Here is a 144179-nt window from a genome sequence, read left to right on the forward strand (position 1 = left end):
CGTGACAGCATATTCCATTTTATTCAGTGTTCATACTATACTGGGTTACTTTCTTTGTCAATACTGTGTAAAGAGTAGGACATCACTCAAATAATAGTGCACTGGTGGAGGGGGACCTGATAAAATTACCAATGAGCTATATTGTGTGTGTGTGTGTGTGTGTGTGTGTGTGTGTGTGTGTGTGTAAGAGAGATAGAGAGAGAGAGAGAGAGAGAGAGAGAGAGAGAGAGAGAGAGAGAGAGATCTATGAAAAAGGATGAAGAAGAATGAAATCTATCAAGTATTAACTACGTTATATGACGTCCATTTCCTAACAACAAGACAGCACAGATACAATAAAAGCCAACTGGATCATCAAGGGAGAAATCAAACAGAACAGATATAGCAAAGATCATCTTTATGTGAGTCCCTGACATGATCATTGTGCAATTATCATTCTGCATAAACAAGCAACAACAGATAAATAACTGTCTAAGTAAATATGTCTATATACGATTAAGTTTTTGTATTGCAATACCAATACACAGCTATAGAGCTTTTATGGCAGTTGACTGTGTGAAAGAGCTGCTGTTAAATCATGTTTTTCATCTCAGTAGCAGAGTGGCACATGGATACTGCTTCACTGCTACCTGATTTAAATTCTCAGCCTTCTTCAGTATGGCTCCTCTTTGGAGCTATTTCCATATTTCCCCTGCAGGGTCACATATTAAAACCTGCCAAGCGTTTTTGGGAACAGCCTTGCTGAAAGGAACTTGATTTTCTGTAAATTTCAATCCAGGTTGTGCATTAGGCTGCCAGTGTGCATATTTTTCCCTTGTACCTTGTACCATGTCCCAGGTTTTTTTTTTTTTTTTTTTCTGTTACATTAGATAGCCAATTTTGTTATACCTTCTCATGGTTGTAACTTTATTCCATGTTTTTCCTCCTATTTATCTATTTATTTATTTATTTATTTGTTTGTTTATTTGTTTGTTTGTTTGTTGATTTAAACACATTTATTTATATTAACATATTTATTATTTTTCCAATTTTGTTTTCAATTATGGAGCTAGCTTCCATAGCTTCCGTAACTCCTTATCTTTGTCCCAAAGTTGCATACTACAACACCCACAATGCTCAGCCAACAACCTCATCACATAACCCCCAGTCACACTCCTACACCAGTACATGGCCACTCGATTACAAATGGCATTCACCTGTTTGCAATTAGACTCAAACTTCCTTTAAATATCCCTGACAGTGAAGCAGACGTTTTGATGTGAGATGTTTATTGTGTCTGAAATGAAGCCATAGCTTAGTTTTTTGCCTGCTATAATGTCTGTTTTGTATAATCCCTGCATGCTGTTGGCTCTTTCAGAATGCCTTGGCATTTTTAGTTCTACAATTTTTATGATTTTATGAGGGTCAGTGTTACGTCCCATATTATTATTTGTTTTCAGGAATGGTATTTTGTTTTTGTTTTCTTCCCTTTGTTCGTTCTGTGTCTTAACTTTTGTTTTAGCAGGGCGATGCGACTACCTGCATGGTCAATATGTGTCTGCCAATCACCGTGACGACAACGTGCGGATTCACCAATGAGGTGAACATTCCCTACTGTTGATTAAAAGGCGCACCTGCGGGAGCTCTCTGGCATGCCACAATTGTTGTATTGGTTGTTTGGTCGTTGACTCGCGTGCTTGTTTTGCCATGTACCATCCTTGCATTAATTTGTTATTAAGTCGGTGTTCTTTGAGTCAGTGTTTCGTGGCTCAGTTTTGGTCTTGTCTCTCTGGTGTTTCCTGCGGTTTGTTATCTGGTTGATCAAATGACAGTACTAAACGGGGGAAGAGACAAAGACCAGGTAGGACGTCACGTGACCTACATGTGCAACACTGAGCCATTGATTGCTGTCTGGTACACTGGGTTAGTGACACGTGCCACTCTTTGTATTTTTGTTTCTAGTAAGTGTAGTGTATTTAGGGCGTCTTGGATGCAGAGGATTTTTCTTTTTGTTTAATGGATGGGTTATTGTGATGGTTGAGTTAGATAAGAAGTTTTGTTTCCTGTTTAGTAAGTTTGGTTATGTTTTGTTTCTTTCTTTGATTTGGCACGGTCTTGTTCTTTTCTCTTGTCCCCGTTCTTTTGAGTTATTTTTGGGTTTTGTTATCAACTGTATATAGTTCGTAAATTTATGTACACAAAATGATTTGAGGTAATTGGTAATGGTTCACCAAAATAAGAAATCAAGGTTGACTTTTTGGTTTCCAATTATTTTTCCAGAACACGTTCAGTGTTTTAATGTTGCACCCTTGTTCCCTAGACAAAAAAAAAAAAAAAAGTTTGTAACAGTCAGGCTTTTGTCAAATATTTTCCAACAAGTACAGCACAAGCAATGTGCACAATACAACAACCATTAAAATGGATATATTACAGTTTCATATACAATATGCACACCAAAAGAGTTGAAGTTTAATGCACATTTTATGCGTTAGGAATAAATTCCAGTTAGACCAATTCTGACTAGATACTAACTGGTATAGTACGTAGTGATTCACAGATAAAAAATTAATGAATAATCATTTATTCATTAAGGACATATTTGCCAGTAGTCACTATTTAGCAAATGGTTAACCAGGTAAGGCAGCATCTCAAAACTGAATATTAATAGAATGATGTTTACAGATGGAAATCAAAGAAAAACTACTTATAATTAATTAATCACATTTATCAGTATGCCTTTCCTGTTGGCCATGCCATTTAATGGAGATTGGCCACTGACCTCTTTCATGCATGTTGCTTATTTTATGCTATAACACTGCAAATGGTGGTCCAATTTGACAGGCAGCATCTGTGATTGTGACGCTAACACAGCTGCTCTCTTCGTAAGAGACGACTATACAAGCCATGGGCTGAATTCCAAATAGGTCACTATGTGGCTTTGTGTAAAATCCATCAGAAAATCAATGCATTTCCATGAGCGTATTAGGCCACAATATAGTAACTTGAACATACTATTTACATAATGTCTCATATTTAAGTACTCTATTTCTGCTATGTTACAAATTTACTGACATTAATCTACAGTTATTTTACAATGGTAAAGGGTGAATAAACAGACTAGAGCAATTTTTTGTTAATGCTATGATGAGAGAGGCAGTGAATGTAAACAGCACATTGTTTGGTGTATAAATAGTTAAAATTAGCTTCTGGTGAGCAATTAAGTGCAGACAGTTTGCAGTTAGACAATAAGATAGAAATGTGATAAAGATGGTAATTCTGTGACAGAAAAGCAAACATTAATACATTTGTGGGGAGAAAAGAAATTAAATCCAATTCACAAATGGAATTTTGTGTTATTACTCTCTCACTCATTTTCTACCGCTTATCCGAACTACCTCAGGTGTCATCAGGCATCAAGGCAGGATACACCCTGAATGGAGTGCCAACCCATCGCAGGGCACACACACACACTCTCATTCACTCACACACACACACACTACGGACAATTTTCCAGAGATGCCAATCAATCTACCATGCATGTTTTTGGACCGGGGGAGGAAACCGGAGTACCCGGAGGAAACCCACGAGGCACGGGGAGAACATGCAAACTCCACACACACAAGGTGGAGGTGGGAATCAAACCCCGGCCCTGGAGGTGTGAGGCGAACGTGCTAACAACTAAGCCACCGTGCCCCTTGTGTTATTACTGATTTGAAAAAAGAAAAAAAAAGAAAAATAAATAAACCTTTGCTGAATTAATCTGATGCTTCATGCAGGCCTCTGTCGCACATGTATGAAAATTTTTATATTTATATTTTTTATATATATATTTACATTTTTATGTTATATTTTAAATTTTATATAAAAAAAGTTTTATATGTTTTAATTTAAGGTCACATTTCATCGGTGAGTGTTTTCAGTTGTTTTTTAGTTTGGAATAATCTGAATACTTCCCCCATTAGCGTTCATTTATTTCTCTTATACTTTACACTTTGTTAATTTCAGCATTCAACAAACTGGTCAAACACAATAAACATTTCCCTTCTGCCATATTCTCTGTAGGTAATTACCTCTCAACAGTCTTTTCAGCACAGAGGAAATCCACTTTACTTTCACATCAGGCATGAACAAGGCAAGCAATTTTCTAGATATGAAAAGCATGCCTCTCATAGGTGACACCATCAATCATAAAGCACCAGCTCTTTCCCAAACAGCCCAGTGTAACCATTTTCACCCAATTTCCTTTTCTTAGCTTCAAACATAAGCACATTAAATGAGCAACAGTGTGCTGATTATATACAGATCGTTAGTGGCAATAAACACAGTGTAGCTTGATTACATAGCTGCTTTTCTTTTTTCAGAATCACATTTTTTGCTCTAAATATGATTGAATCCCTGACATATCAGGGATTCAGCAGATTCTACATGGTGCTATTGGACAAATATTGTAATCCACATCTATTTTCTGACCGAAGACTGCTAGCAAAGTAAAGCATCTAATAAAACAAAACAAAATATAATGATAACATCCCTTATGATATCAATTACACACACAAGGAAACAAAATTTTTTATGCTTTAATTCATTAAAACCATCAATGAAATTGTTCTTAAATCATTAAAAAGAGTAAAAATACTGCATGACAAAAATAGAGTTATGTTTAGGACTAATGATTCGTATATTTATGTTTATAATCAAAGTGAAACTTGTGTGATTATCTGTCTGTACTATACATGCAAAATAATGTCTCTAAGACTGCTTGTGCTCCCGATTCCCAACACAATATTTAATCAGTTCCAACAAGTTCCCATATCTCATTAAAGTCTTCTACCTGAACTCATAAACTACATGCTTGAGAACTTCCAGTTTAAGCATTTGTAATTATTAAACCAACTCGGGTAATTGATGCTAATCTTCTGCACGGATAACATTCAGATCTGCCATAATTACAAAGCTGTATTGAACCATAATTAACATGCACATCAAAACTATAAACTATAAACACCGCCATGTTTGGACAATTTATACGCCAGACATTGAGATTGCTTTATTGAATTTTTGTTTGTGTTTTTTTTTTCCTTAATCTATTCCTATCAGAATATGATCAAAAAGAAAAATGGGAATGGTAGGAAGAATAGAGATAGGATTTGTCGGTTAATTCCTATCTATGTTTGTACAAGGCAAATAATGTCATGGCATGGTTTCATCCATGGAGGAATGAAAATTTCATGAGCACCACCGCTTTAAGTGGAACCACTTGGCTTCATTTTAGTTTTTCTTCTTGAAGAGGTCTGCATATCTGTACTTCTCTTTGAATTAAATGAAAGCTGAACAATAAGCCTGGGCAAATACTGTAGAGAATTGAATTATATTTACTATTATAACCTATAGTACATGCAGCACTAGTGCTTTGTACCCTATAGCTCTACAGAGCAGAAAATTCAGTATCTTCCTGTGATGCACATTAGTGCAAAGAACATAAAACTTTTAGATTTTCATATTCAGCAACCCAATAATTAATTCAGTACTATTTTTTTTCTGAGCATATGAGCTTTGTTTTGCTTTCTAATGGATCCCTTAAGGGCTCTGTGCATGGTCAGCTTTATTTTTGTGTGAGTCACCTGAAAATGATCAATTGGGCAAGAGCCTGTGACCAATATTACCTATACACACACCACACACACACACACACACACACACACACAAACAAACAAACAACAGTAGCTGATTACTTCTCTGTCCTGTCTGTAAAACAGCCAGTATTTGATTAATTATCCATTCAATGTGGCTCATCCTGAGAACGCCTCACCGTAGTGGTGCAGCAAGAGCATCAGTCGCAGACAAATGAGAAATACTGAGTCTGAACTCTAATTGAGGGTCTGGTGAATATTTCAAGAACTGGGAGCATATTTTTCACCCAGCCAGATTGGCCATTTAGGACCTTGGCGGAGATCCTAAACGTTTCCCACAGATACACATTTAAAAGTCAAATCATCCTTCCCAGAGATATAGTTAAAGTCTAATACATGTCTTCTTCCAATTATTTATTTATAATAGGGTGACTGAGGAGATACTGCTATTTTTGTGCTGAGGTGTGTGTGCTGGAATGGTATAATCCTACTGTACATACTGTATGGATGTCGGGTTACAGCATTGAGCATCATTAGCACAAAGATACGATAGATGGATTTTGAAGCTATATGAAACTAAACATTGTATGTTATCTATCTATCTATCTATCTATCTATCTATCTATCTATCTATATATATATATATATATATATATATATATATATATATATATATACATATATATATATATATACTGTATATATCTGTCTATCTATCTATTTATCTAAACATGCCGAGATTTAACAGTGTATTTAAATATATATGACATACAACACATTTTCACAATTGGTTTACTTAAAATAGTTATAGATTATAATTTAATTAAAAAAAAAAATTGGTCTGAATAAACACTGGAGAAACTGTGATAAATGTTCTTCAGAGATATCTTTCTGATTTTTTCTGATGTTTGCCATCGCAGAGTCACAGGAAATTAACGACTGTTGGTATTTAGTTGTCTCTTGCTTGGTAGGGTAAATTACAAAGCAGAGCTTATGACCACAGATGTTGTCTGCGTGTGGCACATTTACCATCTGGGCAGAAACCCAACAGAGTGAAACAGTGAACATCACATGAGGAAGTCCATCAGTGTTTTTTGAGATCTTCTCTACTCAGCTCAAGATGAAGTTTTAGGTACTAAATGCTTGATTACTTTACATATAAAAACAAGGAGATTACATATACGTAGATGAAAAATCAGTGAGACTGAAACATGGAAATAGTTGTATGTGGGTCACTTTAAGTTGCCTATATTGCTAATAGAAAATGAATCAAATTGGAGTTTTAGGGCAAAAACCTTGCAAATGGGTTAGACAGAGGTAGTAGTAAGGTAGAAGTAAAAGAAGAAAAGGAATCATTAACAAAAAAACCACTGAGGCAAAAGTCTAGTGTGATCATTATTTAATAATTACTGCCTCCACAGTACCAAGCATTTGGATTCTATTCATTTTCCATCAGCTTATCACCTATTTGCCAAGAAACTCAACTGATTAACCTGAAAAAGTGTAGCAATGTCAAAAAATGGGTCAAAATCATAAAAAATCGCATCTATTATATGATTCTGTATATATACATAAAGGTGAAATAAATAAATAAAAAGCATGCGTGGTACAAGTCTGACTTGACATGGAGCAATATAGATATACAAGGTCTGTACAATATACTGTAAAAACAAATAAAAATCTGTGAATAGAAACATACTGTGAGAACTGATAACATGCTTAAAAGAGACAACATTGTAGGTTCAGAAACCTGACTGCCAGGAGGAGAAAGGTATTTTTTAAGTAGGTGGTGTGCACCATGATGCATCAGAAGATTTTTTTTCCAGAGGGGAAAGAAGAAAGCAATGGATGGAAGATAGATTAAAGGCATTATTGTTGATTGACTGGACCATGATAATGCAGGTGCAAAATACTGTAGGTGGTAACTGCCAATGATTGTAATGCAGATATAAAAATGTTATGTAGAAGTCTTAAACTTGCCTGAACTTAAGAATGGGTTGCCAAATCACACCATGATCCAGAACTGCTGTAAAAGTTGACAAGAGATAAAGAACACACCCTGAAGCACTTTAGTCTCTGAAATCTATCCATATCCATTTTGATGGCTCAGGAAACCTTTGCAGGTGTTTTGATTTGAGTAGCTGATTGACATTGTCACCATATTAAAATTATTTGAGATTTTTGGGTTTTTGCTAAATTTGGGCCAAAATCAGTCTGTGTGTACTGAATTCATATAATACACGAGTTTTATTTGAGTTGAATTAGTTTTTTATTTGAGCGGAATTCTATTTGAGTTGAATTACTGAAATAAATTTACTTTTATATGACATTCTAATTGATTATATATATATATATGTTATTATATTATCTAGTGTTTAAAGTATTGACACAAATCTGTAAGATCAGCATGTTACTTATTAAGGTTAATCCAAAATTCATAGTATCAGCAATCAACTCACAAGCAGGCAGCAACAAACAAGGATAAATCTATAAGCACACATAAATACAGTATCTAGGTGAAAACCATGAAACATGGAAACAAATAAAGAATGTATATAATTCAACGTTTAAAAGATTATAATAACTAAGACTTTTTGATGAGACAAAAGAATATGAGGGTATAAAATAAAGCAAATCAAAATAACTCAGATCAGGTGCACACATTAGATAACAAACCAGTCGCAAATAGTGGTGGCTCAGTGGTTAAGATGTTAGACTACTGATCAGAAGGTGAGTTCAAATCCCAGGATCACCGAGCTGTCACTGCTGGACTCTTGATCAAGGCCTTCAACCCTCAACTGCTCAGGTGTATAAAATGAGATAAATGTAAGTCGCTCTGGATAAGGGTGTCTGTAAATTTCTGTAAATGTAAATGACAAGACTGGGTAGAGACAGGACTAAAATACAAGCGCATGGCAATGTAAGACAAAATGCCACTAGTTTGATATAGTGAATGCCATCACATATACAACACAAACCATACACAATATTGGGATGTCAGCCAGTTTATACAATATACAGTAACCATGTGCAATTGCACATCAGTGTGTTCCACTCTTCAACTGGTGAAATATTCCTGCAAACTGGCAACCAATATTTCAGGACATATTTTATTTAAGCACTTAGTTGGGCTGAGACTGGCTTGATCCAGGATAAGCCTACATACTGCAATATGGTTTAAAAGGTCAAACAAACTTCCCAGATGTCCACCAAATGATCTTTAGCATGTTCAGAAATTCTTTTAGTGTACCTTTGTGGAAAATGTAAATATCTCTGTCCAAGGAAATGCACTATCCACATACACACGTACATTTTTAAAACAAAGTGCTTATTGAATGGCCTGGTTATGACAACTGACTAAGCCTGTGCAAATGTCCAGAGGTTCCCCAGAGGTAGATATAAGTTCTCTCATTTTGGCAGTGTGTAATGTAAGGAAGACCTTTAGAGAGAGTTTGTTAATGAGAAACCATGCAAACAGATAATTGTAGCTCAATCCTATAGACAGAGAGATCATTATTGATTAGGTCTGGTCAGTCATAAGTCAATGAGTTGTATGCCCAAGTGCTAAAGCTGAATCCATTAAAGTCAGAGTGGATAATTTGCTGTCTGAGGTCTGTTAGCCACAAAGTTCAGTAGACGGTTGTAGATATAGTGCACTGACCAAGGTTAGTATTAAGACTATATAGTAGTCTATAAGGAATGCTTGTTGTAGTCAATACAAAACATGACAATAACTTTCCCTTTAAAGGTAAAAGTCACTACAAACGTATAATGATCTTTCATTTATCATCTTAATACAATGCTGAAACATTTCTATAGTCATAGAAGTGATATCGTCCAGGTTTGACTCTACCCCATACACGGTGCACAAAGGCTCTTGTACAACATGTGTTGTAATGATCATGCAAATAATAATCATATCCTGTAGCTTATTCAACACCGAGCAGTGATTTTTGGAGTGATGTGCTACACTGCTTTCTCTATCAAGATCAACAATTGAAAGAATATGTTTTAGAAGAACGGTATTTCATTCCTCACTGATTGCAGTATAATGCAGGTAAAGGTGCTTAGTACCAAAAGCATGAAGTTTTTTGAAAAAGTTCAAATCAGACCCAATCTAGCCAATAACCTTGAATCTTTCTTCTTGAATTTCCCCTACAGGGGAATAATAAAGGTGCAACTTATCTCTCATCTGTCATCCTATTTTAGCTTTCCTAGATTTGGAATTTTGTTAGATAATGCATTTTACTCTTACAGATATATTATACTACAATGTGGTTAGAGCCTGATGTCTGAAAGAAAAATACATTTCACCAAAAATATAAAAATAAATTGTGTAGCCTTGTCAAGCCATATTTATTATAGCATGTAATCATAATATGTAGCATTTAACCTGTATATATATATATATATATATATATATATATATATATATATATATATATATATATATATATACATACACACACACACTCACTTTATTAGGTACACCTGTCCAACTGCTCGTTAACGCAAATTTCTAATCAGCCAATCACATGGCAGCAACACAATGCATTTAGGCATGTAGACATGGTCAAGACGATCTGCTGCAGTTCAAACCGAGCGTCAGAATGGGGAAGAAAGGTGATTTAAGTGACTTTAAAGTGGCACGGTTGTTGGTGCCAGACAGGCTGGTCTGAGTATTTCAGAAACTGCTGATCTACTGGGATTTTCACGCAGAATCATCTCTAAGGTTTACAGAGAATGGTCCGAAAAAGAGAAAATATCCAGTGAGCGGCAGTTCTGTGGGAGCAAATGCCTTGTTGATGCCAGAGGTCAGAGGAGAATGGCCAGACTGGTTCGAGCTGATATAAAGGCAACAGTAACTCAAATAACCACTTGTTACAACCGAGGTATGCAGAAGAGCATCTCTGAATATACAACACGTCGAACCTTGAGGCGGATGGGCTACAGCAGCAGAAGACCACACCGGAACTAGTAAGGTGTAGATAAAACTGCAGATTCTTAAGAAAAACCCAAGAAAACACTGGCCGTAGAGGAATTCAAGGGCAATTAACAAGTCTGCATCTGCAGTCAACAGTCAATACACACAGCATGCAGCTAAAATGGTAACAGAGGACATGAAAGGACAGGTTTACAGAAGGAGCGGTACTCTTCAACTAATGCAAAAGGCTGTGCTATGTATTTCTAAAGAGTGATGAAACTAATTAGTAACCATGACAACAGACTTGGAGAACGGCTTCATTGGAAAACTACTCCAAATAGGTTGCTGCTTGGAACCCATCCTAATGGAGAAACTGGTGTAGGGCTATACATCGAATCTTTTAAAGGTTTCCCCAAGAGATAACTTAAGGACCCATTAAGGGTACTAAATATTCTAAAGGCTGCAGTATCAAGGATACAGGGACATCTGGTGGGTAGATGTGTAATTGTAATGGACTCAACATTATCCTCATTCAAACACATCCTCATTTCTATAGATTTTTGATTGTTTTTGTTCATTTGGTGTATAAGTGTATGTGTGTGAGCTGGCTGACTAGTAGGCTTGCACCATGCTTATAGTGCAGTTCAAATAATTGGTAAATTGACACAAATTGTGAGCTCTAGCTACTTTAAGCATTTAGCTGCAGCCCTGACTGTTATACATAACAGAATAAGGACTGAGTGTTAATGTAGAGCAGAAGAAATGGCCCGGATAGTGCTAACCATTTATCTCACCTCTGTCCCTTTTGACCAGATAAACCCCTAAAGCAGTGGCTTATCTAAAACAACAAAGAGTTACAGATTCCCCAGCTTCTGCCAAAAGGTGTGTCCCAAATCACATCCTAATGCAAGATTCTATGTCATTTTGTATTATAGTGTAAGTAGTGTGCTCAAACTGAATATTCCTACTAGGAGAAGAATACTTAAAATACACAGACAGTGCACTTATTCAACTGAAAAAAATAAATAACAGTGGAAAGTTGGACACTTCATGCACTCATTGCTCACAGCTTTGCTATCTTAGCAAAAGAAGGGTGGGGCTACCAGGTGCTGACTCTGAATAAGTGATGCTGAAAAACAAAAATCAAGATATCCAAAGATACTCCATTGAACAAGACATCTTATAAATGTCTTTTAAATAAGCTCAAGTTTATTTTTCATTGTTTTAAAATTTTGCTAAACTTAACGCTGTTCGTTACAGGTGTTTGACATCAATTGACATCAAGTGTGAAAAAGGTTATACGCCCATTTAAAGACCCTGTTATTGTTCCATCTGAGACGATATTACCCTCGTAGAATTCATACACTAGGCACTAGAGTGTATAGTGCATAGTGTATAGCATGGCATTTGGGACACGGCTTTGGAAATTAAGTGATTCTAAGTTTCTTCTGGTTCAATAATCTTTGTTGTTGTTGTTGTTTCTTTTTTATTATAAAATGAATCTGCTCAGGACAAACGGAATATTAGACATAACAGGGCTTAGAGATCTATTTGGTTTGACATAATGTGTATATTGAGATGACCTTTCCTCTAGCTGAGCTGACAAGCAGGTAAGTGCTCAGATTAGATTTGTTTTTCGTCTCTGCTTGACCGCATCCTGTGTATTTTGAGTAGCATTGAGTAGGTGAGTGTTTGTTGAAAAGACTGTTGGTCTTTAAATATGGATCAGATCATAAATTGATTTGGTAACATGTTTCTGTTCACCCGCTCTCTCAGGAATGTATCAAACGTAACAGATAAAAGAAGTAATATTTGACTCCCTCAATATAAATGCAGCTTTAGTGCTTGTTGTCTTTGTCTAATTAGCATGATGACACAGGGGATGTTTGCCTCAATTAATTCAGGTCAGCTAAGCTCACATTTCGATGTCGAGTGCAGCTGTTAAAATATTTAAAGTACTGATGTTGTATTACCAGTAAACTGTCTATCTGGAAGGCAGACACACAAACACACACACACACAGCAAAAATCAGCAAAACCAAGCCATGCATCAGATTATATCAGTTTTTTTTTTTTTTACCTTAACCAACAAGTGTCAGTGAAGTACCCAGGGATGTTTCAAATAAGCTGCACACTGTAAAATTTTGAAAAACATAGCAAGAACTAAAGAGTGTCATGGTAGTGAAGTGTGCAGCATTGCTGTCGCACAGCTCCATGAACATGTGATCAATCCTGAGTTTGGGTTACTGGGTGTGACTGTGTGTGACTGAGTGTGCAAATGTGTGTGTATGTGTGTGCGCGTGTGTGTGCGCATAGTTCCCCATGATCCAAAAAGCGTATTCCCACGTGTTTGTTCTTTTCTTTTTTCATTTCCTTACTGAAATAATCGTAATGACTGAAATTGGACTGCATGACGTTTTATTATCTGTTGCATTTCTCCCATTAGAGCTGGTGAGCTGGAACATCAGTGAGCGTCAGTGAGCTGGTGTCACACTGTTTCTGGCCTGCTTACTCTGCATGTGTAAATAGAGTTGTGATTAATTGGAAATTGCTGCACGATGCACAGAGAAATACACCTCCCATCTGCCAAATGACCAATGCACTGTCAGCTAGAATAATACTGCCAGTCAGCCAGATGAAGTGTCTTCATTTTAAGCAACATTAAGTTCAGTGCCTTTAATTTATCTCTGTAAAAGGACTTGGCAAGCACGCACACACACACACACGCACACACACACACACACACCTACACACACAAACACACACACAAGCACGCACACACGCGCGCACACACCTACACACACACACACGCACGCACACACACACTCGCACACACACACAAACGCGCACACACACACACCTACACACACGCACGCACACACACCTACACACACACACACACGCACACACACAAACGTGCACACACACACACCTACACCTACACGCACGCACTCACAGAATTGTTTTCCTTTATTGGAACATGAAAGTAAGAAACACATAAAGATTATGATTGTATGTCCTAAAGTAAGGTGACTAACTTTTTTTTTCATGATTTTTTTTTTCAGGAGATTTCTGGAGTATCTTCAGAGTAAAGGGGAAACATCAGACATTGTCTAATATTTAAAGAAGCACTTCTACGCTACACAATGCTAGTAAATAGTATCCAACACCATTTATTGTATTAGTGTTCAATTCATGAAAAGTAGACTCAGAAATAAAGAAACAGACATCTAGAATGAAGAGCAGATACATAAGTTGAAATTGATGTGCATGCTAGTACGATTATGAGACCACACTTTTTGACAACTCTGTTCACAGCATCATCTCCATTTTTTTTTGAAACACATTACTATTACAAGACCCATACTGTTATCTGCTTGTTTGTTTGTTTTTTGAAGATTGCATTCTGTTCCACGTGACTGCAGCCGAGTAAGAGATTGTAAGCCTGTAAATTGTGCAAAACAATGAGCTGTTCTCCTGTGACATCCAACCCTACAGACAGCAGCAGCAGGAGAAGGGTGAATAGATACAGAATGAGAGTGAGGCAGTGAGAGAAAGGGAAAACAACGTCTCACACAGGTTTTCTTGATCACATTCACATTGGGACAGCATCTTCGCAAATCACTTGCAGAACCTGAGTCACTGCTAAACCTGAATGGTGCAATCGTGATTTATTTCTTTCGCCTCTCTTGCCTCTCTTGGACAATGAGATCAATTTTTTTTTTTAGACTTCTGACAATGAAAGAAGCAGAGCCTCAGTCAAGTGTATGGGGATTTGTAGTATCTTTTCTTTTTTTTTGATGTATTTTTTCCCTTAATTATTAAAAGCCTGCGCTGTATATAGCTAATCTTTTATTTTTTTTTTTTTAATAAATTCACCAGCACTTGTTCTTTCGAACCCGTTTTGCAAAATCTAGTTAGATTTCTACTGTTATTAACATAGTATCTCAGTATAACTATCACATTAAGCTAAAGTGTTGAATAACCAAGGGAATGTTCTGCTTGGAGAAATTTCCTTCCATCTTCCATTTATTATTTACTGAATAATTTCGCATGTTTAGTCTGTAGAGTACGGTGGCCGGGAAGTGCAAAACACATTAACAAATCCGAAAACACATTAACAAATCCGAAAACAAATTAACAAATCCCAAAACACATTAACAAATTAGAAAACAAATTAACAAATCCCAAAACACATTAACAAATTAGAAAACAAATTAACAAATCCCAAAACACATTAACAAATTAGAAAACAAATTAACAAATCCCAAAACACATTAACAAATCCAAAAACAAATTACCAAATCCCAAAACAAATTAACAAATCCCAAAACACATTAACAAATCCCAAAACACATTAACAAATCCCAAAACACATTAACAAATCCCAAAACAAATTAACAAAACAGGAAACACATTAACAAATCAAAAAACAAATTAACAAATCCGAAAACACATTAACAAATCCGAAAACACAACGACAAGTCAGACAACCCAGAAACGGTAGTGTATCGTTTTTGAATGGAAACTTACCATCATTGGACAAGACACCTGTCACTCAAGATATACAGGTATGGAATCTTATGTGTAATGTGTAAAGTTCTCCGTTTAAATAAAGTTCTCCGTTCAAGAAAATAACAGAATTAATCCACAGTAATCCATTCCATCCATCCATTCCAACTTTTCCCTGCGGCAGACTGTTAAACTTCATGTATACTTTGAGTGACAGGTGTCTTGTCCAATCACAAACTATACCAACCGCTTCCGGGTTGTCTGAAATGTCGTTGTGTTTTCTGATTTGTTAATGTGTTTCATGCACCGATTCAGACAACCCGGAAGCGGTAGGTATAGTTTGTGAATGGAAACTTACCGATCATTGGACAAGACGACTGTCATTAAAGATATAAAGGTGAATGAAAGCTGTCTCGTCCATTCACAAATTATACCAACCGCTTCCGGGTTGTCTGACTTGTTAATGTGTTTTCGGTTTTGTTAATGTGTTTTGGGTTTTGTTAATTTGGTTTGGGTTTTGTTAATTTGGTTTGCACTTCCCGGCCACCGTAGTAGAGTTTCCATTTATAAACAGTGTATGCATACAGCTTACATATGGTATTCTGTACAAGAGCTTCTTGTTATGATGACTATATTTTTATATTTAGAGCTACTCCAGTGTAGGCACACTGATTAAGAAGGTCTTTCTTAAAAAAACCCAGATGAAATGTAAAGTCAAATCATATAATAGGAACATCTAAAGCCTGATTGGGATGATGCCTTGCTTAAAGATTTGGCACATTCAGGTTAGTGCAGGAAATGTAATTTTTAAGAACTGCTGAAACCTCTTTTGCTCATTATTTGATTTCGGTTGCCCAGTGCCACTGTAGTTGCTCTCTGTCAGCAGCACGACCCACTTTTATAGAGGCTAGAAAAACGCTGTATATAGGGATCTATAGCATCCCTACCACACTCAAGTCTTTTCTACTCTAGAGGGTATTAGTGAATCTGGATACAGGTTTGCCATTTTCCAGCTGGATAACAACACATCTTACATGCATTCATGTGCTTCATGATGTAATGCATTAGATTTCCAATTATAGAAATAGGACAGATAAGAATAATGAGGGATTTTCACATCATTGCAGGTTTTTCGGATTTAATTGCACAATATATGGCACACACATCCATAAAAAATGAGCTTTTAATGTTTGACGTTTACCAAATATGGTTATTGAGGGTTATTGCTTTATGTAAATGTGAGTGGCATGAATATGCAGAACAATGTATAATGTGTAGATTTTATCCAGATCTATTGTGAACAAATGGTGGTGCATATCTGTAAAAGTAGAACACTTTCATGCACACGGTGGGGAAGTGGTGGCCTAAGGTTGTGAGTTCGAGTCTCGGGCCGGCCACGACTGAGGTGCCCTTGAGCAAGGCATCGAACCCCACAACTGCTCCCCGGGCGCCGCATCATAAATGTCTGCCCACTGCTCCCGGTGTGTGTTCACGGTGTGTGTTCACTGCTGTGTGTGTGCACTTTGGATGGGTTAAATGCAGAGAACAAATTCTGAGTATGGGTCACCATACTTAGCCGTATGTCACGTCACTTTCACTTTGATAAATGAGACTCCATGCTTCAAAGTCTGATACTACCACCATTATAATGCCAGAAAAACAGATTTAGGACTCAGGACATCAACAACCAGAAACAATGACGTAAACAAAATACGAGCTTTTGTAGGTGAGACAGATTTGGTGGGATGTGGGCACTATTAAAGGGGAATGATTGCAGTAACCATTCCCAGCTGGCAGCATATCTGGGGAGGAAACACAGCACTGCCAAGACACAGCAAGCAGAGCAAAGGACGGATGAGGAGAATTGTTAAGATTGTTGTTTGTGAAACAAACTTGTATCTATTTTTCCCTACACAGAGTCCCATGAGAAAAGCTCACCCTCCAGTATGCTGCAGAGGTGTCAGCCTCCTAAACTTCAGAGCCACTACATGTATGCACAATGAGCCATGCACCATGATAAAAGTAGTCTTTTACACTGACGCACACACCTACACCACTCATCCCTCCCTTCTTCTGCATAATATATTGTAAAGAAATAAGCCTCTGGGCTTCGACCAGTTTTCCTTCATGTTGTGTTTTTATGTTCTGACCCAACACTAGAAAAGTTAGTGTGACACAAAATACATGTTCTTTTTTATAAAGTTAGATTTGACATCCTGGGAAGCTGGAGGTCGTAACGATATAACTAGTCATGTACAGATTTTATAAAATAAAAATGACGAATAAAAATAAAGTTTGTGGAAATCACGTACATGTTATCTTGAATATAATAGGCACAGAATCACCAAAGATTGGATGTATAACAATTAGCAGAGTCTGTGCTCACTGTTCATTCCTGTTCTGTGGTCTTCTGATGTTTCTACCTTAAGATTGGACGTACTTTTCTGCTCACCATGGTTATAAAGAGTGGTTATTTGAGCCAGTCTGTCCATTCTCTTCTGAACTCTGAAGGTGATTCTACCCACTTACAGGATGTCTGTTAATGAAACTGCTATCTTGTGAAAAACACCAAGGGATCAGAAATAACTACTGATTGTGACCACAGTCACAGAGATCACATTTTATTGCCAGTCATGATTGATGTTCTGAAGCTCTTCTTCTGAAGCTCTTCAGCCATGTGATTTGCAGATTGGGGAACTATTTGAATGAACAGTGGTATGGGCAATACCAAGAAAATGTGGGTAAACTTTCTTAATTTCCATCATCGGTAACTTGGAGGAAAGGTTAATTAAAGTATGGGCCTACTGATCATGCTAAGAAACAAAATGGAGGAAGAACTTAACAATATTCTATTACTAATACTTTCTACTTTGAAGCTTTACAACAATCAGTTTGTGGGATTATGACTGACAATAAAAAGCTTCCTTTAGAAGGAAGAGTTTGCACAAATATAAAATGCACTGTGCTCACATATGCACACTTAAAACAGCGCGTGACCAAACAAAAAAGTAAGTCTCCCCATGTTCACTTCTAACATCAGTCCTTCTAATGCTGTGTGTCAATTACGGGCTGAATGCCTGAAAGCTGCATCACAAGCTGTACTAATTTAAATCAAACTCATTTGGCATTACAGTGTGACTCAGATGGCTTAGTCTTTAATGTAATATTGATCAGTGAGCACATTGTCTAGTAATTAGCACTGCAGAGCTGCTTCTCTCCTGAAACTTCTCATCACAGTCATGCATTTACTATACAACATTTATTGTAATATATGAACTCACTGATGTCAAAGCCTTAAAAACAACTGAGCCATAAGTGACATATCTCATGTCTTAAATTAGAAATCCATTTTGTTTTTCAATATTTTCTTTGCTAGTTGGGTGTAGACTTTTTTCAACATTTTGGTAACAACAAAAAAAGCAATTTTATGGATGAAAATAAAGAAAATAGAAAAAGAATGAAATGGTTAAATTAAGCAAATGGTTAAATATTGAATAAAGTTTATCAGTATCATAATAAGGTGTGCACTTTTTTCAGGAAAATGATATCAGTGTAGGGGCACGGTGGCTTAGTGGTTAGCACACACCTCACACCTCCAGGGTTGGGGGTTCGATTCCCGCCTCCACCTTGTGTGTGGAGTTTGCATGTTCTCCCCGTGCCTCGGGGGTTTCCTCTGGGTACTCCGGTTTCCTCCCCCGGTTTAAAGACATGCATGGTAGGTTGATTGGCATCTCTGGAAAATTGTCCGTAGTGTGTGATTGCGTGAGTGAATGAGAGTGTGTGTGTGCCCTGCAATGGGTTGGCACTCCGTCCAGGGTGTATCCTGCCTTGATGCCCGATGACGCCTGAGATAGGCACAGGCTCCCCGTGACCCGAGGTAGTTCGGATAAGCGGTAGAAAATGAACGAATGAATGAATGAATGAATGATATCAGTGTTATTTGTCTTAGTAGCTTCAAAGGCCGGTGAGGGAAGGATAGTTTAAAGCTGCTGCAATGGAAGCGATAACAGGAACTAAATTGGCGGTTCCAAAATAACACACTTCAGTCCAAGCTGTTATACAAAAATATTTCACATTGTGCCTGCTTCATGTCAGGCGGTATCTAGTCTCGAGTCGCCAAGGACCCGCCAACCAAGTAACCAATCACAGATCATTTTGTTCAGCATAATGTTTATGAGTGTAAAAAAGTAAAGTCGATGTTTCTACAATAAAGCAACGTGCAACCGTAGAATGTTGCACATTTAAGAAAATGTTTTCACATTTGTAAACACCATGGCTTCCTTCTTCCACGAGGGAAGCAAAGCCATAAAAAATGTGATACACAAGTCTCCTGAAAATAATGTAGAATCCATCCAATCAGATGACAAAATATGCATCAGATATTCAGCCAACGGTTTGTGGGCGTGAGGTCTAAGGCTGACAATAAACTGTTTCGCACCCCATCAGAAACGTATGCTTGTGCATCTTCATTTCAGGGTTAAAGGGCCCGACAGTCATTCTCAGAAAGTCCTTGTAGTTGAGCTTTTACAAACACTTCCCTAAAGCATGAATTGCACTGAGCTACCCACTACCAAATGGTACAAACTGGCTGAAAATTAATGTTTAACGGCAAAAAAAAAATGAACGCCCTCAAATACAGATCTAGAATATGAGCATGACTATAGTTACTCACACAACATCCATGAACCTGTTTTCCTGTGTAAACATTGCTGTAATTTTAACTTGGTGTTCTGCTCTGATTACAGAGAGCAATGATGCACACATTGCTCATTTGGTGTATCGGATCACGTCTGTGCTTTTAATACCAAATCTGCATTATGTCCAGACATCCAGCAGTTTCTCTTAATATGTAGGTTTGTTTCATACAAATTATGTCATTCCAAAAAAAAAAAAAAAAAAAAAAGTATTCTAGCTACTGATGTAGCTCTTACTACAGTGTTTTCCGAAGCCATTTCAATCTGCTATATTTTTGTGTATGTGTAATCATCCTGAGCATTTTGACAGAAAAAAAATGGAAAAACAATAAGCCATATCTGTAAAGAATTGAGTTTAAGGGCAGGTGTTTAATTCTATCAATAGAAGTTTCAAATTCTTTACATAAGAAACATACATAAGCAAATAATTGATTATATTCCAATAACAGCATGTCCTGAAGTGTTTAATGGTGGAATATTATTGATGAAACAGAGAATAAGCCACACTAATGCTGTTTTTAGGTAGTTTTTTCAAGCACTTTCAAACAATGGGGCATGAATCATGTTTTGTGTTATTAATGCTGGCTCAGACCCACACAACTCTATTGCCCACGAATTCTTCCCTGAATTTATCATAAAGTCATAAAAGTGTTGAATATGTGTTGAAAAGTGTTGAACTGTAAGCTGTAAGCTGCCAAAATTGTCATAAGTCTTGTATTATGGTGAGATTTGAACAAATAGATTTTTTGTTTTTCTATCAGTAAAGAACAAGTGTTGAGTTTTAGGGTGAAATTAAAAGGTTGAGGGTGAAATATGGTGCAGTATTCCTTTAACTGAATTTTCAAGGGGAAAATAAAGTTCAGCGAGAGTGCAACTGCGTGAAAAGTAAGTACGTCAAAGCTCTAGCTTTTGATCAGAACCTGCACGCAGAAGGGAAAAAAAGGTTTTGTGGAGGCTTTGAAAATCATTCTATGAAATATAAATTGGTGTGATTTAAGCATTAGCAAGCATTTACGTCAAGATATAATCATTTATGATGGAGCAGCATAGGATGTGTGTGTGTGTGTGTGTGCGTGTGTGTATCCTTGTCATTTATCACTTCTGCACTGAGAAAACAAAGCAAAATATTTTGTACCACTGATAAACTCTGACAGAGCGATGACCTTTTCAGCTCCTTCTACTCTAAACTCCTGATAAAAGGAAAACCATTAAAAATCCAATAGCAGGAAATGAGCTCCCAATTCACTTGCCAAGAACTGTGAGCCAGCCTGTGTGATGGAGTTTATTTCACCAAGACTGCAGTCATTAAATGCACTGGTGATTAATACCATGGGCAAATCTGGGCTCTTATTTAGAGTGTGCTTGTCCTCACAAGCCATATTGATGAATGAAATATTTTGCACGCTTATTGAATCTTTATTCAGATGCCATTTGTATGAATTAATTAGACACTTTCATAAGAGATATCTTTTAATTAAGAATCATTCTTTTTTTTAAACTGTACACATTTAATCAAATAAATGAACAGGGGGTATATCTGGGGATTGTAGATAAGCTCTGGAAATGTCAGTGAAGAAAGTTCCTCTGATGATATTTTGTTTGAACACTGCAGTAATGCATGAACATAATCCTCCTTTTGGTTCGACATGCTTTGCCACCCTTCTGTTAAATCTGTAATCTACATTTTATTTGAGCAGTAGGTATGTGATAACCTTTTAGAAAACGACGAGCACTACATGGCAAATTGAGGAACATGGACTTGAAGAGCTTCCTCTTCAACAACAATATAGGAATAAGTGCAATACTTGAATGGAAACCACAAGGCAGGGAAGCAGAAAAGCTTCTGAAATGCAGTGCAATGAGAAATGCATGATCTTGATGAATCATAAATCGATCATAACGTTGCAGCATGGATGTATGAAAATTTCATAGTGTATCAATTTAAATGGCACACACTCCTAATAATCTTAAAACAATGCAGAATATTGCACCTCGTCACATATCTGATATGATTTGTCTACATCACATTTCTTTCCTTTTCACATTTCCATTATACGTTTTGTATATTGCAGTCTGTTCCAGTGATGTAATCATAAAAATGTTCTCCCTCAGCTACATTATTAAATGTTCAATAAGTGTTTAACAAGTTCTGAGATGGTTAGAGTATAAAATAAGATGGTTAGAGTGTTTTTTGTTGTTTTATGCAGCCTCATGGTCTTGGATGAACCTTGTTTCATCTCTCTATGTACTGCGTCAGCTATGTTTGGTTGAAATAGCAATAAAAGCTTCTTGACTTGACTAAAGTTTCCCAGTTTAAGCTTGAGCTCACTTCTGTTTCTGTTTGTGTTGTTTATAACATGTTCTCAGGTTCTTACAGCTTCGACAGGTGTTCTTACACCTCCAGAAAACATGCTGGCACTTAAATTGGCTATGCTAATTTGCTTCAAATGTGTGTGAGTGAGTGGGTGAATGTGTATGCATGATGCCTTGAGATGAACCAAACTCATTTCAACCCCAGTATTTATAGGATAGGCTCTAAATCCCATGGCCAGATAAAGCAACTACTGAAGGTGGTTCACAAAATAAATTCTTATCACAAAAAATCTAAACATCTAAACTGTTTACAGATTCAAAATTACAACTTTCACAGAATGCCACAGGATGCTAACCTAAAAATGTGAGCTGAGCTAGAATCAGTTCTTCTGGTAATACTGGAACAATGCAAGGACAGATGTCACTAATAGAGAGGAATGTGCCGGTGTGACTTCCTGCATATTTCATGACTGATGAGTGTTTAGATTTTACAGCCTTGTGTCATCACCACCTCTATTATTGTTACACAAAAGTGGCACCTTCACATGCCTTCATCAGTGTGGTGGAAATTTCTAATCTAAAGATGTTCATTAGGCTTTGTCCTTCTATGCTTGTACCCAATGTGCGTCATGACCAGAGACTGACATTGTCATCAGTAGGTTTGGTTAAGATTATGACAAGGGCAGTCGGGACTGGGGACGAGGAATGTCCAATAGGTCCTCTAGAAGACCTTGGCCTGGTCAGATTAGCTTGGTCAGAAGATGCATGCGGTAATTTTGAGCCAATGATTGATGATGTTTTGCTTTTACATATCTTCTGTTTTCTTGAGTTCTGTCTATAAAACCTTGATGTAATCAATGATCGTGGCCCTTCATCTCTCATGCTACTGTACATACATGTAGAGTGTTGGGTCCTGTTGTGCAGCTGAGCACAATAAATTGTGTAACCTTTTTATTCTTGCCCGTGTCTACCAGTGTTATACTTTATTCTTTAAATCTCTCTAACCTCAGAACTTCCACAACAATCAGTTCATGAATACGGAGAAAAAAACGAAGATCATTTCGTTTGGTGTTCGAAGGCTTGGCTTGTAGTATTCTGTCTGTAGATACAGTACATAGACAGACAGACAGACAGACAGACAGATACACAGACAGACAGACAGACAGACAGACAGATACACAGACAGACAGACAGACAGACAGACAGACAGACAGACAGATAGATAGATAGATAGATAGATAGATAGATAGATAGATAGATAGATAGATAGATAGTCACAAACATACAGATAAATAAGATCCCAAACATACAGATAAATAAAAACCCAAAAAATACAGATGAAAAATAGCACTAAGTCTCTCCTCAGTTTGCCATACCTGAGAGGTGTTGTACAGTCTAATGGCCAAGGGATAAAAAGAGTTCCTCACTCTTGTAGTGGAGCATGACAGAGACATGAACACTGACAATCGACACACTCCTCTGCCTGGTGAATATGCTGTGAGTGCAGTCTGTCAGGGGTCCTTCCACAGATCCTGTCCTCATCACCAGTCTGCCCAGTCGTGTCGCATACTGCAGAGAGGTAACGGTGTAAAAACGGTGTTTTCCCAGAACCTTTGGGATATCTCAAGAGAGATTTAATCTGGCTTTATAACAGAGCCAAACAGTTTAGTTTTTAAATAAATTAAACTACTTTCAAGTTACTAAGTGCTTAAAGATAAGTGTTAATTAGTATTTAGTGATAAAGTATTAGTGTGTAAGTGCTTGCTTTTTATCCTATAGTTGTATTTTTTTTTTCTTCTCAGATCTGCAGAAGTTTAATTTCACACCATGAGTCATCCGCAAGCTCGGATTTCAGTCCCTCACTCTTCAACTTACATAATTTTTTCAATAATTTTTTACACAATTAGTTTTGTTGTACGTCACGTTAAACCACAGTTCTGATGAATTTTCCGAACTGGCTGGTCAGAAAGTAATGATTTTTTTCTCCATAACAGCAGCTTTGACAGTAAATATAGCTGCGATTAAATATAGCTGCGATTCAAGTCAGGTTTATATTAATGTGCTTCTTTTGATCTACATTTTTTCACCATAGGAAAGTTTTAGAACTTGACGGAAACAAGAGATAATGGTGACGGAATAACATCAGTGATAAAATCAGCTTGTTTTATGGATGTTCCAAAACATAATATTTCAAAATATTCTGTCATTTATTAATTATAAGAAAATGAAGCTATGCCACTGAATAACAGCACCCTATAGTGTTTTATCCATTACTTAATCACTGCATAATATGCTGGGTGATGAATCAGTGATTAATAATCAGGTAGCAGTAATGTCATTGTGGATAAGGAAGCATGATAAACAGCTCATACCTGCTATTTGTTAGACCTGAACTTTCCTAATGTTTCCTTTATTCCCCAACTTATGAGATGGAAATGTATTTAGAGGAGTAGGTACTGTAAGAAACCTTTTTCCTTTCCCAAATCAAATAAGGGAAGTGAAGGTAGAGAAAGCCCTGAGACAGAGGAAACATCAGCACTGCTGTATCATGTATGAGTCCTGTTGATGAATGACAGCTTGCCATCGATACTGTAAACTCCAGTATGGCAGCAAAAGCCATGAGGTGTTAATGGAGCTGGTGTTTTGGATGGCTTGTCTCTCAACTTCTTTTGTTATGTGTTTAAACCATTTTCTCAGTTTTCTAATTTGACATCTGTAGCACTTTAAAACCGAATAGGTAACTATACAGGGACTAAGAAGGAAGAAATTAATAGTGCTATGCTAACGGTAGTCACTATGATTAACTACTAATAGATACTGGGTAATTATTCAGTGCGTAATAACAAAGTAATGGTTTGGTAGTTCATTCTAGTATAAGCATTATAATGTTGATGTGACATATACTGTATGTAAAACTATTAATTCATACAAATGTCATCTGATGATGTATAGCCAGCAGTTTCCACAATGATATATATGCAGTAGACAATGGCTAAAGATTGAACTGAATGGTCTAAATGTAGTAAAATCAAATTTAGTAACTTCCAGGAGCAAGTGTGTCAGAGTTCCTTCTGCATAATTGCCACAATCACAGAGGGATTGTTCACATAAATACATCACTCTGTGTATGTGTATAATCGTAATGTGTATAAAAAAATTGTATATATATATTTTTTTTTTTTTTTTGCTAGATAGTCAATACTGATTTGGAAAACTACTGCATGCACTTCCCACCTGAATCCAGACAGCAACATTTGTCATTATCTGGCATAATGGCTAAAGACCCACCTTTTCTGTGAACTACTGCCTAGTTTGCCCACATACAACCCACCCCCCACCTCAACATAATAAAAAAAAGGGAAAAAAATAGCTAACTCTTACACGTATACTCTTAGTACTTGCACTACTTGTATGGTAGTATTTTACGACTAGTGTTGTCCTAGTTGTAGTATTACTTATACTACTTCTGTCCTGTGACTATCCATTATTGCCTAATTCATACTTATCAAACATACTGATCAAGTATTGATTAATAGTTCATACTAGTAAACTGATTGTTAATATAGAAATAGTCATTAGTATGTATTAATATCACCGTGTGGTACCATTTACTTTTATTTCCTTTATGCAATTTTCTGTTTTGTTGGCTGAGTTGAAATTCTTTTAGTATTTTCTTTTAAAGTCAGTATGTAGATATAAATATTGACATAATAAAACAGTAGACTACTGTAATATTATTTATACCTTGTTCTTACTATCGATTCTACGCTAAACATTAATGTACCTAAAGTTTGTCTGCTCCTTTTCCCTCCCTCTATTTGTCTCCCTTTGTCTATGGACCTCTTTGAGATTTCTACAAGCCCAAATGCTTGTAAATTTCATTTATCATGAGGGGGATACCTCTGGGCTGCTCGTTCAGATAAAATCTCATTTAATTTCCCCTGTGACTCATTTCCCTTGACACAGTACTGGCTGACACTGTGATTCAAGCTTATGCAAACGTGGACATGAGAGAAAGACATACCTGTGGGAAATAACATCATTCACTAGACAACACCATAGTGTATTCAGCCATTAAGAATATTTGAATGTTGGTGATATTGTCTATGAGGTAATGCATATGAAAGGCAGGCAGAGGCTGGGTATTGCCCAGATGACTGCTTACATTCTTTAGCTTGCACTTTATTTAAATGGCAAACATGGTGGTAAGATGACATGATCTGCTGATGTTATATCCCACAGGAACGTCTTTTTCTCTGCTGTCCACTTTTGCAGAAGCTTTATCTTTTTTTTATGCCAGGGTTTTGCAAGGACACAAGTGATATTTCTTCAGGACAAGCTATTTCCCACTGTTTCGTCAGTATATATTATGACTTGAATAGCTTGCGATTTCAATAATGGATCAGTGAAGATGGATGCATGAAATGGAACCAAAGGGTCTGGATTCCTACTGAGGAGCCATAATGGACTTCAGCACACACAGCCTGAAGCTTCTGCATTTACTTATAGCTATACTTTACAGAGGTGGCAATGATGAAGAAGACCTGTTGACTTTCCTATGTTTCCAAATGGCTTCTATCAATCTGAGTTGACTGCTTTATCTTGCGTCATGATCTTTGTCCTGCTTTTAAAGCAGCAATGAGACTACATACAAATTCATTTCTGTATAATGCTGTGCATCTCGTCTATAGAGGCATCTCCATATATGAAACTGCTAAGAAACAGTAATACTAGAGTATTGCAGTAATACTAGAGTGTGTTCACTCTAGTATTACTGCACGCAAAATTGTTGAACATACAGTATTTATGTTCAGTATTTATGTTTTAGGCTCTGTTTCTGTTTATTGTCTTTTGTGTATTGTCTTTTTTGTGTTGTCTTGTAACTTTTCGTTCTGCACTTTCCTGTCTGTCTTGTGTCTTGTCCTGCACTGTTTGCACCAGGTTGCACTAAGTCCTTACTAAGTCCTTAGCCACTTAGTTTTTGTTCTATGTAGCACCAGGGTCCTGGAGAAACGTTGTCTCATTTCACTGTGTACTGCAACAGCTATATATGGTTGAAATGACAATAAAAGTTTCTTGACTTGTCTCTTGACTTGACTTGTTAAATTATGTTGTGTACAGGTATATGTTTGTACATAATCCTCAAATGCCTAAGCTGATGAACTGCTTGCTCAAAATTGTACTATGCTAATGTTAAGCTGTACTTTTGTCTTTCAGGTACTATATAACATAATATAGAGCTGTGCTTGTACATAAACCTTATTTTAGCTAATGGAAATGAGGTAAATGAGGTCCACACTGCTCAATGTGCAGTACAGATGACCAAAATTTAGCCATGTCAAATGGTCTTAACAGCATTTTTTATAAGATCGTCCATTATGATAAGCCTGTCTTGAGAACTAAAATTTGAATTTTCAAGGGAATTTCTTGTCAAATGATATATACTGTAAGTTCGTTTTAAACCTCTAACACACCTAAAAATATCTTTGCTCTTTTTTTGTGCTCATTCAGAAATTACCTGTTTTCTGGAGGTAATTGACTGAATAATTAGAAAAATTATATTTTGACTGTCTGATTGTCATACTGACATGCAAATTAAGGTGTTTAAATATTTAATTAAGAAAAAAACTTCTTATTCAACATATTTTAATATTTATAAGATTCCAAGTAAGACAAATATGTCCCACTTGTAAATTTTGGAAGTTTTTCTGGGACAGGAATATCTGCAATGTCCTCTTATTACCTCTTGTAGGTAAACCTTTTCAGTGAAGGTTGGAGATGGATGTGTTTAAAAAGATTCACATGGCTGTAAACAAAATGCAGAGAAAGAAAAAAAGTTTTTTTTTGTCACCGGTGTGCATATGAGAACTAGTGAAGCTGTGAATGAAGTTTTATCATGAATGCAGGTAGAAGCTGTGAGTCTCATGAGACTTTTGTTTCCAATTAGCATCATGCTAAGTGCAACTTTTCACAGTTAAAGGTGGAATTTGTTTATTCCAATGTGCAAATGGATTTACTAATTATTCTGTCAAAATAATGACAAACATTAATGTACAACACCACAATGATAAGTTCTAGACAAAGAACAATATATATATACATATAATTATATAATTAATTCATACATATATATATATATATATATATATAATATACATATATATATATATATATATATATATATATATATATATATATATATAATTCATATATAATGAATGAATGAATGAATGAATGAATGAATGAATGAATTAATTAATTAATTAATGAATTAATGAATTAATTAAATTATATTTACGGCATTTGGCAAACAATCTTATCCACAACGACATACAGAAGTGCTTTAATTCTTTATCGATGAATACTGTACATTAACAATGGTTTAATAGGATACAGACTTAGTATACCATCAACCAAAACTGGTTTTGTTTTTTAGTTGTTTATATATATATATATATATATATATATATATATATATATATATATATATATATATATATATATATATATATATACACAGATAACAAACAGGGAAAAGGGTGCTATTTTATGTGTTACAGGAAGAGGTAGATCTTCACCTGTCCTTTGAAGATTGTGACTCAGCTGTTCAGAAGTGTAAGGGAAGTTCAGTCCAACACCTCTGTGCCAGAACAGAAGTAATCTTGCTAACCTCTTAGCCTGAAAGATGGCGGGAGCATTTCCGCAGTGCTTGTAGCTCAGAGGGAGAGAAGTGCAGTGCAAGGAGTGACAAGAGCTTTGAGGTAAGAGGGAGCTCGTCCATTTTTGGCTTTGTAGGCAAACATTAGTATCTTGAATCTGATTCGTGCAGCTTCCAGAAACCAGTAGAGGGAGCGCAGCAGTGTGGAGGTATGTGAGAACTTAGGCAGGTTAAAAGCAAGTCATGCAGCTGCATTTTGGATCATTTGCAGAGGATGAATTACGTTCATAGGTAGATCTGCCAGCAGTGAATTGCAATAGTCCAGTCTTGAAATAACAAGAGACTGAACAAGTACTGTAGCTGAGCAGGGGGGGTGTTGAATACTGAAGAGATGTTGTGGAGCTTACAAGGATCTTGTGCAGAAGCTTCAGGCTTTTCATTGTAGAAGGAATTCTTGGCAGATGTCACGCCTGATGAGAACTTGGCCAGGAGAGTAAAGTGAGAGGCAAGATCTGTGTCGAGTTGTAATTCCTTCCAATTTCTCTCTGCTGATCTTAGTTCTCTTCTATCTCTGTGTAACACATCTGATAGCCTATGAGCAAAACAAGTAGTTGTCTTGGGTTTAGTGGACAGAGGACAGGTTGAGGAAAAAGAGGAGAGGTAAGTGTCTGTGATTCCAAGGGTAGTGAGGAGAAGGAGTCAGAATCAGGAAGAGATAAAAGAGTGCCAGAAGCTACAGAGTAAGGGGAGATATAGTGGAGGTAAGGACAGATAAGAGAGACATGTTGAAAGCTGGATTTAGGTAGGATAGACAATTTAGACAAACCTGAATGCAGCACCTCAGTAGTGTTAGTAAAGTAGTCACTGTATGTTAGATGTAATGTCCTTCCACAGCATCTGTTTGCAAGCAAACTTTAGCCAAATTAAAGGAAAGGAAATGAAACACAAACATTATAAACTGTATTTTATTATGAGCTAAAATAATAATAATAAAAAAAACATTATAAATGTTCAGAATCAGGAATCTTATTTCAAAATCTGGAACTTGTTAAAATATTTTATTCTGATTTTACTGTGTGTGTGTGCCCTGCGATGGGTTGGCACGCCGTCCAGGGTGTATCCTGCCTTGATGCCCAATGACGCCTGAGATAGGCACAGGCTCCCCGTGACCCGAGGTAGTTCGGATAAGCGGTAGAAGATGAATGAATGAATGAATGAATGATATCAGTGTTATTTGTCTTAGTAGCTTCAAAGGCCGGTGAGGGAAGGATAGGCTCCCCGTGACCCGAGGTAGTTCGGATAAGCAGTAGAAGATGAATGAATAAATGAATGAATGATTTTACTGTATATTCTATTCTCAAATGTATTTGTCTCTGCTGTAATTTCTTGCAATCCAACATTTTCCACAGGACTCCTACAGTTTACATTTAAAAAAATGAAAGCTCCAGTGTCTCTGTGCTTGACTAATCTTAGGGCAAAGCACATGGTGACTGCACATGGTGACTACTCGTTACTCCTGTAGCAACTGTTCAATTCAATATATATTTACAAGGGTGAAAATGTAGTGATGTGTAGCAATGTGATTTTTTTTCAATTTGCAAGTGATCACCAAGGCTCTGATTTTGTCAAGCATGGTGTGAGAACTCAAAAACAGAGATCAGATTTATCTTCTCTCATATGCAGTATATTCCATGATCCTAGTTAATCATCCATCTGTGTGGGAGAGTGAAAGCAAATGGTAGGAAATTATTTGGCATGTCACACAAACTGATCTTAGGAAATGCAAAACATAAAAAAAAAAATAATAAAAAAAATAAAAAAATCCTACCAGGGCATGGTATAAAAATGACCACTTTTTTTTTGCACTGAATTTCCAGTGCTCCCTTTTGCAAGATAGTAATTTTCTGCATCACCCTGAACATAGTTTCCTCCATATTTTATATTATTTCTGTTATCATACAAAATACTTGCTCAGTCATTGTCACATGATAGAGAGCTGTCAAATTTATTTTTTTTTATAAGAAAATGGGATTTGGGGATCAGACGCCCTTTAGCTGGGATCTCGCCAAGTAAAAGCGTAAACAATGTGTGAGTTTCATCTGTGTGCTCATTCAAACAACACAACACATCTGATCACAAGCAGTAATAGTTGTTCGGTGGGAAACAGTCAGTGATTCTGAGATAAAGGTTGTGTAATATGAACCTGGCCTAACAGATACTACTGCTATCAAGAACAGTAATAATAATAATAATAATAATAATAGCATACATTCTGAATGTAAAACACGTTCCAGTGTCTGTGTTTGCTGTAGAAATTATGAATTATATTGGTTCATAAGAATATTTACAAAACAAACACTTTCTCAATATAAAGTCTCATTAAGATAAAGTTTGCTTTAGACAGAGAGATAGCTATGCCAGACTGATGATACGCATGTTTTTGTCATTTTTAAATAGGGTAATTTTGCTAACTACTTACTCTGTTGTCGTGTAACAGTGTGCAACATTGCATTTAAAATATTAACGTCTGGGTTATGAATACGTTGAAACACAAGTAGAAAAAAATCCTTGTGTGTGTTTGTGTGTGTGTGTGTGTGTATGTGTGTTTGTCCTTATCGATAAAAACACAGTTGCAAAATCTAAAATTCTTTCCAAATCCCGAACTTTATTACATTAGTCTTCCTTACAGCCTAATAATGATTACGGCTTTAGGAACCTTGTGTTAGTGTTGGAATTAAAAAAAAAAATAATAATAAAACAACTAGCTTCTGCTGAGAGAACATAGAGCCTGCTTGATAAATAAATGAGGTGCATTATTATGTTAACATATTAGTGTAATCCTGTGATTTAATTTAAAGAGGTGTCAATTATATCATTTCAGACTTCCAACAGTAATCACAATTTTATTCACAAGGAACACTTTAGACAACGTGAAAAAATCCACCAAAACTTGACAACTTGGAGACTCTCACAGATGCTGTGGAGAATCAGACGTTCTGCTGTGACGTTCCACATACTTCACATTACGTTTCCACAAAACTTCATTACAGCGCGCGTTGGTCAACATTTTACATTTATAGTCCTTAAAAAATCATGTAATACCTGTATGCTCAGATCAATGGCTTCCAACAGAACAATTTGCCTATTTATTGAATTCCACTTTATTTTATTTAGTTATTTATTTATTTTGTTATTATGACATCTTGCAACATTGAATTTTAAAGAGCTTCAATATGAAACAGATCAGTCTCAGAGTTGAACTACCTCTAAAGTCAAACCCGTCTGGATCTGGTGCTTTGCTGTTTGTGCATTTGTTGTTCTGACAATCCAGAGATCAAATAAAAACGCTTCAATGGGTTTCATTTACTTAGTCAGATGCAGTGGCATATTGTGTCATTGTGCAGTTTGACTTGATTCCTGTCAAGAAGGCATTCTGTAAAAACAAAATAGTTTATTTCATATCCTATTGAGGCTTCATCTCATCTTTCTCAGCCTCATTCGGTTTTCCTTATCACGCTTCTTGAGGCTGCTAACAAACTGGGAGAAAAGCAGCTCCTGGTCCTTCTGCTTGGGGATACGTTTGAAGCGCGGGTCTCGGCCGAACTTCTCTGAGAACTCTTTGAAAGTTGACCTATATGGAAATAGAAGGAATAAATCAGCAAGGCTGTCACAGGCTGCTGGAGCCATCCAATTTTCCATTTCAGTGCAGTGATGATATACTGTTGCTCATTCGTACATGTGCTGCTCATCTCCCTGTGCTGCCTTTGTGATTTAATACAGGTTTGGTTATTGTTGATCTGGTGGCTGGATATGAACTTGAGTTGAGTTCTGATCTAGTTTCATTCTGGGGACTAAAAGAAATGGATACAAGGGAATCATCAACATCCAGACATGTTTAGCAATTCTTTCACGTTAGCTTACTGTGCCAAACTTTGGCTTTGAGTTCAGTGCTGACTCAAGACTTACAGTTCATAATGGTGTGGATAAGGACTTAAAAGGTTCAGTGCCTTAGCTGAAATGTGAGATAATTCTTCTCTCATTATTTCAGTATTGGCACATTTTAAATCACATTTTCCTCATTAAAAAAAACACAGTTAATATTAAAACTCAAACAAGTTTCTGCCAGTTACTTCTCAGTTCTGTAAAAGGGAAATGTGTCATGGGTAGGAATCAGAAAGCATATTGTGAACGTAGGAATAAGTAAACCTTCAAACAGACTCGCGAGAACTAGCAGAAGAAAACAAGATCAAACATCCCAAGTCAAAGCTTAGACCTGTACCTCAGATCACATCTATTATTAACACAATAGATGAATATATAAATTTCAGGTCAAGATTTTGGGACAATGTCTTTCCTCTCTGGTACACTTTGTGCTAATATAACAACTGAGATAATAAGAATATCGAACAGGAACATACTTGGATGTAATTTTGGATTCTTCCAGTAATTTCCTGAACTCTTCTTTTGCCTGCTGGAGTTTGTTCTTTCTCTCTTTATATTCTTCTTTTATCCTGGCTTTGGCAAACTGATCAAATATCTGCAATGGAATAGAGACACAGGATTTGGATCCCAGATTGGGTATTAAAGTGACACATAGGTTTGTAATTTCAAGTGAAAATCTTTAACCTAGTCCTACCTGCTTCCTCTCCTCTGGTCCCAGAAGCAGGTAACGTGGGTCAAACACAATTTTGTGTAATTCTTTCTCCCATGTTGAGAATGCAGACACCTGATATTCAGATGAAAATTTTAATATGTGTGTGCAATCAATACTAAAGGTATTAATATCAAATATAAATTTTTGCGTCTATTTCAGCTAATAATCAGTCTATCGTTGTAAAAGGAGAACTGAAATATCTTGAAAATAATATTTGAACTAGAGGTTTAATCCAGAGACTGTGATCTTCATTTTAACTCAGAAATTAACACTCAAACTTACGCTGAATTTTAACAAAGCCCTGGAGCCATGTTGAATGAAATTCACCTCCGCTGGAGTTCATATAACTTTATACTGTGGCTTAATAAGGGTTTTTTTTTAAGTGCTTTTAGTGCTCTCACCCCTCTCTCTAGGAGCATCTCTCTGAAGTGCGTGATCCGCAGTTCGAGTGGTAGGACCATCTGATTGGACGCTGTGCACCTCTCTGTATTCTGCTCCTCACTGGCAGACACAGAATTGCTAGATGGCTCTTCCATTCTTAATTGGAAGACATAATGAAAAAGACATCTGTTCAACCTGTAGAATATATCATGGGTGCTTTCCTCTATTTGTTCCTTACAGTCTGCAGTGCACAGTCTGCTATTCAAATGACTTACAATTGCAATGTCAATAACACGCTGTAAAAATCCAATCTCACATGTTACTACTGTATGCAAGACAAAAATGGCAATTCAGAATCAAATCTCCTTCTCACGTCAGAAGAATTGCAATAGAGTTCACATGGAATGGATCAGGACCAGTCATTTGCTCAGGCAGCCTTAGGGCCTTTTTACACCTGGTCACTTCATGTGTTTTCTCTGATCCGATTGCTATCTGATTTGTTAAAACTGTTCCATTTACATTAGGCCACATAAATGCGTCTTGGCGAATCGGATATCAATCCGATCTTTCTATTCCCGCCCAAAATGCAAATATATTTTACCTCATTTCCGGGGTAATTGAAATGGAACACGCTTTGGTGTATGCGGTTGCTACAAAAAACAGCATTTACTGTTTGCTGCATTTTCGCTGGCAGCAGCAGCGCATTTTAAGACCCAACGAGACACCTGGGTGAAAGATCAGAGCCAGCACTGGTGAGAAAACATATTTGTTTCTGGCGGCGATGCACGACTTGTGAGTCACCTGCGAGTGACGTACTTCCGTTTGGGAGGAGTATAGCGCTGGCGTATGTGGCTTGAACAACCACATTCATTTACACCTGTCCAGTTTCATCTGAAATGCGTCCCAGACCACCTCCTGAAGTGGTTTGAACCATCGGATTTATATCAGGGCATTTAGGCCTGGTCTTTTTACGATCGGATAGCTATCCGATCACAGAAAACGCATGTTTTCCAGGTGTAAAAACCCCCTAAGACTGGTGTGTGTAAAATATATATATACATATAGTGTGTGGCACACAACGGATATTATAACAGTCGGTATCTGTCATTTATCTATTTAACTTGATCAGGCTTTGACGTTCACTTTGTGAGGAAAGCACAATTAGCTAACAGAGCTTTTCACATACAGTATATTAGGCAGAATATTAGTATATTGTGCTTTTTAAACTGACTTGTTACACATGATCTTTACAGGAAGAAGGCTTATGCAAGATAAGCAAATAAAACATTTCCAGATGCCCAATTTCCTTCCTTCCATCCTTCCTTCCTCCCTTCCTCCCTCCCTCCCTCCCTTCCTCTCTTCCTTCCTTCCTTGCCAGATATCAGTTGCTCCAACATGAATTGGATCATCAAAGCAGCTCATGCATTACATGCAGTCTCTAATGTGTGAGTTATTTTTTTTCTCAATGAGAAACCTACTTGTTGCAACAAGAAACATACTGTACTTGTTGCAACGAGAGACATATGTTTCTCGTTGCAACAAGTATGTCTCTCGTTGCAACAAGTATGTTTCTCGTTGCAACGAGAAACATATTTGTTGCAACGAGAAACATACTTGTTGCAATGAGAGACATACTTGTTGCAATGTGGGACATACTTGTTGCGTTTGGATTTCAAAATATGGTCTTCTTCATCATCACCCTCATCCTCATCATCAGCTGAGGGGGAGTTTGAGCTGTCCTCTGCAGGTAACAAAAAATAAAATCATCATCATCATCATAATAATAATAATAATAATAATAATAATAATAATAATAATAATAATAATAATAAATGTATAATATAATAAAAAATGAATACATCATGCTAAAGCTTTATGCAAGTGGTATTGTGCTGTTAGTAAAAACAGTTTATTCTGTAATACTAGTGGAAAGCTAAAGAATGTCTTTTCTAAAATAGTCTGATGCATTATGAACAGACTGTTTATCGGTTCTTTAAGGCATGTAATTTTAAGAACATTTTCTAAGAAGCATATAAAAATAAAAGACAACGTGTAAAATGCCTAAAAAAAGGGCAAAAAGCAAATAACAGTGTTTCTCTACTCATTTATTTTGTAGTTCCCAACACACATATTCTGTCTATTGTTATGATCTTATTTAATATCTGACCATCAATGGTGAGCTTGTCAGCAGGCTAAATTAAAATGAGGCAAAACATTTCACTTTTTCATAACACGAATCAATATAATAAAATATATCTGTTTTGTCTGAATTGAAAGTGTCAACATCAATAACTAATCACCCAGAGACTTCAATAAGACTTAATCAATAAAAGTATACAAGCTTCAGGGAAATGTAGTCAGCCATGTAATAACTTCCAGACAAGATCTGAACTAATTCAACATGTGCAGAGGCAGAAACATGAGATTAGCGCTTATTAGCTAATCCATGTGAACAGCGATCAATTGTGGATTTTTTCTGGGGCATTATCCTTCTCAACAGCATTATGATTACGCAGGGATTATGAGTGAGATGAGTTTGTCGAATTGATACATGAAATGGATGGTTTGGGGTTTAACTTTTGCACCCTATTGATCAATTCCTTGGTAAATAGTCACATGTTTACCAGCCTAATCTATCGTTAATCTGTCCTTCAATAAAATGTTGGCTCACTGCCATGGTAACAGTCTCAGAAACTGGCAAAAACAAAAACATAGTAATGTTAGACACCATACTAATTACACAACCGTACCCGACAAGTCCTTCTTGCGTTTATGTGGAGGATCTTCAATGATTTTGTTGAGGTCCCCTCTGTCTTTTAGATCCACTGGTTTTTCCCATACAGACAGCTGCATGGTGGGGTTGAAGAAGAAAACTCTATCATCTCCTGTCCACACCACACACCTGGAAACACAAAGAGAGTTGAGGACACACACACACACACACACACACACAAACAAAAAAAAGCTAAAGAGACTCATAATTACACACAAAGAAGCTGGAACTACAGTCAGAGCTTTTGTAATAAAAAAAAAAAACATCACCTTTTGACCGATCAGAATCGAGCAGAATCAAGCACTTGATCAATCCAAAGAACCCTTGAAGACATTTAGCCTCATCTCATCAGCATAATAGAGACAATATTTAAAGTCAAAACTCAGTTTAAAAAATTATACCCATTCCTTAGAAAATTGCCTTTCACCTCTTGCTGTACACATAATATCTACAGCACCTACAGTACATGACTTAAAAAAAGACACTTCCTGCCCCGGACACATGTTGCAGTGCACAGGAGTGTTGAAAGAAATGTATTGTGCCTTCATGCTGAGCATGACAAACACATTCTGACATTTTATTTTGACTCACATCACCAGATCTAAGCTGCCTGCCGAACACAGTCATGCAAGGTTTAAGTAAATACTATAAATCCTACCTTTCAATAAAGTCGGCATGCTCTATTTACGGCATTATTTCTATTACAAAACAGATGGCAGATACTGTATCTGATACCTTGATGTGATGACTATATTAATAAGATCACCAATAAAACTTCATTCATGTTACAACCTAACAACATGTTACTGTACAACCGAGCTTAAGTATCGAGCAGACTCAGGACCCAAATAAACTCTATACCTTAAATCACCTTAAGGCTTTGTGCTATATGACCATTGCAGGAGGGAAATAAACACACTGCAGCTTTGGCAAGAGTCTTTCTGAGCCACAGTCTTCCACAATATGTATCAGCTAAAGTCTGTCAGGTGATTTCAGCCTCATGAGTCAACAAAAACTGACACAGACAAACAATTTTGCCTGCTTTAAACTGAGTTTGTGTTGAGGAGGAAAGCGGCTTGGGCTAGGGGATGTTGAGCTAGAGGGAAATAATGGGGTTGCACTACGTCAGTATTGTTCTGATTCAGTTCTGAGATAGGGAGATATTAAATGAGTTAAAATCTGCTGAAGGTGCAGAAGAGATGGGGAGGATATTAGCTTGAACCTATAACAGGGATCAAGTGTGATGCAGGAATGATGATGTAAATTCCCTGAATTGTAAAAGTTTAGGTGCTGGTTTAAGGATCACATGTGTAAACTTTGTGCATTTTTTTTAAGCATTTGCAAAAAATGCACCAGCTGATTTACGAACATTAAATGTGTGTTTTATTTTATTGTGTTTAAATGTGTAAAACAGCATGTCTTGCTTTTAGCATCCCTGGTTTGCTTTAATGTTTTGAATATTTCTATTTAAAAGAGCAAAAGTGCACAGTGTCAAGACAAGTAGAAAGATAATATCACTTTAAGATAATCTCACAGATAATCTTTTTTTTAATATCACTTTAAGATAATATCACACTTCTATTTAGTCAGTGTGACTAGTTAAGCATGTAAGAGATCCTGAAAAGAGAACGGAAGTTTGGAGGATGTGTGCGGAGGAAAGCCAGGTCTTAAAACTGAACCTTTCTAACATTCATTCATTCATTCATTTTCTACCACTTATCCGAACTACCTCGGGTCACGGGGAGCCTGTGCCTATCTCAGGCGTCATCGGGCATCAAGGCAGGATACACCCTGGACGGAGTGCCAACCCATCTCAGGGCACACACACACACTCTCATTCACTCACACAATCACACACACCCCTCCTTTCTAACATAATAAGACATAATTATTTTAGTTACAATAATTGTATTACAATTACTTAAGGTTTATAAAATAATAAAAAATCTATTCTTAATGACGAATGAACATCACCCCTATATATTTTCCAATAGAATACAAACACATCTTTCTTGTTTTTTCCTGATTCAGCCATTTTTTATGATTATACTTAATACACTAGTACGTGTAGGTGAGGCAACTTTCAATTACTGAGACCAGACTATCAGAAAATGCACAAACCACATCTTAATATTGTTACTTAACACACGACACCTTCACAAACTGCACATACAATTTATAGCATTTCACACAGACATTAAGTGAATTTAATAGAAGTTAATGAATCAGAGTCCTAATATCAATAACATGAGATTGTGAAATAATGAGCACTTACCATGGTGATCCCGGCACTGGAGTGGATGCAACTGGCCGTTTGTCTTTAGAAGAGTTGTCAATATCCAGGCTAATCTGAAACTGCTCATCCTAAAGACACACACACACACACACACACACACACACTTCTGAATTACTGTTTTACAGATTAATTTCTGAGTTATAAAGAATTAATTATATTTATATTTAAATCCATGTTTGGCTTTAAATTGTTTTCAAATTATTATTTTTTTAAAATACTTAAATAAATAAATAAATAAAAGTGACCGTTAAAGCACTAGTTCCATCCTCTTTAACCGCGATAAACCTTTAATTTAGCACAACAAGGCACCAAGACAACCCGAAGTCCTCCACCAGTCACCTCACCATCTCGAAAAGGTCTTATCCCCAATTAATGTTTATTCGCTGTGCACTCATTCTCCACTGATTATACAGACGTGATGTTTAATTAACTTGCCTTGCACAAGGGTTAAGAGGCTAATCCCAAAATGTAGGGTAGATATTACTGTGTGATAAACGATTTAGACATGTTCAGCTCTCGATAACAGGCAGACAGCAGTCAATTACTAAAACCCTGGCTGACCAAATGACACGGATTACCAATTCTCCACACTGAGGGCTGCTGGATAGCACTGTGCCTGACTAAATTAATTGGTGTTGTGAGGAAATCTGGCTAATTACAATGTCTGGAAAGGCCAATAAGTGACACTGTGTACAACGGTAAAAAGACAAGGACCGTTATACAGACTGGAACTAGCTATTTAACTCTAAAACAGTTTATAAATAAACTGTTATATTTAAATGAATTTAGTGGCAGTGGAGGTTTAAAATATATTCCAGGTAAAGTATTGTTCTTAACAGCATATTTCCAGGCTTATGTATATTTTAAATGTGTACATTCATTCATTCATTCATTCATTCGTCTTCTACCGCTTATCCGAACTACCTCGGGTCACGGGGAGCCTGTGCCTATCTCAGGCGTCATCGGGCATCAAGGCAGGATACACCCTGGACGGAGTGCCAACCCATCGCAGGGCACACACACACTCTCTCATTCACACACTACGGACAATTTTCCAGAGATGCCAATCAACCTACCATGCATGTCTTTGGACCGGGGGAGGAAACCGGAGTACCCAGAGGAAACCCCCGAGGCACGGGGAGAACATGCAAAGGCAAGAGACACAAGGCGGAGACGGGAATCGAACCCCCAACCCTGGAGGTGTGAGGCCAACGTGCTAACCACTAAGCCACCGTGCCCCCCTAAATATGTACATGGTAAAATAAAATACAACTGACTACATTTCCATTTGCTTCACACGTTTATCCATCACCTCTTACAATTGAGACTTAGCAAGTAAGATTATAGATCATGTTAAAGGAACCAGCCAGGAAAGATTGGCAGCGCTGGACCTCCTGAACAAACACAGACTGTTTCAACCACCTCTGTTGTGAAAAAAACTCTAATGTTCTTTATAAAACTGAAAATTTAAACAGGATTAAAACTTATATCCAAGAGGTGTTGACTTTTCTTAAAATAATCGCTAAAATAAAGGCCAAAATTATTAAATACATTTTAGATGTCAAAATAAAGTGAATCTTTACCATTATAACTCTTGAATATAAAGTTACATATCTTATGCATTATGTATTGTGTTTCCTTGTCATTTTATTGTACACTAAAACACTGGCGTATTATTTACAGTATTACAGTACACATTTACAGACCAATGAAACATTATTTTGGACGTTAAAGACCAAGAATTTGAAACAGTGAAAGTCTGACAAGAAAGAATAAAATCATAATGTATGAAATCTCAGAAAAAACCTCCTTGGCACACCAAGTGCAAATGTGATTCACTGAGAACGAGAGAGAGAGAGAAAGAGAGCGAGAGAGAGAGAGAGAGAGATCCTTTTCAAATCTGTTAAGGTGCATTGTATACATTGTGTAGTACAGGTCAGAACAGTAAGGAATGTCAGCATTGACTAGATTGTGTTGTATACTTGCTAATGATACCTGACATTAAGTACTGTAAGAGCCTAACTTTGAGTGTATAAATAGTGTAGTTTTCTTGTACAAAACTCTGATTTCATCTACTGAGGATGTTTTCAACCTGCCTGAGTTCTCTCATACCACCCCGCTGCTGCGATCCCTCCACTAGCTTCCGGTAGCTGCATGCATTAGATTCAAAACACTGATTCTAGCCTATAAAGCTAAAAATGGACCAGCTCCCTCTTACCTCAAAGCCCTTATCACTCCTCACACTACACCTCGCACCCTCTGATCTACCAGCACTGCTCGACTGGTTCCATCATCTCTCAGGGTAAGAGGCAAGTATACTACAAGACTCTTTTCTGTTCTGGCACCAAGGTGGTGGAATGAACATCCCCTAGGGGTGCGGACAGCTGAGTCTCTGGCTATTTTCAAACGACGGTTGAAGACCTACTTATTCAGGAAACACTTCAACTAGCACTTCCTTCCCTGTCTGTTGCAGATATGTTTATAAAAACCAACACAAGTTTGGAACAATGTTTTAGACCCATGGTATCTTAAGTATGTAAGCTAGTGAACCAGAGTTAATGTATCCAATGATAGAGACTTAACACTTCTGTACGTCGCTCTGGATAAGGGCGTCTGCCAAATGCTGTAAATGTAAATGTGTAAGGCTCCCAGGAGGAAGAGATGTCACTATTTTTATTTTTCTAATGTATACTTTGCAAATGTTTTTTGCCTGTATACTTGTATAGAAGAAAGAATTAGAAAAACTCTCTACTAATGAGGCATGCACTCATGAACCTAGCAGCATGAGGCTCTTGCATTTACCACCGAAGCTTTGTAATACACATGACCACAACACAAGGAGAGTTTTCTGTCTTTTCTCTACATACTGTATATGAGCAAAATGAAGCCATCTTGATTTGGACACTAAATATGAGCATCTTTAATATTTTGGTTTCTTTATTAAGCAGTTTTAATTCATGCCAAACCCCAGATATGGAAATTAAATGAACTGTACAGTTGTGCCAATTTAGAGGCTACTAGAGGTTACACGGAAATAATGATCAGAAAGAGCTAATGAGGGAGAAAATGAATGATGTTCACAAACCTCGACTTTGTCCTCTGGTGTCGAATCAGAGTGAAGCACCAATGCTCCTGTGCACGATGGCTTTCTCATTTCCAGTTTCTTTTCTAAGAAGAAGTAAGAAAATGTCAAGCCTTCACCACTTCTTCTTGTTTATCTTTTATTTCTCTTTACATTCTCATCAGTCTTAGGCATTTACTGTACAATCAGCATGTTATGGGAGCTTGCAGGCTAAACCACACTTTAGTCCACAAGAATGACAATGTAACTTAAAGTGGTGTTAAGTAGGCTAATTAAAGTACTTTAAGCATGCAGTTGGACCACCAATCAAATCTTCATTCATAAGCAATCTAGACAAAGCAAGAACTGAATGAAAATTGTGTCTGGGCATAAAACGTCTTTGGGCATAAAAGTAAGTGTGTTTGTGTCAGGACTCTGCCCGGACTCTGGCCATGTGCCTTTTGTTTACATTATGTTTTTCTGTCACATGTCTGCCCTGCCCCTTGTCTCTTCCTGCCCGCTTCTGCACACCTGTCCCTCATGTGTCTTGATTATTAGTAGTACTTAGTTAAGCCGCGTTGCCTAGTGCAGCGCGGAATCTACTGTTGTCTGGTCCTGTCTCTCGTCCGTGTCATGTTTCGTGTTTTTCTGCTATTAAACCCTGTTTATTATTTGTCTATCCTGCGTTTGGGTCCCTTTTATCGTGTGTGTGTGTGTGTGTGTGTGTGTGTGTGTGTGTGTCATTCACTTGATCTGCCAATCATATATTCACTTCTACACAGCTGAACACTTTTGTGTAACAAAGTGTTCTTTCTTCTGGAATAAGGTGTGAAAATCTTAAACTTAGAGCCATAGCCTACTTTTTTACTATCTTCAGTTCTAGCTTTGCTACTCAAAAAGAAACACACAATGCATAATACATTTTTTTTTTATCTTAAGCTACACAGTGATTGTATGATAAGATGAATGAGTAGCATATTTATAGGAGACTTTCAGGAATTTGAATTGGCTAGAATTGTCATAATGATCTCTCCTGAATTACAATTCAACTGCTGCCATACTGTTGTATTAAAATAACCAATAAACTTTATCTTGTTTATGGTCAAAAAGACTATGACATTTGATATGATCTAGAAAGTTATAAGGAGTTTCATTTGAAACTGGAAGATAAAACGTGTGTTTGTGTGTGTGTGTGTGTGTCTTTTGCTGGTGGCCAGTGATGACGATGAACTATACTCTTCGTCATCCCCAATTTATTTTTTTCCTTTGTTTAATTTCTGTTGTTCATTGTTAGTCATAGTATATACAGTATATATATACAGTTACACTGTCCATGTTATTCTGAAATAAGAAAACAGCTTGTTTGTCAGCTTGTAAGAGGTTCAACAGCATCAGTATCTGACATTTCAGGTAAAGCCACTGTCTCAGTTTATTTATTTATTAAGAATTCTCCAACAGAATATTTCTAAAATGTGGGGACTTTTCATTACAAATTGGGAAATTTTGTCAAATCCATGGACACATGAGAAAATACAGATGTCTCTTGCATTTAATCTTACTCTTTGGGGTGTGAAGACATTTGAACCTTTATAACCTCTGGTTATTGATGTGAAGCAATTCAGCACAGAGCCACTGCCGGAGCTCATTCCACAGCTTCTGGGGGTTATTATTGTTCTCTTTCGTTGACATTTGGTCATTGTTCTGACTGCAAAGCACAGTGAGGTTCGTTTCAAGAGGCAATGTGTTTTCCATGTTTAAATCATTGCATTCAGGAACTCCTGACTCCAGTAAGACCTCTTAAAAAAAACCCATGTGAATACTTAATAAATGTCCATCTCTATGGCTCGGGACTTGAGACTTTACATCATACTGTACTAAAGTTAAGGAATTCAAGTAAAAATGGTCTTGGTGTACAATACAACTTGGAGTACTGCATATAAAAATTCTATTTATTTCATCTCCAGTATGATAAAATTCTACCTGGAACTCAATAAGGAAACATGCATGACAGAAAGTGGATACTGTACCATACCGATATCTGTACACATCGTTCAACAAAAATCTATTCATCGTTCAGCAGCAAATCAGTACAATGACAATTTGAGTCTGACTGATATCTGATTCTGTCCTTTAGTAACTGATAGGGCAGTTTTCTGTTTGCTCACCATTAATCAGTCCTAACCAAGATAGAACTATGATATATATATATATATATATATATATATATATATATATATATATATATATATATATATATATATATAATTGTTATAATTCTTAGAAAAAAATATAATAGTTATGTCGCAAACTCTTGTAATTATTAGAGGCAACAGCTAAAGATGAGGAGAGATAATCATTCAAACTTTTTATGATTTTTTTCATGATAAATGATGTTTTAACAAGTCATCTAAACTTTATTTACTCTAGAGTATTAGGATAAAATTGATAAGAAAGTATCTGGGAACTATTTTGTTTATCCGTCCATCCATGCATCCATCCATCCTAAATTAGACTCAATCTATTTCCAGTATTTTTTACTTCTTTTAATTAAACTCTGTCAATTTTCCTAATTTGTCCCTAAACTGTCTATTTTAATAAAACTTTCTATTTGGCATTTCTAACAGTTCTCAATCTTCACATCACTCACATCACAAGGTCTGTCTTACACAGCATGTGATCACCTGCTCAGCTCTAATGAAAGGAATCCTCGATTTGACAGACAACAAATGAGGCTCAACTCACTGGAATATAACAGGAACATGAATTTTGTCTGATGATGCAACTGTGAGCCAAATGTGGTAGCAAATCATAGCAAAATATTGGGGAGTTTATGGGTATGGAAAGTGCTTCGGAATTGAGATCCTTGCTTTCTTCACCTTGACTGATGTTTTCTGACCCAATAATTTAGGGGTAAAATGTTACTTCACATTATCTATTTATATTTCAAATGATTTACTCTCTGGTCTATTTCCAGTTTATACCCTGCTTTAACCTACTGTAAATATGGATGCTGTGAAAATAAAAGCTTGTTTAGTGTGCTTTACTGGATCACTCCACATTAGCAGAATGGAAAGGATCCGGTGGTAACACGATGTGTATCCGCCTTGCAAATAGTAGATGTGAAAGGCTTGTAAATTTACTGAGAGAAAAAAATGACTCGAGTTGCAATATATGGTATCGGCAGTAACTTTGCAACAAATAAACAGTGTTTGTTGGTGAAGTTGGTTGCTCTGCATAGTCTGGCAGAAGTTCAGACAGTTCGATCGCTGAGGCCTTGCTCACCTGGAGCCTTTTTATCTTTCCAGTCACCAGTTAGAAGGGTCACAGCAGGGGCAGAGAGGGACCTCATAGCAGTGAGCTGTGTGGGCAGAACAGGACTCAACAGTCCTTCCCATGTGCTGCGAGGTCCTATGAGTAAAATAGAGAAAACAGAATTAGAGTGTGCCAGAAAAGATAGATTGAATCATACCATCACCATCATCTCTTTCTCTCTCTTTTTCTTTTTCCTTCTCCATCTTACATTTTGGAGGCATTTTGCTGACATGGTTTAAGTCCATTTTAAGAGAAGGATGATGAAAAATTTTTCCTATGATGCAAAATTTCTACCCTGATCGGTGTGGGCTCTTCCAGAATCACCCCACCCCACCCGCAGGGCATAAAGGCTCAATAAATCTGTTCAATAAATCAGATGCTATGGCCTTTACACCCTTAGAATCTGAACCCAAATGAACACCTATGAGCCTGTGTTAAGTTAACGTAGTCTTCCAGTCAGCTTGAACCAGTCTGAACCTTTCTCCTCTGATCTCCCTCACCAACAAGCTGCTTTCTACCTGCTACCATTTACTGGACCTTTTTTGTTAACTCCATATACTGCTGTATGACCAAAAATCCCACAAGATTAACATTTTATTTGCATTTCAAAACCAGCCTATCTGTAACCAACAACCACAAAGCGTACTGATATACATATAGACACACTTATCAACCACAGGTAGATTATAAGATTATAGATTTTTCTAATTGTAGGATTGAGTGTATAATTATTGAGTGTACATTATTGTCTTTATCTTTCTTAACAAGAAATTTCTAATAGGGAAACCCTACTGTAAGGTATTACATATAGCCATTAAGGGACAAATGAAATACCCGTATATGGGTTATACGTTTCCTAAGAGCGTATCTAATGAATCCCTCATCGTTTATTCATTCCATGTACATGAGTTTGACTTTACAGCTCATTCTTCCCTCTCTCTCTCTCTCTCTCTCTCTCTCTCTCTCTCTCTCTCTCTCTCTCTCTCTCGCTCTCTCTCTCATAAATGCATGACAGATTACTGCATCAAGGTCTATAGTTGTAGGATTCCTCCCTTGGGACACATTGAACTTTCCTGCTTATGTTGTTCTTATGTGTAGACTAAATATTAAAGATGCTTGTGATGTCCTTCATTACCATTAATACCCACCACCTTTTTATATCTTATGCCTAATGAGTATTTTGTTCAGTCTAACAATTTGCATACAAAGTGTAGCTCATGCATTCTTAGTATGAAACTGTCAGTGATAGTTATCTGTGTTGAAACAGACAAGTTTTTGATTAGCCTCAATGCTTGCATATTGTGTGGGCTTGGTCAGAGTCTTTAAAGACTCATCCAGTAATATTTCTTTTGGCTAAACAGCATGTCCAAATCAATAATTGCCACTACAGCAACATACTGTAAGTATTGCCTATTACTATCTATCAGGGATTATGTTAAGTGGTTAACCTTAAATTTTCCCATTTTCTTGTGAGTTTACATTGCTTATGGAACTTAAAAAGTAGTCAAAGAAATTAAGTTCAGGGCTAATTATACACATAAAAACACAATTGGACCAAACTGAAGGTTCGAGAAACTCTGCTTTTTTAAGCAAATTCAGTATTCAGTCCTAAGAGCCTACAGTCGATGTCAAACATAATTAACCTTTCCAAATATGACTTCTTCTTTTCTCCATACTAAGCGAAAAGACGTATAAAATGCCTGAATTTTTGTCTGTTGAATAGAATGAACTGATTCACCCAATTAAACGTTAATCCATTAACTACAATGTTCAATGTTTAATCTTAATTTGTGTACTTGTGTTATATTAAAATAGCCTGTATATTAAATCTTAGGTTTAAAATATGATCTTAAACATTTTGGATAAAAATGACATCTGATACTTATGACATTGAGCAGAAGCACATTTTTAAACCATCTAAAAGCCTGAAATGAGTGTTTCATACCTTTGAGCTATCCCTGAGTCATCATCCGTGACAATATCAACCTGAAAATATCCCAGGATGAATATCAACCTAGCTGTGTTATTGATTAGCTGTTATTTAAACTGCAAGGGCATGCCATCCCTTCTTTATTACAATAAGCAATTCATATATGTTAAGCGCTATTATATTCACAATTCTGATTGTGAGAAGGTGTTGACACATTTCCTATAATAGCATCTCAGCCTGTACCTCAACAGCTTGCGGTTGTTATAATATATAGTACCAAGTTACACAGAGAGGGTAAAATCGTATGGCCATATTGGAATGGATGTTCCTGATATGATGACTTTTTTGTATGGAATGCTTGTTTAACATTGAGTTAACATGGAGGGTTCTTCTGTGTCAGAGCTTTGTAACAGAGGTAAACATGTAGCTATCAATTTTTAGACATGGCCATGTTTTAAGGACAGACAGAACTTCAAGATTGAGAGGAATATAGTCTGGTGAGGAAATAATTGTTTGTAGCTGTAACACAGTAAGTGATTCTGGAGTTTCCTCTAGAATTTCAACTAAAAACTAATCAACTATAAAATTTATTTTGTTATATTAAATTTGCAAGATTCTCAGTACTTCCATAATAAAAAGGTAGCAGAAACAAAATCTCTTTTTTAATTTGTAATGCGCTTTCGTTTGTAGTACAGGGGTTTTATTGAGCAATTTGCACAGTTGCTTGCATACACAGTCTCGGAAGGAACAGCTTGTTTCACTATCTTCCAAAGAATCTCATTAAGAAAGGTTTAGTTAATTCATTATGCAAAGATGTGTTGTTGTTGTTGTTGTTTTTGTTTTTTTTTCTCAAGTATTTAAACAGTACAACCTTGTGTTACAGAGGCACAGCAAAAAACAAGCGATATCTTCTTTACAGATAATCTCCCTGAAAATGTCCTGAATGATCCACTGGTCCTTAGCGTGATCAAAACAAAATGTGAACCACCTTCACACAACACACACACACACCATTTATCTCTCTCTCTCTCTCTCTCTCTCTCTCTCTCTCTCACATGATGTAGAACCAAATCTCTATGTTAGATGGTATTTTGCTTTCAACTATGATCTAGCTACAAATACGCAGAAGAACAGCATCAGTTTAACACTAATATCTTCACCAAGGCAAGATAGGAGAGGTTGCAATTACGGCCCAAGCTCCATCCTGCACAAGGTAACAGTCAGGAAGATTATATGACTGATGTAATAAAAGATGTAGCAGTTCTCTACACAGAAGCAGCTCTCTAAAGCACCTGATATATTCCCTCAGCTCTGACATATTTAGAGGAACAAAAAGGACATATTTGCACTGCAAGATTTATTGGCTTTCTGCCTTCCTTTACCTTCACCTGCAGAAACTTCTAAAGGGGTCTGTTGGCAGATCTTATTTAATAAAATCTTGGCTTTTTGATGTACTAAAGTAATGTCAATGTCAGAGAAGAAGTGATGGAAAGTGGAGGAGACATTATCTGTAATCTATTATTTTAAAGTATTAAAAAAAAAAAAAAAAAAAACGTCTGGAAGCTCTCTATAACACACTTATAGGGTCGATTGAGAGGCTGAATTAAGAGAGACCAAAATTCTTAATAAAATAAGATATGGAGCATTTTTGTCTTAAGGCTCCTATATTTAGTATTAACCTATTTTATAAAACAACAGGACGTTTCTTTTCTCATTTGTCAAAAATACTAATGCACATTACTAAATTTAATCATCTAGCTTCTACGTATCATCTAGCTTCTACGAAATAAACTGCTTTCTGATCTGACATCATTAAGTGTATACAGATTTTTACAAGCAAATGCCAATGTTTATATACAAATAAAACAGTAATAATCTATAGTATAAGAGGAATTTTATATAGAATCAGCAAACATTAACCCTGCTCACAACATCAAACAACTTCGAATCATTTCACACGCGATTCAAGTGTTGGTCATTACGTTGATTCTTCTTCTTAAACATAACATGCTCTTACTGCAACAATCTTTTAATAATATACTGGAACATTGCATCATGCCAGTTCCTGAGAGGGAAAAAAAAAACATAATAGTAGAGCTTTATGCATTTGATGAATATCTGGCAATGACTGGCAAGTTAAATACCTAAAATCCATCCACTAAATGCTCTTTTTTAACACATGTCATTCTCTATGAGAGATATATATAATCATCATGCAAGGATATATTTAAGTCATTTGATTAATTTATCTTTATAGAACTTTATCTGAATTTCATCTGAGCCTATAATGTAGTTATGTGTTTTGCATCACTTTCTTTCATATCACATCACTGGAAAATTTAACATAGGAGTTTAAGCTAAAAGGCAAGTTCCAGGTCCAGGTTTATAGAAATCTCCTCGTTCTAACACATTGTTTCTATAATAACAGCTAATTTACAGGAAATTGTATAGTGGATTCTGCATATAGCCAAACGTAATAATGCACAGATACCGTATTATTAATATATTTACAAAATTAACAACAAAGAGAATATTAACATATACTAATAAATTAATAATCACATTAAAAAAATAATTGCTTATAAAATGAAGAATAAATAAATGTATTTATTGAAGGGGTTTCAAGAGTCAATGCTTGCAGTGAAATTAGTGTTAAAATAGGTCTACGTTTTACAGGTATAGAAGATTTTCCATTTTTTCTGTAACATAATAAGCTAAACTGTATCACTTCCACAATATCAAATGTACCATTGCAGGGTGAAAAGTACTTAATTAACAAAAAACACTGGCACATTGCGGTGTTAGAGTAATAAAACCGTCTGTGACGTGTTAGAGGAAAATCTTCATCTTCACACAAGGTTGCATCACACACACCTTTTGTTGATTATTTTTCTACAGCAGCACAACCTGCTGTGTTTTATTGCTTGTATAACACAGTGTAAGTGTTATTGTTTTGAACTGAACAGGATATTTACTCTGTTATGAACTAAATATGTTGGTATTCCAACAAGCATAACAGTGAAAAAAATCCTAACAGTGATGCCAAATGAAAATATTTGTAAAATTCATGATCTAGCCGTTGTTTACACTTTACATTTTAAAGAACCAGGAAGAAATCAGGCAGAAATAGAGCTGCACCATTCATAGCAAAGGTGTTGCTGCAAGGCACCCAGGACAGCCTGATATAACAGCCAGGTGAACTGCAGGCTTCCGTATTACAAACCAGCAAGATGCTGTTGGAATGCTGTGTAGGACACATGGGATGTTGCTTTCATGCTGGCAGTGTACAGTTTATAATGTCCCTTTCCTTCCACTGATTATTGTAATTGTGTCCTTGTTGCCCAATGTACCCTCTACAAAGACTGCCAGGCGAATCTCTTAGACTGCAAGGCGAATCTACAGTATCTATCTATCTATCTATCTATCTATCTATCTATCTATCTATCTATCTATCTATCTATTTATTTATCTATCTATCTGTCTGTCTGTCTGCCTCTGTCTGTCTGCCTGTCTGTCTGTCTGACAGTCTGTCTGCCTGTCTGTCTGCCTCTGTCTATCTGCCTGCCTGTCTGTCTGTCTGTCTGTCTCTGTCTGTCTGCCTGCCTGTCTGTCTGTCTGCCTGTCTGCCTGCCTGTCTGTCTGCCTCTGTCTGTCTGCCTCTGTCTGTCTGCCTGCCTGTCTGTCTGTCTGTCTGTCTGTCAGATTGATAATAGAATGCTTGGCATTCAAGACATTCCCAAACTCAGTGTCCTGTCTTATTTCCACTCTGTGGCTGTTTGTCCGGACCTTGTCTTTTTTCCCCAGGCACAGAACTGCAGAACTGTGTACAGTATTTGGTTTTATATTCCTTCCACAAAATGTGTTTTTATTTTCCTCAAACATCACACTCTAGCTGGACTAACTGACTCGACCCTTAAAGCCCTTAAGGATTCACAAATTTATTAAGTATAAAAATCTTTAAGGAAAATGGTAATTTATCTAAAAAAGCCTATCAAATGTATATTCTGCTCCACACTAGATTTTTTTTATTAAGATTACTTATTCATTATCATCTTCACCTATAAATTGGAACATAGACCTCCTTTTTGCAAGTCAATATTTTGAACAAGTAGCAGCACCTGAGGTTTTTAATTCCTTTTGCTGTTTTTTTTTTAATGCTAAATCTCTTATATACAGTATGGTCCTATCTAGACTCTCTAATACTGAACGAATTCATAAGAGTAATAGATGAAAATTGAGAAATAAAAAAAAATAAACCTGTGACATTTTTTGGCTCACCCCTTAGTTCCAATGACAGGGATATATTAATACTACAGCAAACAAAGCATCCTATAGAATTGTGTGTTTTGATTATGTTTGGGCAAGAACCACATTTGAATGTGATGGTCAGATGTCCACATATATCATATCATACATACATACATACATACATACATACATACATACATACATACATACATACATACATACATACATACAGTCATTCTTGGTATGGATTCTTTTCATGTTTCCCATACACAAACAATCCAATACAATTTTTCCTTTTTATGCCAAGAAGGAGCAGAAGAGCAAGAAAAAGAAAGTGATAAAGTAACAGCCTGTAGCAAAGTTTGCTATTAAAAGGCAATCCATTAAGGGATGTGTTCTCTGGTGAGAATTCAATATAAATCAATTACGACTCAATGGGACAAGCTGTCCTCTCTCTCATTATCTATCACCAAACTCCACACACCATTGGCAGGTGCTGTTTAACCGTGTTAAATAATCTGGCTTATTTCCTTGGCATTTTAGCAGTATGAACAGAATCGGATTTGAAGTCATCTGAAACACTGGAGAGAAAAAAAAAAACTTGAATTGGTAGCTGTAGAAATTATTATAGAAGTCAATGGCAACATCGGGAAGCATCAGCAAGGTTTCTTCAATATATGAATAAAAAAGAAATTATAATACTCCTGTATACACACACACACACACACACACACACATTTTTATTTTCATTCAGACATCAGTTCCACATTATTGAATTGAGTTCCATTAACACAATTTGTTGATCTCCATCCAAGATGATTTGTTAGTGTACATTTCAAAGCCCTGCATGAAATCACAGTCTGTCCTATCAACCCAAACTGTGGAGCAAACCCACGTCACTAGCTTTCTGTGATAGTTTCCGCAAATTGATCACTCGTTTTACTTTATTTAATCCAGTAATTAAAATCTAATTTTCCTTCAGATTAGTAAAAGCAATTAAATTACATTTTAATGGGAAACATAATATGTTTCATAAACTTTATGTAATAGGTCCTCTTAAACCTGGCTGGCTGCATGTTCCATTCTTTTCAGTATATATGAACAAATTCAATTCAATCCAAATTTATTTGTATAGCGCTTTTAACAATGGACATTATAAAGAACCTGTAACATTATACAAAGATTAATATTATACAAAAATTCAAGATTAATATATTAATACACAGACATATTAAATGTGTTTGTATTTATCCCCAATGAGCAAGCCTGAAAATCAACATATATACAGTATTTTTGCTTTCGGTAACTAATTTATCCTGGTCAGGGTCGAGGTGGATCCAGTGAATATCACATGAAAACTGATTCTGAAGTGGAAATATACCTTGGATGGGTTTGGCAACCATTACAGGGCACTGTGCAGACTAGCAATGCTGGAGCTACTGTATAAGGCAGTGATGCTTCACTTCTATATATAAGGTAAATTGAACTATTGTACTTTTCCTTGTTAATGGGGTGGCACCATTGAGTGTATCTTTTGTACGAAAGTATGTACTATTAGACCAGGTGTTTAATAATGTGTCCTAGAGCCTCAAAATGATGATGCAATGTCTGTGTATGGTTGGTTCACTCTGAATGAATGATGGCCTCAGCTTTCCATTTTAGATGCATCTAAAAATTTGGGAAACAAAAAGCAGAAAAAAGTGACCCAACTGAGTCCCAAGACACATCAAACACAAATCTGCACATTAAAAGGAATGAAAGAAGACGTGCTGTGCATCTGTCCTGATCTGCCAGCTGTGATGACAAGTTCTATCACTATGGGGAAAAAAAGTTGCTTCCTTTGAGAAAGTGTCCTAACCTTCTATGTGGAATTGAAATGAAGGCCCAAGTGAAAAGTAAGACATAATTCAGAAGAAAAGAAGAGATGCGTTAAAACCCTTAATGTGCGCTATTCCAGAGATATCGAAGAAAATATTTTTTTGTAAGATGTTGATTGAAAGTATTGAGCTGTCTGGTTCTGCAGTCTTGATAAAAATCAATATATACATATTTAAAGCTTTTTAATATGGTCTTCTGTCTGGTATAAAGTAAGACAGTTTTTTTACTGGGTAAAGAATGCCGTAAATGACTTTAAGTCTAATGTACTGTATATGGATCCATGTTAATCAAAAGTGAGACTGCGGCTGATTTTTTTAGCCCAGACTGTAGATTCCTGCAGCCTATTATTGAAAGATGTGTTGCGTAGCACAGTGACAATCACAAAACACAGTGAGATACCACCCAAGGTTTCATAAAGAAGCAGAGGCTGATATTTTGCAGCCCTTATTGCTAATGCATCTGTAACACGTCATCAACAGTGAGAGAGAAGACGTGTGAAATACAGTCATGTATGTAATGAACATGAATGAAGTGGATAGTTTGTCATCATTCTTTTTCCCTCAAAATGGAGGGAAAATAAATTACACAAAAGGAAAGATGTAAGACAGAAGGAATTGTAAGTTTATTGTTTATGTATTAAGTACTGTTTATGTTTTATATCCTGAGGAAGCCAATCAAACATTATAGACTGTGTGCGTGTGTGTGTGTGTGTGTGTGTGTGTGTGTGTAAAATTCTTTGCTCCAGTATTCTTATGCCATCACAATATAATGTGTTGTTTAACCTTTAGTTGTCAGGCTATGGAAAGGTTTTATGGAAGATTTTTGATTCTCATCCAATATAAGAACCAACCATCACTGTCTTTTTTTAAATGTTAAACTAAACTAAAAAGACACAAAGTGACCAAAATGCAACAACCCTACATGTCAAAAGAAATTGTCTGGCACGAGTGGTGATCAGAAAAATTGCTTTCTTTAGGCTGTCAGATGATTTTCCTCTCAAAATCTCTAAATGTAAATTGTTGCTCCGGATGTTGACATAGCGTATGGATATGACAAGACAATTTCTTTGGAAGCATCACGGTCGCACATAACCTTCAGCACCTAATAAGACAAACTTTGTTGCATTCCTTACATTTTACATTTTATATTACATTTGTATAAACTATTCAATCAGCAGCATGCCTACTAAGGTTGCATGTAAATGTTACTTAAAATAAGACTCTGCCTCTTCTACAGTACATGACACACAACTGTCGACTTAACGTTTTACTCATTTGATTTGAGCTTTGTGTTGAAGGTTAGGCAAAAATCCCAGATTAAGGGACAAAAAGTCCCTTTATTTCCCAGACGTCATGGAAAGAATTTATATTTTCAGGTGTGTTCCAATATTTCAATTGTCTTTCCTTTTAGTTGAGTGGCCAATTCAGAATCCTTTGAATATGCAGTGTTAGTTTTAGCTGACAGTGCGGTTTAGACCTCTGGCTCAGAGCTACCTCACCTCTAACTCTCAAAGCAGAGATAGAAGGAACAAAGAGGGGTAGAGGATATTTCAGAGGTAGAGGAAATCTTCACTGAGATGAATAGATTAATAAATCAAATTTGACAGAACATTTTCATGATGCAACACTCTGTAAGTTTTACAACTAAAGAGCATCTTTAGCATGTCTCATACTGTAGCAAATAAGAAGAGTGAATGTCACATCAGGGGCACGGTGGCTTAGTGGTTAGCACGTTCGCCTCACACCTCCAGGGTTGGGGGTTCGATTCCGGCCTTCACCTTGTGTGTGTGGAGTTTGCATGTTCTCCTCGCCTCGGGGGTTTCCTCCGGGTACTCCGGTTTCCTGCCCCGGTCCAAAGACATGCATGGTAGGTTGATTGGCATCTCTGGAAAATTGTGCGTAGTGTGTGATTGCGTGAGTGAATGAGTGTGTGTGTGCCCTGCGATGGGTTGGCACTCTGTCCAGGGTGTATCCTGCCTTGATGCCCGATGACGCCTGAGATAGGCACAGGCTCCCCGTGACCCGAGGTAGTTCGGATAAGCGGTAGAAGATGAATGAATGAATGAATGAATGTCACATCAATGTAACATACATTTTTAATCACCCAGACCCTTAGGGTTAGAAGTCAGACTCTCTAACCATTAGGCCTCGACTTTGTAAATACTTTGTAAATAAGACTGCATCGTAAACCTGTAGATTTCCTGTGTTTGGATCTCGACTACTTTGTTTGGATCACCCTATTTTCACACCATTCATATCAGACCACAGGTATTCCAAGGAGAGCGATCTTCATTCGACTGCATTTTTACCTACATTGTACTGACTTTTCTGGGAAAGCAACCTCGGAACCTTGAGGAACTCCATAGTGCTGGCTATCATCACGTTGCTTTCTCTTGTTATCGTTATTAGACTTGTTATATTCACTAACAGCCCTCCTCTGTGATGTTGCTCAGTGATGACACTCATTTTTCATTCTTCTGTTAGAGTCACTTTCCCTCGTGTGTATTTCCTCAGATCATTTATGTCCCCACCATTAAGACCAGAACAGTGATCACAATTGAGAGGGCATCCCTTACCATATTGCATATTCTCCCTGAACCTTCCAAGACAGTTGGACTAACTAACACACATGTGGTTGGGAGCAGACCTGGGTACCCTCCATTCTCTATCTCTGTTGGGTCAAATCCTCATCATCATGGCCATGTGCTGCTAATGAGTTTGAGTGGGTTTCCCTTGCTCCACTGTGCCCTATTCATTGCTGAGCCAATTACATTAGCTGGATAAACAAAATAAAATACAACTGGGACTAGAATCAAGTTTCTTTCCATTCACCCTTCATTCTCTTTATCAGCTTGTACCTACCAATGACTGATAGGCATTGCAATAAGCTGAGAAAGCAATCATAGTAGAGACAGAACACAGGTGCTTTTTGAGAGTCGCCTTCCAATGACAGCAATTCCAGTTCAAAATTCTACCCTTCAGCTTGTCTCTAGCACCACAGGTGTTTTCAAGACATATGCTGACAGCCCTGTCTTCTCTGACAGAAGAGGCTTCAGCATATTGCCAAACTTGGAAAACTGGCTCATATGCACAACTTCTTTTCTGTCTTATCCTATTGGAAGGAAATTCCTCTGTCCAGTAGCTGTTTTAAAACAAAGACTAAAGATCTTCTTCTTTACTAAGCACTTGAACACTAAGCAATTTTATTGCTCTACTAGCAGGTACAAATTCATATCTAACAGGCTTTTATCTGGATAGCATTCTTGTAACCTGACCTATTTGTGCTAGCAAATTATTTTTTTGTTTTTTTTCTTTCTTCGATAGAGCCTACAAAGATCTTCTGTAATTCACTCTGGTAAAGGCATCTGGTAAGAGTTGTTTAGAAAAAGAAAGATGGAATAAAACACCACAGCATGTTGCTGAGTACAAGTTATTAGTCTGATTCATAATGGTATAAAGATGTTTTGTAGAGAGTCTACATCAGACGCATCAAAATAATATGGTACCAAAAGTATTACTGATGGCTTACAATGTTTTGCGCTTTATTATCTTGAATACACTCTGACACCCACTTTATAACATCAGCCTTCAGTTATTTCTCATAGTAAAAAGCATAACCATACAAGTAAACAGAGAAATCATTTCTATATTTGTATAGTTACTTATTTATTTGAGTAACTTTATGTTTACATAAATTATATAACCCAAGATCCAATGTACGTAGTACATAATTTTATATGCATGTAAATTTGCAATATTAAAAATTTTATGTTGAATTATATTGTCTGTCATTTTAGATCATGGCTTTGTAATACACTTTATATTGAAATTTCTCTATTCCTCTCCCTTTGTATCCCCTATCTATATATCTCTCTGTCTCCAGATGATGGAATGTAATTCTTAAAGGAAATAAAAAGGCATATTTAAAGCTTTGTCTTTTTGTTTTATTGAGTGGAATTGAGCAAAACGTTCATGAGAGCCATGCGAAGTGTTACAGTGGTTAACATTTCTACTGGGACAGTAAGAAGAAAAGATTGACAGATACACAATAATGGTTAGGAGAATAAAGGGTCAGAAAGGAAAAATAGAGAAGGAAAAACAATACAGAGAGTAAAGAATCACCCAAACGTACACTATAGTTTATTCACTACTGACCTTAGTGGACCATTCAGTCAGATGAATCACAGCAGTGAACCCATTCTCATACATTCTCTTCCCCTGTTAGTCTACATAATTCACCACCCATGCTTTAGTAAGAGCACATCATCGCCCTTTGTATAGATTCCCCCCTCCGTTTCTGCAAACCTTAACGCCACAGTGCTTGCTGAAAGGATGAGTATAATCTGTCAAATATTAGCTATAGGCCCGCTGTTTCAGAAAGTCTGATAAATGCTGTGCTGTTTACACAGCCATACTTAATTTTCTCCTCTGGCTTGTCTGTGGAGAAAATGTGTTATAGGCCTCACACCTCTGCATTCAGTTAAGGCATTAAGCTGTAAGAATTCTAATTAACATTCAAAGAGAGTAGACATTTCTACTAATTATGCTGCAAGTGTGGCCTCTAGAGACAAACAAACAATATGAGCCTAATACTGATATAACAATAGTGTGTGTGTGTGTGTGTGTGTGTGTGTGTGTGTACAGTATGTGTGTGTGTGTGAGTGTGTGCGTGTGTGTGTGTGCATGCTCAGCTGAATTAACTTTTTTTAAATATATAAATAAACACTATTTTTAAAATAGTATACATTTTAAAATGTAGCTACAAGCCAATATGATTTTGCAGAATGACATGAGGAGTTAATTGTGCATTAGTAGCTTTTCTCAGTTTGCCTTTTACAACAAAACAATTCGCTGACATTGCTTTGGCTAAAAGATCAAATATTGTTAGTACTGCAAGTGTGGTGAAAATAATGTGGAACGTATTCAGAATAAATGAATCACCTTTTTTCAGTATATTATGAATAATCCCTGACAGTGCTGAGACACAATACTCACTCAGAATCAAGCTCAGAATATCACACACCTCATTAAGAGACAGAATACGATGCACTTCAAGGGGGTAAAAGTCTTCTAGCGCATATAAAATTAAGAACAGATAATTCTGGTAAATGCAGCGATTAAATAAGATGACAATATCAATGTGTTACATAAGGTTTGTCATAGGCTTAAAATTTCTACCTTTTTAACTTACTTTGTATGAAATCAAGCTCGTTCTTATGTGTTTGTGAATTCCTAACTAGATAACAAAGAAAGGAACTGACGTTTCAAACATCTTTAGTTGTCAGTAGTTGTCATGATGGTGACTCAGGTCATGTACCTTGTGAAAACAGCTTGCCCTGTGTTTCATTGGGCAATTACGTCAGCAAATCATTATTACTGCTATTTTACCATTCAAACCATGGCTTTTTTTTATCTCATTATATTTGTGCAACTTGAACCTTTCTTTTCCTACAGTGTGCTCATCCAAAGCTTTTGTGAAAAAGAAGACACATGACCTCCAAAAAAAAAAAAAAATAAATAAAAAAAAGACATTTGCAATTTGCTGTCTTTTTCAGACATATTATAAAACATTATAAAGTGCTTTCACCATTGGACAGATCAAAGATCACCCAAAACATTCACTGTAGCCACTGTAATTATGTGGATAATTACTTTACCATCAATCTGAATCCATTTTGATGGCATGGGCATTTGTGCTCAAAAAAAAAAAAATGAAAAGGAAAAAAACAGTAACATTTAGAATATGCTTTAAAATCACAAAGAGAAACTCAGCACCAAGGCTGACAGCAAAAGTGTTTTCATCTATCTCAAGAAACAACAGATAACAAGCAGTCAGAGTTTCAGTGTGCTGTACTGTACAACATCCAGATAAAATAAAATCATATGGTTCAGATTCAGGTCTCTTGGAAACTACTGCATCAGCAGTACTATTACTATACAGTAATACAGTATGCTATGCTTTTTTATGAAATATGTTGCCACAGCCAAAGGAATCTGCTTTGTTTTTTTTTTTTTATTAATGTAATTAATTCTTTTATTTATATATTTATTATCTCTCACAAATGTATCTAGCTTTACATTACAAAGTAGTCGAGATCCAAACACAGGAAATCTACAGGTTTACGATGCAGTCTTATTTACAAAGTATTTACAAAGTCGAGGCCTAATGGTTAGAGAGTCTGACTTCTAACCCTAAGGTTGTGGGTTCGAGTCTCGGGCCGGCCATGGATGAGGTGCCCTTGAGCAAGGCACCGAACCCCCCGACTGCTCCCCGGGCGCCGCGGCATAAATGGCTGCTCCAGGTGTGTGTTCATGGTGTGTGTGTGCACTCTGGATGGGTTAAATGCAGAAAACAAATTCTGAGTATGGGTCACCATACTTAGCCGTATGTCACGTCACTTTCCACTTTCACTTTTAAAGCAAATGATCAGATTTTCCTAGTCGGTGGTATGTGAGTAGGAAAACATGGTGGAATCAATGGATGCAACATCTGTACGGTAAATGTGTTGCTGTTGAATGTTTACTCATCTCAGAAGCTGATTTCAGTCATTGTCTTTGGTATGTGCAGCAAGTTATTGAAACAAGCAAATTCTGATATAATATGTGTGTTAAAGTTTACAGCGGCTACATAAAAAACATTAAAATAGCCAAACACAACTGACGTATATTCTTTGTTTTTCGTTTTTATAAGTGGTGTTGAAAATCATTGCTATTTTTTTTTTTTTATATAATTAAGAAAACGTACACCTCCACCTTGCACTGAACAAAGTTACTTGAACACACCTGACGTCGTAAATACGACTTCCCTGCTCGCAAATACAAACTTCTCAGTAAGACTTTAGGTAAGAAAGTTAGGTAAAATATAACAGAGCACATTAATGAGACCACACATTGCCAGGTTATGCATAGAACACAAAGTACTTGAGTTGAGACCTACCCAAAAAATTCATTATGACACAGCCGTGGGTTATTTACTCTTTGTTCTGGCTTCTTCAATGAATGTATTATAATTTATGACCCAGATAGGGGATTGTTGCTACTTTTTTTACTTTCTGGGAAATATTTAGTTGCTTACCACTAATTAGTTTGCCACAAGTCTCATGTTTAATTTAAGTTAATTTAAACACAATACATTATAATATTTTATTTTTGTTTCAAATTGTTTCATTTGGAGTTTAATTCTAAATCCATATTAAAACAAATACAAAAAAAAATAGAAAGGATTTTAAACGAATAAATGCAGTAGTCCACTGAAGATTCCTGGATAATGAATAATTTGATCTTGGTTAAATTTGTCTTGGTTACTGAACACTTTTGAGAGCACTGGGAGGTCATCTATAATTATGTAAAAAACACAGTTTTTTTTTTTTTTTTAACCTTTATTGCAGTTCCCCAGAAATCATTGCTTGGTCTACTCTTGCTCCTCTTATCCCTTATATGCTAACAAGTGTCTTGGTGACCAGATCCCTTGTTCTCGCACCACTACCATGCTGTTCAGAGACTGCACATCACATTAATCTCAAAACAGATATGGGACATCACCTTCCTGGATTCCAAATCCACCATCTGAAAGTTGAGATACAACTGACTTACTTAATAATTACAGCTCGCTTACAGTATGTTAGGCATCTCATTGACACCCTTACAGTCCATTCAACCCACAGTCTAAAGAAATTTGGTGTCATTATCAATATCAGAAGTATACAGCCTTTCCACATTACAAAAATCTGCAAAAAATTTCATACTTGACTTTTATTCCTTCATTCTGTATGGTAAATCTTCTATAGAGCTGGTGCATGGGTTTCTAAAGTTCAGATACAGCTTCCTTTTGAGACCTCTCCACTTGTTTTCTCTTGTCCTTGCATTCCAAGCTTTAAAGGGTACTACAAAGCATCATCTATAGATGTGGGTTCAGAAGTACTCACTAAACACTTTAACTCGGGTTTTTGACTCCTGCTACTCGATCTAGGCTTAACAAAAAAAGATCTCACTGCTTCAGCTTCCCCTTTCAGTCTAATGTTTACGATTTATTCCACTAAGGCCTAAAGAGTTCCAATATGACCTAAGATCTAAGAACAAATGTGTTGTTTTTAATTTCAGCTTAATTTTTCTGTCAATGCATTTTGTAATGTTGTTTTTTATTTATTTATTTATTTTTTGCTATAGCTCAAACCATCATTAATCTCCAGTCTTCCAGTTTAAAAATACTTACAGCTTCTTTCAAATCATTGCACTTTCAGCTGCAAACATTGCAAGCAACATTGGTTAAAGTTTCTGGAGTAAAAATTTTAAATGTTAAAACATAGGATAATTAGGTTTATAGAGCTTTACAGACATGGTGTAGGTGTTGGAGGTTGTAATGATAAGTTGTTTTCTTGTATCTAGCTGTTATGAATCCCTCTTATACTGTTACAGCTGCTGTTATATAGTTATTAATGTCTGAAGGCATTTTCGGTAAGAAGCAATATTTACACCAAGGAGATTCAACAGGAGTTGATGGGATGTTGTAGCCTAGTGGTTAAGGCCTTGGGCTACCAATAAGAAGGTTGTGAGTTTGACACCCAGGTCCACCAAGCTGCCACTGCAAGGCCCCTGAGCAAAGCCATTAATGCTCAATTGTATAAAAAATGCGATAAAGCTGCTCTGGATAAGGGCATCTGCCAAATGGTGTAAATGATATTCAAGGTTGTGTCAGGACTCAGCCGGGACTTTGGCCACGTGCTCTTGTTTATGTTCCCTGTCACGTGTCTGCCCCGCCTTTGTTTACTCCTCCCCGTCTCTGCACACCTGTTCCTCATGTGTTTATTGTCCTATCTATTTAACCGTGCCGCATTGCCTATGGTCTTCTGATGTCGTCTTATGTCTGGTCTGGTATTGCCTGTGTCTGTGTTTCGTGTTTTTAGTTAATAAATCCTGTTTTATTTTAAGCTATCCTGCAGTTGGGTCTGTTTTTATCCCAGCGTTGTTGACAGGTTGCTTATAAGTGAAATGTTCTTTTTTCTATGCTTAATATGCTATGCTCATCAGGGCTAGAATGAGGGCTCGAAAAATCATCTCTTTTAAGGTTATTTCTGGCAGAAACAAAAAAACAAAGTTTTTCTTTAACTTTCTGTTCAAATGAATACAAAATTCTGCAACCTGTCATTCATTCCACTCATCCACTCCAAGCAGAAGGAAGACACTAAGGTCAGAATGGCACAAAATGGATGGAGTGGTTGGTTCATGGGTTGGAAGATAAAAGAAGAAGAAAAAATGTAGAAGTACTAAAATGGAGCTGTGTGAAGAAGAGGGTACCCTGTGTGAGAGCAGGGTAATGATGCCTACTGTGAGGAGTGGAGAAATATGGAGAAGTTGAAAGATACACAGCAGAGACAGAGAGAGTGTAAGGTGTGGTATTAGCACAAACAAACCCAGCAATTTCCTGGGTCAAAGCCTAATAAGATTTCTGGGGGCTTTATGGTTGGATGTGCATGGGATGCACCTAGAAAACTTTGTGGTGTATGTAGGATATAGAGGATATGTGGGTGACAGAGAGAGAGAGAGAGAGAGAGAGAACTGAGATGGGTTGTGTTTACTGTGGAGGCATGAACACTATAGCAGTCAGCACAGTGTGAGTTTACCAGAAGGTGACTCATTAAAAATGAAGAGTATGGCATGCTGGGCTGCCTTTGGGTGCTACCGAGTCTTGCTTTCACATATAATCAAGGGGCACGGTTTAAAAAAACAGAGGAATATGATTGTCCTGTGTACAGTTTTGACAATCCACATTTACCTTTAACTTTAAAGACAGAGCTACACTGCAACACAAGCATTATAAAACGGTTTCTCACTAATAAATAGCTTTTTCACATATGTGACTGTTTGTCAAGCTCAAATCAGAGTAAGTGATATTTTCGGTTCATTTCAGTTCACTGATAACTAACTGTTGTGCACCCATGTGTCAACTGCTTGCATAGTGTGAATGCTTCAGCAACCCAATTTTCTCAGTCATATGCCAACAAAGTCACATACTAGACAGCTTTCGTGTTTATTATCATGTTCTGGGGATTCGGTGCACTAGTCTATGATCAAGCATTGTGCAGTTTGTGAATCTGGTCTGTGAGAGCTCATGTAATGTGCATATCCCCATATCCAACAAATAACAGATCACAAGTCGTGAACAGGTCAGTGACATCGATTTTGAAAGTTGTGTAGTACTGTATGCACTCAGTTGGTACAGGCGGAGATAAATAAAACTCTGTTATTCACTTGTTAGAGAAACAACACAAACCATCTGTGTGCACACTGAACCAGTCAACTTCCACAACTTTTAGTCATAGCATAGTACCAAAAAATGATTAAACTTTTTGTTATTATAAAGTATATGTAATAGAATTCTGAAACCTTAGTTTCATTTGGAACTTATGCATCAGTCAACAAAGAGAGCAGTGGATTTCAGCTGTCCTAGGATATCCTGTTGTCTATTAGCGTCCCTGCGCACACTTTCTAAACACCACAGTAACGTAACCTCTGCTTTTTAAAGCGTGCATTTGTATGAATGGGTCGCTCGGTTTTATGCAGCGTGGAGTGGGGTAGTTGTCTCGCTCATTTGTGCTATTCCACACGTCCAAGGCGTAATACCGCACTAAATACTGTGTCAAAAATAATAGGCCAGCAGATGGCGTACTGATTTTAACCTACTGTTAAGTACAGCAGTACTGAGATTAAGCTGTGTACTATGATAGTACTGTAATATGCATTTGGGTTTGTATAACAGTTACTTTTTAGTAACTTTACAGTTACCTTACCATGGTGTTGGCTGCACAATGAAACAACAGCAGATGCGTGCCAAGAGGAAAGAGACATCGTATAATGCATTTTCCTTTATTTTCTTTTTCTACTGCATTTCATCAAGAAAACAAAATGTTAGTAGTGATAAGCACGAGGCCTGTGCCATCCCCAGGAAGCCGTAGTTAGCTTAGCTGCACTTATAGGCTAGTTGTAATTGGAGGAGGGTGGCGGTGCAGCGCCAGGGTTTCACTTCTCCCACAACACTACCCTGCGTAGGCACACATCAAGTCTTCATGTGAAAATGGACTTAATGAACCTGAACCTGTAGACATATACCATGCTGTGCCCTTTTTATATGATGAGCCCGTGACAGAACTAGTGCCAGTTCATAGTCATGTTGATAATGTAAGCCTGCCTGGTCTCTGCAACATAGCTAAAGCCTCACAGTTTGTGGGTCACAAATTAGTCATACATTAAAAAGCAGAGTCAAGAACATCTCCCAGTTTTGGCCTGAATTTTTTGTTTGTAAACTACAACATCGGTTTGGTGGTTTGAAGTTCAAGGTTTCCTGCAAGTCACGTGGTGCCCAGGTAGCATAACAGGGTACATGCTGTGTCTGCAGCAGGGCTCTCTGAAAGCATGTTCACATACTGTATCCCCGTTTTCAGGAAACATTCTGTTAATCCGTTAAACGCTGGCCTCATGATTTTCAACGTCAAAAACGGTATTGCATAACCCGAATAAATAAAATCATCATATTTCATTTAGTGTAAATCATAAAATTCTATGAAAAATGAATGTATGCTATGCATTTCAAATTTTATTGATTACATCATCAATCATACACAGTATGACATGCAGTGAAAGGCTTTTTACAACTGTCTGTGTAATTAAAAAAGAATCAAATAGAAAGGGGGGGTGGAGAATTAAAATAAAATACAATAAAATGAGACACAATAAAACTAAATTGAAATAGCTGTGCAAAGTAGAGAAGCAACTGAAATGTGTGGTATTAGCTGTACAATGACCATTGTAAAAATTAATAAACAAAATATTTAAAAAAAAAAAATATTCATAGTTACTTATGAAATACATATGAATGGTATGAAAATTGTCTGGCTGTTTTGAATAACTTATGAATAAAGTGCATATGTGGCTTTATGTGCAGAATGAATGATGGCTATACTGTAGTTGTCAAAGCTTCAGAGAAATCTGACTTCTGAGTCAGCGCTGTGCAAGAAAACATAGGGGATTGTCGACTGGGTATGCTTAATTAAGTATATGCTATAAATCTCCCAAAGGTGTGTGTGTGAACTGCTGTGTAAATGGAACTAATTTAAAGCATGTATCCTGTAGTAATTTTCTTTCTTCTCGTCAGAGCATATCTGGTTAAGTTCCTGTCACTTGGGTCAGTTCTAGGTCAAATCATGTGCTTCCTACAATGTTACCAAGCTAAGGTTTTTAGGTTGCATCCAAATCTTCAAGACCAGTTGTTTTAGTCTGTACTCAAGTGTGACTACTACTGTATGTTCTCACCTCCTTACTCGACCTTCACCTGACTAAACAATGCATATGCCTAAAATCTGACATTTATAACCAGCATCTTGAGTGCACAAGATAACACTGTTATCTTGTTAAAAGAGAAGAAAATGCACAGACTAATTTCTTTGCTGCCTATTTTGTTTCTTCTTAGTACTGTATGTGCCATTGTTGGGAGAGATTGGGAGGTGAGAAAGCAGGTCAGGGTTTATTTCCATTTCAATAGAGCCTTAAAGAGGAGCTTAATGAATGTAGCAGAATGTAAAATAGCTGCATCTCTAAAGCCGTATTATTCTGCCACAACAATGAAAATTGTTCTAATATTTCTGGGGGGTCAGTTTTACACTTTCCCATTGTAGAAATTCAGCTACTTTGTCCTTATCTCTACTAAGCAACGTGCGATCAGTTCAAAGCTTGGCAATTCGCTTGTGACAGTACAAGCTACGGACGCTTATAATTCAATGTCATGATGTCTTCACTCAAGTATAAAGTAGAGATCTGTTCCCATTACTCAAACCCATCTCCTCAAAGGCACTTTCTCCTTCCAGTGGTTTTTGATGTTCTTTTGCATCCATCGCAAATAATAAATAATAAAAGGATTTGCTAAGAATTGTGCTAAGAACACTCAGTTATGGAGGCTTTATCCATATCAAAGTTTCATGTAAAATTAGTTTAAAGCAGTGTATCATCAAGCATAATCAGTTCCGTGTCAACAAGCTGGCGCTAAGCCAAAAACATCCAGATAAATATATGCAGTTTCCCCAAATCATCTAAGTGCCTGTCAGAAATGGTTGGGACGTGACAGTTAAAAACACGTTCATTTGCTATAAGGTCTTTAATATTTATTCATTTATTTTTATTTTTTATTTTTAAATTATTTTTTTTATTTTTTATTTTTAGAAGACTTGATGACGAGAATAAGGAGACAAGAAAGGTAGTGGTGTGATTATAGGTTTGTGTGTGTGTGTGTGTGTGTGAATATGCTGGAGATGACAAGAATATGTGCAAGTGTTTATATTTGTGCGATTAAAAAGAAATGTTTATTGACAAACAGAGATGGAAAGAAAGAATAATTATGAGCGTGTCTGTAAAAGATCATGGAGCAGTGAAATTAGGGGCTTTATGAAATTCTCTCTCATCCCTTTCTTCCCGAATCATTATTTCATTCTAAATTCAATAATCATCGTAATAATCATAATAAGCTTGAGGCTATCTTACCTTTATCACAGATCTTTCTCCCTCACATTACTCCACTGTTGCTTTCCCTCCACTAGGTTTCTTGTAGCTGCCACATCGGGTTTAAAACACTCATGGTTGCCTACAAAGCCAGAAATGGCCGTCCCACACTTACCTGAGACACACATCAAACCCTTATTCTGTACAGCATGCTACAAGCACAGCTCTGCAAGGAAGACTCACGTCAAGGATCTTCTCTGTGCTTTCAACTTCCTCTGGCTGTCCACTGGCAAAGACTAAGGTCTTAATGTTCTCTAGGACTTCTACAGTATGTATCGCTCTGAATAAAGATGCTGCCAAATGCTCTAAAGGAAACGTTTACAAAATGTTTCGAAGTCAGTGGTTGTTTGCTGTACTGATGTCACAGGAGGACACGGCTTGTGTGGTTATAATGGCATTTAATTAGACAGAAAAACATCAGAGGTCTCAAACCCAAATGATAATGAGCAGGTTCCTCTGTTTGCTCCTTAAAAAAATGGCAAGGGCTTTTTTTTCCCTCAAACACCATTTTGCTAGTTTGGGATCTATAAGACGACAAGCATGGTGGCACCGATGGTGGTGGTAGCATGAAAGTTCAAACTTTATCTGCTTTAGTAGAGTGCACAGACTGAGAAGTGAGAGAGCTGGACGGATGAAAAGACTTAAGGGCTGCTGCATCACACTGTTTAGAGAGTGACAAATGTGCTGCAGCATCACTCTAGTTACATGTTGAACTCCCACTTGTGCCACTATCAGAGAGCAGTTAAACAGCATTGTGGGTTATAGTGAAATACTGATTTTTCTGAGTAATTTTAAACTAATTCCCTGTCAATCCACTGAGAGTCAAATCAATTGTTGAACCATTTTGCATTTTAAACTCAATATGCCAATCTAGGCTTGAAACCTGTTTTGCATCCAATATTCTCCTCAAATACTCGAGAGAATCTTAAAGATTTTTTTGACTTTTTTCTATACTGCTAACTCCTGAATAGGAGTGATTTGTGATTTTCTATCTTTAGTAGATAATATTCCGGCTTTTGTCATGATGTACAGTATGAGGTGCAAGTGGCAAGGTGTCATCCATGAATTGAGCCTTCTCTGAGTAGGCTTCATTCATGGGCAGTGAATGTGAAGTCAACCTGGCACTCACTGCATTTGGAGGACATTTTTTTGTTTGCTTGAAGGAGAGAAAGATAGCAAGAGTAATTATGTGAGTGTGTGTGTGTGTGTACATAAGAGATACGAGATGCATGAATGCAAACAGTACAGCACTTTGTAGGAGTACAAAAAGAAAGAAAGAAAGAAAGAAAGAAAGAAAGAAAGAAAGAAAGAAAGAAAGAATGTGTTAGAGATGACCAAGAGATTGGATGATGGATTAGCTGTTATGATCTTGAACTCATCCTGGCCCCTAAATCACATTCTGCTCTTGTCTCCAAACACAATTATTTATAAAAATGTAAATATGGCTATTTTATCTAATCTCAAATTCGTTTTCTATATTCTCGAATACTATTTTCTTGTCACTCTGAGAGTGTCACTATATAGCCATGTAATCTGTATTCAGTGACATTCAGTTATATTGAGTAAAATTACATTCCACTTCCATTAACCTCAAGCAAACACACCAGTGGTCAACCCATGCTATTCAGACAGTATAAGAACAGACTGCTGTAAAAATTTGTCCTGTAGGACGGATTTTCATTTGTGTTTCCCCAACATCTAGATCTAATGATTTTACTAAGTCAACAAAAACCTCTCAGCAACCAGCCGTATGATTGAAATCTCTTCAAATAACGCCACAGTGTGAGGCATCATATTGAGGAATTGTTTTATTCCTGAAACCAATGTTGACTGTGTTGAAAATTTCATTTTACATTATGTTCAATAATTCAGATGCCTCTGTGAGGGGAGGGGGAAAGTTTGAGGAATGAAGCTATACAAAAACAAAAAACAACTAAAAAAACAGCAAGATCAGTAGGTATGTGTGTCTTGATATATATGTGTGTATGATATATTCTCTCTCTCTCTCTCTCTCTCTCTCTCTCTCTCTCTCTCTTCAGAAATCACACTATTAATCGCTCATATTTATATATTACTCAGAAGCTCCTGGTTCCACAACTGAGTTTGGTTCCTATCAATGTTTCTTCTGAAAATTGTCTCAGGGTGTTTTTCCTTGTCATCGCTGCCTCTGGCTTGCTGATTTTTTAAACTTTGTCATTTTTATCCTGAATCTCTATATGTTTGTAAAGGTGCTTTGAGACGATGTGCATTGTTAAACACGCTGTACAAATCTAATCTAATTGTTTGTGTGTGTGTGCCTGTGTTTGTATACATGCATGCATATACACTCATACACTCCACTTTATTAGGAACACCTGTACTGCTGCACATTCAATTATCCAGTCAACCAGTCATGGTTAAAATGCATAGATTAATGCACAAGCAGATAAGGAGATTTAATTAATTTTCAGAAGAAATATTTGATCTCAGTGGTTAGCACATTCGCCTCACACCTCCAGGGTCAGGGTTCGATTCCCGCCTCCACCTTGTGTGTGTGGAGTTTGCATTTTTGCAAAATTGTCCCTAGTGTGTGATTGCGTGAGTGAATGAGAGTGTGTGTGTGCCCTGCGATGGGTTGGCACTCTGTCCAGGGTGTATCCTGCCTTGATGCCCAATGACGCCTGAGATAGGCACAGGCTCCCCGTGACCCGAGGTAGTTCGGATAAGCGGTAGAAGATGAATGAATGAATGAATGAACTATGGACAGCAGGGTATGTGTACAGGTGTTCCTATTTAAGTGGCCATTGAGAGTACTATTCAACACTTCCTATCTCTTTCACTTCACCATCTGTAACCTCGATCTCGAGGCATAACTGAAGTCTCTATTAGAATATTAATCAATATTCAATCATCACCTTTGGAATCTTTCAGCAGTCTGTTATTTTAAACGTACAAAAAAGCTTCAGAATGTGGCAGACAGACAGAGTTAAAAGGCAAAAGCAATTTGGCAGCTCGAAATGTGAAATATCTCCAGAATGTTCATGTTCCCTAAAGAGAATAAAACACACAGACTGCTGAATATGGCTTGTGCTTAGCCAAAATGCTTCCGATCTTGAAGCTGTTTTTTATTACCCAATAACTCTCTCTGATCCCATAGCCATTCCACCTCTGCCTTTTTGTCTACCTCTCAGAGGTAAACACAATCTATTTTGCTCGCTCATGTGTTTTCACTAAGCAAAGTGCTACTAATACTAATATCAGTACTGCTAAACTACTGTAACAATACCTCCTGATATCAAAGAGCTAATAAACCAGAGAAACTGAAGGCAAGCTCACATTGCTCAGTGCCACATCCATCTATCCGTTCTCTACACCACTTATTCTACTGGGTTAAAGGGATCTTGAAGCCAAGAGACTCAGGGTACACCCTGGACAAGATGCCAGTCTATCACAGGGTGCAAATTCATACACACTATTTACACAATACATACAATTCAGAGATGCCAATCAGTCTACGAAAAGTATAGTATAGTAACAGAATAGTGTCTCTGTGCTAAGGAGGAAGCTAGAGTACCGGGAGGAAACTCCGGAGGCACGGGGAGAACATGTGAACTCCACACACACACTTGGTGGAGGCAGGAATCAAACCCCCCAACCAGGGAATCATGCATCTATTTTTTAAGGGGCCACAGTGTGCATAACACAGAAATATGTGATGCTGAACCATCATTTTTTGTACACTGCAAGGTTAAATTGCATGTTACCTCTACATTTGCAAGTTCTGTGATCTTTTCATGAATTCTTCAGGTAAAAAAATGTGCAGCCACAAGCCCGGGACTGTGCACAAATGTTGATTACATAATCAACCAGCAATGCTGAGTCTGTTATGCATGATCAAAACGGCAAAAATCTACGAAAGATGACAAGCAGGTAACACAGAATTATTAATGATTATAATATAAAACCCACTTGGCTCAGCAATCTGTAGGGGCATGTGTCCCCTCAGTTTAAATGCGCATGACACCTCTGCCCCAAACAAGCCACTGTAACCCTGCCTCAGTGCCCCTTTTTGATCCTAATACCATTTATACTACAGACAAATCAATATTTTAGTGAACAATTAATGAAGTGAAATATCAACTGATTACAATCATAATTAAGTCAAAAAACCACAAACAAATCAATTACTAAATGAATCTATTTAATATTTAATAACCTAATAATCTGTTTCATAAAAAAAAAAAAAAAAAAAAAAAATCATGAGGGGGTTTTTACATTTACCCAAATCTATTATTTTTAGGATTGTGATATCTTTCATTTTCAGGATTCTTCTCTTCTCTTGTCTCTATAACTCATCACAGGTTAAGCATTCATTCATTCATTCATCTTCTACCGCTTATCCGAACTACCTCGGGTCACGGGGAGCCTGTGCCTATCTCAGGCGTCATCGGGCATCAAGGCAGGATACACCCTGGACGGAGTGCCAACCCATCGCAGGGCACACACACACACACACACACACACTCATTCACTCACGCAATCACACACTAGGGACAATTTTCCAGAGATGCCAATCAACCTACCATGCATGTCTTTGGACCGGGGGAGGAAACCGGAGGAAACCCCCGAGGCACGGGGAGAACATGCAAACTCCACACACACAAGGTGGAGGCGGGAATCAAACCCCGACCCTGGAGGTGTGAGGCGAACGTGCTAACCACTAAGCCACCGTGCCCCCACAGGTTAAGCAACATAATCATAATCATTTACTTTGTTTTATAATCACAAAGGTGATTAATTTATTATTATTATTATTATTATTATTATTATTATTATTATTATTATTATTATTATTATTATTTTAGCTATTTCTTCCTTGTTGCTCTGCAAGCTACTTAGTTAAAACGGTCATAAAATAGTTAATCTATTGATGAAGTATTTAGTGGTACAAATAAGTCCCCAACAGTGGACTAAAGTACATCTAACTGCATGTGTTAGAAAAACAAAGTGAGCCGCAGCCCATAATGAGTGTTTGATTAATTAGACAATCCATTCTGTGTACAAGATCTAAGCTTCTGGAATGTGTCAGTGGAAAACTGTTTTACAGAATCTAAAGCTCTCAGAGGACTAGCTTATGAGACGTCAGCTACTTTCATCGACAACACCAGACTGTACAATGAAATATTGTTTCATAAAAATGAGAAATTATGTGCTGCTCATTAGGTGAACATCATTATGCTAACATGTGGGTCCCCTTCACCCAAATCTCATTAATTCTTCCTTGTCCTTATGCAGAAATGATTACCTGCATTAAGTGCTATAATCTGTTCATGCGACACAGAAATCCCAGTATAGATAACTGAACCTAATAACCGATAGTGCTGTGTTTAGCTTCCTAAAATCAACCACAGTCTAAAAACTCAAAATTCTGAAAGTGACTGTGTAAAGTGAAGATGTGATGAGAAGGACATTTTATATTTGGTCTAAACGCTGTGTAAGATACGTGAACGATTTCATCTGGCTAACATTTGGTGTACACATTTCATGACACAACTTCCCTACTTAAACATTTACTGAGATAGTAAAAAAAAGATAGAAAAAGGAGAAAATACAGCTTTAATATGAACAGAAGCTGGAAATAACATAAAGTAGCTTATGTGTTCCTTTTAGAGCTGTTGAAAACAAATCTAAAGATTCCCTGAAGCTTTTCCCATGTTTGCACAAAGTGTACATATATTATTACTTTATCTGTATTAAAATGAACAATTCCACTTCTACATCAATTCTATATGTATATGTTTATTGTTCCAAATCATCCCTGCATTATTTCTGTGAAGTGGGCATGGCTTAAAGCAGATTTTTATTGAACTATATCAATAGACTCCAGAATCTCTGGAAGAAGATTTATATATGTAAAAAAAAAAAAAAGATATAAAATGCCACTGAGTTTAATAAATGCTTCTGACAAGCTTTATATATATATATATATATATATATATATATATATATATATATATATATATATATATATATATATAAAAGAAACCTTTGCTGTTGAATTGTATCAGTGTATCCATGTATACCATTATCTGTTCATTCAATATAAGTACTATATTAGTATTTGGTTGCATCCCAAATTAGTAACATACATATTAGTATATTACTGGAAATAGGTAATGAATAAAGTAATGAAAATAAATAAAGTAATGTTTATACAATCAGTAAAGATCATTAAAATAAGATTAGAGTGAGGCATGGAGAAAATAAAAACAGATACATATCAGGACAGCTTGCTCAGCAAGGTTTAGATTAGATTCAGCTCTAAAGGTTTTTGTAATGTTTGTGACTGATTACAACACCGGCTCAATCTCACCCTGACAGCCCACTTCAGAGGGGCTCAATTTTGCTTCACTGCTGCCAAATGCCGCTTATCACGAAGATTAAATCCAATAAGTAACCCACACAGAAAAGTTCCACCTCTGCTTCTACAAATAGTACCGAATTTCCATTTATTAGTTCAGGAAAGCTTTAGCCAGCATGCCAGAAAGTCACAACAGCCTTGGCAGAAATATGAGGCTGTACATTCTACACAAGTAGTGCTCAGATCGGCAAGAAGACACATGCTTTATATTTGACTACACCTTGAATTATACATCAGGGAATTAAGTATATTGCTCTTACGCTATCTACGTGCATGTTCAAATGGTCTAGAGTTCAAACTACATGTGAAAAATGTCAAATGATCTCAGGGAAACAGCCGTGACAGAAGGACAAGTGCTTCTGTTCTGACTAATAACCCCTGAAAGAAAAGAGAAGAAAGTAAATCAGAGCAACATGGAGGTTATAGAGAGAGAATAGTATATACAGATTTAAGTATATAGTGTGTCACACGAAAGAACTGACATTGTTCTTTACTATTAAAAAAATCTTTATAGTAACAAGCGAGGGTACTACATTATATCATAATGCTTCTTTATATCAACGCATCTGATTCATTTGTACTTAGGAACTTTTACTGTAATCATAACGACTCTTATCCCAGGATTCTTATGTTGAATATGTTATTACTATTTGACATTTTATAGTCTACAAATGTAGAAGAGTAAAGATTAATAATATCACGATCCAAAGTAAACCAGAAGATGAATATGTTTGTTCCTGTAATCGCTCGTCTTTTTATTCCCCTTGTCACTTCCATTGTTGTCTCTGGCTTGCTCATTATGGATCTAAATATATAGCTACATCTAGATTCCTGTTAAGTTCCTTCGTGACAATGTGTCCTATTAAACGTGCTATAAAAAAAAATTAACAGGATGTTGATTTTCCAGAGATTCCTGCACAATTCTACGTATGTGTCAGGCGGAAGAACGTGCCGGAAACCGAAGTGCAGTTCACAATGTTTATTGAAGAAAGAAAAGGGCAAATGCAGAAAACGGCTAACCAGAGCTAAGCTCCAGGTGTAGCAAAACCTGTTGAATGCTATGATACATAGTGCATGTAGATTGCGTAGTCCAGCAAGGTTCATCAGCCCAAACTGTAGAACAGACAATGAGCTTGGTGGGGTACGGAGGTTATATAGCCTGGAGGCTGATGAGTGCCAGGTGTAGAATATTAGTAGGTAGGAGAGCTGCTAGGCGTGATAGGTGTGTTAGGTGAAGTTGTTCCTGGTGGATCCCTGACAGTATGTTACGGATGCAAGTGAAGACTTTTCACAAAATACACATGTACTGACTAAAGTTTATTCAAACAATCACTAGGAATAAGGCCATTTTTATAAACAAAAACCTAATGACAGCATTTAAGAGTTGATGGTCTGTTACTGTTGCCAGGTGTAAAAATAGAACTTAATTCAGTCTCAGGTCTGGTAGTTCATTTAGCTTTATATTGGTCATCATGCCTTCATTTTGACTCACTAATGGGATAAACATTGGTTAATACCAATAAAATTGTTAATTACTTGAATTATTTACACAATTATGGAACTTTAATATACGGTGCAATCGTAATTGTAAAATGCTTTTTCTTAAACATCAATCTACACGTCATAAACCATAATGACAAAGCAAAATCAGAATTGTGATGTTAGAAAATTGGTTAAAAAGAAAAAAATAAATATTCACACTGATGTAAGTGTTCGTATCCCTAACTTAGTACTTAGCTGAAGGACCTTTGGCAGCTGAAACGGCAACAAGTCTTTGAGTATGAAGCAGGATGCTAAAAACACCTAGATTCCTGCCATTCTTCCCTGCTGATTTTCTCATGATCTGTCATGTGTGATTGTGGATTTTTAGGTCCAATGACCTCTGGCTGGGCCATTTAATAACATCCACAGCGTTTTCCTGAGTCCACGCAATTGTCAATTGTTATATATATATAAAACTGTATTTAGCTTGACATCAAAAGTAATGCACTAGGATTTTATTGCAATTGATGCCTGTGGTAAACCTGGTTATATAGTTTTATATCAGTTGTCACAAATAACCATGTAGCCCAAGAAAAATGTTGCCTAGCTTAAAGTGTTCTATAAAAAATATTAACCACAGTATTAACCGATAATGCAATGCTACTGCAATTCTGTACCTGATAATACTATATAACTACATATAATACCAGATTCCATCAGGAATATCATCAGCATCGCCCCAGTCCACAGCACAGACCTTTTACAGCATGTCCTTCTACATAGTAGTTTCCATCCATCAAAGTCTGCTAGTATTTGATTTAGCCACATCTAAACAAAATAGGTAGCATTCCATGTGAGAAGGCCATGACACATTTTTTATATTATCCCATTGTGAAAAGCAGTAATAACTCACATCTCCACATCACTCTGTCACGTCATTGTTTTTAGAAGAAATATTGGCAGGCAATGCACCTGTACATCTTATTGCATCATAACATGTAAAAAGTCATTTTCTTAAAGGTTTATTTGCATGGATGCAAGGTAAGAGAAGCAGATTTTGCTGAACAGCATCAGAGGGCGAAGCTAAAGCGGCGGAAAAATCAGCACATTACCACAGAAGATTAGAGCCTCATCTATTGTGACAGCAAATCACAAGCATAGCTTGAAGATGGGAGACTTTTTCCCCGTTTTAATTGAAAATTTAAAAGGAATATTAATGCAGGGTGCTACAAAGCAAGCGAGTGAGAGAAAGAGGAGGGAGTTAACAGGGAAACGAATGACCTTCGACTAGACAAAAACACAGTAGTGTTATATACAGCTCAAAACGTTAAAAGGAAATATTAGCCACCGTCCTTTTTTTTTGTAATCATGCCATAGAGAATTGTGTAAGAATAAAACAGTCATATGTTTCAATATACTTGTAACCATGTACACATAGAATCCCATAGAATCCCATAGAACACTTATTTAGTAACTAGAGGCAATTAGAGTCCCTAATACACCAATAATGGTATGTAGAAGAAAAATAAGAAGACGAGGAGAACATGAAAAAGTCTATGCAGAATGCAAGTCATACTCAAAGAATGTAAGCATCAGTACCCATCGCTTTCACTACAGATTTCCAGGAAAAATATGTAAAACAAATTGCTACTGCAGCATGTAATGTACATTATTTAATATTTCCTGTAAGATTGCACAAGGCTCCAATACTGAAAATGTGATACATTTTTATTGCAATGCTCTACTTCCATTTCCTCAACCAGTGAGGAAAATAAAATAAAGTAGATGCTATGAATATTGCAAAATATACATGAGTGGTCAGGATTATGCTGGTTGACAATTTCTCTGGAAATTTTGGTGATCTTAATTTCTATTAAAACATTTTTATGAATTCAAAATGTAATTGTTCATGTAAAATTTATTGTCATCAAAGTTGGGATGTGGGATGAGGTAGCTCAGTGGTTAAGGTGTTGGACTACTGATCGGAAGGTCATGGGTTTTGAATCCCCGGTCCACCAAGCCGCCACTGCTGGGCCCCTGAGCAAGGCCCTTAACCCTCAATTGCTCAGTTGTATGAATTGAAGCAACATGTAAGTCACTCTGGATAAGGGTGTCTGCTAAATACCAGATGTGTAAATTTCCTTCTATTTGTACTCGTGGCTTGTTCATTAAAGATTTAGAAATAGTTGTCTATAAAACTACACAAAGAAATAAAAATAAATACATACAATAATCAACTTTAATGACTTCCTTAAATGTCTGTGATTGAAAAGTTGTTAAACTGTTAGACAAAATAAGAAATAAATGTCTAGAATGTTTACTTAAAATCTTCCAACATCCATTACTGGGTATAAACTTTTTATTTATTTATTTATTTATTTATTTATTTATTTATTTATTTATTTATTTATTTATCATTTATTTATTATTTATTTATTTATTCATCATTTATTTATTTATCATTTATTTATTCTTAATATCATTTATGCAATCAATTTATAACAACATTTAGAGAATTTATTTCATATTGGTAAGAGCATGAGCAATGCTTCTTTCCAAGTTGAACTTTTTTCCTCTTTCACTCTGGTATACAAACCCTGCTCCCTGCAGAAAATCTGTAATGGAAAGATAATGATGCTTTTTAAAGATATCAAAGGCTCAGTGGTATAATTCAGACCTATGTCTGGAAATTGCCATCTTTCAATAAAACATGCAGGACAACAAAATACAACTCGGATAATTATTGTACCATACAATTGTTTTTGTGGCCATATTCTTGACTGTATATTTCTCTCTACATGAGGTCCACTTTAGATAAATATAAAACATATTATTCCATGCATTATAAATAGCAGATGCTGCTGCAACAAAATTATGGCTGTAGTTATAAATGAATGAAAATGTTTCATGCAGAGATCATGTTCATGAAAAAATAATGGCCCATTGTGTGTGTGTGTGTGTGTGTGTGTGTGTGTGTGTGTGTGTGTGTGTTTGTATATGTGTGTACGTGTGTGCATATCTCTTCATATCCTTCCCACATAAAATATGAGATCATGTCGCATCTCATTTTATGCTGAAGAGATTTGTACTATTAAAGAAAGTTATAGGTAAATGATATACAGCACAATTATCTGCATCAGGACTCTGCTTATAAACACTGGGTAGGTATAAAATAAGTGGCAAAAATTGCACAGGTTATTTCATATCCATTCCATTGTCCTTTTTTTTGACTCAACTTGCTTGTATTTGTCTTCAAGGACAAAAACTGACCCAAATGCTAGAGTCAACTCCAAAATTACTGGCACCATTTAAATAAACTGCAATAATCAACCAAAGACAAAACATGGGTGTTGACCATTAAGCACCACCAGAATTATGAAAAGTGTCAAAAATCGGACATATGAAGAGACACAAATACATATATGTGTTGTAGTAAGGTTGTAGGGCAGTAGATAAGTAGAAAAAAACATGCACAGTTATTTATTTGATATCTTAATTCTCTTGAAAGGTGTCAATAATACTAAACTTTTGACCAAACTCCTTTCATCGTATTCACCACAGTCATGATTACGTTGTAATGTTTCTGAATAGAGTTAAGTATTCTAATCATTGTTAATTGACACCCAAGCATGAATTCTAGTCCTTAATTACATGTGAAGCACTTCAAGGACCATGGCTTCTTTTTTCCATGATTATAAAAGGATTGTGAGCCAGTTTTCATTTTCTGAGCGCTGTCCTCTAAATTAGTCCCAGTATTAAACAGGCCATCATAAAAAGACCTGGCAGGAATCATGATCCTACCTATACTAAGACGAGGTCTTGAATAACCCTCATAATAAGATCACAGATGATTAGATTTTATTCTGTTTGGAGATCAGGACAAAAAACTTCTGGACATGTCCATGCTCAAATTATGCACAACTCTGAGAGCGTGAAAATTAGTTTGGAGGTTTGTGTGTACATAATGTTTTTGGATAGAACCAAGGTTTAGATACCTATTCAGCAAAAACCTGATAAAATTCATCATTAAATCATCAGCTAAATGGTAAACAATCTTAAAGTGTAATTAAGAATGTAAGAGAATGTATCTTAGCATTTCTTTATTCACCTTGGCCACTGCCTTAGCCTGCCTAGAAGACTGATTTATACTGTATGTGGTGAATCCATGCTAATATTTAAAATGTTTAAGTAAGTACTATTTGGTTATATATACTGTAGGTAAGAATGTTGTACCTTAATAAAAATCCTCCATATATGTACATACATATACAAACTCTGTAAAAATGAAAGAAGGTTTACTAAAACATTCATTGTTTTTTTTTTTTTTTTTTCATTTTTTAGGAATTTTACATATAGGTATACAGTTTCTTTTAGGGTAGAGTTGTTTTGCAAGGTGAAATGCATACTGGCTATTCAATTTAGAAAAATAAACTATATGGGCAAAAAAAAATTGTGGACACCTGGCAGTTCCACCCATATGTGGGTATTCCTCAAATATGACAATGTTGAAAGCAAGCAATTTTAGAGAATGCCTTTACATGCTGTAGCATACAATTTCCCTTCACTGGAACCAAGAGGCCCAAACCTGTTCCAGTATGATAATGCCACTGTGCATGGTGAAAGGTTCATGAGGAAGACCTTGAGCGTCCTGCATTGAGCCTTGACCTCAACCCCACTGAACACCTTTATGAATGAGCTGGAACTCTGACTGCACCCCAGACCTCATCACCTGACATCAGTGCCTGACCTCACGGATGCTTTTGAGCCTGAATGAACACAAATCCTTAAAACCCTGCTCCAGTCTTCCCAGAAGGGTAACACTTAATAATACAGAAAACAAGGGAACTAAATCTATAATGAGATTTTATAAAAACACATATGGGTGTGGTGGTTTCCACTCTTACCTTCTGCTCAATCGTCTACTAAAATCATTGATCCAATAATATTTTGCTTGTTAGTTAAATGTATTAAACACAAAAGAACCATCAAGATGATGGTTCACAATTTAGTATAAATTGTTATTTGTCTTAAAGTTAAAACACAACCAATCTCTTATCAAAGATTAGAGCTGACACAATTACTGAATCAGTACAGTATGTCCTGATTATAGTGCCCGATTTTATGTGCCGTCAAATTACGCTTCCAGCAATTACTGAATCAGACTCTTTTCATGGAAAGATCACTCGCTGATCAGTAATTGCTTTTAAAACCTCTCAGAGATGTCATATAGCTTTGATTCACTAATGCAGTGGTGGGTTTTTTTTTTCTCTCGTATGTCTGCTAATGTATCTGTGCTATAAAGGAACTGCAGCAGCCTCATTTAAACTGTCAAAAAGCTAATTCGGCCAGAGGAAGTTGTACCTTTATGAACAAAATTAACACGTTGCCTTTGCTAGACGTCTTAATTACAGCCTGATAATACAATGCAAAATGTGAGGACTGGGGCTGTGAATCAGATCCTATTAAAAGATATGGAAAAACATACAGTGCATTAAAAAGTTAAATAAAAAAAATAAATAAATTACACACACACACACACACACACACACACACACACACACACACACACACACACACACACACATACACACACATCTACACTTATACAATATAGGTCCCCTGAGATTTGGTGTTACAACTCTTCAAGCTATATCAGACAGGAAGCCATTTGCACACTTTTGACAGCAGCTGGATCACTAAAGGCTTCAAACTCATTAGGAGGCTTTCGTACTTTCTGTCAGACTGAGATTAATGATATGAACGGCAGGGTTTGTGAATCTCTACTGCAATAAGAACTCTCTCTCTCTCTCTCTCTCTCTCTCTCTCTCTCTCTCTCTCTCTCTCTCTTTCTCTCTCTCTCTGACTCACTCACAGAAAGAACTCTTCTGACCTTTCAGAGCTGCAGTATGTTTATCCTAAGGACTGGCCCAGGGGTCAGTGCTGCCTCTGATAAATGGCACTGAAGATGACTGACTCTCAACATTCCCTTATGACCAAATGAAGAGCATGACTGCAGGATTAATGCCCAAACATACTCAAAATGAGGAACATTCACCTTGCTTTCACTATGATTGAGGGAATTAAGAGTCCAGAGCTCATCTGGACAGGTTGAAATCCTGACATTTCCCTCTATATACTATCTAGTACAGCAGCCAGGACTTACTCTCTCTTATCCGGCTAGGCATTTTTTTGGTGCTACTATTTATTTATTTATTTATTTATTTAAAAAACAGCATCAGCTAATTAACTGAACATTAAATATTCACCTTTAATAACTGCAAAATGTAACAGGATATTTGCAGCACAGGAAATGTTGTCCAATTTATTTTTGAACAATTTACAGTATTTCAGTCTTGGCCTTTGCCCTTTGGTGAGTCAGACATTGTTTATACATTATTAATTCAGTTGGTACCCAGAATCCAAATCTAAATGTCCCAATTAGGTTAATGTGTCATTGAATATAAAGTAGATTGAGTTTTTTCATAAAATTAACTTAATGTCAGCTGACAGTAACCTTTACTTCAATTTACTGTTGACAAAAAGTAAATAATGTAGAAAATAAATTACTAGCAAGATGTAACCACAAGTGTGTTTTTAGAACTGTGTAGAGATTGTAATCATTTTTAGTACAATAAAATGAACTAATAACTTTATTACTATTAGTATTTGCAGCCTTCATGGCTTCATTGCACTGACACAGTGGGTTATAAATCCTCAGTGATTCAGATCTAAGTCTAATATACTGCATGTTTCCAAGTGTATGACGTTTTTCCCTCATTCTAGCACTCTTTGTAATTTATGTTTTTTTTGTGTGTGTGTCTTTCATATGTCCTGTTTAAAATTTCAGTAAAACCATCATTGTATTGTGTAACTGACTGTTTCCTGTACATATATTTTAAACTATTATTAAGTATATTAAATCACAACAATTAAAAAGATATTAATGACTATGCATGTGTTATGTCATCTATGCCATTAATAGTTACTTCATTAATCTCCCAGTCATTAGGTTCTTCAATCCTCCCTTTGTTAACTACAGAATTTCTTTGTTAGCTATACTGTCATAGTGTAGTATTGTAGTTACTGAATAGTGCGCTTTAAAGGAATAGCTGAATAATATATTAAACGTCCTAAACGTCTAAACGTAATACCGAGTCAGTCTTAGAGCAGGTTGAGATCTTATCAGTAGTGCAAGAGTAAATGATGTAGGTGTTTAATTAGCTTAAGTAATTAGCTTGTTTAATTTAAGTAAGATTAGCTAGTGAACTTTTAAGATTAATGCTATTAGTATCTGAGATTAGTATTTAAGTATTTAACTAGAACTTGTGGACGTCCAGATAGGTAAAATTCTTTGCTTGCAAAGGTCAGAATAAGTAACTAACATGGCTGGATGGAGACAACATTTACTTGCTCCTTTATAATGTATCATTTATGTCCCAATCTATCAATTTTCAACATTTAGTCTATAAAAACTCAGTCTTTGAGCCATGGACTTTAACTCTGTGGTCTCAGATTCAATGAGAGTTAGATAAATAATTTATATACTGTAAATGCTTGTGATTGCATGAACCACAACCGGAGCTGAACTTTTTCAAATTTATTTATTTATTTATTTATTTATTTATTTATTTATTTATTTATTTATTTATCTATCTATCTCTATTGTCTCTGCTACAATGTTTATGGATGTCTCCTCCGCTTGGTGGGTCTGGCAGTATCTACATGCATCGGTGTGTCCGTCTTTACATCCCTCTCTAATCTGGCAAAGTTTAAGTTTGAGATATTTCAAGTGTATGTAATATTGTAAGTTGTAGGACTTGTGTATAACCAAGAGATGACTTGATTAGATTTTGGAATTCATAAAAAAAAAACTAGATGTCAATGGTTTCTGAAGTAGTTTTTAAATATTTATTATTCAAAAGCTTCCTTCCCGTTTGAAGTAAATTTTAAGGGTATTCCAGACATATAAAATCATAACATGAAGGACTAAAGTTGTTGGATGTCCAGGCATTTCAGTCAATGCTAATGGCATGAAGTTCTACTTGTTTTTTCAAGTATTTAGTTCAGTCCACTAAAATTCGTTGCCTGGTCTGCAGCCAGGCCACGATCCACCCCTGGATTATACACTTCTGGCAATGTAAGTGACTTTTATCTGCAATGACAAAGCATCATTCTTTCTACAAGAGTTATGAAAACTGCCAGTGATAACATTTTATTCAGTCAACAGCTTGCCAAGTGACTCATCAACCATCAAAACTGACCATAATGACTGTCAGGGTTATTCGTTTTTATTAGATAATCTATAAACTGTTTAAAGGACCGTTGACTGTTTGTAGAGTGTCTAAAGTGGCCTATCCCCATGTCAGAACCACAGAATGAATTTAGCAACATGATCACAATAGGTGAAGATATAGTTTTTTTTTTTTTTTTTAAAGTCACCCGTGAAAAAAATGTACTGAAAATGAAATGATTTGTTTGCCTGTTTTAGCTGTGCTTTATTTTACTTTTATTGTGCTCATTCAAAAAATCCACTATAATCGTAAAAAATTCCTGCATTTTGACCAACTCCCACATGTGACATATACTGTATGCACTGGCTTTCTGGCTATTGAGATGCGGAGGCTAGTGCAAATGAATTTAAATTCATTTTTGTTTTGCCTACAGCTTTACATTAAGCTTTTATACCTTCAAAAAAGTAATGTTATACAATTTCAGGTAAAACGGGGGGCACGGTGGCTTAGTGGTTAGCACGTTCGCCTCACACCTCCAGGGTCGGGGTTCGATTCCCACCTCCGCCTTGTGTGTGTGGAGTTTGCATGTTCTCCCCGTGCCTCAGGGGTTTCCTCCGGGTACTCGGGTTTCCTCCCCCGGTCCAAAAACATGCATGGTAGGTTGATTGGCATCTCTGGAAAATTGTCCGTAGTGTGTGATTGCGTGAGTGAATGAGAGTGTGTGTGTGTGTGCCTGCGATGGGTTGGCACTCCGTCCAGGGTGTATCCTGCCTTGATGCCCAATGACGCCTGAGATAGGCACAAGCTCCCCGTGACCCGAGGTAGTTCGGATAAGCGGTAGAAAATGAATGAATGAATGAATGAATTTCAGGTAAAACAGATGTACAGTATAAAAGCTTGTAAAGTTCACTCTCAAAATGTTTTAATTTTTGTGTTTGGTGTTCAGTCGGACAAAAACACATTTGCAAACCGAATCATTTTAACAATAAGAAAATAACTCAGTCATCCAGATGAGTTGAGCTACAGTATGAGCAGTGATTTTATACATATGTATATAAGCATGACCCTGCAGAATGAAAGGCATGAAAGCTCACTAACTGCTGTGAAGAGGATGAAAGTGACATAAACTTTAATCTTATGTCCTTTTCAGTCACCAGACCCCAAATCAATTAAACCTATGGAACAATTGGTGGAAGACTTTCGACAAAACTACTATCTAATGTTATCACTAAAACAACAGCCAGCTCATTTTTTTTCTGAAAAAAACATTTAATTTCCCCAGCAAAATGTCATTGCCTAAGGAACCGTAAAAGAGCAAAAAATAAATGAATGCTGTGTGATATTTTATTTACAAGTGCTAATGCAGTTTGTGAGAGCTATACAGTTTGCCTGTCTGCATGTTGTGTGTGAGGGTGTCTGTGTGTGTGTGTGTGTGTGTGTGTGTGTGTGTGTGTGTGTGTGTGTGTGTGTGTGTGTGTGTGTGTCACTTGAAGGCCTAGTTTTCTCAATTGTGCATAAAATATTATGAAATTTGCATTCAGACCACTCTCAAGGACACTCCTCTGAATGGGTCAGAAACATGCTGCAGTGCAGCTTAAAGACACAGGCCTTACATATACACAGAGGAATTATGGGTAAAAACAAGAGGTCTTGTTATAAGAACCAAGGCTACCTGATGAACAAACTTGAAGCTTGTGGTCAAATTTAGAAGCTATTTTTTTAAAACATTATATTCCTTCTATGTACTACGCAAAGAATATACCATACCTGGCTTGAGGCAAAACAGTTACCAATATTTTTTTATTTATTTTTCAATAAACACCATTCAACAGAGAAAAGATATGTTTTATCATTCATTAATTAACAACCTGACATACTTTTTTAACCATTAATAGTTACATTTAATATTGTGGATAATAAATGAGATAAGTTTCTGTTACAAGTAAATTATAAACTCTGTTATAAACTCTGATATCCTATAAACCAGCCTCTCTTGTTCTCTGTGTTGTAGTTAATAAAACATTATTAAGCTTTGCCATGTTAGACAAAACTGTACTGATATTTGCATATTATATGAACCCTGAAAAGATCTCTACAGCACTATATATATATATATATATATATATATATATATATATATATATATATATATATATATATATATATATATATATATATATAGTAGAATATCATTAATATGATGTTTTGCATGACTGCTACTAAACCTTTATTAAACATAAGTATGTCTACTACTATTTGACAGTTAACACTCAATATGTAACACCTTTAAAACCTAGTACATTTGCTATTACAATTTCAATTCACCTCTTCCACCACAGGCTTGGTGCAAAAGCTGTTCATAATTGTCAAGCTAAAAATATCACCAAATGGGTCAGAGGAGGCAACAAAGAATAAGTGGGTTTGATCTTGGGCCAGAAAATAGGGACAGGTTCAGAATAACAGAGAAAGGGACAAAGTCTTGTCTGAAGGGGCAAACTTAACTAATGATTGATGGTATTCTTAATAGCTTCAGAGCAATCTGAGTATATTTGGGTTAATGTTAGAGCTCTGTTCAAGTGCCAGTAGAGAAAAAAAGGGTTTACTGTGGATTGAGAAATAAAAAATTAAAAAGCCTGATAAAATATGCCAGCTTTCCTAGCTTTCAGCAAAATCTGGCATTTTTACAGGGTCCTAGTTATTTGCTTATAATAAAAGATTTTCCAGATTTTGATTAAGCTTTTTAAACTTTCCAGACTTCTGGTGTCAGTTTTCTTGATCAAAGCTTATTAACAGCACCATGAAGAGGGAAATGAATAAATATATAACAGTTCATTTTTGTTTTCTTGGGATGTATTTCCAGGTCTGAAATTGAGAATGTGTAAATTCAATGGCTTATTAATTAATTAATCAATTGATTGATTGATTGATTGAATTATTGATTCATTCATTCATTCATTATTAGCATTAGTATTTGTAATAGTAATAGTAGTAGTAGTAGTAGTAATAATAATAATAATAATAATAATAATAATAATAATAATAATAATAACAAAAATATGTAATAATATAAATTATAATAAGTAATAATATTTTATAAAAAATATTATAGTATATTTAATAAAACATATAATAATAATAATAATAATAATAATAATAATAATAATAATAATAATAATAATAATAATAATAATTACTAATATTCTTATTCTTACTCTTATTCTTGTTCGTATTCATATTCGTATTCTTGTTGTTGTTGTCGTTGTTGTTGTTGTTTGGCATACATTGAAGCTCACTGTTTGGAAACCTTTCCAAAGCCACACCCAAAAAGCATGTACATGTAATTTCCTATGATAAAAGCCTGAGCACCGGTGCAAACCTGGTTTGCAATATGGCTAAGAACAAAAGTGTTGGTCCACATTATTTGCTCTCATTGTTTTTTGTTCTTGTTCTTATCCTGCTTACAGAGCCTCAGGCACCACACAGATCAGAGTTACAGAGTTTGACATTTAAGGATACATTTTACAGACACCTGCCATAATGTGAAGGAAACGCTGACAAATAACTTAAAAATCATAGATTCTACCTTTAACTGGAATGAAGGGTCAGTGAGGACTCTTTACAGGTGACCATTTTATATGGAATAAGTAAACCGAGACTAGTCTGTTTCATATTATATAATATATCGATAGCTTTTGAACCTGCTTCAGATGAATAAATTATGCTGCTCTTACCTGGGTTAGGAGATGTCAGAAGTGGGATCTTAATGGGGGAAAATGAGAGCAAGTGTACTGGGTGAGCTGAGGAAGCTGATGGTCTCTGGGCCATGTCTGATTCCATAGCCACCAGCGCCGCTGTTGCCAGAGCCATCCGCTTGTTACTCCGCACTCGTTTTATGGCTACTGGACAACCTAAATAGAGGGAATAAGAGAATTAGTAAAGAACAGCAGAAAAAAATTGTCATTGTCCATTATGTGTATGTGTCTTGAACATGAACGGCCAGTAATCATAATTACTCTTCAGTAATTATACTGTTTTTCTATACTTCACTGTACTGTACTGTGCATTTTCATGAAAAAAAGACCTTTATACCTTTATATTTGTCTTCTCTCATCTAACCAATTACAGTGCACTATACATAAAACAAAATGCAATGGGATTTATAGATCTGTTAAGGGTTTGATCTCACTGGTCTCCTTTGACAACAATCACTTTTACAGTATATAATCAGTATTGTTCAGGAACTTGAAGAGCAGCCCTACATCCTGCTCAGACTATCAGATCCACCAATACTGGTTAACTGGTAGTGCCTAAAACCAGACTAAAATCAATTGGGAAGATATTTTAGCTCTATAGCTCCAAAATCCCAATGAAAATCATATTCAAGTATATCATGATTACATTTCCATCTAACATTTTAGGAATCAACATAATATGTATCTTTTATCTCAGCACTTTCCCTTTTTTCCCTAGTCCTTCGACTCCTGAATATAATAATAATAATAATAATAATAATAATAATAATAATAATAATAATAATAAAATAAAAAAAATACAATAAAATAATAATAATAATAATCATAATAATAATAATCATTATTATGATTATTATTATTATTATGTGTTTATTATTTTATATTGTTTATTAATCATATTTTCTTATATTCTAACTATTATTACCTGTAAACAATAAAAATATTAGTTACACTGAGCCACTTTTAGACCCATTCAGCATATCAGTGGAAAGCTGTGTGTGAGCTGCCTTTTTAAAAAAAAAAAAAAAAATATTTGCATGTGGATGATGCGTGTAGGTTTATCTTTGTTCTCTACTCTAGATTGCTGTCCAACTTGCTTTTTTTTTTTATCAGGTTTCACAGATGCTTTCATCTGGAGTTCCAGTGAAGGAATGGCACTACGATAGCCTAGTAAATCTGGAGCCAGTACAGAACCAGCAGCCTGAGGGAGGCTTAATCAGAACTAAACACACACATACACAGACTGATGGCTGAGCCTGTGAAGAGCTAACACATGCACCACCGACCCACATACTTACACACATAGCGACTTGGGAGTGATCCAATACCGAAGCGATCTTATTCTATCTCTCTGAAACACACAGCACTTTATCTAATGGCAGTGAGTGGGAGGATCAGAGACAGAATGCTTAACATGAGCACCACTCTGAAAATCAGGTCACTTGGGATATATAATATAGAATCGGTCCAGAATAGAGTTTCTGTTCTGACACGAAAGTGGGTAAAGATTTAGCACTGCTCGGGAAAGTGACAACAACTTGAATGGGATTCAACTTAAAGATAGAGAAAATAAAATATAACAACTTGATTTCATCATTTAGCCAAAGGACACTGAGAGTCAGATACATGGATCATATAAACAGCGTGTTTATTGAGCGAGATCAGTCGCAGACATGATTTGAAAAGAAAACCATGAATTATATATTCTACTGAGTCTTGCCTGGAAGAAAGTGTAATATTTTAAGGACTTACATAAATGTGAATCTTTGTTAACATTGTTAGGCACTGTATTCTGTAAACACACACAGACATATACACACAGACACATACACACACACACAAAGTCAGTATTTTGTTCATTTTAATTTATATCTCAGATTGGTTGCTTATTTAAAGCCAATTAATTAAACACCAGCGCTATTGTTTTTTTTTTTTTTTTGGGAGTTAAGGATTTTCTTTTCTATTTCTCTAGGGTTGCAATTACTGGTCAGCATGTTTTTTATAACACCCCCAAACCTGTCTGAAAATTGATACAGGAGTATGTGTCTTCATTTAACAACTAGAACTAGAATCAATATTGGTTTCTTTGCTACCTTTTAATAGATGCATTGGTGCACTACATAGGAGGCTAGCTGCAGTGTTTGTATGATGTTGATGTCTTGTTGCCTCTCAGAGGGCTCTTGTTTCGTATAAATTGACCCTGATGGTGAGTGGAAGTGCCAAAAGAGCTGCAAAAAGCTTTTAGGACTTTGAAATCTTCCATGATGCTATGGTGCTAAAACAGTAGACGGTGTTTGGGGTAAATATCTGCCTACTCAAAAAAGTTACATTACAGATCATAATGTCAGAAAGCTCTACTAAAGAGAGAACACTCACCTCATGTTCAGTCTCCTGTTAGCTTTAACATGTTATGATTAATTGTTGCGTTACTTTCTTTGATTCAGTCTGACTCTAGACATGATTTAAAAAAAAGTAAAAAATAAATAAATAAATAAAACACTGAGATAATAACCATGAGAGGTGTTGTTTGCTCTGTGGATCGGCAAATCCTACTTGACACAGAGCTTAACCACAACAACCTATTAAAGAACAAATGCTCGCTCTATAGGGAATGCATTCGCAGGCAACACATGAGAAGACTTAATTCAGCGTCTAGACATAAAACAAATAAAAAAGAAAAAAATGTCTTACACAAAGGATTCATTCAAAAGTTTGGTAAGCTTCTTACTAGGACTCGACTTTGTAAATTTGTGATTTGGAAGCACATGGTTATGCAGTCATCGAATCTACATTCAAGGTTTCACTAGGATGATAAATGAAAGAATATACCAAGTTATTTTATCTGTATTTCTTTCCTGTAATCTATAGACAATCCACCATCTTTTGGTTAGATTCACAAATGTATTGGGAAAAAAAATATTTGGTAAGCAGAAATGGATGAGGAGCTTTAGACGGTTTAGTGGATAGGGTTCATAAATCTTATACATGTGCAAAGCACTGTGGGATGCAAGGTAAAATCATCTGACTTTACTCATGTCAGACTCTCTAATCTCTAAGAATGTAAACCCTGCATGCGACTGATGTCACCAAGCTCCAGTGAATCATGTGAATAATTGCTGGTTCTCTCAACAAAGCCTCTTTCATCTTTAGATGCTGACTTTATTGCTTTTGTTATCCTGATTTCTAGGCGATTAATATTAAGTTAATAAAACTGCTTTAATACTTGTCATATATTATGGATAGAGAAATCCTGATTCTTATAAAACTCCAAAAAAAAAAATAGATACCTAATGAGCGGCTCCATTAAGATTTCGCAAAATGGGGGACGCCTATACAGTATACAGATGAGTTTACACACAATTGATTATTCTATGAATGAATTGTATGAATTGTACAAATTGGTTTGTGTCAAACCAATGTCAAGTAGCGAATGTACAGTAGGTAATGAACCATTTTGGGCTAGGTTTCTTCCTCAGGATTACAACAGAAAAAGCAAGTTGCAAGGAGAAACACCACTTAATCCAAAGTAAAGTTTTCAGGTGTGGAAAAAGCAAGAGCCAGCAGTATAGTGGGCCTTAGGCAGCAAGGATCATGGATGAGCTGAGAATCTGCAGTAAAGTGCTGAGATACCTGGGACTACTAGCATAGACTGCTACCATATCCAGCTCCTAATACAGGCTGTTTATGATAGCTTGCCATGTTCTACTAACCTCAACATCTGGGAAAAGTGCGAAACACCATCCTGCCCTCTTTGCCCTGGAAGAAGATCACTTGAGCACATTCCAAGCACCTGCCCAAAGGCCCTTGATAAAGACCATTATCGCTTCAACCAGGTGCTATAAACAGGCTTTGAGATAGTAACCTGAGATATACTGTAAACACTGGCCATCAGCAAACAACACCACTCCTCTCATGGCCAGAGAGAATCCATTCTCACAGTCAGTACCAACAACAACAAGTTGCCTTTTCAGATACCACCAAAAAGGTGATTATGGTAGAAGTAACAGTACCCTGGAAAGCACACATGTAGGAGGCACATATGTAAAAGGAAAAGCCCCGAGTTTAAGGAGTTAATAGAGAAATGCAAGAGAAAGGGTTGATCCAGTAGAGCTCAGATGCTGAGACTATGCAATGCAGGCCGCTCAGTCTGTAAAGTCATGATCCAGCTATGCATAGTGTGGATGGAAAAAATGACGGCCATAAAACCTATAAGTGATGCCACAGAAAGAAGTCTAAGAGTACAGGGTTGTGGACTACTGCTGGGACACAGGCCAGGGACTGAGCACCCCCAACCGCATCACTTGGGACAGGGTGTTTGATGTTGAAAGACCCAAAACACCTGCCGAAAGGCTACAGGTCTAGCATTTGTAATGTGCACTGAAACACTACTACAGATTTTAGGAGTGATGTAAAAAAATTATCTTCCACCAAGTGAACTAAGATTAATTTTCAAGACTGTGCCTGACTCAGGTGAGCTAAGTGCTTCAGTTATATATACTTCAGGCTATACTCTTTCAGAAGATCAGCAATATACACTGGAGCTAAGCACTTCAGAAAATTCAGATCCTTTTTTTTTCTCAAAAGTCATATAATATCAAGGTTTTTTACAGCATACAACATGCAGCACACTCTTTTTTCAGATTGCCTTTAAGTATATATGTGCATGTTCTCCTTTGAAAAACTGGAGGGTATGTTTGGGTATGACATAACTCCATGCTGCAAGGGAAAAAGGAACCCTCTGTCAACCATAGTGATACTTTTTAATGTTACAACTCTCTCTCTTTCTCTCTCTCTCTCTCATAGGGTCTCATTTAGGAACCCTGGAACAGACTATATGACTGATCTGCAATAACCACCCCACGTTCCTATCCTCCGCTTCATTGCACTCTTCTAAACTCCATTTTCCAGGAGCTGAAATTTCTTGCCACAGTTGACATTTCACATTTCATTAGGTCCTGTCAATAAGATCGGGCTCAAATTCACAGCAATGAAAAACGAGGGTTTTGTGGCTAGGTCTATAAAGCTGTAGAATAGTAGAGTTAAAGAAAATTCTCCTTCATTGCTGTAAAATGGCTGAAAGCCTCAAAAATTCCCACACTATAACTTGAAAAACATAAGCGGCACAGAGAATCGATGCCATACAGACCTTCTGGAAGAAGGTGCTTTCACCAGTGATACATGCCAGATTATAGTATAAACTACAGCAAGTGCTATACTAATTTGCTAAATGCTAAAACCACAGTTTAGTCTCAAGGATTCCAGAGGTCCCGACTTTTATTTGGTAGAAATTATTATTCTCAGTCCATGTTGTTATTCATGGTCTGTTGCATAACCCTTGGAGCAGGTGGTTGTATAACCTTTGGAGCACATTATAGTGCAGGAACGTAATGATAAAAAGTCAAAATAAAGAAAAAACTTTTAAAAATTGAAAAATTTGATTACCTTATAGACATTGAAATACATGTATTACATCCAAATAAAAAACAATTAAAACAAATAAAACAATTTGTATATTACTATCAAAGGCTACATTCAACACTAGCCCTAATCTCCGAATATTTAAGCCACATAAAATATAATTTGTCCTCTAAGAAACACAGTGACAATTTGTCATGAACTTCTAGCACCATGGGGACATTTGGCCCTCACACTGATTTAATGCACATCCACAGACACAGAATTCCATTTAAGAGCCACTTTATTCTCTACAACTCTGATCATTTACCTGGAGACTTCAATATGCTAATGTCTGAACTGAGAGTTGAAATTCGTGCCCGCATTTGCTTTGAGCACTGATTGATGACAGATGGCTACATTTAGATGCATTTAAAGTGATCGCGTTGCCTGATTTTCACAATCAGTCATGTTGGTCCTGCTGTTCTTTTGACATTTCACAAAAGAATAATGGGAACAAACCGTTCCAACCAACCGCATATAGCTGTGATTATAAAAGTCATAAAGCATTCTGTATATACGTTACACAGCAATGATTTAATGAAACACATAGAATCTGCAAAATTAGACAGATTTACACCCGACAAGAAAAGTTCTCCTATAAAACAACACACTCTGAAAAGTGCTTGTGTTATCAGGTGATGACTCTGTGCCTTGAGAAAGAAAGGTTCCTGTTTTGGCTTTTGTTGTTGCCCTTTGTGGATTGTGATTTTAAGGGCAGAGGATGAAGCCCTGCAGCAAGCAGAGACATTGAACTTTATAAACCCACCGTTACCCATGTTTATTACATTTCTTCTGGGACCAATAGCTTGTGCTGCAAAACATTGTTCTTCACTTCCAGTCTAACATTTATGAGTAACAGAGACAAAATTACCACAATATATCAAAATATTTCCAAACTTATCTATAACTATATAGATAACAGTCTGCACATGTGCATTGATGACTATTATACCACAGTATGGTTGAATGCTCAAATTAGATTGCTCAGAAGGTAATTGAATGTACAGAATGGTATATTTTCATATAACAGATAGTTTCATCTTAAACAAATGACAGGTTCATATTAATAAGCTTGTACTAATAACATTAATTCAATTCAATTCAATTTTCTCTCACTTCACTTCATTTCAGTTTACTCCTCACACTGCACCATGCATCCTCAGATCTATCAGCACTGCTCGACTGGTCCCACCATCTAGATGTAGATATACCAGGTAGATATACAGCAAGACTCTTTTCTGTTCTGGCTCTGAGCTGGTGCAAAGAATTTCTTCTAGATGTCAGAACAGCTGAGTCACTGTCTTTCTTCAAACAACTGGTGAAGTCTTAGGTCTTTCTAAAACAATCGAACTAGCACCTTTTCCCTGTTTGTTTTATGTGTATATTTAATTAAAAATATAAAAACCCTGAACAGAGTTATGTTAATAGTATCCTAGTCTGTAACCTAGTGAACCAGTGTTAATATATTAATCTATATAGACTTTTATACATCGCTTTGTATAAGGGTGTCTGCCAAATGCCATAAATGTAAGTGTAAATTTATATGTATAGCACTGTTAACTATTCATATTCTCTCAAAGCAGCTTTACAGAAGTATAGAAACACAGAATAAAATTTTAAAGTTTAAAGTTACCGTACATCTCTAACATCTATCCCTAATGAGCAAGTCCAAGGTAGCAGAGATGAGGAAAAACTCCCTGAGTTGATATGAGGAAGAAACCTTGAGAGGAACAAGATGATGCTCTATAGTCGAGTGGAACAATAGTGTTTCTATAATAATAGCTGATTCACAGGGTTTTGTATAGCAAACATAGTTTTAGATTGATGGTATCCTACGTCTGTAACCTAGTGAGCCAATGTTAATGTATTCATCGATAAAAGCTTAAAAGCACTTTTGTACTCAGCTCTGGATAAGGGAGTCTGCAAAATGTCAAAAATGCATGTAAATACAAACGCTCCAAATAATTTGAAACCATTAATGAACTGACATTTTTTTTCTTACAATCATTGATGTGGTGAAGGTTTGTGGAGAAGTTTATTTAACATTTATGGAAAGAGTTTCAGTTGTAAGCACTCTCAATCTCAGTTACACTTTCCATTTTCTCGGCAAAGTGACCGGCTGCTCTTTGTGCTCTTTGTGTTTGTGTGTGTGTGTGTGTGTGTGTGTGTGTGTGTGAGAGAGAGAAAGAGAGAGAGCGAGAGAGAGAGACAGAGAGACAGAGAGAGAGGCTGGTAAAGAATGACTGTTTAATGCAGCTGTAATGAAAAAGAAAACAGGGACTAACTTGTCACTGAGATGTTCCATAACATTAAATCTATCTATAAACTGCTAAAATAAGTGTTGTTCATTAAAAATATGATATGTTATAATATTTGGCAAATTCAATCCACTTTAATTATTTTAACAATGTATATTGTCTCAAAGCAGCTTTACAAAAAAATAGGAAACATAACATAAGAAACAAAACGTTCATTATACAAAGATTAATATAAAAAAAAAAAAAAAAAATTAAGATTAATATTAGACTTATATTTAAATGTGTTTGTATTTATCCCCAAGGAACAAACTTGAGGTGACTGAGGGGACTGTGATGAGGAAACACTCTCTTAGACGGAAGAGGAAGAAACCTCAAGGCTCTCATGTGTCACGCATTGAGCGTGACAGTCACTCATTTTGGTATTTTGGTCACAAATTAATAAATGGAAATTGATTAAATACTTTGCATTTGGTTAAATTGTGTTCAGTCATCCTTACCAAACACAACACCCCCGATGTTGTGTTTTTATTTATTTATTTATTTATTTATTTATTTATTTGTTTATTGGGGGGGGGGTTGTCACTCTTGCCTGTCTTAAAAACTTGAGAGCCCTGAAACCTTGAGAGGAACCAGACTCAAAAGTGAACGTCGTCCTCATATTGTTGACACTGAAGGGTGTGATTGTAAATATACAGTCCGACAATTGTGTATTGATAAGGAGGTTAAAAGGCATGTAAAGTAAAATCATATGCCAATTATACCAAATCACTCTAATATATTATTTTTTGTATAACAGCATAGTCTGTCATGTGTTATTCCTTACGTACACCACAGCTCTGTTACATTCTCAATTTATGTTACTGCACTTATTCTAGTAGGATTATATATATATATAAAATCTATATATCATGTATATAGTAAAAGGGCATAAACAGGGACATGTATGGTGGATGCTGCATATAAAGTCTAATAATAAATGAACGTATAATTGTTAATTTTGAGAAACTTTTTATGAGGAGATTTAGAAGTTCTGAGTCTCCAGTTTAAGAACTTTTTAACGATAAAGTAAAGCTGTTTCTTTTCCCACCACAAGAAAATCTTTAAGATACAGGACTTTTTGCTTTTTTGTAAGCAAGTATTTTAGTTGTTTTATTATTATTCAAGAGAAAGTGATATAATGACCTTTTTATCCTGCTATAATGTGAGTCATAACCAGAAAGTCTACAGCATTAAATGTAATATATATCCATCTTGCAGTGGTAGCCATCCTACTGTTCAGCATTTTCTTATAACACCGTTTCCTATGGCATACAGTACAGCCTCTTTGTTTATGGTGTAGGGGCTGGATGTGATGCTTAATGTATGTTTAATGCAGCCTCACTGGCATATGGGGTAAAAAAATCAAAATGGCATAATCATGGATGTGACAGTCAGACATTGCACATGATAGTCATTATTTATTTATTTATTTATTTATTTATTTATTTATCTTATTTTAATGATAGCAGCCATGTACTCTTCAAGCACAATCCATTTATAGTATATAAAAGCATAAACCAGACATAAGGCAGGTTGTATCTTTTAAGTTATAAGTAAAGAAAGAGTTTAAATCTTAACACAAACTAAACCTCAATTAAAATAATCAGCATGATCATCAACAGTTGATTTTTATGTAATAACAAAATTTCTATTTAGAATACCGGAAGCTTTATATTAAACTTTGGCCTAAAGGTTATGTATAGTATATACTGTACTTTTTTCAATTTCTTTAAATGATCTCACTATATTTTATTGAACAATGATTTTCTTAGTTTAATTTTATTCTCATTGATTCTATTTTCTATTCTATTTCAGACAGTTCATAAAGTATAATGGTTGTGTATGTAACAAATACAGTTTGAATACAATATACACTATTGTTGTTAAGCATGTTCTCATCTGTGTGTTTCTGATATTGCCTTTCTATTTGTGTTTAAAATACCAATACTATATTGTATTGATTTTTGTATAATAGTTGGTTGTTGTAATTGTTAGTTGTTTTTCTTTTTTATTTGCAGAAGAAAAGCTCTGCAATAGCACTGCAGTGTACAGAAAATTTTCCATTCTATCAAAGATTAATAACTCTACAGTCCAGTGTTGAACATATAGGCAATCCATGCACTGTGCAATATTCAATGTTACATATTCTCAAATCGGCTGGTAAAATAAACACGTGGAAATTCCACCTACAGTTTTTTATTCACTTTGGTGTACAATTCATCTTTGGTGTACAGTATGTCTAGTCTAAGTACATTTGAATAGACATTTAAATATAATACTATAATAACTTAAAATGTGATGTGATAATTATATTTCAATTATTTCAGTTTGTCAAATCAATAATTACAATATATTCTGTATATTAATTAGCATGTAGTAAGCCTCTATAAGTAAAATAAGCTTCTTATGATGTTAAATACTTCTGTGCACACAAGAACATGGTAACGTTATTTTAAGAAATACAAAGAATAAGGCATTAGATATTTGATTCACAAATCACAAATTATTTATTAGTCGTTATTCAGAAAGTCATACTGCTGCATAATTAGACAGCTGTCAGGTGAAAATGAGTAATTATCGCAGTATTAGTTGTGAAAGCGTAGAATAAACAACTTATTTCGATCCTTTTTTTTTCAAAAATAATCCAAAATAGTCTATATTCAGTTTTTGGTTCTAGGTAGCATCTAGTTACACCAGTCACAGGTTTGTGCATGCTTGTGCCTATTGGCAAATAACAGCCATGCTGATATTCAGTATAATTACAAGCTTGCTTGTGCAATATTGCTTAAATAACTGTAGATGAGTTTGAAGCATTGTCACTAAAGAAACGTTGTGCTGACCAGCTCATAACTTTCTATTAAGTTTTATGACAAAAGCTAAACACTGAAAATAAATAGTGTCGATACATGTGCACAATTTGTACTCGTTAACAAAATCTAAAGAGTTTAGAATTTTTCAACTTCATTAATATTACTAAAGGTTTTTATTTCCTTATACATTCAATTAGTCAATATGAGGATCTGAGCCACTTATTTGCACACCTATGGACACTTCAGTTTAGACCATCTGTCTGTTGATTTTTTGCAAAGTGGGAGGAAACCCGAAAACCCTGAGTAAACACATACAGACATACAATATGTACAGAAACTCCACACAGAAAGTCACCCAAGCTTCGAATCAAATCCGGAAACCTGGAGATATGAAGAAAAAAGTTTGGTAGCTGTTTGTTTTATATGTATTTAGCTTGTAACCCAAAGTGGAAGTGGGCTAAACTGTATAGAATAAATGTACCTAAATATAAATACTACCACGAGAAATCTTGAAAACAACTCAGAGGTAGAAATGCTAGCACTGTCACTATGTTATGTGAATACTTCAACCTCAGTTGAATCACTCCTGCTGACATTTTATTTTTATTTTAGTTCATTTTATTTCCCCAAACTTGCACGAACTAGTCGCTTATTTTAAAGGCAGTTTCTAAGGATGAATGATTGAACCTCTGGTGACTGCTTGTGCCCACAAACTTCATATCCATTCTAGCCAAAACTGTTCAGAAGACATGTATTCATTCAGAACAAAGGACAATGTATTAAAGTTCTGTTCTGTTATAAGGATTGATTAGGTATAAAATGTAGTTCTCGGCTAACAAAGACATGCAACACTACATTAGGTAACGCATTTTACATTTAAATGTGAATAAGCTAATGTTATGGAAGCAGAAATCAAGCTAATGATAGAAATACAAATGATTTTTCCATAAAAAAAATAAAATAGAAAAAAGATAAAGTGATTTAAGTGACTAAGTCTTACTTCAATGAAGTCATTAAATCCCATACATCAATCACAGCCTCCTGACAGGTAGAGGCACCCTGGTAATCCATTGTATTAACACACATAGTCACTAATTCAAGACAAACTTCTGCAGAAAAGTCAGTTAACGCACTCACTCACACAGCATCAGTGATTCAATAAAGGTGACAGTGTTCTAGTAAAAGACGCATGTGGTCATTAAGCTAGCAGCTACCACCAAATTCCACAGAAGTGCATGTGTCTGGCAGCTATTCAATCACACATGACAGTTAAAGTAGACACAGTAAACTAGAACTAAACTTTTTTTCCATGCTACAAATTTGTTGCTTGTCGTATATAAGTCGTAGAAATAAACACGTCTCGCCTAACCTGAACATACACACACAGTATTCATATCGTTAATGTCTCCAGTTTGATTTTACCCACACGTTGTTAGTATTCTCACTGCATTTCCTTGGATTGTTTCAGTCTCTGATCCGAGTTTCAGTTTTCTTTTGAATATGACACAAATGACAGCATACTGCAATCCAGAGAAGGCAATCAGTGGATAACACTTTAGAGAGAGAGAGAGAGAGAGAGAGAGAGAGAGAGAGAGAGAGAGAGAGAGAGAGAGAGATCATTTTGACTGAAAAATGTCCTCCCTTAAAATCTTATTCCCATGAGCTGGCTACTACATAAATGATCTACAGCTCTGTCATGAAACAGTATGGACAACTCTGTATTTTGTGTTGCTTGGATTTCAAATGAATCAATAGCTATGGGACTAACATATATGACATTTAACCTTACTTACATCACATCCAATTTGTACAAACCATAAAGGAACATTTATAATCAAGTAAAACAAAAAAGTATAAAAAATTAAATAATCTTTATCTAAATTGTTATGTTATGTAGCATTTTTACATGCTACTTATTTGAGATTGTTTGGTCATCAATCTTTAACAAGTAAAATGCAGATCAGTAGGAGTCAAGAATATCAAGTCATTCTACATTGTATCTGTGAAAAATAGTAGATGATTTATTAAATATTTTAATAGCTTCTTTCAAGTCTTACTTAATAGCTTTCTTTCCATCTTACTAGTGAGTAGCGTTTGGAAAAATTATCCAGTATTGTTGGGGAATTTGGTTGGATATGTCTACTAGCTCTAATTACCTTAATCACCAGATCCCAAGTACTTCTTTACTCTCTGGTAGAATTCATTTCAACATATTAATAAGTTCGAGAATCACACAGGCTTTTTAATGTACTCTTAATAAACCGTTACATGATATTAGGGCTGCTTGGGGCTGAGCAGTAATTTGCATCTTCTGGTAAATTATCTGAGGTCATGCACATCCCTATATCTTCAATATACTGGATTGTGTTCCTGATGTGTTCTTTTATGTTGATCTGTGATAATTAATGACAGATATCCATTGATCAATAGTCATGGTGATCCTACCTATTGTGTCTGGTTGTTTATTAAGATGCTCTACAGTTTGTTTTTGCCTCAGAACATCACACCAAATGTAACCACATTGACTACACTTTTAATAAATATACTATTGTCATGATGGGTTTATTTAGCAGTATCTGACTAACAATTCAGTTGGAACTTTTAATTCTATATAATGGAGAGATCGATGTATAATACAAACAATGTATTTTGCATTTTATTTTAAATTTACCATGTGGAAATAAAAAATAATAATAAATATGGTCTTCCCAACACATGGAAATCACAACAGTTTAAAACCTTCTGGCCATTTGCCCTGACTCAGCTCATGCATCAGTTCATGGAGATGTGGAGGCATAGCTGGGGAGATTTCTTGAACCTGAGAGAACCTCCATGAAATAATTAATAACAGTACCATGTGGTTATTCATTCAAGGCTAACATAGCATGCATACAGTGCATATTATTATATATGTGTCAAATAACATTGTTTGGCTCAGTAATTGTGGTCTAATGATTTTTATAACAGGTCACTGAAGCCAATCATAATTCTGCCCTTGGAATCATGTCCCTTAGTTTGTTTAATCATACTTTATTGTATATGCTTCCAGGTTCTATGTTGAAAATAAAATGTATTTTTCCTATTTCTGTTTGAAAGCCATTAGTCAGTTAGATATTCTTTGAGTGTAGAGATAACAAATTGACAGCTGCAAAATGTCTTCTACAAGAAAAGCACGCAAAATATGAGATATTTTCCCCAAACCTTAGCTTGTTATTTTAATCATTTTCAGTGCAACTGTCAGAAATGTTTTTCTTATACCAAGTAATGTTACAAATACAACAGGATTGGCTGACGTGCAATAAATAATTAAATGGCGAATACTGAATACTAACACCACTCCTGCTTTCTGGCATCCACACCAAATGCATGAGCGAGTATATATATATATATATATATATATATATATATATATATATATATATATATATATATATATATATATATATTTCATTTAAAGCATGCAATGATTTTATTTAACGTATTTCCTTATTTCCTTTTTAAATCAATTTCTGGTACACTACTGTGTGGATACACACACAACAACTTGTTTCAAATCTTTTTGCAGTAACACAAAATCCTCCAGAAAGATGAATTTTTTTTTAATCCTTCAAGGATTAATCCTTCAGCATCAGTCTATTAGACCTGCAATGGGATCCATCTCTCTCCAGCTACAAGGGTAAAGAGAGGCGTGCACCCAGGTTACTGCTGCAGCGGAATGCACTATTATAGACATCGAAGCCACGCAGGTGTGTACTTATAATCCCAATCTATTTTCATCCGATATAGGACGACCTTCATTTGACCTGTGTACCACTTTACAGCTTTGACTTCTGCTTACAGCTTTTGACTATAATGCCTTCAAAGCCATGTGTGAAAGCTATGATAGTAGACACACAAAGCCTTTCCTCCTACTAAAGGTTTTTCTTTCTTTTTTTTTTAATCATCATAAAATAAAATGTTGACAGACTGATAGGTTTGCTTGCATTAAAATAGGATTCAAATCCAAGAGAATGGGGAAAAAGGCAAGCTTAAATATGAGTGGAAAGCGATAAAACCTGTGGATTAAGGCAAGCCTGACAGTGGGCCAGCAGGCCAAACGAATAAAGGATTAGAAAATTCTTCCTCCTACCTGAAATGCGCCTGGGTGTCAGAAGCAGAGTGTGGAAATTCCTGGAGGCAGCTGTTGGCCTTGATATGCTCATCGCTACTTGGTTTGCCATTAGCACTGGCTTTTCCTGATGCTGAAAAATTCCCACTTCCTCTGGCCCAATCCAGGTCTCCAAAGCATTATTTAGATAAACCTACGAGAGAGAGAGAGAGAGAGAGAGAGAGAGAGAGAGAGAGAGAGAGAGAGAGAGAGAGAGAGAGAGAGAGTAAAGTAAAATGATGCTGTACCAAATCAAAATGCTGTGTTCTACTAATAGTGGGTGTGTAATCAAATGTACCAAAAGTAGAATTAAATCTCACAAGTGATGCTCAACAAAAGAAAAAATGCTTGCTTTTTTTTATATTGTTTTAATTAACCTTTATGAGTAGAAAACAGCTCCTTTATACAAGTATCCAATGTTCTGCACCGAGTTACAATTAAAGCACTTATAACACACATTGCAGTGTATTACCTTGTAGTCATGCCTGCGTTTTTCCAGCCAGGACTTGCCATAATGTGGCTGAAGTACAGTGCGATACACAACAGGGAACACAGGAACCAGATCAACACCCGCAGAATGCTGAAATCCCAGCATGGGAGGCCTTGATGTAAGCTCCCACTGAAAGACAGAGAGGGGGAATTGAAGGACATATGTGTTTTAAGTCATAGAATTTTACTTTTAATCCTTGCACAATTCCAGGCTAAGGACCTAAGAGATTAATGTGTAAATATGCAAAATGTCCTGGTACAAACAGAACAGTCATCTGTTTATCAATGTCAAAGAATTGGTATTCTCCAGGAAAATTAGCATAAATTAATATATAAAATAAAAACTGATATTTTGACATGAGAACAAGGTATAATTTTGTGTTAAAAGGGTAACACTGTATGTTAAGACATATTAGCATACTAGCATATTAGTGGTTAATTATGACTTTGGTCTTTATTCAGTAAAGTGCAAATTAGACACTTATACGCACATGGCCTATTCATTATGCATTTGCAGTATATTAGTACTTGGAATATATTAATATATAAGTATTAGTAATTGGCTATCTGAAAACAACCAACAATTTATTGACTAGTTGTGTTAATGCAGTAAACAATTTGTTTAAACTCTGTTCCATGGACTGAGGACATTTATATTATTCCTTTTACACTCTAACGACTTATCATTAAGAGTGTGGAATATACTTAAGTCATTGTACTCTATTACAATAAAAGAAAATTGACATTTTAACACTGAAAGTTGTTTAAAGCTTTTTCACTCTGTGGTAATCTTTATCTTCATCACATTAATCAATTAGCTTGAGAACCTCACAAGCTTCTTATGTACTCTTAGTAATCTATAACCTGATATTTGTGCTACTGTGGCTTAGCTGCGGTTTTAGACCTTCAAAGTTACATATCATGAAGGTCATTTCTCCAATGACAATATTCTGTAATTGAATATTCTTAAGTTAGCATCCAAGACTGTAATCAAGACTTATATGTGTGTATATGTGTGTGTTTGAAGTCACAAGGCTGTAGTGTGGAACTCTAGTGTGGTGGAGTTATCAAATCCTTGTATAAAATGATATCCTTTACCGCCATAGAAGCCATAATCTTGATATGTCTTCAAAACATTTTTAATTTATATATAAAACCGGTCATATTTAACAAAGATATTTAGTTAGTTAACATTACGTAAGACTAGCGTCAATTATATAAAAAGCCTTTATTTTGTTTTTCAAATACATCACTGCACAGTGAAATTCCTTCTTCGCATATCCCATCTTTGGAGGTTGGGATCGGAGCTCAGGGTCAGCCGTAATACAGCACCCCTGGAGCAGTAAGGGTTAAGGGCCTTGCTCAAGGGCCCATCCCTAGTAAAAATAGCTAATAGAAATAGATAAGAACCAAATCTAGTATGAGTGAAATGTTAAACTCTAAACTACTTATAGACTTATAGGAATTCATTAGACATTCATTATTTCATAAAAATAAGCTGACTGCTTTTGACTTTATTGAATGAAACACAAGAGTGTAGTTAATCCCTAAAGAGTCCTCGATAAACTAAAAAAACGGTTTTAAGCTGATTGTTGCCTATTCTTGTAAAGAGTGTCAAACAATTACAGTTGACTCTATTAAGGACACCAAAGACCTCTGGAAAACTACTTCAGAAATGAAAGGTCTTAAGTTAAAAAGAACTGCTCCATGACTGTCATTAGATGATGATCACTGATGCATTTTGGGCTTGTAATGAGTTTTTAAAATCATTTCTTTGCACCAATATATTGGAGAGAATATTAATATGATGGGGTTTAGGCTGAATTTGCAAGGCAGATGTGAAAGGGAGTTATTTATGCCAAGGACACTTTCAGCCAGGCAATAGTATTATGATTTAAAAACTCCCAGTTATAAAAGAGAAATACAGTAAAACTTGTATATAGAATTGTCAATATCAAGGACAAAGTCATATATAAATAAATAAATATGAGTTGCACAAGAGTGCAATGAATTTTAATTGTTGCACAGTCTACAGTTAAGACTTTTGTGCGTGTGTGTGTGTGTGTCTGTGCATTGAAGTATAATTATGCCACATGTTATGTGTTCTAGGCTTGTGTGCAGTTTGATTTGTTCTTGATCAAATAAGATTTCAAGCAAAAGTTACTTTTCAATATAAAATTGATAAAGTTGTATATTCCGTATACACGTTTTGGGAACAACCCTTGAATGCTAATATTCATATAATTCTCATCTTTATTGCTGTAACCCAATCAATAACAGGTTTTACATGCAAGATGAAGGTAATAGATTTCCTCACCATATTTTACCACAGATTTCCTCACAACAGAAAATCTGATCAATAATAAACTGATAAAACTTGTGGAATGAAATCATAAGAGCACAAAATTGCCTGGATTGTTTGGACGGTTAAAAATGTGGATGTAAAAAGCTTAGGATGAGTTTTGGACTGAATTAATGTTTGGATCGTTTCTTTTCTTATGATTTAATTTTTATGAAATATCTCTCTCTCTCTCTCTCTCTTTCTCTCTCTCTCTCTCTCTCTCTCTCTCTCTCTCTCTCTCTCTATATATATATATATATATAGATATAGATAGATAGATAGATAGATAGATAGATAGATAGATAGATAGATAGATAGATAGATATCCAATCTGAGTGTATTTTCACTGTTTGACACTGTGTTCTTTAATAATAGTATGATCAGTGTCATGGTTACCTGTGATTTGCCTTGCAGCTAGAACTAGAATCAGAGCTTCTGTTTTAGAAAATAAAGCAATACCTTCTGGTCAAATAGCTGTGTTATAATACATTTAATATATTCCATTGCACTCATTCGAATTCATTGCAAAATTTAAAACCTTTTTCTCTTCAAAAACAATTTTCAACACACAGGTTCTGGGTCATAGTGACACAAAGTAATAGGGAAAGTCACATGTACCAAATTTATGGCTTTCCTAGCTGTGGGAGGCTCCGTTCTTTTCAGTGATTTAACAAAAGCATGAATAAGCTGGCTAAAAGCTGAAGTCTGACATTCAAGTTATGGTGAATATTCTTTATAAGGCAGGAACTATGGGTTCAAAAGATCAATTTCATAAAGAAAAATTAAATGGCACATGAATGTCAAAGCCCATTTATTTATATAAAACTCCTTTTCACAAACTTTTATATGTGCATAATATAAATGCTCCATTCTCTTTGTTTGAGCTTCCCAGCTCAGACCTAAGAGATATAAAACTTTCAGTTGAACCAGAAGCTTCATACTCTATGAATGTGTGTTATCTACAGAATGTCAATTATATTCCGGTAATGTGCCTGGAGTGTGGTGCAGGCATAAAGACATTCCTTAATGCTCAAGAGTGGAGTCACATCTTTGCATTACTGCCGATCTATTTCCACAGCGCTCATTATTAACCACACTCAGCTGTGGGAAGTACCACTTTGTGACACACACTCCCTCCGGCTGAGTCATTTCCTCACTATGGTGCAAGTCAATCAGAAGCCCAGTGCTCTTTGTAACCCAGTGGAAAGTTGGTGTTAAAATGTCCTTTACTTTACATGTCGCCAAACTGAGACAGTATAAACCAATGTCCTTGTACACTACGTAGTCTCAATAGTTATAAAACTCTTTGCACAGAAATTTCATTTTCAAAGATTTAATGGCATTCTGCATTCATGAGTGGGAGGTGGTTTGCATTAAGCAATCATAAATAAGCACCTCTAGAGGTTACAAGTAAGAGTTTTGTGAAGACTAACAGCTTTATGCTCTTTCTACAGTCATCATCCTATCGACCGAGCTAACCTCATTTATAAAACTCAACATAATGGCCCGTATGTTAATACTGGCCTGAAGGTCAGCCCATTATCCGGAGTGGCACTGGACCTACTCACAAAGAATAGGCAAGACTATGAAACATGACAGGCAAAATATGAGCTGTAATGAGGTTTAATGTGGAGTTTAACAAAGGCCCCTCTTGACCAATGATCTTTGAATAGTAAAAATCAGAAATACTACTGATCAAGCACTTGTGTCTATCGTGAGTTATTTGGCATTCACTCTGAGACAATGCACCAAAAAAGCTGTTACAAATACAGAACAAAATCCACAGTGGATGATACATGAACTCTCTCAGTCCCCAATCTAACACTATCAAAGGAGTAATATAGCACTGTTGGCATTAAATCAACTCTACCAGAGGTGAGGGGCAGCACAGTGGCACAGCATTCAGCATTGCCACCTCACAATGCCAGGGTTTCTGCTTCAATCCTAATTTCAGTTTACTGCCCACTGGGAGTTTCTGTGCATGTTTTATTCGTGTCAGCATGAGTTCCTTACTGCCTCACCACTTTCCTCACACCTCCCCAAATGATGAAGGTTAGAGGACTGGCTATGCTAAATTGCCCCTATGTGTGAATGAGTGTGAACGTGCATGTGCATGATTCCCTGTAATGGACTGGCATCTCATCCTGCATACACTGCCACCTTACATTCATTGTTCCCAAGAGAATGAGCTCTGTATCCACTGTGACCCTGACTATGATAAAGTTGGGGTAAGAGCACAGGGTCAGCCATGATACAGCATCCCTAGGGTTAAGGGTCTTGCTCAAGAGCTTAACAGTGGCAGTGTTTGTTCACCATGGTTTTTCACTTTGATTTGTGTGTATCTGACTATTCTCATATGCCCATATGACATTAAAAACCTCCCATCTGCATGAGTTTTTTTTTTTTTCTTTCTTTTTTTCCGTTTGTTTTCCCATGGGCATTCTTGATGGACACCTCTTGTCTCAACCAGATGTCCAATAATTATTTTTGGCAAGATTTCTAGAAACAAAAAAAAAAGAAAGTAAGAGTATATAAATGAATATTGACCACCAATTCATATCTGTATTTCTGTCTGTTTAAAATACATCTGTTCATTCAGAAAAAAATGTTGTTTTTTTATACGAATTAAAACAAACACTGATGATAATGTGTCATCTGACTTCACTAGCAAAATGGCATAAGAAAAAGTACCACTTGTAAGGACTCTGCCCGGACTCTGGCCACGTGCGTTTGTTTACGTTTCTCGTCACGTGTCTGCCCCGCCTTCGTCTGCTCCTCCCTGTCATCACACCTGATCCTTATTGTGTCATTGTCCTTTTTTGTATTTAACTGTGCCGCGTTGCCTCGTGCAGCGCGGCCTCTACTGTGGTCTTAGTCCTGTTTAGTCCCGTCTCGAGTCTGTGTTCCTGTTTTGTGTTCTGTCATTAAACCCTGTTTATTTATGCTATCCTGCGTTTGGGTCCGCTCTGTTCCGTGTTCATGACAACCACACATAAACCACAACCATGGTCTTAACTTATCATCCATAACTTCTCTTATTGATTTTTGTGTTGTTGTGATGTTTTATTTATTAGTAGTAGTAATAGTTGGAGCAGTAATAATAATAATAATAGTTGTTGTTGTTTTTATTTATTTACAGATGTGAGATCTTGTTATCTAGCAAAGAATATTTTCTTCTTCTACAGCTGATAGCCACTCTCCTAAGAAAAAATGTTAGATAGTAATTATTGCTATGTGAATATGCACATAAGTAACATGCAAAAAAATAGTTTGTATTGTTTAAGTACTTTGGCAATAACCTTAATTTTATGTTATTGTCTAAATCAAACGTTTAATAATGCACAAATATTAAAAAAGAAAAAGTCTGGTAATCAAATGTTGTACATATTACTAAATACTACATATATAGAAATCTGCGTTCCCTAATTAAACAGTTTGTAACAAATCAAAAAAATAGTAATAAAAGCAAATTACAATTGGGGTACATCAAATCACTGAGCTCCAACAAAACAGCCTAAACAGACACTACTGACAATTTTGAAATCCAAAATATACAGTTTAACATTTAACTCCTAATTTTCATAAGTAGTAGCTGTGTTCTCATTGATATGCCAGCCATTTAGCAAAATTTAAAACAGAGTTCCCCCTGTGTCTACTTCTGCAGGGGTACTGCAGACTGTATCGTGCTATTAATAATACACATTTTATTTTCCTGTTGTTTCCCATTGTGAGCACACTACTCCCCATAAAAATGTTCAATATATTAAGTCATACACTAGCTGCTAAATTGTATTAATACTGCAAGACCAATGTGGAGTAGTTGTGAATATAAATCGTTGGAATATAACTGTGGTTTTATTTTGATGTTCACAACCAATCCCTGACATACACAACATTCGTAGCTGCCTAAGGCACCATTTGGAGCCAGGTGTCACTTTGCCAATTTGGAGAGCCTTCAAAAGTATATTGAGCTACATGCAAGCAATGCCTGAGCCAATTGTACCAATGCTGTCGTCTTTCACAGCTCCCAAAAAGCAGATTACTGATAGATTAAGAGCTGTTACAAAGAAGATTGTAAAGTGGAACCCATGCACAAGTATTGCTCTGTTTTGCCAGCTCAAAGCTCAGAGATGCACTTGAAGTGTGTAAACAGGACAAAATTTGATTTTGTCCATCGGTGCATCCTGTGCAATGCTATTTAGCGTCAAAGAGAAGCAGAAGGCAGATGTTGCTTCATGAGAAATTTGTCAAGACAGTAAAGTTAACACTAAAACTGTTCTCATAGTCCTGAAAACTTGTTACAACACTTTTTTTTTTTTTTTCGCAAGTGCAAATGCATGATGCTCGCCTTGGGCACCAAATGTACTAGGACTGGCAGTGAATCATATTCATTAAGTTTTTCCTGCTAGAAATGGAAAGTCTTTTTTTTTTTTTTTTTTAATTAACATAAATATTTTAATGTGAAAAGACTTTGTTTTGAGGTGGAATGAGGTTGTCACCAGAACTTATGTGTGAATTTCTGATATGCCAATAGATCAAACCTTCAGGAAAGATTGGCTATTAATCTTCACTTTGTCTCTTTATGTTGAAAAAGTTTTGTATATTTTTTTCCCCAAAATAATTTTTAATTGGAATGCTAAACATTTGGTTTAATCCACTTTAGACAATCCACTTTAAACCTTCAACGAACGGTTAAATAAAGTACTATAGAGTGTTAAACATCTAATATATCAATGGTTTAAGGTTACTGCTGCTTAGTAGATAATCTAAGAACACTACAAATTGGCTTCTGCCTTTAGCTCAGAGTTAGGGCTTAGGGACATATATTATTTAGTTTAGTTACTATAATATGTAGTAAATTACAGCCATGGAAATCACAATTCCCATTTTCAAATGGATTATATTTAATTTCAAACAGCTATTAGCATTTTTGACTAGTAAATAAAACAGGCAAATTCAAACCTCATAAACTCAGCAATATCTGGTACCAACTTGGAGGAAATTTGTTCCTTTGTTGAATGACAGAATAGAAATCGATAACAATAAAGCTCTATAACCAAAGGTTTTTGGACAGCTGATCATTCATTCATTCATTCATCTTCTACCGCTTATCCGAACTACCTCGGGTCACGGGGAGCCTGTGCCTATCTCAGGCGTCATCGGGCATCAAGGCAGGATACACCCTGGATGGAGTGCCAACCCATCACAGGGCACACACACACTCTCATTCACTCATGCAATCACACACTACGGACAATTTTCCAGAGATGCCAATCAACCTACCATGCATGTCTTTGGACCGGGGGAGGAAACCGGAGTAACCAGAGGCGAACGTGCTAACCACTAAGCCACCGTGCCCCTGGACAGCTGATCATCATATCCAAATGTAGACCTTCCCTAAATTGTTGACAGAAGCACACAATCATCTAAAATGCTTTTGTGTGCTTCAACATCAAGACTGTTCTAAACCTGTTCCAGCATGACAATGTCCCTGTGCACAGCCAGGTCCATAAAGGCATGGTTTGCCAAGGTTGGAGTGGAAGCTCTTGAGTAACATGCACAAAGCCTGGAGTTTAATCCCACTGAACAGCTTTGAGATGATTAGGAACGCATTTTCAGACCTTCTCAACCAACTCATCCTCACTAATGCAATTGGCTGAATAGGCAAAGATCCCCACATACTGGTGTGCACATACAACACATTTGGGCATATAGTGTAACTGTATTTAAGGGGTGCATAACATTTATTCATTTTAGAGTTAAAGTTTTCTCAGGGTAAAATTTGAATGTGAAAGTGACGTGACATACGGCTAAGTACGGTGACCCATACTCAGAATTTGTTCTCTGCATTTAACCCATCCAAAGTGCACACACACAGCAGTGAACACACACACCGTGAACACACACCCAGAGCAGCCATTTGGGCAGCCATTTATGCCGCGGCGCCCGGGGAGCAGTTGGGGGGTTCGGTGCCTTGCTCAAGGGTACCTCAGTCGTGCCCAGCCCGAGACTCAAACCCACAACCTTAGGGTTAGGAGTGAAACTCTCTAACCATTAGGCCATGACTTCCCCCACAATTTCTAAAATAGTTCACAAGAAGTCAGTTCATACATCTGAGATATTGTTAACAGATAGATGAGTATCATTAGTTGAGAATCAGTTGGCTGTTTCATGATAGCCTATAGAAAGTTAGTAGGATATCTAACTTGGACTTCAATAAAGTGTTATCAAACATTTTTACATATTTACTTATGCAAAAGAAATCATTTTAATTAAATTCAAATTCCTTCCAATTGGATAACATTAATCCATGTTGTAGTCCTTGGAAGTTGTAATGTTTTATATCAATATAATTAGGACCTGCTTACTGCTCTGAAAGGAGTAAATAAATAATAAAAAAACATATGGGAAAAAAGAACTGTGGACAGTTGGAAATATAAGCAATGTCACAATCAATGCTTTAGTGTATCCTTCAGACAAAGGAGTATAAGGGTTAACATGGTACTGAAGATGTTGCTGTTTAATGTCTTTGTAAATCACAGCTTGAGTCTAACAAAAGCTGAACATGTGTAAATATTGTCTTGCAAGCAGCAGTGGGAAAAATATGGCTTGCTACCTGAACGTTTGGCACTGGAAGTGGGCTGATGAGTGGTGGTAAGAATGGATCACAAGAGAGTTGCCAGCTTGTGATAGCACGCAGAGGAGGAGGAGGAGGAGGAGGAGGAGGAGGAGGAGGTCTGGCAGAGGTAAGGAGGGTCGCATGAGGAGTGGAGCTCAGAGTACACAGTCCTGCAGCACTTGGCATCGTCCACACCCAGGGAGGAGGCTCGGTGCTCAGCGGCCACACACGTGGCTGAGCCTTAACGCGCCGAACGGGCATCATCCCTGCATCCTACAGCAGAACTTTATGTGCTGGCACACAGGAAAAAAGAGAGGAAAAGTGACTTAGTTATTGCAATAAAATATATTATGCTTTTCTGTGTAATATTGTGAAAATGCTGTAATTTCTGTACAATTATGTCTTAGTAACGTTTTCTGCAAGTTGTCATTTCATCCAAACAACACTGCATTATTTAAACAGAGATTAATACATTTCTTGAGCTATCATATTATCTACAATATAAGCATTTGGCCTTCAGGGAGTAACATTAAAGGTTATATGTAGTTCTCTGCAGAAATAATTCCAGATAAAATGTCTTTAGAACTAAAAGACAAAAGATCTTTTTAACGAGATCTTTTCAATTATCTTTTTAAAGGAGCTGAATTATTAAATTGCACAAAAATGCAAAGTGCAAACTCCAAATGCAAAGTCTGCCTAGAGATACGTCATAGTAGAACCTACTTTTTATTTCTTAAGCTGCTAAGTCACCTATTAATAACCTACAGTACCACCTGTTTGTCAAGTCGATTTATTAGGTTTGTTTGCTATTCAGTTTGATTGCAAACTACACACAAGTAAACCAAAAGTTTGAGGCATGTGCATGAGTACAGTATGTACTGGTGCTAAATGAGCAATTAATGATTTTAAAACATTTGCTATACTCTTTCCATCACTTTTTTCTTTTCTTACTTTTCTTTCTTATTTTCTTATCTTATTTCTGCAACAGGTGGGCACTTTCAATTTCTCAGCTGGGTTTAGTAGTTCACTTTTAAAGGAAATGCATTGCATATGTGATTTCTTTCCTGCAGCTGAGTTGATTCAGGGTCAAATTTCTATCTTACTGTAATCAAACTGCCCTGGAGTCCACTTAGATGCAAATCTAGACCACCTCACTGAGACAGGAGCTTTAGTCTACAATGTGTGTGATTACTGTGTTCACATCTGCTGAAACAACCAGTGCTGAAAACATAAAACACATGAAGGTTTGAATGAAATCAACTAAATGCTGCACATGAAGGCAGCCTTCCAGAACCTTTATGATGGATGACTTATTATGTGAACTATAATTTGTTTTGTCCCTCTGGATGAATCCTAAAAGGCTCTATGTGGGAAATTATCACAAAATTTGCTTATTAAAGAGGGGTTTGAGAGGAAGGGATCCTTTAGGGAGCCCATTTCTAAGAACAAAATGATAATTTGGTTGGTCTTGCCACCAGGGAATAAATAATGTTTTAAGGAACCATGAGCAAAAAAGGTCTTAATTGAAAAATAAAACCTTTTCTAGCCTTATTTTATTTGTAAAGAGCATACATTCTAAGAGCTGAGTGCTCCATCCACACTTGCTCCATTTTGGGTTCTTAGACAAATGTAAGATCTTTACATACAAATCTTCCCTGGCATATGAGATATTAGATCACCGATGAATTCTGAATGTTGTAGTTACAGTATGATCTCCCCAGACCATTTTTTCTATTCTACACACCAGAGGTTTTAGTCAGTGCTAGATCTCATCCTAGTTACTGACTATACAGTATAGTAAAATATTTATCCACAATATAACTTCAATAGCTGAGTTCCCAGTTATGGATGGTATTGTTCATTAGTGTAAATAAAGTGTGTATATAATATAATTCCATAGGCAAAACCAATCACGTTCATCCAGGTGTCCAAATGCAAAAATCAGCCCTTTTGTTGGTACACATGTGCTACTTAATATGTTACCAGATATGATTATAACTCTACTTTTTCAGCAAGCACACACTAAGGAAACTAGGGCTCGTCTGAGCAAACAACGTTCTGATGAATGCAAGTTTACTGGAACGCGTTGCTTTATGGGTGCAGATTATTAATTAATGCACTGCGCACCATTATTGCGTTCCAGATGATGTTCCCGTATACGAATGCTATACGGTTAGGATTTACAAACTCACCTGTGAAGAGATGTACAGTATAAATTCCCTTATAGAGAGATGCACTTTCTTACACCTTCATTCCTTCACTCACTAGTCACGCACATATTGGAAAAACAAAGACACTCAGCCCCAAAAAAAAAAGCTTATAGTATCCAGTACCAGATGTTTAAAAGTGGCCGGAATGAGAAGCGACCGCGCAGCGTCCACGGACAGAGCGCGCGATCAAGACCCACGGAATCAGTCCGGTATCAGTCCGCACAATAAAAGAAGCTCGGTGGGACTGTAGCGGAAAATATGCTGCCTGTCACTCTGTCTCTCACTCAAGAAAAGCATACGCTCCTATAAGGGACCATGGCTCATATAAAAACATCATAAATTTTGCTCAGAATATAATCCGGGTCGTGGGAACTTTGCGCGTGACGCCCTGCGAGTGTGCGCGGATTTCTTATGACGCGAATCAAAGTCTCTCTCTCTCTCTCTCTCTCTCTCTCTCTCTCTCTCTTTCTCACTCTCTCACTCGCTCTGTGTGTGTGAGTGTGCGTGTGTGTGTAAAAGAGAGAGAGAGAGAGAGAGAGAGAGAGAGAGAGAGAGAGAGACTGTATTGATGCCGCGTGCCAGCGCACAACGCATCCAAAAGGCACGTGGATGAAAACAATCCTACACGCTGTATATCTGCTTTGACATTTACAAGCCTACAGTTAATTGTGCATGCATACTTCATATGTGCAATTGATTGTTCTTAGTTTTTTTTTTTCTCTCTCACACGATGTACCTTAATCCAGAATACACAGACAACTTTCTCTTCTGTCATTTTGACATACTGCCCAAAAAAATCTAGTCTATATTTATATACTTCTGATATGCATCTATTGCATACCACCAGGGGGCAGACCATGTTTTGTCTGTTTTCTCAGCTCACTTTAGCCTACATAATACTGCATAATAAATAAATAAATAAATAAATAAATAAATAAATAAGGTTCATTTTACTTAAAAGAACCAATTTAAATAAGACTTACAAATGAAGAATTGCTAGAGAAACAATGGAAAGTGAAATGCTGACACTGACAGCAAGTTGTGTGAAGCTAATTGTGTCTCTGACAGTTCCTCAGCCACATCACTCAAGTTTAATTTATGTTAATTTCATCTGAAGTTACTGCTAATTAATCAGGTAGCATCAATTTAAACATGGCGACCCTGACCAAGCAGTTAGTAAGGATGAGTCAATGAACTTCAATATTTTGCACAGCAAATAATGTTTAGATTAATGAACATGAGCTTTCATTGTCTCACGAGCTGCATATCTGATTGCTCACTTACACCCAAGAGCTGCAAGCACTTTCCAGATCTCATAGAATTTGCCAATAGACTGAAACATTCACGTAACTGCCAATAGACCGCTCTTACAAATAGCATGTTCTTTATATTAGTACATGCACAGTTGTTCATTTCATGCCTCTTTTTATCTATTTATATAACCAGTGCGGTTTGCAATCATTCTCATTCTGGTGTATAATTACTTGCACTGCAATAAATTGTTTTATTTATTAGAACTTAAACCTCATACCTGACTGTTCTCCCACAAGTAAAAAAAAAAAACTGGATCAGCCAGATTTCTGACAAGAATTATAAAAAGACCATATCTGTACAAAAAAAATTGTTCAAACAATGTATTCATATTCAGTAAATTTCACAGACTGGTTTAATGAATTCTTTGCACAGTATGAGCTCAATCCAAGGACAATCTGGGGAACACTTATACCTTCAAACTTGCACAAATTACACCATAAGACTGTCTGATGATATTATCACATGTATTTCATCACATTCATTGCATGCCATTTATCAATTATTGCCTTCAAGTGAAACATATACCTGTACTGTAAAAGAAAACCCCAGTTAAACATTGTCACTATCAATGAATTGACCTGAAATTGTTTGGAAGACATAGAAGCTGGCGAGCAAATTTAACTAAAGGGTTAAAATGTCCTTCATGCATAGAATGAATTATATCTGATTAATTAGAATTCTTGAAATAATATTTGATGACATCTTTAGAATTAATCATTCCATGCATGAATCATTACAGTAGTTTTTCCACTGTGTATACAGATCTCCAGCTTTTGTGACCATTGCTTTAAGTGAGCCGTAGAGATCTTTTACAACAGACGTTATAACCCAGATGTGTTGGAAACCAATTTAACCATAATTAAGATTAAATTCAATTAAAATTTTTATTAAGTTGTATAGCACTTTTAACTATGGACATTGTCTCAAAGCATTTTTTACAGAACAAAAGAAATATTTTAAAAAAGGTTTAATATTATACAAAGATTAATATTATACAAAAGTTTAGGATTAATTGTTAGGCTTATATTTAAATGTGTTTGTATTTATCCCCAATGAACAAACCTGAGGTGACTGAGGCGACTGTGGTGAGGAAAAACTCCCTTAGACGGAAGAGCAAGAAACCTTGCGAGGAACCAGACTGAAAAGGGACCCCATCCTCATTTGGCTGGCACCGGAGGGTGTAATAATAAACTGTTATAAACAATGGAGAGTGTTATTATTAATAATGTCCTTTCTACAGTCATATACAGTACAGTCTGACAATTGTGCATTGATTAGGAGGTTGTTGTCCTCAAAGACCACATGTAGTTGCCATCTTCTCTTAGAATGCTTGAAATCTTTATGAAATCTTTATTAGCAAAATCCAACTGGAGCTGGTACATCTCTAGATGCCTCAGGATCCTCAGAGGGTTGGCCTCTTCTCACTGATATTCTGAAATCTTCATGAAGCAGAACACAGCTGGAGCTGGCACAATCTATGGATGCCTCAGGATGTGTAGAAAAAGAAATGCAAGTGGAGAGGAATTAGTGTAGCTGATGTTTATAATATTAACCAGAACTAGATGATAATGTGCATTTCATCAGATCTAATAATCAAATGGAGGATGCCAGATTACAAAAAGATCTCCATCGAGCTTGCTCTAGAGATAAAGCATCTCTGCTGTAAGGAATGGAAATCATACCACTCACACTGCTACATATTGCTTAGGAATATGTGGGTTACACACCAACCTCTACAGACATCTGCCTCTACTCAGTTTGAGTGACATGTTATGATTGAACCCCAGTCACAAGAAGTTGTGAGACTGCAACAACAGTCACAATCTATTTTTTTTTTTATTTTGGCTGTAATAATAATGTGTTTTATCTGAATGGGTAGAACCTGCTTAAAGCATTTTCATTCCATATTGTTTATAGTTTGGCCATTGACCTACATTGGCGAATGAAATGATCTCATTTCTCTCTGCTCAGTTCCACACTTAAGCTTCTTCTGAATCAATTTGTTGAACTCCAGATGGCTGGAATGTCTTGGAGTGTGTGTGTGTTATTTCTTTACACCATGGGGGATGCATAAACTATTTGACTAATAAACTCACTAGTTACTGTAGGGAGCTGTCAGCTAGTTTAAGTGGTGAAAATAACACCAAGGCACCAGTAAAGAAAGTTGAATCTGCTTTGTTGCTTTGAATATTTCAGACAACATGAAGGCAATTCTACATTCAAGTGCACATTGTGAGTGCACTGGGACTTCATTTTTTTTTTTCTTTTGCTTTAATGGAATGTGCAAGCGTGTGTGTGTTTCCCACCCAACCCTGAAGCAATTCCTCCCGCAGTATTTTTTGATTAACAAAAGAAAAAGAAAAAGAATTACATAAAACTTTTGCACTAGGGCAAAGTTAAATTATTTGTGACCATTACTGAGCACATTTATTGTCACGAATTGCATGTCACTATCCAATCTCACTCAACTAGTTTAGTCCCACATGCCAGCTCACAGCCAATCCAGATTCATTTACCGATGCTGTTGAGGTCGGAGTTAACCAGAATGGCACCACCCAGGACATTATCAGCCTGGAATAACCTATTAGCTGCTGAAATTCACCTGAGTATGTTTTAAAATGGTGCATCTTTATATAATCTAATTCCATGCACATTTTAAAGTCATATTTATAATAATGGTGTTCCGAATAATTTTGCCATGAACTATGACTGTAACTAAAGATTACAGTCAGTTACTTTTTTCTGGCCAGCAAGCAATTTATACTTGCAAACCAAAGTCTATACTGTCCATAATTACTCTATCTGCCCTGATCTAATAATCAGATATTGCTGCAATTTCTTGTCTGATTGACAGGATCAGATTCAAGAAGAGCACACTAGAGAAATTAACAGGACTTTTGTATAGCTATCTCATCTTATTGTAAACCACTGCTTACTCAACATGTCCAATTAGCACAAAATAAAATACCAAGTGTATAGCCTTCACACCACATTGGTTTTATGTATTACAAAAATGCTGACCCGGTCAGTATATATAAAGAGTGTTTTTTTGTTTTGCTTTGTCTTGTTTTTTTTTCTTTAAGCAAAGTAAATTGCTTTATTTTTCTCTTCTGCTCTATTGTTTGTTTATCTCAGTGAATCTTCTTAGAAAATATGCTGGTCATGTTGAAGTTACCTCACAGTGGACCGCCCTGGAGAGATCACGTCTGTGAAATTAATTGTTTTAGCCTTTATCTGAACCCAGTTGTCAGCATGCAGAGTATAACAGGAGTGAGCACACAGATTTTTTTAATATGATTATCTATTGCTTTAGGCTTTTAGTTGCATATGCAACTCCTGCATAATATGCATAAACTCCTTGAATGTTTATGTGGATGAAAGAAGCCATAAAATTTTTTAAATCAGTACAACGTTTTGAAATATTGTTGATAGTTCTCCTCAAATTCAGCCATCTGTCAATAAAATATTTATGTAGAGGACAATTCTAGTCTCAGTAGAGCTCCAGTAAAATGGCGAATTAAACAAATGATACGGATCTTTCCGTCCCGAAAATAGCACTACTGTCAGCGTTGTACACAAGTAAAAACTGCATTTAGTGTTGCTGTAGCAAATGTAATTATTAACGATAAGTTGCAAAATTGGACTGATACATCATGAGCTACTACATAGGATTCTGAAGTCCTTAAATTGAGAGCCACCAATAATAGACATTGCTGCTGTAACCATGGAAACAGTAATCTCAACACTTATTATTTCTAGCGCTCTCTTTCTTGTATATGATGCCCTTGTTAGGGATAAAGAATAGAGTGTATGCAGCAAGGGATTAGCCATGCAATAAAATAAAGTGTATCTGAAGGAAACATTATTGGTTCTGTATTAGTTGTGGGATGTGTGAAGTTTTTGCTGACTAGATGATATAGGCTAGCAAATGAACTACTGTTAGATAACTTATATTAGGTGTATTATTTCAGTGTATAAACACTTCAGAGTGAAATCCTTTAAAGGAACTGCATTGCATTAGTGTTTCCCAGTCGATGATTTAGGGTTCATATCCAACATATATCAATTTATATTTTCTGGATATGTTTGCATTTCTAACTCAAGCATGACCTAGATGATAGCCAGACTAAGAACAACAAAATTAGAATTATCTAAAACAATCTTTCCACCTATTTGCTCTCTGTGCTTCAGGGGTTTCCTCCAGGTACTTTAGTTTCCTTCCCCAGTCTAAAGACATGCTTTGTAGGCTAAAAGGCATCACAAAATTGTCCATAGTTTGTGATTGGTTGTGTGATTGTGCCATCTAATGTGTATGCATCATGTCCCCTGCACTGAGTGGCACTTGGTCTGCTAGGATAAGCTCCAAGCTCCCTGCAACCCTGTGTATAATAAGAGATACACAAAACAGATGGATGGATGGATGGATGGATGGATGTATGGATGGATGGATGGATGAATAGATATGGATGGATGGATGGATGGGTGGGTGGGTGGGTGGATGGCTGGATGGATGGATGGATGGATGGGTGGTTGGATTAAGCATTGCTTACTACACTATTTTTTAAAACTTAAGAGTTTTACAGAATCAGCAGTACTTTTTCACAGTAGCATGCAGTCTAATGTTATTTTCTATCAAAATAATTGTTATAAGGTCATTATTGCAATGCATGTTTGTTTGTTTGTTTGTTTGTTTGTTTAATTGGCTCGAATTCTTTATTCAAGAATATTCTCTAATGTCTATAAAGAAAAATGAATGGGAAATGTCCTTCTGGAGCCAGTGTTGTTGAAACACTGTGTTGTTGGTCATGCACTATAACAGTGCTTGCAGTGCATTATAGATAAGGAAGTGAATGTGCATGTGCTGTTGTTGAAACACTGTGTTGTTGGTCATGCACTATAACAGTGCTTGCAGTGCATTATAGATAAGGAAGTGAATGTGCATGTGCTTTAGTCATGTGGCTTTGGAAGAACCATTTAAGGGAGCAGTAACAGTTCAAATTGTGAGCATCTAGCATCAATACAATACCATAGTTCCTCAGTACTTGCATTTGATTTTTTTTTTTCTGTCCTACTAATTGTACAAATAAGTTTATAAAAGATTAAAAAAGAATGATTTAAATTACTGAGCCTGAGCCTGTCCTCGAGTCACATCTATAATATAATTACTCTGTAATTTCTACTATGCGAATAAAAGCAAATTTCTTAGAATAGCTGTTCTCTTTCTTGTCCTAAAACGGACGTGCAGCTTTAATTAGAAAGCAAGGTGCGGCTCAATCAAGCTTCTGGATGGTGTAGAAAGAGATACGAGGCACCTGAGAGTGTCCAACATGCTGTGCTTGGCTCTATCCAGCCTGTGATGATTGAGAGTATTAAATCAGAAACAGATTCAATTGGTAGTTTTTGGAACAAACCTCTACTTCTTCTCACAAACAGCACATTTGTATTCTGATATAATAAATCAGTGGCCTGGTTTGTTGTTTGTTTCTTTTGAGTTTTTTCTCCACACAAAAAGTAATTTCTTACAAGTTTCCAATTTTACAGCACATGCAACATTGAGCCATACACAAACTTGGACTGTCTAGAAATTATGGCTTTTCAGCATTTGTCTGCAGTTTTGGATGAGTGGAACTCAGCAGATAGGCAGGACACATGGAACCTTTTTAGCTAAAAGTAGCACCAGAATGCAAAAAAGTGTCTAAGTCCAGAATTACTGTTAGACAGACAGTCATTCGGGTCATTCTTAATGTGACCTGTAATCATTAATTACTTCAATTAAATACATTCTTAAAATAAAAGAGAAATTCAAAACGCAATTACGCTTTTCAAAAAATTATAAGAATTTACACTAAAGAAAAATTCTCACAAAAATGTAAAAAATTTTTTAAAAATTTCATCAGTGGAAAAAAGATTCAAGATTCAAGAGGGTTAATATCATGTGCTCAGTGAAAACACAACGGTTTAGATCATACAATGAAATTATTACTTAGGATAAACTTAACACCTTAAACCCAAGGACCAATCCAGCCATAAACAGTGCCAGCACAATAGTATCATGGTACAATGAATATATAACACTCATGTTTTCTCTAAATGCATGCATGCAATTGTGACTCAATTACAAACACAAGTGTGTCGCACCATCATTGGAAAAATCAGCAGATTTCATCTATTCTCACTGGAAATATTTGTGGAAAAGAAACTTTTCTCAAAAGTGAAAAAAAAAAAAAAAAAAAAAAAAAAAAAGAATTTTTAAAATATTTTTCTTTCCTTTTCTTTTTGCTTCAGTTTAAAAACTGTAATCACTTTGTATTACACTAACCTTAAGAACAATTTTTAAACTTAATTTTTACTAAAGTGTTACATATCTGTTGTACAGTATCTTGCTTCAGAGGTGTTTCTGGCTGTTAAATGCAGCTAAAATTCATTTGAAATTCATATAAAGCTCAAATAGATATTCTTCCTTTTGAAATTATAGAATTATTGTTACTATAGTAGCCATATACCATACCATAATAATTATTGTTAATATGATATCGCAAACAAAGGGAATAAAATACACAATAGGTTAATGCTACATTAATATTAGCTCTGCATCATTATTTAATAATAATACTCCTTTAATTGTGTAATTGTATAAGACATCTGTGTATATTGAATATCAAAACATCTTTTGTAATTAGTTTATACTGCATTTTTTTAAGCTACCTTCAATGATATATCACACTGAGCTGTAAATGTGAATGTGTGACAGTTAATCATTAATTTTTACTGATATATCTATAATCCGCAGAAGGTTTACATCTGTGCTTCCTTTGCTGTTGTTCCCAGCACTTATTAAATATGCTTTATGATGAATATCTGCATAATAATCTGTTGTTAACAAGGTCACATAAATCTTTTGCTTGTTGGTCATCAAGCTCAAGCTTAGTAAGTATTCATACAAATGAACAGTGATGAGGTTGGATTTTATTCAGTACTATATTGCTGTTGTAACAATGAATTATAAATGTTTGCTCTGATCAGAAAAATGTAAAACAAATTGATCATTAATAACCTGAATTTATACAGTATATTTCTGCATAGCTGCTTTGTGATATTATCCATTGTTAAAAGCACAATACAAATAGAACTGAATTGAATTGAATATTGCAGAATTTTAATTTCATAGTTGTTGAAAACATGAATAAATGTTCGACTTGGACAGGATGGTGGAAAGACGAGTTCAAGCGGATGAGCAGCTTTAATTATAAGACCAAAGCGAACAAACAAAAACAAGACAAAATGAAATAACCTAAGCCAAAATCAGTTATGCACAGGAGGAATTGTTGTCTTGCAACACTAAAAAGGTGTTCTTGAAAAAAAAAGCCATTTATGGACAACATTTAACTCATCCAACATGATGATCAAATGAATTACGAAGCCAATCTAATAAGGTTTATTATTATTATTATTATTATTATTATTATTATTATTAGTAGTAGTAGTAGTAGTAGTAGTAGTAGTAGTAGTATTGTAATTAAAGCTCTTACAAAGCATAATTATTCCAAGATTACCTTGAGAATATATTGTCATAGTTTCTCTGCCCTAGGAAACATTACATTACTTCCTCCACTTTCTACCAGCTTCATGCTGATAGGACTCATTAGGACTCACACTGACTGTACACTTCTAGGGTCCTTACAGCATTGGACCAAAATCTGTCTAGCTGAAGTACAAGAAGAATTCTAAGCCATATTTGATTTATTTATTTTTTTTCAATTCTCTTCCTCTTTTTTTATTTAAATATGCTCGTATCATATCATTTTTTTTTCACCCTAGCATATTACTGATAAATTGAAAAGCTGATGTTCCTACTTAGAAGTTTCCATAAACCTAGAAGTCGGACTTGGCTGTCTAACTTATCTCACTCAGAAGCTATAAAGGTAGCTGAGAACGATTTGAAACAGTTTTCACTTCTTTTTTTGGAGCAAAGTGCAGGTGGTGAAACTGCAGATTGACATGTCATGTAGACAAGAGTGGTGCTGTGCTGTCTGCTCCTGACACCTCATCTAATGCCTAAGGGGTGAAAACCTACATAAATATGGTCTGCTATTAAAGAAGGTCATTTTTTTGGCATATATTTCCAGTTCCTGTCCTGTTTTGTTGTTGTATTTTATTTTATTTATTTATTTATTTATTTATTTATGTATTTATTTATTTATTTATTTATAAAGTGAATTTAATACAATTTATAAAATAAAATAATAAAATAAATTAAAAAATAAAATAAAAAATAATAAAATAAAATAATAATAAATATTAACAACTATATTTTTATTTATTTATTTATTTTTGTTTTTATTTTTTTAGGCCGTACAATTTGTCGCAATTTTTGCAATGCACGATTATATAGAAATCGAGTTTAGTTCTGGGTAGGTGAGTTTGTGGTAGATAAATGCTTCAGCATGTCTTTGTACCCTCTGGCATCATAAGCAAAACTGCAGAACAATTTTATTTAGAGAGCACAGAGGTAGGCCACTTCTGTATGAGTGCTGTTCCATCCAATTTTTAGTTATCCAACCACTTCAAATTGGTCCTTGACTTTACAGAGACCCTTACCAATCAGAAAGTCTTGTTTGCTAAATGCAGCCATTAAGGTTGTAAGATGTAAGCAGCAACAGCTGCTGGGATAATCCAGAGGTATGAGGAGGGCAATAACTATGATTGGGTGTGTTTGTGGAAGCCAGAGGGTAAGATGTTCAGAAGACTTATGCTGGTACGTGTGTCTGTGACTATGTGTGTAAAGTGAATAACAGCTATGAATGTGTGCAGGTACAGAACATCGCCTGCTGCAGATGGTCACGGCACAAATGTTGCAGCATATGTTGTTGAAATCCAGGTTTGTGTGTATTAGCATTCATGTTCTAGTTCATGGTGAAGCTCAGTGCCGTGATCACTACAGCAGTTTTTAAGATTAAATTGGTTACTTAGAGCTCCAGCATTGCTTTCTGGTGACAATGCAGAAAATGGTGAAAATCCTTTTGCTCTTTAATGAGCCTGGGAACAAACCACAGGGCAGTTAAACTACTATAATTGAAAGAGTGTATTCTTTTTTTATCTTTCAGAAAAAAAAAATACTAAACATTAAATACCTTTCATTGTCTTTGGGTTGGAATGGATACATATTTTTTTAAATTAGGAGTATGTCTTAAACGGTCATTTGAATATAGCCGTATAATGTAAAGTGACGATGTTCACCATTAAAAATACTATACAAATAAAATATAGATATGAGGAAGAAAACCTTGAGAAGAATCAAACTCAAAAGGGAATGAACTCTCATCTGGGTGACATTTAGAGTGTGATTATAAAATAATTTCTCTTCGATAAATGTACTATACTGTCTAAGTGTAATATATGAAGTCTGTCCTGTTAAAGTTATCAGTTCTTCACTGATGCAAAGCTGTTTTTTTTTCATTTGCAGCTCAAATCCATTTTCATGGTTTTCAGCAATCCCATGTAGCTTTCCATGTCTGTATTTCAGTACAAATACAAGTGAAAGAAAGATCACATTCAGTTGTGCATGTAAATGTCTACATCATCCAACTCATCATCTTAAACTTTCTTCATCATCTATCTTCATGTAGTAAGTGAGAATTTACATTGCCTTCCGATAGCATTAACTAACATTCTGTACACACCCTTAAAACTGGGCTATCTGTAAGAGCGCTCTTGCATGGTCCATCTCACCTCTGATTACTCACACTGCCCTGTGGGCCCTGTCACATTAGAGACAGTGATCACGAGAGTGCTCTTATTGCATCGGCAGAGAGGGTTCACCTCACCTATGTCGCAAAGCCTCAGATTCAATCAGTCTTTATCCACTCCTCTGGCTCTGCCGCTCTTAATCTTACAGAACAGCCATCCACTGGCAGCATGACACGTAGCTCTCCAAAGGAGCTCTGCAAAAACAGGCAAGAGTTTCTGAGAGCGTGCAAAGCTTTCATATTCTCATAGCACTTTAAGTCTCATAAACATGGCATCAAACTCTGTCATAGATCCAGTGTGTCACATTATGTGTTATGGTATGATGATCATGTTTACCAGTAACAGTCACTGTCACAAAAGCAACATTAAATTCATCGCAGATGTCGTATGCCAATTTTTTATTTTTTTTTTACATGTTCTCTATTTATCATATGATTTATGTTTCGTGTTTGCTGTTAGGACAGCATGTATGTCATCGTTTTAGTGCGTCACAAAATAGGTGTCACATCTGTTCTTTCCTTACAAGAAATGTCTCTTAACATGTACAGCTTGTCATTAATATAAACTATTTAGATTTTTACAACAGATTGCCATTGTAAACTCTATACCAGCAGCATAAATGTATCATCACAAATGTTAATAAATCCTTAGGTACTTAAAATATAATGAATAACATTGTCATGGTTACATTCCTACCATGACATGTGTATATTAGGGATGTAGCATAATAATTTGTATCTGCATTCGATTGTGCTTTAAATATTCACACACATCACATATATATATATATATTGTTGTAAAGATGTAAGTTTCTCTGGATAAGGGTGTCTGCCAAGTGCCATAAATGTAATGCAATCTATGAATATTATGTGAATTCACCTCATTTCATCACAGAAGTTCATAATTGCTCGCACAGTTTTTCTTTTTTTTTTGTGCATTCACCCATATGAAAAACCTAAGTAAGAGTTGCACATCACCAGGATTCCCCACAAAAGCACTAGCACATATGGCCTCCAGTATATTTCTGCAGTATTTAGTATGAAGGTTGTACTATGTTAAGATAAGTGACTATGTGATTCCCTTTAACTCCTTTCCCTCCATTAATTCTGGTCTTTACTAGCCTGATGTAGGCTAGAGCTTGTGTGTGTTTTTCCATTGCCCTTCCCGTTATAGCAGCAATATATTCCTCTGATGGCTTCCTGTCTCTTGTGTTTCCTGTGCACTACAGAAAGAAAGATTCCATTTCTGTGTCTATACAATAATCCAATCCAATTTCAACTTGTTTAGAAATGCACACAAAATGAAGGAGTGCTGTAGGAAAATTCCTCATACTGTCATGGTGCCTGCAAACCCAGTTATCATCTACCCATAGTGATTTCCATCAGCTGAAAAGGAACTGCTAAGAAACAATAGTAATCAATAGTGATTACGCTAATCCTCAGTCCTGGTAACCCACTTTCACTCCTCTATTTAGTTTTCTCACCTGACAATGTACAAAATCAATTTAGTGTTGTTTTTTTTTTTCATCAGATGCTATTTAAATCTATACGTCTAAATATATGTCATGTGAAAGCACAAATTTTATGCACAAACTGAGCTACACATATCACATAACACATAAAACAGCATTGGTGCTCATAGAGTCATACAGAGCATTCTGGTGCAAGTTTGATACATTGCTAGGCAACAGATGCTCATGCTTTGACTAGATGTTATTTTTAATTTTTATTTTATTTTGTTATGTGTGTAGGACAGGTTTGCCATTTTATCTATTTATTGTATTATTTAATGCTACGGAATGTCCGCAAGACAAGATCCTGTTAGCCCGTACTTTACAGCAGCTACAAACAGTTGTCCACTCACTCATTTTTATTTTACTCTGAAGTTTATAAGATAAAAAAAATATAGCTTGTCTTGTTACTGAGAAACCAGAAAGCATAAATTACTATGATATAAAATCTCTCTGATAAAAACCCAAAACTTACTAACTTATATAAAGCGCAGACATTGTAGACTACTTCCATAAAGGTTGCGGATTATGTCGATTGCCCACCCTTACACACCCCTGTAAATCAGCTGTTACTTTAGAAATGATATATTAGAAGAAGCACTTTTATATAAACCTATTGTTTGTGCTACAGTTACTAACTTCTGTCATGTGTGCACACCGTATGATTTCAGAATTCTGCTGCATAGTGGAATAATTTTAATTACTGCACTAAATAATCAAAGAAATATATTTTTAAATCATTATACCTCTTGTGAATGACTACAATTCATTAAACACATACTCAAGCTAATTGTTAGAAGGTAGTCCTTAATAACTCGACCACAAAAAAAGACTATTGTGCTTGATATCAGTACAAAGATAAAAGCAATCCTCAAGCTGTTGAAACATGATATTACCATTTAGGGACAATGAAATTAAAACTGCTTGGTTGCTTAAAAAAAACTCAACAGAAGGCAGTTGACAGAATTTTTCTTCTCCAGAGTGTTCTCGCTTTCAGAAATTATTTGCAACAGATGGTAAAAAACAGTAAAAAAGCAGGTAGGTCACATAAAGTGTGAGAGTTGTACATATGGTGTCTTCTGTTCTACTGAAAGATGTCTAATAGTTCTCATAAAATCTCCAAAAAATCATATAAAATAATTGTAGAATTCTACAGCTTTCTAGTATTGCATGTTGGCCTTCTTGCTGTGAAACCAAGGACATTATACGCATACCTTCGTTTGTATTATGAAGGCTTTATATCATCCCTGCTGTATTTTACTGGGATGCACTTCAAAGCCCAATTGAACAGAATATGATACAAGACATCAGTGGAAAAATTAGCAAAATTTACATTTCAAACACTCGAATGAGTTTATTTCTGTCTTCTTTCTACTTGCATCACATCTTTTGGACTTTGCTCTTGTGACTAGCTCCTAAATCACACATTTCACAATCAACGGTTCTGAATCACTCGACTTTCTACACATTTTTCATGTTTTCTTTATATTTTTGTTAGATTTCAGCTTCAGCTATCCTTGATGTTCAGCTCTGGTAATGTTTACAACCTTTTAAATGTGTCACGCTGTCATAGGATAAGTCCGCAGTCTTTCCACATGGTCTTTATTGATATCGGTGTCCACATCAGCGTACCTGGATTGCATTCACAATTAAACTCTAAAATTAAACTTTTTTTTTTTTTTTACAAGTAATAGTGTGAGAAAGGCTATAGAGTTTGTAAACACTAAGAAAATGTACCTTATGTTAGGAATAATATGATACATTACAAAGGGAACTTGGGATTTATACAGCAGTGACCTTGTAGATGAGAAACTCTTGGGGATTTAGGAACTTACCTAAATCACACACACTGTGAGCGTGCAGTTTATGGAACTGCAAAAAAACTAATAATTATATCATCATTTTTGGTTATATGGATGGAATAATGGCAATGTTCCATAATATGGAAGCTAATTTTTTTTTAAATAAGATTATGGTGTGGAAAGTACAAATGCACTCCATCTTATTTGTGTCTTCTAAAGCAACATTGTTTAGGAGACATCATTTTAATAAGCAGCAGTGGGAAATTCTGTCTGAAAAAGTGCCCAGAATCACTTTGTCAAAGTTTATGTGAGTTTATAAAGTCATCATTTTGGAGCTTATAGCTGTAAGGCATTAATGACTTTGAACGAAAGGGAAATGTTTTTTCCCTCTCTTTTTCATTATTGTGTTCGCATGCAGTACTGTGAAGAAAAAAAAAATTATGATACACTGTACCTGGCTGTAGTTCTTTACAAATTCATTTTAATAAGGTGAACTATAACAAGATATTTAGCAATAATAATAATAATAATAATAATAATAATAATAATAATAATAATAATAATAATAATAATGATATGGAGCACTGTGTGCATTTTATTCCCATGCTTTGGGGTCTCATTTGGTTTCTTTCCCCAGTCCAAAGACATGTATTGTAGGCTGATTGGCATCTCTAAATTGCCTGTATTATTGACTGAGAATGTAAGTGTGTGTCCCCTACCTCGTGCCAGAAGCCTCTTTCTCCAAGCTCCAGGTTCCCAACAGCCTTGTGTAAAGAAGCAGTACAGAAATAATAATAATAATAATAATAATAATAATAATAATAATAATAATAATAATAATAAGTATTATTATTATTATTATTATTATTATTATTATTATTATTATTATTGTACCACTACTAATTATAAAAAAATAATACAAATAAAATTATAATAATAACAATAATAATAACAACAATAATGATAATAATTATTATCATTATTGTTGTTCATAATAATGCAACAACAAATAATAACAATAATAATAACAACATAATAATATAATAATAATATAATAATAATAATAATATATAATAATAATAACAATAATAATAACAACAATAATAATAATTATTATTATTATTATTATTATTATTATTATTATTATTATTATTATTATTATTATTATTATTATTATTATTATAAAATAATACCCAAAGTGAAAATGCATTTTGAAGGCAGCAAAAATGTGATTTAGATGTTCAAAATGCAATTTGCTGCTCTGATCAATCCTCATCTGATTCACACATCTTTGATTCTGGATGCATAGAACAGCTCAGACGACATCAGTAGTAAAGCTATCCTGCTGTAAGTCTGTCTTCCTCTCCTTTTAGCAATGAGTCAGCTCCCTGTGGAGAAAAAGAAAAAGAATGAAAGAGGGAGAAAAAAGGAAACAGAGATGGCGATTCACAGATGACAGATTCATGCAGTGTCCGTCATCAGATCAGCACGATAGGGCTTGCAGGTCAAGTCCAACAAAAACAGGTGGCAAGTTACAGCTTGAATTCCTAGCATCATCCTAAAGGTTCCACTATATTACAATGAACAGAGAGTCATAACCACTTCTTGCATACTATAGTATATTTGTGGCTGAATGAACACAAATCCTCATAGCCATTCTCCAAAATGTACTGCAAAGGCCTTCTAGAAGAGTGGAGTTTATTGTAACAGAACATGGTGGACCAATTCCATCTTAACCCTTGTATGATGTTCGGGTCTGTTTGACCCATATTCATTAACATCAATAAAATGTTTTTTTATTACATTTTATTAAAAAACAACAAAAAACGAGTAGCACTTTAATTAAAAAAATGTGATGTAATAAAGACTCCGTCCAGGGTGTATCCTGCCTTGATGCCCGATGACGCCTGAGATAGGCACAGGCTCCCCGTGACCCGAGGTAGTTCGGATAAGCGGTAGAAGATGAATGAATGAATGATGTAATAAAGGTAAATGGCAAATATTAACCATATATGCTGTTTATATTGCTTGTAATTGGGATGAAGTAAACATCTGTAGAGTATTTTAACATAAAATTTTTGATTGTGTTGAATTAAAAACCCAAAAATGCAGCGGGTCGACCAGACCCACGTACACTGGCTGAGTAACAAAAATACGAACAACATACAAGGGTTAAGTGGGAATGTGGATGTGGTGATTTGTGTTCATTCAGTCACAAGAACATTAGGGAGGTTTATGGGGACGGTTTGTGGAAGAGCCACATAAGGGTATGATCAAGTGTCAACATACTTTCAGCCACATTTCTTTAAAATATATGTATATGATTTTAATAGAAAACTGAGAAATATGGAACTCATGAAATATCTGGCCATTCATTTCTAGTTAAATCACACATTTTGTATAGAAATAAACGTAACATAGTTTTAACTACATTTCCATGACATTAATGGTGATAAATGTTATTTCATTACACAAAAACTGAACAGTAATGTTTCCACTCAGTTGGTTTCTGCTTGAAATCAGTACGGCTTCCTCTAGGTTGAATTTCCCTGAAGTTAGGGTCAGGTGTGGAGTTACATTTTTTTATTTAACATTTGTGTAAAAACTGTATGCACTGAAAGTGTGGTTTCAATGCATCATAAGACTAAAACTACACATTTTAAGTGTAATTAAACACATAAACAAAACTGTCATATGCCAGTCTTAGAAGGTTTGGCATAGGGAATTAAAGTTCCTGCTTCAGGAGAGAAATCTTCCAAAGTTTCCAAACCAAGTCTAGGTTTTGTTTATTATAAATGTCAGGTGGTGAGACGAGAAAGACAAAATAAGTTACTAAAGGACAGAGGTGGTGTCTATACACTCACTCATTTTCTACCGCTTATCCGAACTACCTTGGGTCACGGGGAGCCTGTGCCTATCTCAAGCGTCATCGGGCATCAAGGCAGGATACACCCTGGATGGAGTGCCAACCCATCGCAGTGCACACACACTCTCATTCACTCACGCAATCACACACTACGGACAATTTTCCAGAGATGCCAATCAACCTACCATGCATGTCTTTGGACCGGGGAGGAAACCGGTGTACCCGGAGGAAACCCCCGAGGCACGGGGAGAACATGCAAACTCCACATACACAAGGCGGAGGCGGGAATCGAACCCCCAACCCTGGAGGTGTGAGGCAAACGTACTAACCACTAAGCCACCGTGCCCCCCCTGGTGTCTATACAAAAGTGGTAAGAAGTTTATGTTCTCAGGAATTAATTTATTCTGTCGAATATGTATATTAATACACACAAACATAGACACACACACATATGTGTACTTCTCCAAGCACAAATTCAAATTTAAAATTAAGCTGATGTGTTGGAAGCAGGAATACAATGATTCCATAAGTTTCCTAAGAAGGACAGCTGGCAAACCTTGTCTGAAGAGCGGGGCCTAACCTGCCTGTTCTGATCCCGCAGAAGAGCACAGTAGCACAAATCGATGGAAAAAGTTTATGCTGGCCTTGAAAGAAAGGTGCCAGAACACACACTGCATTACAGACCGGTCAGAGTGCCCATACAGTCCCCAGTATACTGCCAAAAGCACCTACAAAGGACACATGAGGATCAGAACTGAACCATAGAGCAATAGAAAAATGACTGAAGGTACCTTTATGCTTTCTTTTACATCATATGCACAACTGGGTAAGGCAGCAGGGTGTAGTATGGAAAGAGGGCAAACTGCCAGTGTGGTACTCGGTACAGTACAAAGAGAGAGAGAGAGAGAGAGAGATGATAATACCAATTACACAAAGGCATATTACTGTCCTTATAATAATGATGAATTTAATAAACAGTGAAACATAGTTTAAAACAAACATTAGTATTAAACAAACATATTAAAATAAATACAATGAGAAATATAAGAGAGAAATATATTTCAGAAAATCAAACCAAGAAACTTTGTCAGAAAATGTCACAGACAGTTTTAATAACATTTATTAATAACAATGATGGCACTGCTGACATTCTCCATCTGGGAAAATATACTTCCAGTTTTCCACAACCATCTTGTGTCTGAATAAAGATAGATATTTAACAGGTAATGCCATTGCTTTAGACCCCAATATACTATCTGAGTTAAAGTATGTGGACAACAAGTGACCATCACTTTCATATCTCATTTTTGAACATCTGATTCCAGATGTAGTTCCCCTTTACTATCATAATAAACTCATCTCTTATAAGAATAAGAATGTTTTAAACTAGATTTTTAAACGTGACTGTGGGAATTCTAATCAGCATTCCAGTCCATCCCAAAGGTATCCAGTGGGATTGAGGTTAGGGCAGCTCACTATGCAGCTCACTAAATTTCCTCCACTCCAACCTTGTAAAAACATCTTTATGGACATATCGTGTTGTGCACAGGTCATTGAAATGAAACAGGTTTGAGCCCTTGAGTTCCAGTAAAGGACGATTGTAATGCTATACAAATGTTTTTATACTGTACAACATACAACTGTGCTTTTCCAATTTTGTGGATACAGTATGGGGAAGAATCACATATTGATGTGATGGACAGAAGTTGTAGGGTATAATGTTAGAAACTGAAACAAACCGGTTAATTTTGAACAGAATTCAGCCAGTCGCACTACCGAAAGGCTATTGAGCACAAAAAAAAACTCCTTTCCATTCATACACTACTCAGAATCGATCTCTTGGAGAAGGAATGTCATGACTTCATTGCTTTTTATTCTGTATTGCACCACACTCTCTCACTGCAAGGCGGATCTCACTAATTGTATCATTTCGAACACGGCTAGCTGAAGGGCATCTATATATATATTTTTTATTTTTCATTTTACAATTATCATTGTGCCTCTGTGACGTATGGGATTCTCATCCTGGTACATTTCATTCAAAATCCTTTTAGCCACAAATTATTAGTAGGTTTATTTCATAATAAAGGTCATACGATCCTTCAATGCTGCATTAAGTACGCCGCTCATTCAGTCTCATATATTGCTAACCTGTCTCTAAGGGAAATTTTTCAAACATTTCAAGATAACTAAATAACAATTCCACACACATGCTACTCAGTGACAGGTCTGTGAGCCAGAAGAGTCAGCTTTTATAATGCATGATATTGTGCTGGAGCTAACTTTATTTATGTGCTCATATTCCTGTGCATTTGGCATATTATGGACAGAAAAAGATAGAAATATAACTGTCAAAATGTCTTTACAGCTGACATCTTGACAGTTATATTTGGAGCAGCACATATTCCAATAACACTTCATTAAAAGAAAACTGATGTTTTGTGCTTCACTCATTACTAAACTATAAACTTCAAGTCTTTCCTTATAGTTTTTCTACCATTTTCATCATATCCAGCATTTGGCAGATGCCCTTATCCAGAGGAACTTATAATTAATCCTGTTTTTTATACACCTGAGCAACCACTAAGCTACCACATTCTATAAAATTCTTTGATTTTAGATATGCATTTGAATACATTATGCATTGTATATAAGACAATTATTAAGCAGGATGTTCTGATGGATTGGCTGGATTTTTTTTTTTTTTTTTTTTTTTTTTTAATTAATTTTTTATGGTTTTGTCTTGGCTATAAAAGTATTAAAAGTCAGAAACTGCTTGGACAATGTGAAATAGTTGACAGGTGAATGTCAGGTTGTCATTATTTCTAATGATCAGAAAATAGACAGAACACTTCAAATTCCTCAGAAAGCTATTTTGATGAATACCTAATTATAGGGAACGAGTTGTGTAATTAGTGGTTCATTGCATGCATGTCATTGAATATCAAAAAAAAAAAAAAAAACCCTTCACAGAGGCATAACTGCCTACCATTCCTCTGATACCTCAGTAATACAGCTTTATTTTTTAATTCTATAAAATCCTCAGCCTCCTTGTGGGGAACATATTTAGCACAAATATGTGCCGTGACGTTTTAGAAATTGGCAAATGTCTAACAGCAAAGTCAGGCATATAGACAGGTACTTTAAATAGCTATCAAGGTCAGAAAGCACATCTGCTATTCTGTAGAGCTGATACCTACCACTCACTCAATGTTGCAGGTTTAGTCAAAGTGACAAGAGTGAAGAAAATGTTCCTCATATCTCGAGGTGAAGAAATGCAACTGTTTGTCCTGTCAGGTGGCCTCCTCTCCAGCTCCTCAGCTCAACCGTCTGGCTGCCAGTGATAAAACAGAACTTTGATCTAAAGCCTGGCCAGGGCATTAAAAAGTGTTGTGAGTGTGGGAGAGACTCTGTAAGAATGGCTTGGCAATCTATTTGAATTTGTTGGTGTGCTTATATGCTGGAAATATATTGTACGTTTTGAAGTGTGGTGCTTCCTACTTCTTTCTGAGTCACAAAGAGGTGAATTACATATGTTGGATTTGACATGCTAATTTTAATAGCGTAACTGTAACCATAACTGTAGTGTTTGCTACTGTATGCTGTGCCATCTCATACTCTGTTCCTTCATTATTCATGTTTTCTTTTTTTCCTTTTGCAGCTTATACACAGCATACATTTTTAAAATAAAGAGAATAATAAGTCTAATTCTATTCTAGCTATGTTGGTCTCATATGTTGTTCAGTCATATTTTTCTAAAATGGCTTTTCCTACCCTAGGGGTGTTTTTAAGAGCTCCTACTGAGACACACCGATTATTAGCTTCTCTCAGCTCCAATTCAAATCTCCATCAGTCAAATAGGTTTGTAAGGTTGTAATAAACAATTCAGATGCTTCCTTTGATGGAATGTGTTGTAAAAGCAAAGCAGATGAAGGCTGCCCTGTTTTTCAGGAAACTGAAACATGGAATCTACATAAGCAGAAAGAATGATAGGAAGATGTGTTGTGAGCAAATAGTATATACATAATGACAGCATGAAGATTTCTTGGAACTTTTTAATAAATAAAATATATAAGTAAAATAAAAATGCTAGATTAATTTCACCCTCAAGAACTGTGTTCGAAAACAATACTGTACATAATGTACATTGATAATTCAAAAGATGATCTAACTAGCATGCTAACAATCCTGCTTAGCTTTAAGTTAACTAAAACTGAAACACTTATGGTTAGCTAGATTGCTATGGATTTTGGCATCTGGTTTAAATTTCAATAATTGAATAGATATACAGTACATTAATGTTGCAGTAGCTAACTTTTATTTGATTTTATTTAATTCTGTTCTATTTTATAGCAATTTTAATAGCCATTGTCACAAAACAGCTATACAGAAATCTAGATGTAGATTTCAGCTTTTAATGGATAAACCATTGGCAGCAGTTGTAATGAGACCATTTGAGGAAGAAACATTGACCAGAACTAGACTCAAAAGAGATCCCATCCTCTTATGGTATAATGGATATAAATCAATATTCTACAGCTGTTTACACTGAAGTCAAAGAGTACTGTGTCCAAAAAACAGTGCATGCTTAAATGCCACCCCAAAAGCAAAGTGACCTACACAACACAGTAGTTACCTTACTAGCTACACACAGTATATGGTGTTACCTTACTACAGGGCTGTCAAGTGTCACACGTTGAGCGTGACAGTCACTCATTTCGGTCTTTTGTCACGCTCTCCCCCCACACATTGTATTTCTCACGCAGAAAAACTTTTTGACTATTTATCATATATTTAATATGCCACAGCACCCAAAATGTATCTGTCTGCACCGCTCTCTTTATGGAACCAGGCAGGAATGAAGAGCGTCTCCATTGGAGTTCTTAGACGAGCCTGACACTTATCAGCCAATCAAAAAAAGAGGCTACACAATAGCCAGTCAGAAAATAGCACTATTGTATATAGGTTAGATTTAACGCAACAACCAATGAAAAAAAACATATTCATTAGCGAAGGTATTTTCGATGGTCGGTTTGAAAAGACCTCAAAACCTCTGCTGGGGGAGGTTGGAGATGTCACTCTTGCCTGTCTTCAAAACGTACTCGGTTACGAACGTAACCTCGGTTCCCTGAGATACGAAACGAGTACTGCGTATGGGAAAAACTCCTTTTTTCCTCAATACTGAAGCCTTTTTTTCAATAACGCAGTGCAACTGCACTGCCATTGGTTTAATCTGTAAACTTTTTTAAAACCAATGACGGCGCTGCGTAGCTGCACGAGCCTGTGGCGATGCAGCGCGCCAAAGCCCGCTAAAAAGGGGCGGGGCGTATAGCTATATAAGCAGGCAAATCGCCAGAGGAAATCAGGTCATACGACTGAAGCGACGACACTGAAGCCGCAGCCTCGTGGCACGGCATATAACGCAGTACTCGTTCCGTATCTCAGGGAACCGAGGTTACGTTCGTAACCGAGTACGTTCCCTTTTGATACTCCACTCATACTGCGTATGGGGAACGAATTCAACCGCGCCGTGCCACGGTAGGGAACGATAAGACTTATCTTGAGCACCCTGGGGCCCAGAGGATAAGTGAGAGGGCCGGAGCCGTTGAACCCTTGACGCAACACTGCTAAGAGGGAGCAAGCTCCCCGGAGGTGGTATGATGACGGAGTTTGAAGAGGCCGTCGTATCAAACCAAAAGAACCCGAGCATGCAAGGTCGGGATGTCCAGGTTATAGAATCTGACAAAAGTGGACGGCGAGGACCAACTGGCCACCTCACAGATGTCCTTGATAGAGACACCACCAGACCAGGCCCATGAAGAGGCCATCCCTCTAGTGGAGTGGGCTCTTACTCCTATGGGGCACTCAAGACCCATAGAAGAGTAACATAGAGCAATAGCGTCGACTATCCAACACGAGAGGCGTTGCTTTGAGACCGAAGACCCCTTGGTGCGGCCACCAAAGCAGACAAAAAGCTGGTCAGATTGCCTGAATGGCTGTGACCGCTCAGTGTATACCCTCAAAGCCCTCACCGGGCAGAGTAAATTCAGCTCTTGCTCACCTGACAACAGAGGCAGAGCCGAGAGAGAAACTACCTGCGCTCTAAATGGCGTTGAGAGAACTTTAGGTACGTAGCCGTGCCTGGGTTTTAAAATGACCTTTGAGTCATTGGGCCCAAACTCAAGGCATGCAGGGCTCACCGAGAGGGCCTGCAAATCGCCAACACGCTTGACTGATGCTAGAGCAAGTAGCAGAGCGGTTTTGAGCGTTAGGGGCCGAAGGCCAGCTGACCGCAGCGGTTCAAAGGGAGGCCCTTTGAGCGCTTCAAGGACCGTGTGAAGGTCCCAAGTGGGAGCGGTGAGAGGACGTGGGGGCTTCAACCACCTAGCACCTCTCAGGAAACGCACAACAAGGCCGTTTCGACCCACTGATTGGCCAGCAATAGGAGCATGAAATGCTGCGATGGCTGCTACGTACACCTTGAGCGTGGAAGGGGTGAGACCCTTGTCCAGACGCTCTTGGAGAAATGACAGTATCGGAGATACGTCACACTCAACAGGGTCTTCGTTCCGTGCGGAGCACCAGTCAACGAAGACTGACCATTTCTGGGCATAGAGGCGTCTCGTAGACGGGGCCCTCGCCTGAGCAATGGTATGTAGCACGTCCTTGGGGAGGCTCAGAGGCTCCCATCGAGGGACCATACGTGCAGAGCCCAGAGTTCTGGCTGCGGGTGCCAGATTGTCCTGTTCGGCTGAGAGAGGAGGTCCCGTCTCAGGGGGATCGGCCATGGGGCTTTCATGGAAAGCCTGAATAGCTCCGAGGACCAAACTTGGCTCCTCCAGAGTGGGGCCACCAGGAGGACTCTGTGCCTGTCTTCCCTGACTCATCTGATGACCTGAGGGACCAGAGCGATCGGGGGAAAAGCGTAAAGAAGGAGGCTGGGCCAGTCGTGGGCCAGCGCATCTGTGTCCTTTGAAAAATAAGTTGGGCAATGAGAGTTGCTTTCTGAGGCGAAGAGGTCGACCTCTGCCTTCCCGAAAATCTCCCAGATTTTGAGAACCGTCTGGGGATGGAGCATCCACTCGTCCGAGGGGACGTTGCTCCGCGAAAGCATGTCTGCTCCCAGATTCGACTTGCCAGGTATGTGTGTCGCCTTGAGCGATTGCAACCTGGGTAATGCCCATTCCAAGAGGCGCTTTGCCAGCATGTAGAGGCGGCTGGACGAAATGCCACCTTGGTGATTTATGTAGGACACCACTGTCATGCTGTCCGACTGGACTAAGACATGGCGCCCTTCCAGGATCGCCTGAAACGATCGAAGGGCTCGTTCTACCGCCAGCATCTCGAGGCAGTTGATATGGAGATGGCTGTCCTCGTGCGACCACGAGCCGAAGGCTGGTCTGCCCTCGCACAGAGCGCCCCAACCCAGGTTGGACGCATCTGTTGAGACCACCGTCCTTCTGGAAACCGCCTGTAGGGGTACTCCACGGCTGAACCAAACAGGGTTCATCCAAGGCTCCAGGGCTGCTAGACAGGCCTGGTTGACTCTGACGCGAAAGCGGCCGTGCCGCCAAGCGTGAGGTGGGACCCGGAGTTTCAGCCAGTATTGCAGGGTCCGCATTCGTAGGAGGCCAAGCTGTAAAACTGGGGAGGCGGAAGCCATCAGCCCTAGCATCCTCTGAAAGAACTTCAGAGGGAAACAGGCCTTGTTCCTGACAGAGGCCGCGAGCTGCTGAAGTACCAGAGCGCGTTCTGGTGATATGACCGCCCTCATGCGGACTGAGTCGAAAACCACTCCCAGGAACATAATACGTTGGCTGGGGAGCAGTGAGCTCTTGGCAAAATTGACCCTGAGTCCTAGGCACTCTAAGTGGCTCAGGAGCACAGATCTGTGGTGGTCTAGCTCGGTTCGCGACTGGGCTAGAATGAGCCAGTCGTCGAGATAGTTCAGAATGCGGATTCCCATCTGTCTCAGAGGGGAAAGTGCCGCATTCATGCACTTCGTGAAAGTGCGTGGAGCTAGAGACAGCCCAAAGGGAAGGACTGCATATTGGTAAGCCACACCCTCGAACGCGAATCTCAAGAATCGTCTGTGATGTGGGGCTATCTGGATGTGAAAGTAAGCATCTTTCAGATCCAGCAAGAAGAACCAGTCCTCGGGGCAAATCTGCGTGAGGATCTGCTTCAGTGTCAACATCCTGAACTTCCGTTTCATGAGGGAGAGGTTCAGGAGTCTGAGGTCTAAGATGGGTCTGAGACCGGCATCTTTCTTGGGGACAAGGAAATAACGGCTGTAGAACCCCGACCCGCTTTCTGAGGGAGGAACCATCTCTATGGCTCCCTTCCTCAACAGCGTCAGCACTTCGGTGCGGAGGACTTGGGCGTCGTCCGGCTTTACCAAAGTGGGAATCACCCCGCGAAAACGTGGGGGTCTCCGGGCGAACTGCAGTGAGTAGCCGCATTTTATTATTCCCAACACCCACTTGGACACTCCGGGGATGGCCTGCCAGGCCTCGGCCCGCGTGACAAGGGGCTGGATAATGTCGGGTGGCAGGCCACTGATTAGGGGCCTGAACACTGACAAGTGTGGAAGAGGAAAATTGCTCTCTTTTAGAAAATGTGAAATCTTTATTGTGTTTGTCATAACAGTGCTTTGCGTGGACGCAACAACGGTGGGCCCAGGTCGCACAGCCGGCAGGCAAGAGAGCTTCTGGGGTGGTCCAGCCGTGGCGGGACTTTGCTCTTTCCTCTTCCTTCCCAAACGATCAGGAGGATTTAGAGGGCGTCGGGTCCAGCACAATCCTCTGCCAGGGGCCCTGACGTCCAGGCGGTTTAGCGCGCTTGGTGGGGCGAGCTGGGTGCTGCTCCTTAGGGGGCGCCACCTGGGGGGCAGAAGGGACAGGTTTGCTCTGGCGCTGAGTCGGCACAGTCCTGGGGCGACTCGGGGCGGAGGTGGAGCGCTTGGGCAGGAAGTGCCGCATAGCCTGGGACGACTTCTGTGCTGCGGTGAAGCGCTCCGTAAACCCTTCTACGGCCGGCCCGAAGAGACCGGATGGAGAGACTGGGGCATCTAGAAAGGCCACTTTGTCGCTCTCCTTAATCTCAGTGAGATTAAGCCAGAGGTGGCGCTCCAGCACAACCAGGTTGGCCATGGATCGTCCAATGGCTTGGGCCGTGGTTTTTGTGGCGCGCAGGGCCAGATCTGTGGCGCTGCGGAGGTCGCAAAAAGCAGGTTCACTAGGGCTCGACTCATCCAGGGAACGGAGAAGCTTTGCCTGGAACACCTGTAGAATGGCCATGGTGTGTAGTGCTGAAGCGGCTTGGCCCGCAGAAGTGTACGCTCTGCCAGCCATGGCAGATGTCATCCTGCAGGGCTTTGAAGGAAGGGCTCTCTTGCTTTTCCACCCCACAGCCGCGGGGGGGCAGAGATGAGCAGCCACGGCCTCGTCCAGGGGCGGCAATTGCTCATAGCCCTTCTCCTGAGAGCCGTCTACTGCGCCGAGAGCTGCAGAGGAAGTGCGTAGGCGGGCCGAGTAGGGGGCGCGCCACGACTTTGTGAGCTCATCGTGCACCTCAGGGAAGAACGGGGCAGAACGCTGGCGGGGGGCCTGGCGGCTTCCCGGCAGGAACCACTCGTCCAGCCTGCTGCGCGTCGGCTCCTCAGGGGGGGCCCACTCCAGATGGAGATCTTCGACGGCTCTGGAGAGGATGCGGAGAAGCTTGGCATCCATCCCAGCTTTGGCGTCGATGGGCTCTCGCGACGGCAAGTGGGCGGGGTTAGAATCACCGGCCCAGTCTTCCGTTTCAGAAGCCGCGAGTGACATGGAGTCATCAAGCGGCTCGTCCTCCGATCCGCCAAATGAGACGAGGTCACTCACTTCAGCTGAGGGACGCTGCTCTGGGCGTGAGAAGAGGACGGGGGACGGCTCTCTCGTTGGGGAGGGTGAGGCACGCGGGCACCAAGCGGTCGGCGGTCTCAGCTGGTCCGCTGCGGTGCCTATTCAACGGCGAAAAATCCAGCGAAGGCGTTCAGAAGAAATTCAGCGAAGTGAAGTCGTCGCTGAAGGAGTAAGATCTGATTTCCTCTGGCGATTTGCCTGCTTATATAGCTATACGCCCCGCCCCTTTTTAGCGGGCTTTGGCGCGCTGCATCGCCACAGGCTCGCGCAGCTACGCAGCGCCGTCATTGGTTTTAAAAAAGTTTACAGATTAAACCAATGGCAGTGCAGTTGCACTGCGTTATTGAAAAAAAGGCTTCAGTATTGAGGAAAAAAGGAGTTTTTCCCATACGCAGTATGAGTGGAGTATCGAAAGGGAACTTGAGAGCCCTGTTACTAGCTAAGTTGAAGCTAAGTAGCTAATTATTGTTAGCGCCTTCTCATGGTACATTAGTATTCCATTCTACCTGCAGAATGATGCACCCATTTTCAATCAGCATAGACAAATTCATTGTTTTATCACTGCAAGTCTCTTACAAAACGAGTCATGACACTGTTAGGTTTCTGTGTGTAGAGTATCATGACTCTGTTTAGTTGCTGGTCAAGACAAGTCAAGTCAATTTAAAAAGCTTTTATTGTTTTTTCAACCATATATAGTTGATTAATAGCTGAAATCAAACAACGTTCCACCAGCACCATGGTGCTACATACAGTAAATCAACAGAGGGGCACTTAAGGCAACAAAAAGCTGCATAAAACAATAAACAACACAGAGCTAAGGACTAAAAAGTATATTATTTTATCCTGTTATTCTGTTATCCTGGTGAGCAGGACGATTGGAAAGTTCATTCAATACCTCGTTCAGCACTGATACAGAGATAAAAGAGACAACACCAACTAAAGATTGTTGGATAGTAAACCAATTGCCCAATAAATCAATAACATTTTTAAACCATATTCTTAAAGCTGTGTGTTTACTTTCATATGAGCCATTTACAGCTACTGTGGAGAGTGACATCATATGTAATAATAATGTTTTGACCTCTGATACAGAGTTAAGTAGCTTTACACAATACAGAACCAAATAAAAAAGTGAATGTAACTAGCGTTGATGTCACTTATGCAATTTTGCAATTTGTAATGAAATTTGTTGTATTAAATTAAAAATGAATAGAAAAAAGAAATATTTTCACTAGTAGTCTCAGACTTTGAAAGAAAACTTTCTTTTACTAGAATTTTTTGCAGGGAATGAAAAATGATTTATAATAGTGTGTATGCATTAAAATGGACCAGACTCAAGGTTATGAGGGCTTCAGATGTAGCTGTAAACCATGCATATTTCTCACTGTGGTAGGATATCATGCAGTGAATTAAATGATGCATCACTAAAAGCAAAACATCCAGTAGCCTAGAGTATATAAAATTCAATAGCAGACTCCGATTGGTCATGCACATTAAGGTTGTGTGAAGGTTTTCATTGTCCAGTTATGATGTGTAACTTATCATGGGAAATATAATTTATTAGACAGTCAAAAACATATATAATAGTGCAAAGTTCTGGTAAAATAGGATTTACTGGCTTTTTTGTATCTAACTTGCAAGGATATATACAGTACATTGGAAGGTACATTATGTGATTTATGCTAACGATTGTGGCTCTGTTAACAAATGTGATAAAAAAAAAAGCACAGATGTTAATCTGTATACCGTACATATTTATGCATTAAATGCATTAAATTATGATCATAATCTCTCTCCTGTTCTATCTCTTTCTCTCTTTTTCTTTTACACTCCTTTTTGACTTTATTGTTATCAATATAATATCTGAAATATTATTGAATTATACAATGCACATATATTTTTACTACACAATTCTGGAAAACTTCTCATTGATAAATGAATATCTGTGTATAAATGCACTAACCAAAGTATACAAAGTACAGAGGTTTTCTCGACTTCCGTAGCTACTAATATCTCATTACTTTCAGATCACACTACGGATCTGCTTTCTCTTCACATCTTACATAAAGCAGCTGGATCAAGTTCACAATCTTGGCTTAACCATGTAATCCATAGAGGAGGCGATCAAAGAATATAATCCATTTTGAGGACACGGTTCTCAAACTCAAATCCTGAGTTAACGCAGTGCTGTGCTGCTGCAGGATTGAAGGGTAGAATACCTGAGCAAACCATATCATCCATGCAAGACCTCATGGAATCACGTACACACCTGCCTCCACTGGGCTGAGTGTGCTTCAACACATTCACTTTTAGAGGTGTTTTGTGGAACAGGAAAAGAACTATGTGCCAGTAGAAAAAAGAGGCTAGTTTGTTACATTAGTAGGTTGTTTTTGCTTCAAATTGTGTAGAAAAGATTTTGATATTAACATTGTTTATGGAAAGAAATTGATATTAGGCAATAAATGGACAAATGTGTTTATACTAATGACAAAAAGAAAAAACATAACAAAAAACAGGCACAATAAATTATCCATGTGACAAGAAAGTATATATATATATATATATATATATATATATGGGGGCACGGTGGCTTAGTGGTTAGCACGATTCCCGCCTCCATCCTGTGTGTGTGGAGTTTGCATGTTCTCCCCGTGCCTCTGGGGTTTCCTCCCCCGGTCCAAAGACATGCATGGTAGGTTGATTGGCATCTCTGGAAAAATTGTCCCTAGTGAGTGAATGAGTGTGTGTGTGCCCTGCGATGGGTTGGCACTCTGTCCAGGGTGTATCCTGCCTTTATGCCCAATGACGCCTGAGATAGGCACAGGCTCACAGGCTATGAATATATATATATATATATGTGTGTGTGGAAAGATATGCATGCACACACACTCACGTACATACACACACACAAATTCACATTTACATCTGCAAGCAACTTAGAGTCACCAAAACAACAATATTTTTAGGAGTTGGGAGGAAACTGGATAAACCAGAGGCAAAACTTAACCAAAATTTAACCAAAATTCAAGGACCCAAGCAACCCGAAGCACCACCACACTGCCCTGAAAAATATATGCTCATAAGTTTCATAAAAAAATGTATTGTGGAAAAAAAAACTCCAACATTGTATCCAGCATCATCCCAACATTTTAATCTATTTGTTTAATGAAATTATTCTCTACTCACTTCTTTCAAAGGAGATTTTCATACTTTTCTGCTGTGTCTGTTTGTTTATTGACTTTATAGTGCTTCTCTCCAAGTATTTTTATATATAGCTGTCTCCAGTCTACTGTACATTGCAGAGAACTTTATGCTTGGATGACTTCTGTTCCAGCCAACAAAGTGACATATTTGTTATTTATGTCACTTTTTTCCTTAACCCTGTTCTATTTTCCTTAGTATCTGCCGTGCTTTATTGACAAATCTAAATCACTGTTCTTTAGACTGCAGTTTTGTAGCCATTCTGCACTTAAGGTATTGCACTGCTTTAAGCTTTTACTCAGGTGCACAAATCAGGCCTAGGGTTAGAAGCATAGACAATGCTTTTTTTTTATTTATTTTTTTTCGTACAGGTTTGAATATGCAAAAATGTTTATACAGATATCATAAGACATTTAATCTGTTTCTGGTCACTATTTTGATTGCTTTTATTCATATTTATTATTAGCATGTAGAGGATTGTGTTTTATGATTCTTCTTTCCTTTTTAGACAATATCTTCTATCACAGCTTCTCTACAATGTTCCAACCTTCAGAAATGTTAAATTAGCTTTGAGGAGTGATGTTTGAGACGAGATTCACATCACAACTTACTGTGGGATGCGTGTTATGGATATTACACAAGGTCAGTTTTGAGGTATACAGTAGATTTACAGAAGTGCTAGAATTTAATTTACAGATGTTTTGCAGATACTGATGAATATTTGGTTTTTCTCAGGAATTTCTTTTTTTTTTTTTTAATTATGGCCAGAATTTCTTAGATTTAATCTTGACTTTCAAGACTTTCATCTTGCAACCTTG

General features: G+C 36.7%; 1 protein-coding gene across 1 annotated transcript; it reads right to left on the minus strand.

Annotated features, from left to right (window-relative positions):
• Positions 1 to 31906: 31906 nt before the first annotated feature.
• On the minus strand, positions 31907 to 113306 carry tcerg1l (transcription elongation regulator 1 like). Its single transcript, XM_060889748.1, has 14 exons — positions 113005 to 113306; positions 110810 to 111105; positions 101836 to 101982; positions 101346 to 101517; positions 86632 to 86808; positions 45158 to 45283; positions 41900 to 41982; positions 38794 to 38882; positions 36496 to 36647; positions 35402 to 35486; positions 33766 to 33901; positions 33347 to 33436; positions 33129 to 33247; positions 31907 to 32341 (listed from the first exon to the last, which is right to left on the minus strand). The coding sequence occupies exons 2-14, from the start codon at positions 111074 to 111076 to the stop codon at positions 32185 to 32187; spliced, it is 1800 nt and encodes a 599-aa protein (XP_060745731.1). The 5' UTR covers positions 111077 to 111105; positions 113005 to 113306; the 3' UTR covers positions 31907 to 32184.
• Positions 113307 to 144179: the final 30873 nt, after the last annotated feature.

This window comes from Tachysurus vachellii, chromosome 2 (assembly GCF_030014155.1).
Source record: "Tachysurus vachellii isolate PV-2020 chromosome 2, HZAU_Pvac_v1, whole genome shotgun sequence".
Taxonomy (NCBI): domain Eukaryota; kingdom Metazoa; phylum Chordata; class Actinopteri; order Siluriformes; family Bagridae; genus Tachysurus; species Tachysurus vachellii.

Excerpts from the sequence above, each read along its gene's own strand:
- tcerg1l (XM_060889748.1), bottom strand. The coding sequence starts at position 111,076 with ATGATGCCCGTTCGGCGCGTTAAGGCTCAGCCACGTGTGTGGCCGCTG. Across the intron at positions 86,809-101,345 it reads GACACCCAGGCGCATTTCAG|GTTGTCCAGTAGCCATAAAA; the intron begins GTAGGAGGAAGA and ends CCCTCTATTTAG. Across the intron at positions 38,883-41,899 it reads CACCAGAGGACAAAGTCGAG|GATGAGCAGTTTCAGATTAG; the intron begins GTTTGTGAACAT and ends GTGTGTCTTTAG.